The 144179-nt window shown below is 40.4% G+C and overlaps 3 long non-coding RNA genes and 1 pseudogene across 3 annotated transcripts; all 4 read left to right on the forward strand.

Moving 5' to 3' along the window:
• The first annotated feature begins 17979 nt into the window (after nt 1–17979).
• Nucleotides 17980–27586, forward strand: LOC110150405 (uncharacterized). Its single transcript, XR_002317719.2, has 3 exons — nt 17980–18735; nt 22768–22845; nt 27450–27586. It is a non-coding gene; the product is annotated as an uncharacterized lncRNA (long non-coding RNA).
• Nucleotides 27587–32003: 4417 nt separating this feature from the next.
• On the forward strand, nt 32004–32174 carry LOC139031131 (U2 spliceosomal RNA; annotated as a pseudogene).
• A 7003-nt stretch (nt 32175–39177) lies between these two features.
• Nucleotides 39178–41868, forward strand: LOC139031082 (uncharacterized). The gene is made up of 3 exons (XR_011483515.1): nt 39178–40263; nt 40724–40802; nt 41183–41868. It is a non-coding gene; the product is annotated as an uncharacterized lncRNA (long non-coding RNA).
• A 5955-nt stretch (nt 41869–47823) lies between these two features.
• Nucleotides 47824–103126, forward strand: LOC139031083 (uncharacterized). The gene is made up of 3 exons (XR_011483516.1): nt 47824–47920; nt 91677–91746; nt 102994–103126. It is a non-coding gene; the product is annotated as an uncharacterized lncRNA (long non-coding RNA).
• The last annotated feature ends 41053 nt before the right edge of the window (nt 103127–144179 follow it).

A 144179-nucleotide genomic window follows, 5' to 3' on the forward strand; every position in this document is an offset into this window, starting at 1 on the left:
GGTGAGCAGGAGGAGAAAAAGGGGACTCAAGAGGAGAGAGACAGATCTACGCAGTTATCTGTTCCCAGAGTGTTCTCCGTAGCCCAGACACCCACAAAGATTCACAGAATTGGATTGGGAAGAGAAGGGGAAAGGAGGAAATAGAGGTGTTCTGAGGTAGAAAACAGAGAGTCAAAAGTGGGAGAGAGTAATCACCACACTCCTGAATAGAAATGGGAACTGAATATTGGATTCTTAAATGTCCAAAATTTATATCACATACTGAAAAACAAAGATTAAAAATCTAGAGTAGAGGTTAGACTCTTAAAAATACAATATTAAAAACAAAAACAAAAAATTTTAGAAATATATATGAAGTTTGATTTAAAAATAGGGCTTCTCTCTTTTTTTTGGCAAGGTTATAGTGAAATGAAAATGAAAATTAAGACATAGTAGAGGAGTAATAGAGGACTTTAAAACTAAATAAGAGAAAAAGAAAAAAGAAAAAAAAGGAAAAAAAAAAAAATTTTTCCTAATTAAAAATATCATAAAAATCTATGAAAATGAAAGTTAAGAAGGAGTAATGGGGCAGTAATGAGGAATTTAAAGGAAAATAAAAGAGAAAAAATAAAAGAATAAAAGTTTTTTTTTTTTAATTAAAAAAAGGTAAAAATATATCTAGGAATTTCTCTGGAGCTTTTGCGGTCAGTGTGGGTTCGGTTCAGTTTCAGATAGCTCCTCGTTCCAGCTTACACTTCTCGATATCTATTGGCCCCTTCCGGTGTAGTCGGTGTTACCTACAGGGATTTTAATCTGTTGCACCGGTCCCTTCTGAAGCGGTTCCCTTTGTTTATTTGGCTTCTGTTTGCTGGTCTCTTCAGTGCCTAATTTCCGCCCTGACACAGGCGGGCGGAGGTGGTCTCTTGTTCAGGTTTGCTGGTTCCGTCGCGCTTCGGGGAGGGACCGGCGCTGCTTTCCCCGTCCACGCTGCTCAGGCTCCCGGCTGCTCTATGTGGAGCGGGCCCTGCGCTGCGCGCGGTTCCAGCCCTCGGGCGTTCCACAAAAGCGCGGACTCGGCTGCGCCTGCGTTTTGTGCCTTCCCCGCCCGAGCGGCTCAGGCCGCCAGGAGCTTGACGGGCGCGCTCTCCCCGGGTGCGGCGCGCCTTCTGCCCTCCGCGGCACCAGCTGGTTTCTGCCCGCGCTGGTCGGGTGCGTGCGCCCTGTGTCTCTCCGCGACCCTCGGGCCGGTCCGCAGCCGTCTAGCTCCTCCGGACTTGCTCGGTCCCTTTGTTCTGTGAACGGCCGGCAGTGTGTTCGGGCCGGTTAATTTTCTCTCTCTCTCTCTCGCTGTCCCACGGTTTAAGTTGCTGTCTCACTAAAGCTCCCTCCGATTGCCCTCAGGGCACTCAGGCCCGGTCCTGACCCTGAGCAAGGCCGCCCGCTCCATTCCGTTCCGCCCTCACTTGCTGGTGGCGGATGCGGGCGTCTGGGGTACTTTTCTGCTGGGAGTTGCTTTTAGGCACATAATCTGTGGGTTTTATTTATTGTTCCCCTCCCAGTCAGGTTGTACTCCGAGATTTAAAAACTTCCCCCAGTCCCGCCAGTGCGAGGGTTTCCTGGTGTCTGGAAACTTCCTCTATTAAGACTCCCTTCCCGGGATGGGTCTCCGTCCCTACCTCCTTTGTCTCTTTTTATCTTGTATATTTTGTCCTACCCCCTTTTGAAGACAATGGGCTGCTTTTCTGGGCGCCTGATGTCCTCAGCTAGCGATCAGAAGTTGTCTTGTGAAGTTTGCTCAGCGTTCACTTGTTCTTTCGATGAATTTTTGGGGAGAGAGTGGTCTCCCCGTCCTGTTCCTCCGCCATCTTGGCTTCTCCATATTCCATCTTCTTATCGTCAAGGAGCAACACTCACTCAGAATTTATGATTCCAGTCCACACTGAGTCACATCCTGCTTTAGGATGCTCTTAATGTTAGTTGGGGTCACTGGTTTATCACCGCATTTTTCTAGTTATACGTGTGAGTATATACTGAATAGGCAACAAAAATGTCTGCAGACTTGTGGCATTTTATTTTTATATAGTTACCCTAACACCTAACATTGTGGGTAGGTAATCTCAAGGTTTCAAGCTATGTAATTGATTATCATTATCCTGGACCTAGGCAGATATATAAGGTGTCGAAAAGGCTAATCTCTAAAAAGACAAACACTGTAGTTTACTCACTTTGGGGTTTCGGTCTTATAGCTAATTAAACAGTCATTATTTTATTCTGTGGGATGACCTACTTTTTATGATAAACTATCTACTGGTTGAGTTTTTCCTCTGAATTTTTTTCTGTGAAGATCGAAACAAACCTCAAACTTCTCACTCTTATTACTGCATTTGAATTTCAGTGACTTTGGATAGCTAAGCAATTATTATACAGTCTCTTACCCTGTTCATAAGGATTTAGACTAAGGGTTAGTCTAAAATTAAGGATTCAATTTGGCAGTGTGAGAAACAAGATTCAGGGAAGATAGCCAGTAACATTCCTGCCAACTGTGATCAAATATACTGAGGGAAGACAACATAGAGAAGGTTCTTTGGGAGCTGCTAAGCAATATAAATTGAAGATGAGAGTCAGGTTTAAATTCAGCTAAGTCTTTCTGTTTATAAGTGCATAAAAAAGTTCATAGCAAAAAGAGTTACAGATTGTTGAATAAACAGAGTGAAGTAAGTCAGAAAGAATAACACCAATACAGTATATAATGCATATATATGGAATTTAGAAAGTTGGTAACGATGACCCTATATGCAAGATAGCAGAAGAGACACAGATGTAAAGAATAGACTTTTGGACTTTGGGAGAAGGTGAGGGTGGGATGATTAGAAAGAGTAGCACTGAAATATGTATATTATCACATGTGAAATAGATCGCCAGTCCAGGTTCGATGCATGAGACAGGATGCTCAGGGCTGGTGCACTGGGATGACCCAGAGGGATGGGATGGGGAGGGAGGCGGGGGGGTGGGGTGGGGTGGGGTGGTGGTGGTGGTGATTCAGGATGGGGGACACATGTACACTCTTGGCTGATTCATGTCAATATATGGCAAAAACCACCACAATATTGTAAGGTAATTAGCCTCTAATTACAATAAATAAATTTAAAAAAAGAGATTGTTGAATAAGCCAAAACACCTCAATGTTCATAAACAAGTACTTTCCGTTGTTTATTGCTCTAAAAACACTATTATCCATCATTTAATACAGAAAGCCTTCTGTGCCTCAGCCTAGAGCACTTTACATGGAGCTGCCCATTCGACAAGCAACTCAAATGCAAAATAATATTTGTGACTCAAGAGCCTGATCTTGTGACTTTTCCTTTTAGGATTAAGGTAAATGTTATGCTGCAGTTTGTTCAGGATAGTGCTGGTTTATGACTATGGTCTTGACATAATCATTCATTGTACCCACTTTCATTATCAAATGGGGTTTTTTTGGACAATAATTTTTTAAAAATATGACCCCATACGCTGCAGCCAACCAGGCACCTCTGTCCATGGGGTTTCCCAGGCAAGAATACTGGAGTGGGTTGCCATTTCCTTCTCCAGGGGATCTTCCCAACTGAGGGATCGAACTCGTGTGTCCTGTGTTTCCTGCATTGGCAGGCAGATTCTTTACCACTGAGCCACCCGAGAAGCTTACAGGAACCCTAGCAAACTACCACGTTTTTTCAATTCACTTCTGCTGGAAGGTGACAGATAGGTTCTTTGGGGTTCACAAAGTGAAATTTCATATTCTATATAACCTAAGTCTTATGTCAGACCATCCTAATTTTGACTACCTTAGAAAGTCTCCCAGATTGAATTTTGCATTAGACACAGAGTCTGTATTTTAAGTTAGATCATCCCAGTCATATCTTTCAAACTTGGTGAAAATTTCATATAATGTGGCAACCACAGGTAAACTGACAAATTCTCAGAAACTCTTTAAAAAATGTTTGTATTGAATCAGTTCTAATGAGATGGATGAAACTGGAGCCCATTACACAGAGTGAAGTAAGCCAGAAAGATAAAGACCAATACAGTATACAAACACATATATACAGAATTTAGAAAGATGGTAATGATAACCCTATATGCAAAACAGAAAAAGAGACACAGATGTACAGAATAGAGTTTTGGACTCTGTGGGAGAAGGTGAGGGTGGGATGTTTCGAGAGAACAGCATGTATATTATCTATAGTGAAACAGATCACCAGCCCAGGTGGGATGCATGAGACAAGTGCTCGGGCCTGGTGCACTGGGAAGACCCAGAGGGACAGGATGGGGAGGGAAGTTGGAGGGGGGGATCGGGATGGGGAATACATGTAACTCCATGGCTGATTCATGTCAATGTATGACAAAACCCACTGCAATGTTGTGAAGTAATTAGCCTCCAACTAATAAAAATAAATGGAAACAACAACAACAACAAATGTTAGTATAAATAACTGCTGATATAGGTTTATCTATTATGACTTAAACAGTATTTAGTTGTTTGAAAATTTTTATGTTTCTGTATAGATGCAGGTATAGATATGGCCATCTATTTCCATATATCTATCTTTACTATGTCTATATCTCTATCTAAATGTGGTATTTTTCAAGCAATTTCCATCCATCTGTTAATCTGACACATCTGTTTATCTGTCCATTGATAGATGGATCAATAGATGTTGATAGATATTTTTATATAGATGCAAAGTTTATTATATATGCAGGAAATGCCATGAATAAAGCCAACTTTCAGAATATTTCACAACTGGACCTTGCTCATTTACATTCTATAAAGTTATTGTACCCTTTTGAAACTGTCTCCCTTCTATTGCCGACTTCTATTCTATGGGAATAAAGTCTATGTGCTTTATTAATCTGCTGTTAGGATTTAGGGAAGATATTCAGGCCTGATGGCAGTAATGGCAGAGAGACCAGGAAGGGGTGGATGCTGTTGAAATCCTGCTGGGGAATAAGGAATGAGCCATCTGGACCTCCAGCTGAGGCCAATTGGATCCAGACAAGAGCTGCCAGCAGGAATGGTCTGGAGCTGGAAGAGGGCCACCCCTGCCTAAGGAAGTGGGTTGGCCCTGGAGCAGAAGGAAAGGGATGCTCTTCTCAGGAGAAAGGATTTGGAAGACAAGTTCTCTCAGAGGTCACAGTAGGGACAGGCATGTTATAATTATTAACACTGACTGAAGGCCAGCAAGATGATGAGCACAGTTGAGAACATAGAAACATTCTTGATTTCTGTCCAGGGAATCATTTCAGCATCTTCTGTGAAAGAAGTCAACTCTTTGTCATTCTTGTACCTTATGTTTTAACTGCAGAGGAGCCATTTTACCTGAACCAAAGAGACCAACCATTTTTCTTCCGTCAGTCCTACCACAGATGTTATGTTTCCATTGAAAATTTCTTTCTTCGGGTGCTAGGGTTCTCATTCCTTTGCTCTCAAATACTTTGGTATCAACTCTAGAAGAAAAGAAACATCCCCTGGTTCATCCATATCTTTTCTATTAGTATCAACAATATTTTGACATGATATATTTTAGTACAATTATTACTTCACTTTTTTAGGTTAGTTACTAGATTTATATACACACCTCTTTGATTTTTGGGTAGGCAAAGAGTTAAGGTAGACAAAGGCTACCCACTCTAATACTCTGGTCTGGAGAATTCCATGGACTGTATAGTCCGTGGGGTTGCAAAGATTTGGACATGACTGAGTGACATTTACTTTCACAAAGAGTAACACTTGAAGTGAATTCTCATTATGTACTGTAGTTTATTCATTGAGTTTAAAAATAAGCTCTTGGTGAAATCTTGTTTAAATATGATATTTTTAGTGTAGATAAGAGGTGATTCATGATGATTACTATACTCTCTGAGTTGGCCCATTCTTTTGCAGATTTAGCCTGTGATGTTAGACTCTTCTCTGTGCATTAATATCATAAAAAGCATAGTAGTCATTGTTTCTATGAGCACCATGACAGAGGACCCAAAGGAAAAATCCTGCCAATGAATTTTTAACTATGATAAGCCATTTCATTCATTTTTTCTCAATTAATTGGTTTGAGTACTATGGACAATAAGTAAGCCATGGTTAGTTGTTTCCAGAAATGTACATCAGATCCCCTTAAGGAGTTTGATTGTTTTTAAAATATTTGTGTCTAGGAGCTTTTGATTCATTTGTTCTAGGGTAGATACCAGCTATGTGTAATTTTGTAAAATCATCTCAAGTGAATCTGATATAAAAGCCTGAATAAAAGCCGTTATTTTAAAGAATGTTTTGCTATGTATCATACATTCAGCAACCTAAAGGTTTCAGAACTCTCCTAGTTTTTGTCTCATTCTTTCTCATATTTTAAGATTATGCCTTGTACATATTTTCTCTCTACGTGTGGGCCTGCAAACTCAAGCCCATCAAAATCTGTCTTCCTGGAAGTCAAATGTTTCCATGACAGTGAACATCAAAGACTTATAATATGTGAGTCTTAACCTTGCCCCTAATTTGATCTACAGGCAATAGCAGGAGGAACTAATCTAGATGCAGTCTTTCTTGCTTCCTCCTCTGCCTGATGCTGAGGAGTGAAGGGGCCAAGAGGAAGACTGGCAGCAGTGAGCCGAAGCAGGGCTCCTCATCCCTCAGACAGCCAGTCATTAGACACCCATTTCCTGGGCAGTGGGGAATAGACCAGGAAAGGCTGAGACAGATGCAGTAAAGTGAGAAGTGTGGTGACTAAGACAGTCTGCCTCGGCGGTAAACACAAAGCCAAATAAAAGAGCAACAGAGGATTAACAAAATAAGAGAGGGTTAAATAGTATCATAATAGACTGTATTTCATTTGAGACTGTTTCTACTGGAACATATCACAAGCCTAAATTGGAAATAAAGTCTATTAAGTTTCAGTCAACCCATGAAATTATTACTGCAAACATTCATTATTTTTTGAAGCTGCCTATTGACAGCCCCTTGCCTGAAGAAAGAATTATGTACCCAAGTCACAGTGTAACACGGCCACTGAGTTTCAGATTATAAATTCATCACTGTGCTCACAAGTCCATGCCATTGTTTCAGGTATTATTAAGGTAAAATATATGTATATCTTGTAACTTTTTTTTACACTTTTGGTGAGATGTGTTGCCTGATGGAAATCATAATGCTGAGAGTCAAAACGTGCTAGATTATGCACAGAAGACAAAATATTTTTTATATTAAAGTACAATCATAACTTGGTGATATTGTAGATTTGGTTCTTGATGAGCACTATGAAGAAAATATTTCCATAAAAAGAGTTCACACAAATATTTTAGTTTCCCAGTGCATATGAAAGTCATGTTTGTGAGGGGCAGAGAGAAAGGATAAACTAGAGGTTTGGGATTAATGTATACATACTACTATATATAAAATAGGTAAGCAATAAGGACCTACTTTATAGCACAGAAAACTGTATTCAACACATTATAATAACATAATTGGGAAGAATCTGAAAATTAATATATATGTATATACATATAACTGAATCACTTTGGTGTACAACTGAAATTAACACAATATTGTAAATCAACTAAACTTAAATTTTAAAAAGTTGTGTTGACACTGTACCATAGCCTATTAGGTATTCAATATCATTATGTCTGAAAGTAATGTACATACCTTAATCAGCCACTTTGTGGCTGAAAAATGCTAACCACTGCTTGAACTTTCAGGAAGTTGTAATCTTTTTGCTGGGGAGGGTCTGTGTCAATATTGATAGCTGCTGACTGATCAACATGGTGGTTGTTGAAGACTGGGGAGTCTGTGGCAATTACTTGAAATAAGACAGCAATTAAGTTTATTTTTACAAATGCTGTAAGCACACAACACATAGCTTTAGGGAGTCAGTTATTATTTAGAGTGATTAAAATAAGAAAAAGTTTTATTTTCATTCATTATTCAATTTTCAGTGCTCTTTATTTCTGTAGATCCAAGTTTCTGATTGGTATCATATACCTTCTGCTAGAGAAGTCTTGACCCCATCAAAATCATTTATGAAGCTTAGAATCAACTTCTTTCAAACTCCCTGTTAATGTTATTTTGACCACTTCCCATGAGTCACAGCTGTTCATAATGACATCTAGAATGGAAACCTTCTAAACTCAATCTTTCCAGAAAGTTTTCATTTGACTTTGCCCATATCCATCAGAGGAATCACTATCTGTGGGAGTGATAGTGGAAGCCATAGCCTTACAAATATATTTCTTTAATAATAAGACTTGAAAGTTGAAATTACTCTTTGATCCTTGGACTGAAGAATGAATGTTGTATTAGCAGGCATGAAAACGACATGAATCTTATTGTACATCTCCATCAGAGCTCTTGGGTGACTGTGCATTGTCAGTGAGCAGTAGTATTTTGAAAGGAATCTTTTTTCTGAGTAGTAGGTCTTAGCAGTGGTATTAAGGTACTTAGTAAAACATATAAGCAGAAGTGCTGTGATCCAGTCTTAGCTATGGGGCACATTTATAGGGTGTAGGCAGTGTAGATTTAGCGTAATTCTTAAGGGCCCTAGGATTTTCGGACCGTAAATGAGCATTGGTTTCAACTTAAACTCACCAGTTGTTTAGCCCTTAATGAGAGTCCACCTGTCCTGTGAAGCTCTGAAGTCAGACACTGATTTCTCCTCTCTCACTATGAAAGTCCTAGGTGGCAATTTCCCCCAGAATAGGTCTGCTTTGCCTTCACTGAAAACCTGCTAGTTAGTGTAGCCACCTTCACGGCCACACTAGCTAGATCTTAGCTAGATCTTCTGGGAAACTTGCTATAGCTTCTACATCAGCACTTGCTACTTAACCTTGCACTTTGATGTTATGGAGATGGCATCTTCCCTAAAGCCTCATGAGCCAACCTCTTGCTTGCTTTCAACTTTTCTTCTGTAACTTCCTTACCTGTGACAGCCTTCATAAAATTAATTAGGGCTTTGCTCTAGGTGAGACCTTGGCTTAAGGGACTACTGTAGTTTGATCTTCATACAGAATACTAAACCTTTCTCCATATCAGCAATATGGCTATTTTGCTTTCTAATTCTTGTGTTCACTGGAGTAGCATTTTCAGTTTTCTTAAGACTTTTTCTCTGCATCCGCTATTTAGTTAACTGGTCCAAGAGGCCAGCGTTTAGCCTTTTTCAGTGGCTTTTGACATGCCTTCCTCATTAAGATTTCTAGGTTTTGATTTAAAGTGAGGGATGTGTAGCTCTTCCTTTCACTTGAAGACTGGAACCTTTGTAGGGTTATTGATTGGCCTAATTTCAATTATTGTGTCCTGGAGAAGAGGGAGGCCAGAGGAGAAGGAGAGAGGTAGGGGACTGGCCAGTTGGTGAAATAGTCAGAACACACACATCATTTAAGTTTGTGTCTTATATGGGCACAGTTTGTGACACCCCAGAAGAATTCTAAGAGTAACACCTGAGATTACTCATCACAGATCACCATAACAAATTTAATAATAATGGTGTTTGAGATATTGTGAGAATTACCAAAATGTGACACAGAGATGTGAAGTGAGCAAATACTATTGGAAAAATGATGCTGATAGTCTTGCTCAATGCAAGGTTACCACAAGCCTTCAATTTGTAAAAGAAAATGCACTGTCTGTTGAAGTGCTATGAAGTTAAGCGCAATAAAATGAGGCAGCTCTGCACAGTTATAGGGAATAAATAGGGCTGAAGGTGCAGTTTTGGAGGTATGTGCAGAATGATATTCCTATTATACCATGAAGTATTACTACTCTGTCACCTATTCAATCAAATAAACATGTCGGGGGGCAGCTACTAGGTCTCAGATACTGAGCTAGGCATTGGAAAAACAAAAGTGGAATAAGTCATGCTCCCAGTTCTTAAGGACAAGTAGGCACCTATGTCAAAGACTGCAGGTTAGAGTAACTAATTACGTCTTTAGAGTTGTAAGTAATGGGCTATGACAGCACAGAGGAGAGAACGTGGTAGTTAAAGGCAGACTTGCTGTAGAGGTGATATTTGAGCCTCTTATTCCATATTATGCTTCCAGTGGAACAAAGGGCAAGAGGAAGTGAAAGAAAGTTATTTGGAAAGAACATTAAATGAAAATGCAGACTCTTAACACTCTTTTTAAGTCCTGTAGAAGGTCACACAGGCTTGACAGAGTTACTAATCTTGGAATTTGAGTATCTATAATGCCTTTATATTCTTGATCTTCTGGGCTACAAGATTTTAAAAATTTCATTTTGAAAGTTGTTTTCTTGTTTTGATTTCTGAGGAATATATTTTTGAGAGTGAGAATTTCAACCAGTTATCTTTTTGTTATAATCTATCTTCAGAGAGATTTATTGGTATGGTAGGATTAAAAATTTCTATTTTCTTTATTAATTTTGAGTTTAGTGGAGTACCTATGCTGCAGTCAAAGAAACCAGTGAATGGATGATTCTCCTGTGTAACAAGGACATTATTAAGTGATTTGATACATCAGTTCTGATTAGAACAAAGTAAACTTCAGTTTGATCTGAGATATCTATTTACATGGGGCTCCTATTTACTGGAGCAAGACAAATACTTTTTACAGGTCAGTGTACTTTCAGAATAGAATTGGATACATTTCCAGCATAAACAATGTTAAGAGCCTTTAGATTTCTGTCTTACATTTACTGGGTCAATAGAAACCCAATAAATTTCTGAATTTCTCTTTGACTTGGCAGGAAAAGATGGAAAGCACTTTTGTTTGATATTTTATAAGAATAATGAAGCGTATGAACAAGAACATCCATATTCTGGAAGTAGGAAGGTCGCACTTAGGAAAAATATATTCATATTTAATTCTTTGAATAAAAAACATAGTATTAGAAAAGAATATTGGACATATGCTAAGTTAATTTGATTATGGACAGAATAATCTTATTATGTAGTATGAATATAGCTTGCTGCAGTGATCACATTATACATACCTCTTGAAGACCACAGATTTGAAATAATTATAGCCTGAGAATAAACTGAGTCACGAGATAAATATTTTGAGAAGTCTAGGAATTAGGCTGAATTTAAAGTTTCCATATAAAGTTCAATTTCTAGCAGCAACCAAAGAGAGATTCATTTTCTAATTTTTTGGTGCCTTTCTTCCTCCTGTCCTATTTTATAAAGCTTTGGTGACAGGTTTCCATGTGGCAGTGATAGACTTTCAAGTGCCCTAAGGACTGTGTAAGCACCTGGCGGACTGAGGATAATCTGTGGATTTGAAGACTGGGTTTCTCTAGGCTCTCCTTTTCCTGTTCTGATCTTCTTCCTCCCTTTCTCTTTCTTTGGGAAACATAATAAGTCAAACTTTAGAATATTGCATTCATTTCTCATCTGATTGTTAGAAGATTATTAAAAAAAAAAAATCACAATTTTAGTCATATTGAGTATCTAACAGACACAGTGGAACTTTCCTAAACTAAGAGGAAAGGGGAGAGATAGATAAGCAACTTGGGAGAGTAACCTATAATTTCTATTTTTTTAGGACTTGAACTTTTCCATTCATCATTTTAAAATGTTTCCAATCTCGTTTTCCATTTCCACCCATGTGTTGATGCTCTGACCTCATTAGATTTCTGGAAGGTCGCCCAGTTTGCAGGGCGCCCACTTTGACTCCCCTGTGTCTTGGCTCATGTTGGTCTCCCAGGCTCCGTGTATTAAAACCCTTCACATCTCAGGGAGCAATGTAAGGGTCTCTACCTAAGTGTGGCAGAATAGAGACCTGGGCACAAGGTCTACCTCTCACAGCCTAGCTCTCGTGGGAGTCCTTTGATCCCTGTGAATTTCAGGTTCCTCTTATGCAAATTACGGGTAATGCACAAGTTATTACAGGAGGAAAAGTATTTTCCTTCTCCTTCCCAGCCTCTTTCTTTTGTGAAGCTTTTTCTGATGACACTAACCAGTACCTCAGAGTCAGAGTCTTTTCTTCTTATGTGTTACCATACTTGTTTTGTTTCCAAGTTGAAAGTACTCTCTTTTATTTCAACTAAGTGTTTATGTGTCCACTCTCTACAGCAAGCCAAAAGCTTCTTGAGGGCAGGGATATTATTTAGTCTAGGGCATACTAAACATTCAGGAAGAATATGATGGCATTTAATAAGTTGTGAATTACATGATTCTTCTGCCTCTTCTTCCCCCAATTTTCTCTACTCAGAATCCTCTCTAGGCATTTTCTAAGATCTGATGTTATAAATACACATGACACTGAAGTTGTAACAGACAGCAGCATCCTCGCAGCTCATTTTGTCTATTTGGGGGTTTGCTTTGTTTTTTGTATCTTAGCATCAGAGAACTGAATCCTTCCTAAACGGACATGCGTGCTCAGTCGTGTCTGACTCTTTGCGACCCTGTGGACGGTAGTCTGCCAGGCTCTTCTGTCCATGGGATTTTCCTGGCAAGAATACTGGAGGGGGTTGCCATGCTCTCCTCCAGGGGATCTTCCCGACCCAGGGGTTGAACCCAAGTCTCCTGAGTTTCCCGCATTGCAGGCAGATTCTTTACTGGCTGCGCCACTGGGGAAGCCCCTAGAATGTTGTTATACTACAGGAGGCTTTGGCTTCCCGTTTCAGTTCAGTTTCTGGGCATGGCTGCCTGCAGGGAGATCTTAACCAGGTATGTTGTCAGGGCAATGACGAGATAAAAAGCGTGACTGGCCTCTCCCCTGGGCCCCACTACGGGGAACTCTAGCACTGCACAGCAATGAGGCATTCTTGCTCACTTTGCCTATGGAGGTCCCTTCCAGAAGTCCGGTGTCGGAGAAGAGGTGTGCGTGAGAGGCTGCGTGTGTTACGTGTGTCTCAGAGAGAGGCAGAGAGACAGCGCGCTGGGTGATACTGCAGACAGACGTTTGGCGTGCTTCTCCATCTGTTGGGAAGAGCCAGCCAGGCCACCTGTAATGTGTCAGTTCCCCAACCCCGAGGGACCTGGCTACTTGCAGAAAAGGTTTAAGATAGCAGAAACCCACAGGAATAGAGAAGCTACAGGTCACCCAGCTCTGTGCCCTGGGGATCCCCGTCAGACCATTTTCAACCATGGGCTCTTTGACACAGTACAGAACGTTTCTAAAACAGTGCACTCTTTGTCCAGCTGAATTTAAAACAGTCTAAGGAACAAAGGTTTCACTCTTTCCTAAAGGAGATGAATCTGAAAATCCCATTGTTTACAAGGTTAAGAAATGTGTCCTTGACTGTCAGCCGACAGAGTTGCTTTCAGAATATCCTAGTATTCCCAGCCTCATTCTTTTTGTACATTGGGCCTTGAATGGGGAAGGCGCTGACTTATCTCGGCCCATAAAATACCCTGCAGGATGCTTTAGCGCACTGAAGAAAGGTTTAATCTATTTTTGTTAAAACCTGGAGGAAACCTTCCACTCCTCTCTAGGAGCTGCTAACCCTGGGCTGCCTTCTTTCTCTCTCTCTTTCTGTTACCCGTTCTACCTTTCTTACAGTCACTCCACCCTACCTCATTTGGTTTATTTTTGAAATGTTCCCTTTCTTTTGCTCTTCCCCTCCCCTCCTTCTCCTTCCTTTTCATAGTAAAATTTTACAATAAAAATATAAAAGCTGTTTTCCCAGTTTCCTAATTAAAAGCCTTTCTTAGTCAAACAGAAAATTCAGAGGTAAGGGGTTCCAGCTCCCTCATTTTACAACATAGGAAACTGATAGAGTAAGGGAGTGACTTTCCAGGAAGAAATCAGGAAGAATTTCAGTCTCCCAAAGCCTGGCCCAGAACAGTACTGGCAATGGGGCTTCCCAGCATGCAGAGAGGATGACATTGTCCACTCCTTCTCTGTCCAAATGAAAGGGATGAGAACCCCCCAATGTGCTGACCTCTGGGAGCACTTGTCGTGAGGCCTCAAAGACGGCGTGGCAGCCGCTGGAGGAGCTGCTAAGAATCCTGCACCTGCCTCTGCTGGTCTGGCTGGGTGTCAGGCTGCCTGCTGTGGGCTGTCCTCTTACCAGCTCTGGAGATCCCCTGGTTCATTTTAGAAAGTGGGGTCCTGACCCCCACCTAGCTGGGGTGGATACTCAGCTCATGTTAAACAGCTGCACCAAAGCTGGCCTTTGCTGGAATAAAAGCCCTCCATTTAGCTGCACAACAAGCCCTCCTGTGCACCGTAACGGTTACCCATCAGGCTCCAGGGGCTTCCGAGGTGGCACCAGTGGTAAAAGCCTGCCTGCCAATGCAGGAGACGTAAGAGATGCGGACTGGATCCCTGGGTCAGGAAGATCCCCTGGAGGAGGGCACGGCGACCCACTCCAGCGTTCTTGCCTGCAGAATCCCATGGACAGAGGAGCCTGGTGGGCTACAGTCCATGGGGTTGCAGAGAGTCAGAGACGACTTAGCATACACACACATTAGGCTCTGGAGCCTCACAGCTTGGGTCTGCATCTCCAGGCTATTACTGATCAGCTTCTGGCCTTGGGACCAAGTATTTAATTTCTTTAAGACTCAGGTTTCTCATCTATAAATTGAAGAAAATATTAGTGCCTGCCTCATAGAATTGACTTGAGGATAAATAAATTGGAGGTCAAAAACACTAGTGTGCTTAAGTTACTCAGTAAACATTCACTGTATTTTTTTCTGCTCGAGGAACCCTAAGTGAAAATGCAGTGACTCTGATAGTTTTACGTATCTCACTGGTCGTCACCGGTCGTGGCTGGACTGCAGCCCTCTTAACAGCTCTGCTGCTCCCGCTTGGGCGTTTCTGAGAAGCCAAAGAGGCTGTGTCTCCCTTGTGCTCAGTCTCGAGACTGAGTATTTATCACACCGTGCATTTGGCATGGAAGGCTGCACTGGGTCTCTTCTGCTGGAGACTGCCGCTGCCCCCGGCATGGAGGGTTATTCAGTAGTGGACTGGGGTGGGGACGGTGCCTTTCTCCCATTTTTTTTTTTTAAATTCTCCTTGATTAGAAATTCTTTCAAAGAAGGAGTAACTTGCACTCCAGCATCTTTCAGGTTTTACTCATAACTTTCTTCCCCGGAGGGTTGGAATGACAGAAACCAGACTGGTTTTATCAGCCGAGGCTTCGGGTCTGACGTCGTCTTTTCCTAGAAAAAAATTATCTTCCAAGAGGTTCCACAGTTTCTCTGGCAATAAACTTTAGCAGTCATGTCTCTAGTCTATAAGATTTCCCCAAGCTTGTTCGAATCTCATTTGTGGGACCCCTGTTAATGCTTATTTAATCTGAAATGGCAGAATCTGAGTGACATTAAAGACGATGTTAACTTATTTAAGAGGAGGGAGTAAGGCACAATGTATGTGACAAGCCATCACCTGAGTCATAGTTAAAACTTTTCCCCGGCATTAAAACCTGCCAGCCAGGAAAGCTATGAGACTTAACTTTTTGATCTTAACAGCCAAATCTTATATCTGTCTCAGAATGGCTAATCTAAAAATCTGGTCTGCCTAAGGCCTGTCAGTCTTTAAATGACTGGTTTTGGTTCTCGTTTTTTGGCTTCAGCCTTCAGCATCTCTTGGAACTGCCACTTGCTAATGGGCTGGGTGTGGCAGGTGCCAGGGATAACAAGGAGGTGATTTGAAGCTTAAGGGTTGTCACTGGTCATCAGAGAACCTTGCTTCTTTGGTATGAGGTGTAAAATCTGAGTCATGAAGTCATACGGGTGACCCTTGGTACATTTACAGAAACTGAATGTTTATGCCGATTACAGACTCTGTACATGTGGGAGAACAGAACTGACTTAGCCACTAGACAGGTAACTCACCTTAGGACTCTGGAAAAAAAAAAAAAGAGCTTAATGTCAAGTAACAACCAAAATAGAAGCTAAACTTGAGCTGACTAGTTCCAGTCTGGTGTTATCAGTCTGTTTTATTTCTTTTAGTGTTATGAGATGAACCCTCACAGAGTGGGTTCCTCAAAATAACTTAGAATTTTGTAAGGCTGAAATATGAATCCTTATATATAAGGTATATAATATTATGAGTATAAAAATATATATAACAAGAATTGCCACAAGATTAATAATACATATGATGTTAGTTCCTACGTGCAACTTTTTAACTCTTGTTTGAATAAAGATATACACAGGAGAATGGAACTGGAAATTCCATGAAATAACTCATGGCAGATAAGTGGATGGCAGATAGCCCATCCTTAACAATTAGGATGGACTATTCCTTTTATTTGGGATAACCAGGAGGGTTTCTTACAGGAAATGAAATCTACACTGGTGTTTGAAAGATGGGAAAAATGTGTAGGTTGATAGTAAGAGGAGAGGAGCTCTTTTGTTAGAGATATGAAGTACAAAAAAAAAAAAGACTTAGGAAAATACCAGGTGTTTTGGGCGGTGGAGGGGAGGGACTGCAAGTAGAGAGTTTATGCTGGAGCAGAGCAAAGAGCAGGGCGTGCCTGAAGCGACTTAGTGCACAGCACGAAGGGATGGATTGGGAGCAGAGCCGCGGGAGGAACGCTGGAATGCAGATGGACGCTGTGTTCTGAGTGCCAGGCTAAGGATTTCATATGTTCTCAAACAGTTGAAAAGAGCACTGTCAAAGCTGGATTATTCCATATTGGAGTTCTTTTTAGAACAATGGGTTTATGATGGCTTTGAAATGTATTTTCTTGGGTAATCAGTCTTGAAATCATGAAGGATGGATCAGGGAGGTGAGACTAAAATTAGGCAGGCCAGTTAAGAGAATTGGAATGTTGTGTGAGGTGATCTTCGTTAGGATTTATAATGGCTACTGGTTGATTTAGGAAGAAAAACCTTTTCAATAATATGGGAATAAATAAATAAGTAAACATGTATGTAAAGGGTCATAGGTCTTGGTAACTAGGTATTGACTCCAGAGATAAAGGAAGAGGGAGAAATAGAGGTGACCTCTGGGTTTTTAAGTTTGGATGATGGTGGGACCAACAATAGAGGTGGGAAAGCAAGAAAAGAAAGGAATTTTTGCTTGGGTTATTGCTAAGTCTTCCTAAATGTCTTTTTTTTTTTTTTTTGAGAAATAACTTGCAACTTGCAAAACTTTAATTTCTGCTCACATTTCAAGTCTTGTCAAGGCCATCTGTTGAGAACAATTAAGATTAGGTATATGAGGTGAGAGTGGGTTGTACAGTGTAAAACACTCAGGTAAAGTATTAAGTACGTTGACATCACTGACTACCCGCAGAATTAGAAATTTTTCTCTGAAAATGTCACCTTTATGTAGAGTTGCATTCATTTTTCTCTAAGAGAATCAGTTCTGTCTCAGGGGGTTTGTTTTAAAAGATTAAGTAGCTAATTCCTTAATGAGCAGGGCTTCAGCTAATTATTATTTTCTTTACTAAGAGATTTTCATAATAGCATTTGAAATCTGAGATTGGTAATGCTAACTGAATACTATATTGCTAAACTATTGTTGAGTCAAATGGGACTGAGTTTGAATGCTTGCTCTCCTCTTAATAACCTTATGACTTTTTGTCAAAGCAGGTCCCCTTGTAGAATCGGACATGATGAAGATTAAGTGAGTTAATATGTGTGAAGGTCTTGTTGCAATGTTTGGCATAAGCTGGTAAGCTTTGAATAAGCGCTGTGATGGATTTTTATACAGATTCACCGGCAGTTATGAACCCGAGAACAAAATGAAGTCATATTTCTTTAAGTGTCCTGCTCAGAATGACCTGGAGAAGTCATCTTGGCATTGTCAGGCAGGGCCCAGGAACCCAGAGGCTATCTTAGATGCTGTGCTTAATTGGGATTATAATCAAATATTATCAAGAGGAAATCAGTTGGCTGGTTGTCTGCATCCCTTGGCCTCACTGAATAGGTGTTCACTGTTGTATAGTAGTCCGCCCTTATTTGTAGGGGCTACATTCCAAGACCCCAGTGGATGGCCCAAACCCTTGAATAGTACCAAATCCTATATTATAGTATGCTTGTTCCCATGCATACATGCCTATGATAAAGTTTAACTTATAAATTAGGCACAGTAAAAGCATAACAAGAGCAAACAATAGTAAAATAGAAAAACTCTAACAACATAGTGTAATAACAGTTACATGAACATTCTCTCAAAACACCAGCGTACAAATCTGATGCTTTTCTATCTTGACTAAGCACTTGTCACGACTGTGGCCACAACTTTTGTGACTGGAGGGTGCAGCGGCAAAACTAGCGCACAGTTCTTTTTCCCACTTCAACATTTCATGGAAGGAAGAGGCATTCTTGCTGTAGGTCTTAGCAACCTCAGCATGCAAGTTTTTTTCTGGCAAGTCTAGAACTTTCACTCTTTCATTTAAAGTGGTCGCTTTATGGCTTTTCTTTGGCACAGCAGGATCACCAGCGTCACTGCTCTTGGGTGTGGGGCCATTATGAGGTGAAGTAAGGGTAACTTGGGCATAAGCTCTGCCGCATAGTGACGGTCAGTGTGATAATCAAGACCATGTGTGGGATGTGCCAGGCAAAAGGGTGATGATTTAAGATTTCATCGTGCTACTCAGAATGGCCCACAATTTTTAAACTTATGAATTGTTTATTTCTGGAATTTTCCATTTAATATTTTTGGACTGTGGTTGACTGTGGGTAACTGAAAGTGCCAAAAGCAAAACCGCAGGTAGGAGGGGACTGCTGTGTCACCTTTCCGCGGGGCCCTGCTGAGGTGATCAAGGGGCAGGTCTGCAGAGGGAGAGGAGAGGACGCCTTCCAGCCAGGGGCATCCCAGTCGTGATGGCCACGCAGTGCCGTTAGACACCGGGCCGCCAACATCAGGCAGCTGCAGGTTTGTGTGCACACACACTCAAACTTGCTCACACAGCTTCCCCTCCACCCGCTCCTTCTATGGCAAACCCGCTGTGTCTGGGTGGCCAGTTCAGACGAGTTTTCCGCAGAAGCAATCCATATCTGAGACAGCCCAGGCCAAGCCTGGCTCTGTAGATCAGAATCTGCAGCAAGTTTTCTCTGAGCAACTAAACCACCAGCTAACCTCAGCTATGTCAGCCTTAGTCAGCTAGAGGTGTTTGAATAACTTGCAACCTCAAGGGAACAAAGATAAAGTTTTTCTCAGCAATCACCTTAGACATTTGCGCATTTCTATCCCAGCATTCTTAGAGCTGTTTATTCAAAGGGATTTATGGTGGAGCAGCTTCAGTCATGGGGGAAAAAGAAAAAGGAAGCCTGTTGTACTTTTACCCCATAACGATGGATGCCTATTTACTTTACGCCACTTAATGAAAAACTGTTCTTCCCAGAGCTAATTGATGTCTTCCCTTGTAGAAGCTGAAGGGATTGGCAGTTTACAAAATGAATATTCTCTCATTAGAAAATTTAAAGTTCTGCCCCCACCAAGCATCCCTCTGCACTATTATTTTTATTCTTATTATCGTTATTTCTGAATTGAGGAGCTAAAAATCCCCTTGAGAAGGCAACCTGAGAGAAAGGCAAATTTGAGTTTTTAAAAATCCTGTACTCAAGTCAATGACTATTCTAGCTTTGATCTGTCATATACAAGAATATATCCTAGCCTTGTAATGAGGTTTTTCTTGTATTAAAAATTGAATTTTTAGATCCCAATCAGATGAGCACAATTACAATATTTATAATTAAAAATTTCTCAGTAGTTTGTCCCTTTAAAAAATTCTTAGGAAATTCTTTTTTGTCATAGTTCACATGAAAACCTGATAACCGCCTTCTACCTGTGGCTCTAATAAAGGGAGAAAAAGCCTCATTGTTACAGTATTATGTGTTAGTTTGACATTCTCATCAAAGAAAACAGCTCTCCAAGCAAGGCTGTCCTTAAAGCCAGAGACAGATTTGTCAGTAATTCAGAGCCAGAACGACTTGATTTTCAGAATGGTGATCAAACTGTCAGGGCAATGCTGCTTCCATGGGAATCAGGACTAGCCCACCTGTCTGATCTTTTTTTCCCAGACATAGCTAAGAGCTCCAAAGATAAACCAGCTAGCTGAGGGAAAGACATCAAACAATTGCATCACTATTTCCCTTAAGGGATTTAGTCCTGAAGACTAAGAAAACTATCTTAAATTAGCTCTAATTAAATGCCGTGAATCTACTGTTCCATCACTCAGAGAATGGAATGGATTGCCTCATTGTGTGTGTGTGTGTGTGTGTGATTTCATGTTACTAGTGGTGTAGAAGAATGGAGATTCTTTAAAGGAGGATTAAAAATATGGAAGGGACAAAAGGAAGCAGGGTGAGAAGAAAAAAGAAAGTAAGGACAAGGTTATTCTGGGTCCCCTGTGGACAAGTTGATGGTGGCCCTAGGTCACCAATCATTGTGTGTTGACAGAATTGGTTTACGTGATCACTCAAGTGGTACACAACCCATATTGATTATGGAGTGATAGGTATAGATTATTAAGATGACTAATAGTGCCTTTCTCACTGGCTGACTGCATGTACAGACAAGATCAAGTTATTTTGTAGAGACTATTTCTTAGGGTGTGTGGTGGGGGAGTTGGCAATAGGAGGATTCATCAGACACTGCTTTAAGTTATACTGACAAGAGAGGGTTATTTTCAGATTTACCATAAAGTGTTTCTGCACAAAGGAAATGTTTTGTGGAAAGAATTCATGACACCATGCAAGCATGTTTCTTTAATTGGAAACTGGATACACTCTACTAAACATTTTATTGGAATATTTATTTCACACTTTAGGAATGATCCTGAGAGAAATGCTTTGTGATTAACTGTGATTGCCCACATATGAAAAATGAGTAAAGGGACAAGAATGAATATGCAATTCGTAGGGCAAGCTTCCAATTCTTAATTCATTTTCTAACATTTCTACCAATACCACTTCTCCCAAAGATAATAATATTAAGCACCCAAGCTATAGTCAGTTTGGCATCCTGAGCAAACTTATCTTTTATTGTTACTTCGATCTTGAAAACAGCTTAGCTATAAGCAGGAAGCTAGAGATACCATTATAATCCTCAAAACAGTTTTATTTGAACAGTAAGAAAAATGAGACCTAAGACCTGCTCTGTTTTCATGTTCTTAGATAATATTTGTGACTTGCAGACTAGTGGCTTTTCCCCTTTCTTATAGTTTTAGATTTTTGAATGAATAAATCCTATACACTATTCAAGTGCAGTCCCTAGATGAACAGCATCACCTGGAAACTCGTAAGAAATCCAGATTTTCAGGTCAGTCTTGGACCTACTGAGTCAGAAGCTCTGTGGGCAGAGGTTCAGCCGTCTCTGTTCAACAAGCCCTCCAAGGTGCTTGCTGCTGCTGTGCCAAGTCGCTTCAGTCGTGTCTGACTCTGTGCGACCCCAGAGACGGCAGCCCACCAGGCTCCCCCGTCCCTGGGATTCTCCAGGCAAGAACACTGGAGTGGGGTGCCATTTCCTTCTCCAGTGCATGAAAGTGAAAAGTGAAAGGGAAGTCGCTCAGTCGTGTCTGACTCCTAGCGACCCCATGGACTGCCGCCCACCAGGCTCCTCCGTCCATGGGATTTTCCAGGCGAGAGTCCTCGAGTGGGATGCCATCGCCTTCTCTGCCAAAGTGCTTTTGAAGCCCACCATAGTTTGGGAACCACTGAATTACGCTGTCCAACCCCTTCCTCTCCTCGCTTTGCATTCTGAGTATAGTGTGCAGCCGTGACTTAGAGCAAAGTGTAGCTCACCGCCTTTCAGTAGACCTGCTGGCTTTGTAGTTTCATAAGGACCATGCTCCAAATGATTGAGCTAAGCAGATGCTGATGAAGGAAATGTGTGAGCTTCAGCCCACTTTTCCTTTTTTGGAAGGAAGATGGTATTTAAGGGCTTCTTAGGTGGCTCAGATGGTGAAGAATCTGCCTGCAATACAGGATACCTGGGGTCAATCACTGGGTTTGAAAGATACTCTGGAGAAAGGAATGGCTACCCTTTCCCGTATTCTTGCTGGAGAATTCCATCGACAGAGGGGCCTGGTGGGCTCCAGCCCATGCGTCTGCTCAGGCACCACTGACGGCTAAGCACAAGAACGTGGTATTTAAAGGCGGGTTTGTAAACGCCTCATCTCAAGCTCCGATGTGTCTTAGAAGTTGTGGGGCTTGAAGCTAGTTGCTCAAGCCCTCTAACTCTTGTGTTCTTCCATTACAAGCACATTTTTCATGGAGCTGTTTTGAGTATGAAATGAGATCTGGCAGACCCTAGCACCTACAGTGACTTTAGGCGAATTAGAAAAAGGGTGGTAACATTGTCCGTATGTCACCCTGACTTCGGCGTGGAGAACCTGGCTGCAGTTCAGCCCTGACTTCTGTCCTCTCATCTGGGCTGAGCTGTTCGTGGCACTTGTGTACGCGGAGCTCTTGAAGGAGATGATGTATGTAAAGCAACTGGCCTGTAAGGGTTGGTTTTTATACAGTATATTACATATATAACATATGACACAGAAACATAATTTTCTTATTTGTGTCTGTTATGGTTCACGGAGAGGACAGTACTTGGTAGTCACTGGGTTGCCAGTGAAGATGCTTAAAATGACTAATAAAAGTAAGAAGAATCATCGCATTTCCCAATCAAATTAACAGGTTTGTGGAAAGCATTTAGTTTTACCTTTCATGTGGTGTAGACTTAGCCTCTCTGGACCATTTACAAATGAGATCTGGAAGGAAAACTGGTTTCACATTTGCTGTTCATATACCACCCTGACTTATTTATGGCCTGATGGAATAATATAAAAAGGGGACTGACAAAGCAAAATAATAAATATGACTTAGATACACATGTAATGTGGAGAGGATATTCCCTCACATGGTATCATCTAGGTGCTGAAGACTGGTTTCAAATCCTTTTTTTTTTAAGGGCAAAGGTCAAGAGGGAGAAAAGCTCATGCTTCTGCGGAAAAAAGGATGAAGAGGCAGATACAAGGACAAGAGTGAGGTTTGTGGCTTCTTCACAAGATCACCCAGGGCTGACCCTTCCTGGAGCTCTGTGTTTCAGAACTTGAGTGTTCTCACCCTCGGAAACGTACACAACCTCCTGTCATGTTTGGCTGTCTGAGACTTTGGTGATCCCTTTTACTGTTACTCGTTATTACCCTTTTATTCCCTCGTTATTACTCATTATCAGTTCCCTGGTGGAAGGTGCTGGGATCCTGCCTAACACTCAGCATTACCTCTTAAATTAGCACAATGAAAATGATGAAACAAAGGACTGACTTTAAAAGCAACGGATTCTTTAAAGGCCACACTAAATCCTTGTCTATACATTACTCGTTTACAGTACTGATACCAAAATTAAATGCTATATAAGAAAATGTAACAAGATGTTATGACGCCAAAGTAAGATGCTAACCTAAATAGCATTGTTAAAATGTAACATAGGAAGTAAAATTGGAAATCACTATTAGAACACTGCTCATGTTACAAGATGTCAGAATCATGCATAATGCAAAAGTGAAACTGCTTACAGAGCCTTTACAGAAGAGAATTTAAACTTGCTTCTATGGACATGAGGAGCTGCGCTTTGAAGCATGGTCTCTGATGAGATTCTGCCTGGTGCTAACGATGTTCCAAGGGAGTGTTCTCTTTCCATCTGATGCATATTTATTTATAGGGTGCCCGAAAGAAGAAATGTTCGTACAGAACGGCAGATTGCACCTCCACCATATTTTTCATTAATCATCCTTTCTTTGGCATTTTCACCATTGCTTTATTATTGATCTGTTTTTTGAACCCTCTTTGTGAATAAATCCCAATCACAAAATTACACATTGATCAATGTCAGCAAACACATTCCTGCAAACACAACCTTTAACTCCTTTTCTCCCCGAATCCTCATTCCATTTCATCTCCTGGGCAAAGGACGGAAAAAACAGATGATCCCTGCATTACTCTCTGAAGATCAACAAACCCAGACTTTGCTAGGCTTACGAGGCTGAACATAAAGCCCATCTCAAAGAGAATACTTTCCCCTGTTGCTCAGATTCAAGTCAAAAGTCTTTCATATGGAGTCTAACATTTCCCTCTACTCTATGCTAACGACTATAGATCACATATTGCTTTCTGTTGCCACGTACAGAGAAATCACCATCTCTGAATACATGTACGCAATACAAACATTTATCCACATACTAACCTCTCTAATTTGGACATAATTAGAGAAAGGGCTATTTAATTAGTGAAAAGTCTTAAATTATAGATGGCTGATTACTTCTGAGTACATAAAGTAATGGCAGGAAATGACTAACAAAGTGATGCCAAGTACCAGACCTGCCAGACCTGTTTTAATGAATAGCTAAAGACCACTGAAATTAGCACATTAATTGTATGCATGTAAATTGCTTCCGCTAAGTGCATTAAAATGTTGTTTTCTTTGTAATCATGTTGAAATTATTTATTTGGTTTGAACACCCTTTGCACAATTATTCATGAAAGACAAAATGTGAATTTCAACATAATGCCTGCCTAAATTGGAATACTACCAATTATATGCCTCCACGTTTTACCGTTCACGCAAAGGACTTGTGACTTCAGTTCAGTTCAGTTCAGTTGCTCAGTTGTGTCCGACTCTTTGCGACCCCATGAACCGTACCACACCAGGCCTCCCTGTCCATCACCAACTCCTGGAGTTTACTCAAACTCATGTCCATAGAGTCAGTGATGACATCTAACCATCTCATCCTCTGTCGTCCCCTTCTCCTCCTGCCCTCAATCTTTCCCAGCATCAGGGTCTTTTCAAATGAGTCAGCTCTTGCCATCAGGTGGCCAAAGTACTGGAGTTTCAGCTTCAGCATCAGTCCTTCCAATGAACATTTAGGTTTGATTTCCTTTAGGATGGACTGGTTGGATCTCCTTGCAGTCCAAGGGACTCTCAAGAGTCTTCTCCAATACCACAGTTCAAAAGCATCAATTCTTTGGCACTCAGCTTTCTTTATAGTCCAACTCTCACATCCATACATAACCACTGGAAGAACCATAGCCTTGACTAGATGGACCTTTGTTGGCAAAGTAATGTCTCTGCTTTTTAATATGCTGTCTAGGTTGGTCATAACTTTCCTTCCAAGGAGGAAATGTCTTTTAATTTCATGGCTGCAATCACCATCCACAGTGATTTTGGAGCCCAGAAAAATAAAGTCAGCCACTGTTTCCACTGTTTCCCCATCTATTTGCCATGAAGTGATGGGACCAGATGCCATGATCTTAGTTTTCTGAATGTTGAGCTTTAAGCCAAATTTTTCACTCTCCTCTTTCACTTTCATCAAGAGGCTCTTTATCCAAAAAGATATTTTTTTAATCAAAAAATCCAAAATGTGCATAATGAGACTCCCTTCAAAGTACCCATTTCCTTGCTTCCTGTCTTTATTTCAGACTCTCATGGAGGGTAAGAATGGGCTCAGGGCCAGGTGGAACCCCCCAAGTGCATATCCTGAGTACTCTACCACTTCAGAGCTATGAAACTTGGGTGCATTGTTAAGTAACTCTGAACCTTAGTTTCTCTTATGCCCTCTAGGATTGGGCAGATAATTAAATGGATAAAATAATACTTTGAAAGTGTTTCTCAAACTTCCATGATGAGAAAAAGCACCTGGGGGCACTTGTAAAACCAAAAGTTTCCCAGGCTCATCCTCTGAGGCCTCTGCACCTACTGATTGAGCGGGGGCCACCAGTCACTCCAGGAGATTCTTATCATCTGGGAAACACCGTTTGGAGATACCTGGCTCATAGAAGCTGCTGCTCTGTCATACTCTGTGCACTATATGTCGTATTGGTGAGCCAGGAAAAACAGAAAAAACAGGCTGAAGATAGAGAAGCAAGAAAGCCGTCACAGCGCGTCTGGCAACTTTTCCTTCAGTGCCGTCAGCAAACCGGTTCTCAACTTACAGGGAGGACAGTTTTCTCCACCGTTGAACAGTTCCATTGGTTCAAAAATCGGATCTCTTACTGTGTTGTAATCTGTTTCTTTTGAAGTTCTGTCTGTTGTTCTTGCCTGCTATTTGGAGCAACATAGAATAAGCCTACTTACTCATCCATTTGGCTGACTTTTTAAACATGAAAAGAGTTCTCTTATCTTCTTGATCATCTCTTTCTAAGCTGAATATACCAAGTTCCGTCATCCATTATGGGTCATAGAACATGGCTTCTACAGTTCTCACAATCTTAGTCACCCTCTTCTGCATCCAACCTGAGACTACCGATTTTCTTCTTAAAATGTGTTTTGTGACAGAACTGGATAGAATGCTATGTTTCTGAGTAAGACAGAGTATAAACAAACCATATTTCTATTAAAAAATGCCCTTATCTGAAAAGAATGATGCACTTAAAAGTTTCAAATGCCAGTTCACCAATTCGTTGACTTTTTACATGACCTTATATGAGTCATTTAGCGTATCCAGATGCTGGAAGACTGATCTCTGAAACTGGGATAGCAATCTTCCTCTGTCTACCCACTCACCTCCTAGGGCTGTTTAGAGGATAAAGTATAAAAGAAAGAATTGGAATGATTATGTGCTACTTTTATGACCAAATCAACATAGCTATGTAGCTGTGTTAATAGTAATTTAAATGTTAAGATATATTTTAAAATTAAAAAAAGAGATAAAATGGTTGCTCACCTGAAAACTTCATCTGAAAGTTATTAGGTTTTAAAAGTCTTTTTCTCTTGCTTTTATGGAAAAACATATCACATATCAGCTCATATCAATTTCATGTCAATTTAATACAAATCCCCGACTTTTTTTTTTTAACATAGTGTTTTGCCAAGTCAGGTTACCTTGAATTTGCAAAATAGAATTCTGAATTTTACTCTAAAAACAACTTTCATGCTTCTAAAATGAGGGTCAGTAGCCAGGAGACTGGACAGCTACCAAATCTTAAAGGCTTACCGGTTAGGTCTGAAGAGAACTGGGCACCACCCCTGCGTCTCCTGAGTTTATTGGGATTCTTTTCAGGAGGAAAGTGCAGCTGCGGTTGTGTCTTATTCCTCAGTTCATTCCAGAGATTTGTTATCAATGCTTTCCTCTTCTTCTTTTTCTGTTGATGTGATCGTAAGGTCAAGTTTAGAGTAAAAGAGAAGCAGGCCTCTCTCGAAAACGATTGGGACAGATTCATGGGAGAAATAGCCTCGTTATAAACATAAAGATTAGCCTTGCTGATGTTTTCAACTAATATTTAATTACATAAGGACATGTTTCTTTTGTCTGAGTGAGAGTAAAGAGAAAAATAAAGAACACCAGAGGGAAATAAACCAAAATATAAAAGTAATTAGTTCTAGTCAATGAGATTACAGGTGTTTTCTTCTTTGTTATACTTCCTTGTATTTTCTAAATTTTCTACTGCATGCATGTATTACTTTTATAATCAGAAACCTGTTAGCAGGAAAGTGAAAGAAAGCAATGTTCTTTAATTTTGCTGCTAGGTGAAAAGTTGATGTTTGTGTTAGAAACAAAATTTTATGAAATCCTTTTTTTCTTAGTGCCAACTCCAGAAGGTGGGGAAAGGACCTTCTTTTATTCTTCTTTCCATTTGGTTTCATCTGACATGTAGGAGCCTCTTTCAGTGACAGAGTTCAATGAGGGGAAGGCACCTGGGGCGACAATCAACGGCGATCGCATTAGCCGTGACGAAGTCTTTAGAAACGCTTCGCTCGGCCATCAGACAGACGGCAACAGGTGTAAATCCTTTTATTTTTTAAAAGTAATTTTCAAGCAGACTTCCTTTACATTGAGGTACACATTGATTATTATTTTTTTAATCTAACTTATTTCCAAATAGTATTATGATTCTCACTTCCACACTCGTTTTCTGGTCTTTTATCTAAATTTAGGAAGTCAGAGCAGTGGTACTGACTGCTAGACTGAAAGCTCTATGAAAGTAGGAATGATATTTTTCTGTCTGTTCTTAATTCGTTTCTGGATCCTCAGCATCTGGCCTACGGCTTGACATTTGGTTAAGTACCAACAGAACAAGGTAAAAACAAGCCCTTGGGCCAGGGGACCAGGATATGGAACAGAGCTCCCTTGCCTTCCCCCTGGGGAAGGCGCCTGCATAAAGGGACCTGGCAGAATGGGCTGAGAAGCCTCTGCCAGGATACGGACGGACTGGGGAGGAGTCGGTAGAGGGGGCTAGGATTCCTGCCGGAATCTCTCCCTTGTCGTTAGTCAGCTGGGGAGGAGCTGGTAGAGGGGGCTAGGATTCCTGCCGGAATCTCTCCCTTGTTACTCAGCTGTGGAGGCTTTGTACTTTGGACAATGAAGAGCAGAGACCATTATTAAAGCTCTTTGGCTTGCTGCTTTTTGGGGGGGGGGGCGGGGCGGTGCGGGGAAGGGACAGGGTGGATTACAGAGAGCTGTAAATTCACTCTGAAATGTTTGAGAAAGGGTTGGGACGGGGCCTGGGCTGACAAAGTGACAAATATCTGGTTCAGTAGGTCCCATTTCCGCCAGAAATAGAGACAGGGACTTTGGCATATACTGAATTACCAGAACAGGTGAGCAACGCGAGGAGGGGCCAGGCCTTGGGAACAAGAGGCTCAGCGTGCCTTCAGATAAACTCCCCTGTTATTGGACTTAAACTCTGTAACCTCGTGACAGAGCTTTGGAGTGACCTTTGGGCTTGGGGTGTGAGGAAGGGCAGATAGGAGGAAAGTAGCTAGAGCTCTTGGGACATTTGTTCCGGGGACACTGAGGAAAGAGGTGGATGGTGTGTGCTGGGTGCTCAGAGGCCTTGGCTGCCCGGCCTGAAACAGGAAAGCAGGGAAGACCCTCTGAAGGCAAGCTAGAGAAGACAGACAACTCAGCAACCACTACACACTTGCAATTTGCTGACGGGCATGTAACTTGTGTTCCAAAACTCCTCTCCATGTGGTAAAGCTGCAGAGATTCTTTTGTCTTAAATTACTGGCTGGGATGTGTGAAGATTCAAATGACTCACTATGAGAGACAGCATTGGAGGATCTGCCTTCCCAAAGCTGGAGTTTGAGAGAAAAACCACTTTGTCTCCTGGTGGCAACAGAGGAATGAGTTTCTAATTGAGCCCAGTGACATACACTGACTTCAACGGAGCCTAGAGAGTCGGAAACTTGACCCAAACCAGTGACTCATGCTGGGAACGGAAGTACTGTGAGAACCTTGAGAGAAAGACGAATCAGGACCTCTGAGCTCTCATATCTGGACAATCTGGACATCTCCATGTTAAGGCTAGATGTGATTTCCAATTTGGACAGAGCATTGCTAAATTGACCCATTTAAGGTTCCATCCTGTAGGAACCCTTGTGAACTACAGTCAGCAAATAACCAATTTGCTAGTTAAGTCAATCCTGTGCTAGTTAGGTCAGTTCTTTGAAATCCAAGTCCTCTGATCTGGACCACTGCCTTTCCTGGGCCTGGCTATAAATCAGTCAGCCTCCTTCTGGTTGATCCTCCCAACACTTTCTAAATTAACTTTCCCCCAAACACTGCTTCCATCATGATTTCCCTCTGTGCAGTAAACCCATGGAGCATTGGACCTCAAGATGTGGCTTTTGAATTGGCGACATCAGCATTACCTGGAAAGTTGTGAGACATGTCCATTTGGTGGCCCCATCTCAGTTGTACTGAGTTAGAAACTCTGGGAGTGGGCTCCGCTGATGTGTTTTAAGAAACCCTGATGCATGCTGGGGTTTGCCACTGAGGCAACCTGCCGTCCACAGCACTCTCTGCTCTACAGGCTTCTAATGCTTGCCTCTCATATTTTGTGCTTCTTGATCCTGCCTTGCATTATGTTAGTGTGATCTGATTTCATATTCAGAATGGTAAACTCCATGAGGTCCAGGTCTGTGTGTTTTCTAGATTTATTCACTTGTGAAATCACAGAACTGGAAAGGACTTGGAAAAATACTATCCAGCGTCTTCATTTGCAAACCTTTGAAGGTTTGCAAAGGTTTGCCAAGTCCCAGGTGCATAGTGGACGTTCAATTAACAATTGCTGAATGAAATAACACGCCCTCAGGGGCCACAGAGGTGAATTAAGACTGCTGAGGCCTCAGCGTCACCGCCTTAATTTAGATTGTCCCTTCTGGCGCCCTCTAAGGGTTCACGAATGCCTGGGGAAAGCCTTGGATGTCTTTGCCAGCTTTTCCCTCATGGTCCTTTGCATGGACTCTGGAATTTACTTGCTGAACACAAGGCTTTGAGATACAAATGGCAGAGCAGTTGTCTTAGGAAAATCAAAACAATAAACAAAATTGATGTTGTTTTCTTATTGCAGCTTTGAGACTCGACATGAAGTATGAATCTGTCATAACCAAGAACTAATATCTTGCCTGTATATCTAAGGCATAAATAAAAATTAATTGCAGCACACTGCTGTTAATTATCAGGTTTTGGAGCATGCCAGGGGCAGTTGCTTATGAATACCTATTTAGCTGAAGCTCCCTCGCTCATTAGGACGTGCTGACATGGACCATGGGGACCTTAGCCAGTGGTCGCTCGGCTGCATCTGTGTTGTCCAGTGGTCCAGGCTGCTGGTGGTCCTTGCACTGTTAGGAGATAGGCTGCCACAGCCGAAATAGGGTACACTTTGCTTATGAAACCACTCTTTCCTCGTTTCACAAATGTTCACACCTGAAAAAGGAGATTATTGACTTCCAAGGATGGCTTGCGGTCATTCTTCTTCTCAATGAATTGGGCCGTGGATGTGACAGACATCTGTGTGTGTGTGTGTGTGTGTGTGTCATTTTGTAGGAGGCAGGAGATCGTAGTGATGTGCTACATACATAAATAATATTTATGTTGCTTTTTATTATCAGAGTTTAATGCTTTAGGGCCGTCAGAATCTGTTTCTCTCAAAAGAATGGGCAAGACCTGAAAAATCTCTTTATTGTTCTTTAGAGGGAGGACAAGGACAGAAAAGCCTTTGTGTCTCAGAGATGAGAAGAAATTCAAAAGGTCCTTGATTCTTATAGGTTAAATTCACATACTACTGAAAAGGAGGGAAAAGAGGAAAAAATACGCTTTTCTGTTTTCTGCCGGCAGGGTAGCTGCCCCTAAATTTAAAAAGCCTATCATTTTACTATAGGTCAAGTTCACTAAAGCAAACTCACTTGGACTTTCCTCATTTGCGTGTGTGTGTGGGGGGGGGTTGTACCGTGATTTGTAAATAAAAGTGCTGCTACTTGTCTAGAAGTTTCAGGGTAATTACACTGACTGTAATCTCAGAACTGCGGGCCTGGTTTTCTGAGCTGGTTATTGTCAAGTCCTTCCTGTCTATGCTCCAGTTTCTGCCATCCTCTTCTCACCATGACTAAGCCTTCTAAGCTTGCCGTGGCCAGACTTGATCTGCGAGAGGAGGCATTTAAGGAACCTTCAACAATTTTGTTCCTCATCATCACGTTGGTTTGGCTTCTAGTCTACCTTTGGTTTTTGCCATATTTGTAGAACCAGCCTTGTCTCTTGTTCCTTGGATTCAGGATCTACCTTGCACTCTAGTTTTTGTGCCGGGTTTTTGCTCATGACCAAGGACGGAGGTCCCGTCTTAGGAATTTGCCAGGTGAGCCCATGTCCTCTAGGGACACATGACTCAGCCTTACTCTTGCACCCCTCCCCTTTCTAAGCCCCAGGGTCCAGCCCTGCACCACACGCTGACTGAGGCTCCACACTCTCAGAGGAGGCTCTCCAGGGCTGCCTGCCTGAATGCTGGGGCACTTCTTGCTTCTGCATTCCGTGGCACCACGCTGTGATTTCACATTGAGTGGGTTTCCCTTGTTTCGTGGCTGCCTCCTGATTCCAGGCTCCTGGCTGCATCAGCAGCTCTGATGTATCACCGTATCCTTCAGCTACTGTGTTCTGCCTGCCAGAATGGACAGCTTCCCAGCGCCTGCAGCTGGACTGTCCTCCCTGGAGGCAGGTCTGCTTCCAGGTCCTGGCTTCTGCCACTAAGACCTGCCCAGGCCTGGCTTAACACGGTCAACAAATGTCAAAGATGTCTGTCAAGATGTGTATGTTTCAAATACTGCCATTCAGGCATTTTTAACTACAATTCTCCAGTTAGGTTGTGTTACACTTAAAGAATTCTTTCCACTCTTTTTTATTATGATATGTGGATTGTAAAAATGCTGGCCTTATCACTTCTTGGCCTTTTGGCTAAGATCAAGTGTAGTAAAAATGCTGGCCTTTACCTATTTGCAGGTCTTTTAAATAATAAAGTGTAAATGAACCTTGCTTTTAATGGACATTCTGAACAAAATTCTTCCAAATATATCACTCTTTATATTTAAGAGTGATGTAATCCAACGAAATTGTGCCTATTTCTGTCCTGATGTCTCTGGTAGAAACCCTGGGCCTAATTACTGTGCTTACCTATTGTCCTCAGTCCTAAACTAAACATGAAAAGCTGAAGAATAGGCAAAAGCAAAAGAAATCTCTTAGTGCACAAGTGTGAATGTGTGTGTATATGAACACACACGTGCATACCTCAGGAGAGTGATGGTGAGAAAGGGCAGGTCAAAGGGATCCTGTTCATTTGACAGATGTTAGAAAGGGATTCCTATTAATATAATAATTATCAATGATGACCCAGATGGTAAAGAATCTGCCTACAATATGGGAGACCCAGGTTTGATCCCTGGGTTGGGAAGATCCCCTGGAGATGGGAATGGCTACCCACTCCAGTATTCTTGCTGGAAAATCCCGTGGAGAGAGGAGCCTGGTGGGCTACAGTCCACGGGGTTGCCGAGTCGTACATGACTGAGCAACTAACACATTATTAATTAGTGAATACTTGTGTCGTATCAGGCAGTATGATAGACACTTAAATTGCCTTATTAAAGCCTCCTTAATTTGGCACTAATTTTGTTTCCACTTCACATGAGAGAAAACTGAGGTTTAGAGAGGTTAATTTCCTCACTCAAGTCCCCGCGCAACACGATGGCTGGGATGGAGATGCTTGCCCGCAGCCTGGACAGCCTTTGTACCCTCTGTCATCCTCTGCTTTCCTGTTCATCGGTGTGATGTCTCCAAGTTACTTTTGTATAAGCTGGGAAGTAGTAGAGAATGTGGGAGGAAAATAACTGACAGATGCTAGTTTTAATTTTCTGAGAATTTTTACGCAGGCTGTCTATTTAATCCTCAGAGAAAGATGCCTGTTGCTGTTGTCTCCATTTAAGAGGGTGAAGCAGAGGCTCAGAAACACGAAAAGACTCCGTGTTGTTGTAGGTGATCTCGCTCCTTACCTGACTGCTGTTTCCTATTCCCTCGTGAGACTCTACCGCAGTATCCTAACAATGGACATGTGCGTTTTTCCCCAAGCTTTTTGCATTGTGATAGTTCCTTTGTGAACATTTATATGTATATTTCTAATGCACATTTTGCATAGCTTTTTCTTAGGTATATACCTGAGAGTATATATGTTTGGAACAAGGATGAGAGTGTGCCACGAATTATTTAATTTTGATTGAATAATTCTTTGCATCTGAGGTTAAAAGAGATTTCTGTAAGCCTGAGGTCTCACCTTTCTCCCCCAAATCACCTAACTTAGTGACTATCTAGGGCAACAGAGTGGTGAAGCTTGGACTGAACCTAAGTTCTGTAATTCCAGACAGTTCCCAGGCCTGTCCTGCATCTTTCTCACCATCCTACTTGGGTGGCCTGAGAGCTGAAAATTTCACAGGTTTAAAGGAGGATTATACACCACTAACGTGTGAGTCTGTTTCTGCAGAAGAGATTGGATTTTGAGAAATTACTTAAGAGAGTTTATATTGCTTCACCCATGGGTCTATGTGTTGCTCCACTTGAAATGAAAAGAATGGCTTCATGATTTAGCTTTATGAGGGAACCAGAGCCACAGAGTTATGATCCAGTGCATGTACCGTTGAAGGATAACAACTTAAAGTCCAATAATTCTTGCTATCTGTCTTCACCAGAGGATCTCAAAGAGTTTTATGAGAAATTATAGACTAAGAATCTGAAAGAGTTATGTGCAATTTATGGTTAGAAAAGAAAGTGCCAAAGTTTTCTGGAATGCTCCAAGGCTGTCACTAGAGAAGACACGAAGAGAGCCCAGGATCATGGACCCTTTGACTGGGAGCCCTGGCAGGACTGAATGTGACCAAATGACTCAGTGACCCCGAGTAGCTGCATCTTGCTTTGCGTGGCAGTGTTCCTTTTCCAGGGGTCCTGCTGCTTGAAGGAAGACAAAGAAGAGCCAACATGAACTGGTTGCCCAGAACCTCTAAGAAACAGTGCTATTGTCGGGGTCATATTAATACTGCTTTTGAAATTACCCTCCTTCTGACTAGTGTTTCTCCCTCTTTTATTGGGATTTTAAGCACAATGATGTGAACCAGCTGAAGTTCTTAAACAGTGCAAGTATAAATGGTTATCCTAAATTATATTAGGAAGAAACTCTACTTGAAGTATTTAGGTTAATAAATAAAGACACCAAATGCATATGGGCTTAATATGTTTTCAGACTAAATATGTGATTCTATAAAATGTTGGTTGATCTTTATACTTTCTGTTGGCTTGCCATAAGATTTTTAATTGAATTACTACAGAAAATTCAGCATAAAATATTATCAGAGTTAACCACCCACTGAGTGTGTTATTTGTTACTGTTTTATTAGGCTAAATGAAAGGTCACACATCTCTTTTCCTGTACTGGTCTTCAGCCCAGAGGGGTAAAGTTTTAAAATGAGATGATGAAATTTTAGAAAAGAGCAAGAACTTAATAAAATGACAATACTCAATTAATTTCTATAGAAAAATAAAGCTTCTGTGACTATATGTGCATTCCTGGCTTTTTAATAGCTTGCTTCTTTGATGTTCATATTCTAAGCTTGTAACTAATCTGAGACTGAAACTAGAAAGAGAGTTGTAGGTGCTCATGGAGAAAAGACCTGTTGGCAACCCAGTGTCAACATCATCCACACTTCAAGCATAGTGCTTTCTGGCCATATCTTCCAAAAGTTCAAAATGTGGGTGAGAAAGCAACATGCCTGGAGGATTCAGCTCAGAAGATAACCATTTCAGAGTCTATACATCTTCATTTGGTCATAATAAGTGGTTAGGAATGACCCCCATTTTTTAAAGGCTATTACAAGTCATTTTGTCTCATTTTTATACCTAAGAGTATTTAATTCAGTTGTTCTCAAAGTGCAGGCTCCAGACCACCAGCATCACCTGGGAACTTGTTAGAACTATATATTCTCATTTGTTCATCCAGTCCTGCTGAATCAGAACCACTGGGGAGAGGGCCCAGTAATCTGTTTTAAAAACCCTCCATGTGATTGTCATGCCTGCTGAAGTTAGAAAACAACCAGTTTATGTTGATCAGTGTATGCTTTTCGTTAAGCATATTGAAGAGCAACTTTGCCAATGTCTGATTCATAGTAGGCTCTCAGTAAACATTACCTTGATAATGAAAATATACTTAAATTGTAATGCAGCATTCTGCAATGCTTACTATCATATTTTAGTCCTTTTGTAACTGTATACTCAGGAATGAGTAGTTGCCCTCACAGATTATTCATTTTCTTTCCCTTTAAGATGAGCTCTTTTAATTTAATATGAAAGGTTATCTTCAAAGAGAAGTGTGGTCTGATGCTTCGGTTGTTTAATTCTCTGGAGAGTCGCTGAGAAGCAAAGCTGGCTCATGCCAGTCATTTCTTCCCATTTTTTTAGAGAAATAGTCACTTCACTGTCAATAATGATTAGTGAGTTTTTTTTTTCCTAGTCTCTTCTGCAGGGCCAGGCAGAAGTTCAGTGGCCGTGAGTTTGTTGTTTTAAGACTTCTAAGTTGGCTTTGAGTCTGCTTTGGCAGCAAATTCACCCAAGGGCTTTAATACTCTCAGCTTTGCTTCAGTAATATGTGAAAATGGGGAAAAATCAATCATAAAGAATTTTGAAGTGCAATAGATTTATGGAGACAAATGGGCTCATATTGTGACATGTGAATTCATATATATTATACTTCCAAATAATTTCCAGTGTGTGAAATCCTGAGTAATCAGGGACTCCAGATTTAGTGGCATTCTTCTGGTACAAATCTCTTTTGCGTCTTGTCAGGCACTTGCCCTCTGGGGTTGAACAGCATCCCTGCCTATGAGCACACCCAGCCCTTGTGGAGGGTTCCTCACATTGGGGCATCACAGGGGGAGTCGGGGTCTGGAATGGGGTATGCGTCCCATGGTACGTGTCATGGCGAATCCCTGCAGTCCGGGGAGGACAGAAGTTTGGAGCAGGCCTTGCATGAGGCAGGGTGGGGAGGTGCGCATGGCCAGGGGGCGCTGACACTGTATCAGGAAGTTGGAAAAGTGCGGTGGGGTGAGAGGGAAGTGGCCTGAGGGAGTCAGGAACCTGGATAACTGAGGGCCTCCCTGGGTAGCGTTCCTGTGTTTCCAGTAGGGAAGCGGGTGGGAGACGCTGCTCGTACAGAATCACACCAAATGATGCTCACCACCATCACGAAGCTCCCCTCCCCGCTTTTTTTTTTTTTCCTGAGTGAAACCAGCTACTGACATCACAAGCTCTGGAATGGTAGCTGGATTTGTAGTCGAGCCCTGGCCAGCACTGTTAAGTTTGGTCCCCCAGATTTCAGTCTGTTCATTCAAAGAGAGGGGAGAATCGAACATAGAGCCCAGGGTTTGGAGGGCAGCCTGTAAAGACCTGCATTTTGAAGTCCACAGACACTGGACACCTTCCAGATGCCAAGAACCACGGAGACACTCGGGATGAAGTGACAAGCAGGACTTCTGCCCTCAGGGAGTGCCGGGCCTCGTGAAGGAAACAGATCTCTAAACAGGTTATTATAATCCCATGGGATGGACTTTGTAGGTACAGAATGTTACCTGGATCAAATAAGGGTCCTGGTGGACAGTTCTGACAAAACGTGGTCCACTGGAGAAGGGAATGGTGAACCACTTCAGTATTCTTGCCTTGAGAACCTCATGGACTGCATGAAAAGGCAAAAAGATAGGACACTGAAAGAGGAACTCCCCAGGTCGGTAGGTGCCCAGTATGCTACTGCAGAAGAGTGGAGAAATAACTCCAAAAAGAATGAAGAGATGGAGCCAAAGCAAAAACAACAGCCAGTTGTGGATGTGACTGGTGATGGAAGTAAACTGCATAGCTGGAAGGAGGAATATTGCATGGGAACCTGGAATGTCAGGTCCATGAATCAAGGCAAATTGGAAGTGGTCAAACAGGAGATGGCAAGAGTGAATGTCAACATCAGTGAACTAAAATGGACTGGAATGAGCGAATTTAATTCAGATGACCATTATATCTACTACTGTGGGCAAGAATCCCTTAGAAGAAATGGAGTAGCCATCATGGTCAACAGAAGAGTCCAAAATGCAGTCCTTGGATGCAGTTTCAAAAATGACAGAATGATCTCTGTTCGTTTCCAAGGCAAACATTTCAATATCACGGTAATCCAAGTCTATGCCCTGATCAGTAATGCTGAAGAAGCTGAAGTTGAATGGTTCTATGAAAACCTACAAGACCTTCTAGAACTAACACCCCCAAATTATATCCTTTTCATTATAGGGGACTGGAATGCAAAAGAAGGAAGACAAGAGATACCTGGAGTAACAGGCAAATTTGTCCTTGGAATACAGAATGAAGCAGGTCAATGGCTAACAGAATTTTGCAAAGAGAATGCACTGGTCATAGCAAACACCCTCTTCCAACAACACAAGAGAAGACTCTACACATGGACATCACCAAATGGTCAACACTGAAATCAGATTGATTGATTATTTTCTTTGCAGGCAAAGATGGAGAAGCTCTATACAGTCAGCAAAAATAAGCCTGGGAGCTGACTGTGGCTCAGATCATGGACCCCTTATTGTCAAATTCAGACTGAAATTGAAGAAAGTAGGGAAAACCACTAGACCATTCAGATATGACCTAAATCAAATCCATTGCAATTATACAATGGAAGTGACAAATAGATTCAAGGGATTAGATCTGATAGACAGAGTGCCTGAAGAACTATGGATGGAGGTTAGGTTCGTGAAATTGTACAGGAGGCAGTGATCAAGACCATCTCCAAGAAAAAGAAATGCAAAAAGGCAAAATGGCTGTCTGAGGGGACCTTAAAAATAGCTGTGAAAAGGAGAGAAGCTAAAGGCAAAGAAGAAAAGGAAAGACATACCCATTTGAATGCAGATCTCCAAAGAATAGCAAAGAGAGATAAGAAAGCATTCCTCACTGATCAATGCAAAGAAATAGAGCAAAACAATAGCATGGGAAAGATTAGAGATCTCTTCAAGAAAAGTAGGGATATGAAGGGGACATTTCTTGCAAGGATGGGCACAATAATGGACAGAAACAGTATGGACCTAACAGAAGCAGAAGATATTAAGAAGAGGTGGCAAGAATACACAGAGGAACTATACAGGATGGGCTGAGATGATTAGGGTAAACCTAGAGTGCAAAGTGGGATGTTTCTGAAGGGCACTCATCTCTATAACCCCATAGAATACTGGATTCAGAGTCCCTCTAAGGTAATAGTTTTTAATTTTAGAATGCATGAAAATCACTTAAGTTACTAGGGAAAAAAATAAAAATTCCTAGAACCCAGCTTTAGAGATTCTGACGATAGCTCTGGGGTATGTCCCAGAAATCTGCTTTTTCAAAAAATACCCCAGGTGATTCTGATATACATGGAGAATATTGCTCTGGAAATGTGGCAGGTTTCTGCCGAGGAAATTATTCTAGGTGTGGCTAAGTCTTATTAAACCATAGATTTTGTGTGACCAGGAGGAACTCCACTGTTCATGGAACACTTATTTCAGTGACTTTATCTCTCCTTTTAGGGAAGCTGAGAACTTCCAGGCCAAGAAGAGCAACCTGAGGACTCTATTTCCAAAGGCCCTCAAACTCCTTCAGACAAATCCAGAGGGGAATCTGAGATCAGTGCTGCCGTTTGTCTGTGATAACGGAGGGTAAATCACTGGGGTGAGGGGACTACTTCCGTTAGCGTTTGACATTTGGTCCTTTTGTTTTAAGCTCCTTGTTTCTGCAAAGGTGGCTGGGGCCAGCAGAGTGGGTCAAAAAAAAAGAAAGAAACAACCCTCAGTGAGAGAGGTTGGGAATCTTCACTCTGCATTCCAAACCATGTTGCTGATGACTTGAAGATATCACCAGACACTCATGATACAGAGGACAGATTCCACCCGCGGGAGAATGAGTCTCTGAAGAACAGTTTAGAATCATCTTCAGAGCCTTTGAAGGGGACGTCTGAGCCTCCTGTGGGCGACGTTACACAAGAGCTTGCCATGCTTCCAGCCCAGAAAAGAAGGCTAGATCCATCTCCAAAAATGCGCAGACATCTGAGGAAGGCTGCGAGGACCGGGAGATGAGAAAGCCAGAGGAAGGAGAAAGTGGAGACCCACCGCCCGGCGTTCTTCCAGCACCGTTTGTGCCACCACGAGTGAAGACGGTGAGGTGGTAGGTAAAAAGCTGAGCCTGCTCAGTGCCAAGGAACGTCAGCCTGACCTTCCCAACGAGGCAGGGATGAGGCGCGGGGCTGCAGAATTCTGTGCTCGACACACATGCACAACAAACGTATAGCCAAGAGTATAATGGCTCGACACTCTACCAATGTGCTTCTTTCCCAAACATCAGTTCTTATGGTTCCAGGATGGAGACTGAAGGAAGAGGACAGGGGTCCTGCAAGCCATTCCGTGATCCAGGCTGACGGTGCCTCTGCCAGCTTCACCACGCAGTTTCCCACGGGGGTCCCGGCTTACTCCAGAAGGGAAAAGAATGACGCCTCTTCATCTGGAGTGGGCAGAGGGGGGATGCGGGGCTTGAGAAACAAGCTGGGATCCTTGGGCCAGATGGAGTATGAAAGAAGTGGCCGAGAAGGGCAAGTCCTCTCTGTAGATGTGTGTTCGCACTGACGGCTTTTAACCTTTTTCTTCTGCTTGCAGGATGGATTACAGAGTCGGAAGGATGAAGGCGCCTGTCTAACGCATCGGGATGTCGGATCCAGCCCCGCGAGCTCTCAGGGTCCCCAGAGCTCGGGTCCTCCTCCCCTGCAGGGACATCCTTGGCACCACCGCCACGCTGCTTCAGCTGTTCTCTAAGCTGTTTCTGCCAGACCCTCTCGAGGTCTAGGAAAAGGAAATCTCCTGGAAGGCAGGGCACCAGGCAGGCTGAGGCAGGAGGTGATGCTAAGGCTCTGAGACCTGGTCTGCTGAGGGTTCTGGGCAAAAGCAAAATGCAGCCTCACTGAAGCCTGGAGCAAGTTGAAATTGATTTAGGTTTCCCTTGTGTTTAGTTTTAGAGCTTTCTCTATGTCATGGTGCCTGTTCATTGAGTTCTTGTCTGTCGAAGAGAGACCTGCTTTTAAGCTCATCCTCAAGCCTAAAGAGGTAGTAAAATCAAAGTCACTTTGAGGCTTTTAATATTGTGCCCAGTGGTGGGATTGCTTCCTACTTCCTCCCGTTAGACTGAAGTGGGATTCTCGGTGGAGCCATGGTTCTTAAAATTCATGCATATTTCACGCATGTGTATAGTTGGCTTACTTTTCACTAACTTCTCTGAGGATGGACTCAATACAGGTTCATCATTTTGAGCGATAGCTCCTGGTATGGCCCACCAAGTGGAGATTTCTCATGCTGAAGTCCTCTCGTTTCTCCTCTTTTACCTTAGACTAGAGATTCACTTTTCTTTATTCATTTCCAGTACTTTGTTGGAATTCTACCACTTTCTACTTGATTTGGTAGCGCTTCGGGGGCAGAGGCAGGGTGTTTGTTACTGTTCTTGGACATGATGCCACAATCACTCTCCCGCTTCTAATTGTTGTTTGTTTTTCCTTTTGTTACTTCTTAGTAAGATACCTAGCCTCTGAAGTATGCCTCTTTAGGCAAACCCTCACAGAATCTTGAGTCCTTCTGAGATCCTAAATACAGTGAGTACTTTAAAATGTTCTAGATCATTTCTTTTCTCCCTTGTTCTGGCATGCTAGATTAATCTCCTTCTTAGGATAGAAAATAAGACTTTAAATTAATCTTATAACTTCCTATGGGGAAGGAGAATAGGTTTAAGAAGAGTTCGAGAGTTTCTCTGTAGCTTTAATTCCTTGCTATTTCCTACTTATCTCAGTTTCCCAACTCATATAAGATTAATAAATAAAAGTAGAAATATCAATAAATGCGTGAAGTAGCTTCACAAGGAGGAAGTTGTAAGCTTTGCTTTCTTGCTTCCTTAAGACTGATTCTGATGGTTAGTATTCTGGAATAAGAGAAGATGGTCAGTATGTTCATTTTGTTCCTTTCTCATCTGGAACAGGGCTTCATACTTTTGAGAAAATGTAGTTGGGAAGAGAATAGAATGAGTTGCAAGATCTGTGGCAAAGATCCTTAAGACTACCTTGGAGGTAACTGATGAAAATTGACCTTGAAGAAATTTTTATGCTGTGTGTGTTGAGGACCTTAAATTATTGGATTGACCAAAAAGTTTGTTACAGAAACATTGCATGGAAAAACCTGAATGAACTTGTTGGCCAACCCAGTAGAATTAGAAATTTTGTAAAATGTCATACTCAATGCTTGGAGTAAAATAGGGCCCCTTTCAAGCTTTGGTATTTTTAGTTGTTAAAAAAAGCCGTTGATTTCTTATTTTAGAGAGTATAGAATTTTAATAGAGCAAATAGGCCACTATAAAATGAACTCAAGCTATTACATGAAATTTCAAATTATCCAAATTATGTTTCTATACATACTTTCTCAATTTAATACAAAAAAAATGTACTTCCAGACAAGGCATAATGTAGGTAAAGTCTTGAGTCATAGAGCTTATTATTAAAGACTCAAAGAAAGATAGATATTAAGTGCTGCTATTAATACTTTATTATTGCTATTGTTTCTTTTCATAAGATGTTTCAGGATGAGCTGTTTTCTCATAGAAAAAAAATATTAGTTGGCGCCAAGTTAGCCATATCTAGCTAACCCCAACCCTCATACTGATTTTCATATAAAGTTTATTTACTCCAAATTTGGAGGACAGATTTCAGATAAGGAGAGATCTGTATAAGCACTTAGTTTTGAAATTCTTTTGCTCAGGTCTCTTGACCCCTTGCTCACAAACAGGAGAAAGGGTGTCCACCTCTCTTCGATCCTTTTGTGAATGAAGAAGTATATGTTCTCTGGTTTCAAATTTTGTGTTGCCGTCTTTATGGTTTGAATTATTAAACATGGTTTATGGCTTACTGAAGTTGTTTTGTAAAATACATTTAGAAAGTTTAGTATAACTGTATCAAAGTAAAAACAAATTAAAAAAATAAAACCTGCTACTGTTGATGAGAGAGAAAACTTTGGGGTCATTTGAGAAAATTGATTTCTGGCAAGATTAATAACACTTCTGTTGTACACAGAAATAACTTACAAGTAAAAAAATGATTCTAGTTAGTGGATTTAGTTCCCTTTTCCCCATGGAAATTCTAGTTAGGTAGATAGCGGGTATACTCATCGCTATAGGTTGATTAAGTTGAGATTAAGTGGGTCAATTAAAATTTTTCAGTGATTTTTCTAAGACCACTCATTAAATCTGATAGGGAATCATAGTAGAATTCTTTAAACAGATTATTTAACCATGAACCATGTGATTAGTTTTGCTCTGAAGTATTTCCATTTTGAAACACTTCCTGTTAACCATTTTGTTTTTGTCAACTTGTCCTCATGTTACTGTCTAAATTTCAACTAATGTCCTCTTTACCCACCTGGAAAATTTTAACATGAAAAAACTCTAACTGATGTAAAGTTATTCAGAGAACCAACAGAGATTGTAAGTAATTGATTTACTTATAAGTTTTGACAGAAAAGGTAGAAATTATCTAGTTCACCCTTCTGTTTTTTCAAGGAAACTGAAACACAATTAGCTCTCTCTAGATGACATAGTTAAAACAATTAATACCTAACAAATTAAATATTGTGCTTTTTGTATCATCTATAATCTTCAAACAATCTGTGTATGGTTGATACTAATATTTTCATTTTAAAGATGAGATAATTTAAGTTCAGAAAAGTCCCAGGACTTGATATGTCTGATGGTGAATCCAAACTGAGATTTAATAGGCTTGGAAGACTGCACTCATTACATTCTACCTCTCAGTATTGTAATATTATAAAATCTCTTTGTTTCTAGTCTAACTCTGTACTGTTAAGAATAGACTTCTCTTATTTGGCAAAATTTAGATTTTAGCCTTACTATATCTATAATAAAAATAGTTCAATAAAAAAGTCCAATTAATAAGAATATTTCTTCTAAAATTTTTTCTATATTAGGTAATAAATAATAAAGTAGTTAACTAAGTATCACTGGTAAAAGAAAACTGCAGTGTAATATAAGCAAAATTTTAGTCATTGCAAGCAGTTAAGCTTAGACAATTATTTAAGTGAAAAATGATCAAGTGAAAAAGGGATAGTACGAAATCCTACAGGACCCTCCACTTGGCAGGGTCACAAGACAAAGCAGAGCAAAGAGGAATCAGGCCTCATGGAAAGCTAATAGACTTGAGAGTGTTTCTCGACCGTTTCAGGTGAATGATTTGGGACTTGGGTGGCAGAGAGGCAGGCTCTTCCGTGTGACCCAGCGACCCTTGAAATAAGTAAATATACTCCTGCTAATGAACTCTAGGCTTTAAAAAGGAAATTCTAATCTTCTCACGCCTTAAAACATTCTTTTCATTCTGATTTGACAAGGCCTCTTTCAAGAAAAATGCAAAGAACAATAAAACTGGAAGAGTCTCGTCGTTGGACTGTGTCGCCGAGGAATGTTGTTCTTGGTGTTTTCAAACTCAAGTCATGAGGACAACTGCACACGGGAGATCAGACCGGTGCAGATTTCTTGAGCTATGTTCTGTCCACTACAAAGAATCGCAGCACTGCTTCCATCATGGGCTGCCCAGGGGGCGCAAAGGTCAAGACTCTGCAGGAGATGCAAGAGACATGGGTTGGATCCCTGGGTCAGAAGATTCTCCTGGAGGAGGCATAGCAACACACTCCAGTATTCTTGTCTGGGAAATCTCACAGACAGAGGAATCTGAGGAGCTACAATCCATGGGATCACACGGAGCTGGACATGACCGAGTGACCGAGCATACGGCCATCACGGAAGCGCTGTGATGGCCTGACACATATTCATCACCCTCCTGGTTCAATCTTTAGAGGAAGGAAGTCTTCGACTTTGATATTTGTTCTCCTTTCCCGCCTCTGACCCCTGCACCTTAGAATGAGTACTGCATTGGGTAAGAGACCCAAGAAAGGCTAATTTAAGCTTTCCAAGTGGAAGGCTCTTGTTGTAGAGGTTTATAGTCTGCATGAAAATAAAATTTTAGAACAGATTAAAAGAATCTTTAAATTACACAATTTCTAATGAATTCAGAGTTCTGGGGTTCTAGTAAGAGTGATTTCTAATGTGAACTTCTCTCCTAGTTGCAACCACTGTTCTGGTTCTTGGATGCTGTGAAAATACACAGGGCTGGATCACTCCAATGGGAGCCCTTCTGGTAAGCAGGACAATAGATCCATTCATCACAGAGAGTGATGAACTAGTAACTGGGATTTTAAATAACTGCTGTGAGAATTATCCCCTTAATATCTGTCCCTTTACTTGAAAGAACGCAGAATCATCACATTATAAAAATAATAAAAAGAATATATGCCTAGAAGCATTTAGTATCAAATCTTCTACTTGGCCCATGATGCTCAATAACAATCTCTGGATAAAATTTATGTATAGAAGATAATGGACTTCCCTGGTGGCTCAAATGGTAAAGAATCTGCCTGCCAAGCAGGAGATGCAGGTTTGAGCCCTGTGTTGGGAAGATCCCCTGAAGAAGGGGCTGGCTACCCACTCCAGCGTTCTTGCCTGGAGAATTCCATGGACAAAGGAGCCTGGTGGGCTGTAGTCCATAGGATTGCAAAGAGGCAGGCAGACATGATTGAATGACTAACACACATAGAAGATGATGAAAAATAAAGCAGTAATCTCATAACCCCTTCTCTAAAAGCTACTATTTATTTTACTTTAAAATTTGATTTCATTTTAAAACTAAAATTATGAAGCAAAGGTCTATATCTAACCCTATGAAGTTGTCTAAAACTACCTGCCTGAGTCTGGACTTAAAAGTTAAACAAAAACACTGAATCCTTGTTTTGCCATTTGCTGTTGTTTAAGTTTGGCTACTTATTTAAACTCATTAATCTTTGGTCTCTTCATCTAAAAAAAGAGGATAGTAATACCCCAGAGATGGTTTTGAGGACTTTATGAGATAATATCTCTGAAAAAGTCTAGTGGCTGTTTTGTAGTAGAGGGCTTTTGACATTATCATGCTTATTTTATTCTTAGAAAATAAAACAAAACATTAAGTTTGTGAGTACTATACAAGGGTAAGCAATTCACGGCAGTGTTTACTTCACAGAGAACTAATTTCATTTCTGGGGGATTACATGGAGCAAATAGTTTTCATATTTCTTTATTCTTAATTTGAATGTCTCTAGAGAAAATTTTTATCTCAGAATTTTTCAAAAGCCCTTTATTGTTACAACCTGTGAAATCAGTTTTAGTTGGGTCTTTGTTCTTTATTTGTAGGACTGAACGGATACTCATCTAGTCATAAACTGCTTTAATGCAGCATCTTTTTTATAAGTCATTAACATTTTCTAAGAAACTTAGAAACTTAACTTTTTCTACTTAAACCCTCATGAATGATAGGAGATATCCTATCAACAACAGTACTTCATTATCATGATGATTACTGAATATTTAATGGAATGATAGAGGTACTTATCATATATATTAGAATTTTGGATAAATTATCTTGGGGAAACCTCTCCTCCCCTATATTCTAATAACCTCCTTTATCATTTCATTTATGTGTTGAATATTATGCAAAGACTGACTATGTAAAGGACCACTAGATTCCAGTGTTTGTGATCTGGAATTTTTATTTTGTTCTACTCAGTAAGCATATATGGAACATCTGTGCCTAAACTGAAGCTGTTTTATCTCACAGTAAGACAAAAGAAACATACATAAAAGGTAGACGAACCTATCTGTCCTAACAAATAATTTGCAGGCTGTTCAGAGAAAATAAGACAAACACTCACACTGTGACTACTGCACAATATTAAAAGCATCCAGATGAGCACAGAAGAGTGTTTGACGATGTTTAAGTAAGCACTGATAGGATGCCTTGTATTAGAAGGATGGTTGCAAGTGGAATATAGGAGATACCTTCTCTGAATAGGTGAAATTTGAGGAATAATATGGTCTAGATTTTATCCAATCCCACAGCCAAACAAGTTAGAATTACTCTGCTGGATGGAGTCCTGGAGGCTGAATGGAGCCAGAGGAGAGGCGTGACCAGATCCGGTAGAAAGCTGGCAGAAATGGTGAAGCCAGTACAGATGAGTTTGTTCAAGAGCAGGCAGATTAAATGATGGGTCAGCAACAGAAGACAGTGCTACAAAGTTAAGCCCGAGAAAGGCAGAAATGATACATAGGCAATCACAGAACAGAGGGTCTAAAACTTCTATTTGAACAGTAGAAAGGCCTCTGGTGTGTTGGTCATGAAGAATTGTATTTTAGGGGGAGGGTCCCCTCAAAGGAAAACAGGGTGGATGGCATTGAATGACTTGAAAGTGAGGATATGATGAAGAAAGGTACAGATGTGGCAATAGTCGGTCACATATGGGAGACATGGTGTAGCTTAGAACTGTGTGGTAAAAAGTAGTGAGAAATAAGATGGGGCCATTTGAAGCCCGTTATTGTATTCAATACTTGACTTTGACTCCTAGTTGAGAGTGAGCTGTTGTAAATTCTTGATCTTCACTAACATGGCCCAAGTTAGCAAGCCTAAGAAGGGGCAAGTGTGGGAGTAGAAATGTGCAAGGGCATTAACCTAGATTCGGCAATAATCTGTAAGAATACATTGTTTGGTTAGCTTCCGTCTGCTTCACAACTGGGCTAGGTGATTCCCTCTTTTTTCAACACTTGCTTACCAATAACATATTTTTGCAAGAATAGTGGATAATTTAAAGGAATGATTATAAAGGAACCCGTATGTGAAAACACATAGCATGTAGTATTTTGTTTTATGAAGAATGTAGAAAATTATGATCTGACTTATGGTTTCACACTCTATATTCAGTTCAGTTCAGTTCAATTCAGTTGCTCAGTCGTGTCTGACTCTTTGCAACCCCAGGGACTGCAGCACACCAGGCTTCCCTGGCCTTCACCAACTACCGGAGCCTACTCAAACTCATGTCCATTGAGTCAGTGACGCCATCCAACCATCTCATCCTCTGTCGTCCCCTTCTTCTCCTGCCTTCAATCTTGCCCAGCATCAGGGTCTTTTCAAATGAGTCAGCTCTTCGCATCAGGTGGCCAAAGTATTGGAGTTTCAGCTTCAGCAACAGTCCTTCCAATGAATATTCAGGACCGACTTCCTTTAGGATGGACTGGTTGAATCTCCTTGCAGTCCAAGGGGCTCTCAAGAGTCTTCGCCAACACCACAGTTCAAAAGCATCAATTCTTCGGTGTTCAGCTTTCCTTGTAGTCCAACTCGCACATTCTACATTAGTCAAATTAAATGCACTACATTTGGTAGAAACTTCTACATGTTTCTTCATAAGGTTAAGTTACCAACCCTCCTTGGGCTGGTCTCCAAGAAGGCTCCTTTGGTCCAGAGTTGCTGGCGCCAGTAGATGGAGACGGAGTTCGGGTCTGAAGGGAAGGAAAGTGTTATTCTTTCATCAGAGCGACGAGGCGCGAGCTCTCTTGACCAGGCGTGGGCAGGGCAGAGCTGTTTGGGTCCTGCTGGGCCCCGCTTGCTTGCGGGCCGCGCACAGCCCACTGGCGCCATCTTGACTCGCAGCGTCTGCAGCCGCGCTCCTGCTCACGGAAGGGGCGGTGTCCACACGGCTATTTCTCACAAGCTTCCCTGGACTGAGGGACGAGCTGCAGGGTTTCTGCAAGCGGCGTTCCATAAGCAAGCCAAACTGGGAAAGCACAAAGGGAAAAAAGGTCAGACTTTATTTTATTATCTAGCTTCTATTTTTATTTCCCAGGAATTGGTAATGGGCTTCGCAGGGGACAGCAACAGAATGGTGCAAGCTGGTATTTTCACTGCAAACAGGGTCAGGGTTCAATTCCTGGCTTACAACTTAGTAGCTATGTACCTCAAACAAATCTTTTTTTTTTTTTTTTTTTGATGCCTTGATTTGCTCATCTGAAAAGTAAGAATAATTATACCTTCATCATAGAGCTTTGGTGAGAATTAAATGAGATGACACATTTAAAGAACTTAAAATGTTCTCAACAAATATGCATCAACATATTTGCATCTCAACAAATATGCATCTGTTATCATCAGATGGGTAGGATGGTTTTTTAAAAAAATACTGATTTGTGAGGGAAGAAATGATAAGGTCTTGAAGAGGGAGGAGTGTGTCACTCCTGGGGAGTCTGACCCTAACCTAGAGACTTCGGCCTCTCCAAGCATTCCAGGCATGGCTCATCCCCACACCTAAGGAGGTTCTCTGTGTTCAGGCACAGTTATTACATGACGGTAGGGTGTGTTTCTTAGCATCTAGTTGTGAAGGAGTCTAATTCGTGTTTTACCTCCAGGGCCAAGCACAGTTAGCACATGGTAACTTCTCAGTAAATGTCTGTAAACAAATGAGTAAACAGTTCACTGGAGAGCAGAAGTTCAGTACGTGCAGATTTAAACGCGCCGTTCACACAGATTTGCTTTCCCTCTCGGACGGCGTGTAGTGTTTGGCGCTGGAGAAGTCTCTCAGCTCATGGCCCGTGGTGGCCGAGGCCCCCGAAGGAGCTGAGTGTGAAGCTGCCGTCGGTTCCCTGGGGCAGGAGTGGGACCAGCTTTGTGGCTGATGTTTAGTCGCTCAGGCGTGTCTGACTCTTTACGACCCTGTGAGCTGTCGCCCACCAGGCTTCTCTGTCCTTGGGACTTCCCAGACAGGAATACTGGAGTGGATTGCCATTTCCTTCTGCAGAGAATCTTCCCGACCCAGGATCAAACCCACGTCTCCTGCGTTGGCAAGTGGATTCTTTACCGCCGAGCCACCAGGGAAGCCGGGATCTGCTTCAGGCCGATTCAAAAACAAGATTCAGAGCTGCTGTCTTCAGTGATTAAGAAGAAGCAATGCACTCCTCTTTTCAGCAGTCTCAGTACTGAGCTTTAAAATGACACGTGCACACACACACTTGCATGGGCACAAATATACAAATACATCACAGTTACAATATCCATGTGTTAATTTGGTTAAGTGTTGCATAGTAAGCTGTCTCAGAACTTACCAGTTTAAAACAATGACATGCATTTAATTCATAAATCTGTAAGTTGGTCAGGATTTGACAGGAAAATCTCTTGTATTCTGCTCAGCATAGCTGGGGCAGCTTTGTTTTGGACTGAAGGTTTCATATCCACGATGGTACACTCACATAATTACATAATTGGCGATTTAATGCTGGTTGTCATTTGCTTGCTTAGTCTTGCTGTAGGCCAGGGGCCTAAATTCCTTTCCAAGTGTGGTCTGTTCATAGACTGTCATCCATTACAGCGTGGTGACTGTTCCAAGAGTTTCCCAAGAGAACCAGGTAGACAGTATGTTTTATGATCTAGTCTCAGCAGGTAATGTCAATTGTATTATAGGTCACCAGATTCAAAGAAATAGACTCGAACTCTTACCATTGCCTATCCCAAGCCCCTCCCCGCCACCCCTAAGATCCAGAGGAGGAGTATCAATGTTACATTGTAAGATGAGTGTGTGGAATGGGAGATCTTTCTGTGGTCTTCTTGGAAAAGGACAGTCAGTACTTAGAGAAATGCTAATTCAAATTTTGGAAGTCCCAAAGTGACAAGACTCCTTCATGGATCCTAGCCTTGTCATGGTGAAGGGGCTTACATAACTCAATGAAGCTATGAGTTAAGCCGTGTAGGGTTACCCAAGATGGCTATGTCATAGCAGAGTGTTCTGACAAAATGTGGTCCATTGGAGAAGGGAATGGCAGACTACTCCAGTATTCTTGCTGCAAGAACTCCATGAACAGTATGAAAAGGCAAAAAGATATGACATGAAGATGAGCCCCGCAGGTTGGAAGGTGTTCAGTATGCTACTGGGGAAGAGTGGAGGGCATTTCCATGAATCTGTGCAAACTCTGGGAGATAGTGAAAAGAGTGGAGGGCATTTCCATGAATCTGTGCAAACTCTGGGAGATAGTGAAGGAAAGGAGAGCACGGTGTGCTGCAGTCCTTAGCGCTGCAAAGTGTCAGACTCAACTGAGCATCTGAACAGCAGCAAAGTGACCAGAATATTCTGGTGTGTAGGAAATAATTTCTGGAAGAGGCATACTCAAATGGAGACGATATTTTTCGTTGGAAATGATGGTTTCAATTACATGTACGCTGTGCCATTATACCTAGCTTTGAAGAAAGTTCCCAACAATATCAATAGGACAAAGGGAAGGGGGCCTTAGCTGGCTTAGGTTATTTAGCATGAAGAGCTGAGTGTCAAAAATTAACAAAATAGTTAGGAATCCTCACTTGTCCTGTTGATGCTGTTGGAAGAGGATGTTCTTTTTTATTGGAATATAGTTGATAAACAACATTATATTAGCTTCTGGTGTACTATATAGTGATTGGACATTTGCATACATTATGAAATGATTACTGTAAGTCTAGTTATCATCTATCCCCATACCAACTTATTATAATATTATCGATGACCACATTCCTTATGCTGTATATCACATCCCTGTGACTATTTATTATATAACTGGAGGTTTGTGTCTCTTAATACCAGAAGAGGATATACTGAATAATCAAGTACCTGCAGCTATGACTGCTTTGATATAGCAGAGTGTGCATAGCTAAACCTAATTTTTCTTTATCTGTGACAGAATAAAATTTTCCATCATGACTAAAGGCTCAAAAATCCTACCCACTAAATTGAAAGTAGACACGAAAATTGTAGGAAAATCTTTATCTGAAGTATATATCAACATTCTTTTGTCAGTAAATATTTATTTAACTCTCACAGGTGAAATATAAATAATAACTGCAGTTTTCCTTCAAGGCAGATTAGAGTTTAGCTGAGAGCAGTGTTCAGCAAATCAAATGCCAGCAGTTTTGACCTCTCTGCCAGAGGAAAGGCATGTAAATGGTTTTTAAAATTATCTCTTTTAGGACTTTGCCTCGAAACTCAGCAAAATCAGTTTGCTAAAATCTATACCAGCTGGCCTGGATGACTTTTCATTGTCTCTGCCTGCATCTACTTTATTCACAACGGAACTGCTATTGATTTGTATAATGAAGTAATAGCATATGAGTGATAACTTCCCCGAAAGCTATATCCTTTCTCTGTCTAGGATTTGGGGTGGAAAACAGAAGCCAATAAGAATTCATTTTCTTCCTCAAAATATATATGTTACTTTCAGTTGGCTTCCTCCCACCCAAAGAAGACTGTCAAAGACAAGTTATTATTCAACATGGGTGTTCTTTTCTCCTCCTTGTGAATTGTTGATCTGTCAGACCAGAACCTGCTCAGGCAAAGGAGAGGATAATCATGGTTCATCTCTTACTTTACTAGCTTCTGAAAAGTCCTCCATTATTCATTTTTCACAATTATATTATTTTAACTTATCCCATATGTTCCATAATTTTCTTTTGTTTAATAATTTAGTCCCTTGAAGAATAAGTAGTAGATAAATGATGATGCCTTTGTGACAACTTTGTATACTTTATATCTGACCACTGTTGTCAGCATAGGAATAGTTTGAGTAGAATGGAAAGTGTCAGACCTAAAGAACTGGGAACGTGCAATGAGAGTAAGATTTTTTATCTCCTTGCCTGGGTGCTTCTATGTGTGAATGGAGCTGTGGACTCATACTCCTAAGAGAGAAGTTGAGGCAGAGTCCTAGGAGTAGGATCGTATGACTGCCCCTGTCGTTTAAGCCATCTTGCTATGCATTGATTAGAATCTGATAATCTATTGAGTCTAGGCAACTTCATATGCAGGATTAAAGGCATTGTTTTGATCACAGCATCTAAATTTCAGTACCTTCTGATGCTGCCAGGGCATAGAAATTGTGCAGTTGGGGTTACTCTCCCTGACACTAGGCAGAAATTGAAAACAAATTTCAGTATGCAGTGATGGCAGTCCATGAAGTTGAAATTTAACATTTTCTGTGAATTCCACAAGTTCTTTAACCTCCAACCTGGAACTGATTGAATGCACTTAATATTGTGTTTGGAAGCATGCTCTAGAAAGAGTTATTTTGAAGCTTGGTGCACTCTCTCTTTCTCATGTTTAATTATCTTTATATTTTAAGTTCTATTTCTGTTTTTGAGTGACTACCAGTACTTTCAGAAAATTCACAGTAACATGTCTCAAGATATTAATGTGACATACCATATAAACAATTTGATTTCTCATTGTGCATGCTCTTCTTCCTGAAGAAATGTTAAATGAACCTGTTACATTTTACTTTAAGGAGTTAAGCTTAGACAAACCCTTCAAACAGCATGACTTCTTTAGACAGGTGGTAATTTATTGTTAGGCATTCTGAAATGGTTTGCCTGGCAGAAGTAAACATACAATAAAATTATCCAAAAAGCATTCAGGTGACTGTTTTGACTCAACAAATGACAAGAAAGTTTGAAATTGGAATATTCTGTGAATTATAGTAGCAACTTTAGCAATTGACGGGCTATGAAGACAAATCAAATGGAAAAGAATTTTGATTTTAATATGAAAAATGTGCAGTTATGCAGAAGAAACTAAAGGGACTAGAAAAAGAGTTCAACAAGTAACTGGAAATTATTCTTAAATAATCAAGAAGATCAAGAACACATGGTGATTGACAAGTATTAATAGAGCTATTAAAGATGTTTTCGAACCAAATGCACATGACATATTTCAGTATTTATTCAATGATTTCAGCACAATCTTTTGTTGTTATTAGCTGGTTGAGTTTTAGCAGATGATACATAAAAAGCCACAAGCCTACACGGTAAGGAAAGCTTTTTAATTGCCTTGCTGCCAATCTTTTTAAATGCTCATATATTCATATATATATATATTTATAAAATAAATTGAAAAGAAAGATAATAAATCAGACATAAATAAACAAAATGAAGTATTACATTTGTCTGTCAGTTAGAACCAGATTCTTCTTTAAGTTCTAAATATGTTTTTATATACTATTTTGTTCTAGAAAGAACTGTGAGAAAACACATATTTTTATTGGAGAACCCACTATACTTTCCCCAAAGAGATATTTAAGCTGTAGAAAATTGGGAAAGATGTCAACACAAAGCTCAATATGAATAAGAGGTTAATGTTGGAGTAGGAATGTTACAAAGATTAATTAATTTAAATTTCACCTATCCCCAAATCTTTCAGTCTTAAAAATCAAGTATATGTCAGTGCTTCTGAAATTTTATGGGTTTCAGAATCATTGGAGAAACTTCTCCAAAATATTTTTGCTTGGGCTCTACTCTCAAAGATTTTTGAGACTGGACTTCGGGAACCAGTATTTTTAACATCATTCTTTTGCCTCTCTCCACAAATGTGATTCTGATAGAAATGAAGTCTAAAAATAATTGGAGCAGATAACATGCATATACAATATGAAGGGAGGCCTTGGCACTTGAATAGAAACCGTGTGTATCTTTAAAAATGTCAAAGCTCATTTAATCTCTGTGGTCCACGTGAAACATATAAAAACCATTTTGCTCTGAATTAGTTGGTTCTAATTAGATTCTAATTTAATATTCAAAATGGACTTAGATTGTACTTATATTAATCAATTAAATGACCAAGTTATTCATATTAGGATTTGGGAATTCTAATGATTTCAGGTAAAGCTGTTATACCTTTCTTTTGACTTTAGTCAGTTCAGTTCTGTTGCTCAGTCGTGTCTGACTCTTTGTGACCCCATGGACTGCAGCATACCAGGCTTCTCTGTCCATCACCAGCTCCCAGAGCCAGCTCAAACTCATGTCCATTGAGATGGTGATGCCATCCAACCATCTCATTCTCTGTCATCCCTTTCTTCTCCTGCCCTCAATCTTTTCCAGCATCAGGGTCTTTTCCAATAAGTCAGTACTTCACATCAGGTGGCCAGAGTATTGGAGCTTCAGCTTCAGCATCAGTCCTTCCAATGGATATTCAGAACTGATTTCCTTTATGATGGACTGGTTGGATCTCCTTGCCGTCCACGCGACTCTCAGTCTTCCCCAACACCGCAGCTCAGAAGCATCAGCTCTTTGGTGCTCAGCTTTCTTTATGGTGCAACTCTCACATCCATACGTGACCACTGGAAAAACCATAGCTTTGACTTGCTATGGACCTTTGTTGGCAAAGTAATGGCTCTGCTTTTTAATATTCTCTCTAGGTTGGTCATAGCTTTTCTTCAAAGGAGCAAGTGGCTTTTAATTTCATGGCTGCAGTCACCATCTGCAGTGATTTTGGAACCAAAGAAAATAAAGTAGGTCACTGTTTTCATTGGTTCCCGACCAGTTTGCCATGAAATGATGGGACCAGATGCCACGATCTTAGTTTTTTGAATGTTGAGTTTTAAGCCAGCTTTTTCACTCTCCTCTTTCACCATAATCAAGAGGCTTTTTAGTTCCTCTTTGCTTTCTGCCGTAAAGGTGGTGTCATCTTCATATCTGAGGTTGTTGATATTTTCCCCAGCAATCTCGATTCCAGCTTGTGCTTCATTCAGCTCGGCACTTTGCAGGATGTACTCAGCATAGAAGTTAAATAAGCAGGGTGACAATATACAGTCTTGATGTACTCCTTTCCCAATTTTGAACCACTCCTTTGTTCCACATCCAGTTCTAACTGTTGTTTCTTGACCTGCATACAGGTTTCTCAGGAGGCAGGTCAGGTGGTCTGGTATTCCCATCTCTTTCAGAATTTTCCACAGTTTGTTGTGATCCACACAGTAAAGGCTTTAGCATAGTCAGTGAAGCAGAAGTAGGTGTTTTTCTGGTATTCTCTTGCTTTTTCTATGATCCAACGGGTGTTGGCAGTTTGATGTCTGGTTCCTTTGCCTTCTCTAAATCCAGCTTTTACATCTGAAAGTTCTCAGTTCACATATTGTTGAAGCCTGGCTTGGAGAATTTTGAGTGTTACTTTACTAGCATGTGAGATGAGTGCAATTGTGCAGTAGTTTGAGCATTCTTTGGGATTGCCTTTCTTTGGGATTGGAATGAAAACTGACCTTTTCCAGTCCTGTGGCTACTGCTGAGTTTCCCAAATTTGCTGGTGTATTGAGTGCAGCACTTTCACAGCATCATCTTTTAGGATTTGAAATAGCTCAACTGGAATTCCATCACTTCCACTAGCTTTGTTTGTAGTGATGCGTCCTAAGGCCCACTTGACTTCACATTCCAGGATGTCTGGCTCTAGGTGAGTGATCACACCATTGTGATTATCTGAGTCATGAAGGTCTTTTTTTGTACAGTTCTTCTGTGTATTCTTGTCACTTGTTCTTAATATCTTCTGCCTCTGTTAGATAGCAGATGACTTTGGTAGCAGATGACAAAAATCACGGTTTTCTGTAATGACACACAAAATTTATAAGTACATTGGTATTTAAGTCAAGAGAAATGGTACTGAGAAATTTAAGGCCTTCTATTATAGTGCTCCCATTGCCCTACTGCTGCTGCATGCTTTATCATTCCTGTCCAACTTTCTATTTGCTCTCAATTCCCTGCACCCATTTCTTCAAACTGGCAAGACCCAAGGAACCAAAGGACTTTTAATAGCCCTGCAGCTGAGCTGGTAATGGTGGGTGGGAGGGAGGTTAATCCTTTGAAATGGAGACTAATAGTTTGTGGAGGGCGTGTTGGCTGTGGTTGTGTAGCCCTGACGGGTAGAAGAATGGGGAGGAATGATGCAGTTAGTGGGGTGAGACTAGGTCCCAAGGTGTGCTAATGTTGCAGGACAGAAAGGAAAGAGAGGTGGGGTTGCTGACTCTAAGCCTAGGGCTGGGCCGCACATGAATAAGATGTTGCAGAGGGCTTTCTGGAGTCTGCCTTCACAGATGGTCTGATGTGTTCAGCATCTGTCCAGACCTCAGGGCCACACTCTCATTGTTTGAAATAACAAATCTGTCACTTGCTAGCTATCAGACCGTTCTGATCATCTATTCTCACTAATTATCATTTCTTTATTAAAAAAAAAAGACAGTAATAGTATCTGCCTCACAAGAGTTCTGTATACATAAAATGAGTTGGCAACTGTTTTAATTGGGATATAGGAAATACTAGATATTTCCCTATGTCTTCAGTCTATTGAGGAAGTAGGAACTATTTGAAATGGAAATTAAAGTAAGAATGTAGTTCCTATGAATGGTACATTTAACGTTATGTATACTGGGATTCTTTTACTCATTGAATCAGTTATTTGTTTTTCTAATGGCACTTATTCAGCATTTACTATGTGTTTATTGGACTTGGCAATGTGCTAAGCACTAGGGATAAAAAGGTGAATTAGACTTCTTCAAAATGGAGCATTAAGGAACATGCCCTATAGTCACATAATAACTTTACCCTGTTGTTCAAAGGGAAAGTTATTTCAATAATTTAACTTTTATTAGTGTATATTGGTGTTTTTAAGTAGCTTACCCTCATTTTTCCTCACTGGAGTGCCAAGCTAATAAATAAGATGAATGCATAAATCAAATGGAGACCAAAGTATCCAATGTAATTGGCTGAAATGGAACGATTTGGCTTATGCCTGTAAGTTTCCCGGCACTGAACCCCAGAGTTGGTGAAACCATCTCAGCGAGGCACCGTAAGTGTTACGCTGTAGCACATCTGCCCCACCAGGACGAGGTATTCGCCACCAGGCTCATCATGTAACTCGGAGAAATGAAGACGCAAGCCTTCTGTGGATGAGAGGAAGTGCAGGCCCTGCTCTTCCTTCTAAACTCACCGTGATTTCAACTCACTTCTGGCTCCTTTGGGAGCAGTGGGTAAGGAGGAGAGAAGCCAGGCGTGTTACCTGGGAGGACCCAACATAGTGGAAGAAACTGCCTTACCCGGTCCTGTAATGCATTCCTGTTTTTAGCACTGTAGCTTGCCAAACATATTCTCCCATTTATTCTGTGTGCTATACAAATGCCCACAAAGTAAGTTTCCTCTTCCCTCTATTAGTCACATCTTAGAATTTTTTTTAAATGGGACTTTTAATTCTAGACATAGTGGAGCACACACACCACATCCTACCTCTTTTACTGCTGTTGTTCACTCAATCGTGTCCACCTCTTTGGGAGCCCGTAGACCGCAGCACACCAGGCTTCCCTGTCCTTCACCATCTCCCAGAGCTTGCTCACACCGATGTCCACTGAGTCAGTGATGTCATCCAACTATCTCATCCTCTGTCATCCCTCCTCCTCCTGCCTTCAATCTTTCCCAGCATCAGGGTCTTTTCTAATGAGTTGGCTGTTCGCATCAGGTGGCCAGAGTATTGGAGCTTCAACTTCAGCATGCGTTCTTCCAATGAATATTCAGTACTGATTTCCTTTAGGATAGACTGGTTGGATCTCCTTATAGTCCAAGGGAGTCTCAAGAGTCTTCTCCAACACCACACTTCAAAATAATAGCAAATGAAGTAACAGACAAAGGATCAATCTCAAAAATATATAAGCAACTCCTGCAGCTCAATTCCAGAAAAATAAATGACCCGATCAATAAATGGACCAAAGAACTAAACAGACATTTCTCCAAAGAAGACACACAGATGGCTAACAAACACATGGAAAGATGCTCAACATCACTCATTATCAGAGAAATGCAAATCAAAACCACAGTGAGGTGCCATTACATGCCAGTCAGGATGCCTGCTATCCAAAAGTCTACAAGCAATAAATGCTGGAGAGGGTGTGGAGAAAAGGGAACTCTCTTACACTGTTGGTGGGAATGCAAGGTAGTACAGCCGCTATGGAGAACAGTGTGGAGATTTCTTAAAAAGCTGGAAATAGAAGTGCCATATGACTCAGCAATTCCACTGCTGGGCATACACACCGAGGAAACCAGACATGAAAGAGACACGTGCACCCCACTTTTCATCGCAGCACTGTTTATAATAGCCAGGACATGGAAGCAACCCAGATGCCCATCAGCAGATGAATGGATAAGGAAGCTGTGGTACATATACACCATGGAATATTACTCAGCCATTAAAAAGAATTCATTTGAATCAGTTCTAATGAGATGGATGAAACTGGAGTCCATTATACAGTGTGAAGTAAGCCAGAAAGATAAAGACCAGTACAGTTTACTAACGCATATATATGGAATTTAAAAAGATGGTAACGATAACCCTATATGCAAAACAGAAACAGAGACACAGATGTATAGAACAGACTTTTGGACTCTGTGGGAGAAGGCGAGAGTGGGATGTTCTGAGAGAATAGCATTGAAACAAGTATACTATCAAGGGTGAAACAGATCACCAGCCCAGGTTGGATGCATGAGACAAGTGCTCAGGGCTGGTGCACTGGGAAGACCCAGAGGGATGGGGTGGGGAGGGAGGCAGGAGGGGGGATCGGGATGGGGAATACATGTAAATCCATGGCTGATTCATGTTGATGTATGGCAAAAACCACTGCAATATTGTAAAGTAATTAGCCTCCAACTAATAAAAATAAATGGAAAAAAACAAAAGCATCATCTCTTTGGTGCTCAACCTTTTTTATGGTCCAAGTCTCACATCCGTACATGACTACTAGAAAAACCATAGCTTTGACTAGATGGACCTTTGTTGGCAAAGTAATGTCTTTGCTTTTTAATACGCTGTCTAGGTTGGTCATAGCTTTTTTTCCAAGGAGCAAGCGGCTTTTAATTTCATGGCTACAGTCACCATCTGCAGTGATTTTGGAGCCCAAGAAAATAAAGTCAGTTACTCTTTTCTTTGTTTCCCTATCTATTTGCCATGAAATGATGGGACCGGATGTCATGATCTTAGTTTTTTGAATGTTAAGTTTAAGCCAGCTTTTTCACTCTCCCCTTTCACTTTCATCAAGAGACTCTAGTTCTTCTTCACTTTCTGCCATAAAGGTGGTGTCATCTGTATATCTGAGGTTATTGATATTTCTCCAAGCAATCTTGATTCCAGCTTGTGCTTCATCCAGTCCAGCATTTCTCATGATATACTCTACATATAAGTTAAATAAGCAGGGTGACAATATACAGCCTTGACTTACTCCTTTCCCAATTTGGAATCAGTGCGTTGTTCCATGTCTGGTTCTAACTGTTGCTTCATACAGGTTTCACAGGAAGCAGGTAAGGTAGTCTGCTATTCCCATCTCCTAAAGAATTTTTCACAGTTTGTTTTGATCCACCCAGTCAAAGGCTTTAGCATAGTCAACGAACCAGGAGTAGATGTTTAGATGGGATACTAATCACCAATAGTATCTATTCACCAATAAAAAGGAATGAACTACTGATATATGCCAGAACTTGGATGAATCTCCAGAATATTATGCTAGGTCAAAGAAGTCAGACTCACAAGGCTATATACTGTGTCATTCCATTGACATGACATTCTGGAAACGTCCCCTACCCCCTGAAGGGGAATAGAGAATAGATCAATGCTTGCTAGATCTTAGAAGTGAGAAGGGCCTGAATACAGGACAGCCTGAGGGAGTTTGGTTGCTAGAACTCTTCTGCATTCTTTGGCAGTATGATTAGAGAATGTACGCATGTTAAAACATAACAGAACTATACATAAAAAAAATGAATTGTACTGTTTGTGAATAGAATAAAATAGAAATTCATCTGGATCATCAGCACTGCTTAAGGCAGACTTGAAATAATGTATTCTCAGCTCTATCTATAATCTGCAGTAATACACTATATGAAGGGATTCAATATTTTGTTATTTTATTAATATATTTTAATATTCAGCTAGGAACTTAATAGATGGCCCAAAGGATAGTCTGAAAACTAATAGCTTTAAATTCTGATGTTTTCAAGGATCTTAAGCCTCAAGTGTTTCCTCTTCATATACTAAGTTCTCCAGTCTGCATTTTCATTAAAATGGTAATTTCTATAAAATATTTAATCATTTATCTTTAGTGATGCCTCTTAAAAAACAGAATCAGATAAAAATCTCTGCTATTTTCCTTCAATGCCCATTTATACATCTTTCTCAATTTATTCTGACACATTATTGTTTTTATCAGAGGAGACTTGAGATAGAAGCTTTATTTAAATTGAATGATGTGTTAAGTCATTGTTTTGAAAAATATAGTGTAGTGGAATGTTGCATCCCTTGAAGCAATGCTTTTTGAAAACTAGAAATCAGTATAGTGTCTATTTTCATGAACTTCTAATATAAGGCCTCAAGATCAGTTAGGTATTATAAACGCAAATGGCCTAAAATTTTACTCTACTTGCGATCTAACAAGGTAGTCGGCCACAGTTTCATGGATGCCTTTTGCCAGAGGCTCCAACCAATCACCAAGAATTGTGGTGGTTTGAAGAGGTGGTTGTTACTTGGGAACCTCAAAAGTAAAGAACATGTCCTACCTTGATGTTGGTTGGTCTCCATTCAAAAGATATTTATTTACAGATTAGCAGATAGAAGGGCCAGGTGAGATACATTGTCTACAATGTTCAAAAAGCATAATAAAGCCTGAGCCTTCTTTTGGTGGAAAGGTAGGAGAGGCGAAGAGACAATAATTTCTCCTTGACCACCTGAGAGATTTAGTGTTACGAATTTGTCCACGGAGTGTCCTAAGAGTGTTTACCTGATGACTAAGTCCCTGATTTCATTGAGGTTTATCAGCTACCCTTATTGGTAGAGCTATGATAGCAATGTAGTCAGGACTATTTAGACTGAAATGTCTACTTTGCCACCCCCAGGACATCAATAATAGAGTGAAAATTTTGGACATCATAAGATAGAGGCACTTGTGCTAAATCTGGACTCGCTCTTTGGTGGCATATTGCAGTAGAGTTTAGTTAGCCTTGAAAAAATATCCTGGAAGCCTCGCCGCATGATGTGATGGTTTTCACAATCGGGTACCAGTGGCTACAAAGTAAGGCATTGGCAGTGTCCTAGGCAGCACATCAAGCGCCATTAGTCCATGCATTAGACTCAGTCCAGTCGCAGTGTCTTCGACAGCCAAGGCCACGGGAGCAGCTGCTGAGTTCACTGGTGCGGAGCCCCTCTTGAGCTCCAGCTCACGCTGGCTCTCGGTATTAGCCAGTCAGGAACGCAGCATTCTGCGCCACCCCTGCCGCCTGACGTCCTCAGTCAGGGCGGTCATTTCCCTTTTTCTCCTGAGATTCTGTTGTTTCTGTTTGACCGCCTGGGACGGAACATTGATGAGTGACTTACATGTTTCTGTGGCATTTTTCTGCATGCAGTATTTCTTGACTAGAAGAATCCCTGTTGGTGCTTATAAGCATTCACAGTACAGGCATGTAAAATATCAGCAGCAATTACACATTCTGTAGTGCAAGGCACAGTGACAGTACATAGAATCATTCCAAAGGGCCCCCCTTCAAGGTCAGGTTAGTTTCCCTTCCTCTCCGTGAATGTTGCGGAGGCCCCTTGATCTGAGACAGGGTGATGTGGTGACTTGTGTATCCAGCAAAGCTTACAGCTTTGAGTCCTTCTCTCTGCTGTCCCTCAGCTGACTTGGGCTGGTTCACAAAGCCTTTGGTGCCCCTTGGGGAGAGGGAGACTTTCGCTTTACTCCTAGTCAGTTTTCTCTTTAAAGCAGATGAGTTTGGATTAGAGGAGGAGAGAGGATGAAGCGTCTTAGAGGGGAGAGAATGACTCAGCTCCAGTGAACAAGTCATATGTACTTTCCATTTTGAGTGGTGCAGCAGCTCCACATAACCAAATGAACCTCCAGTGGTTCTGATTCAGTCAAAATCCATTATCAAGCAGCAAGGTCATCATAATCAACAACATCAATATCAGCTTTGGAGACCCTTTAACTCATCTACTACAGAAACATAGATTTTCTACTTGTGGTCTTGGGGTTTATGTCTGTTGCCCAGGTTGGTCTTTATTCTCACTGAGAGAATTTTTATAAAGCTGTCTACCTTAGTGTAGTACCCACTGTCACATCATCAAATTTTCTTGAGATCTCACTCAGTTTCAGCACAGGACTAGAGGAGTTTTTCAAGGCAGCAGGGCTGACAGCAAACATTTATCCAGATTTCTTTGGGCTAATTTATCATTGTCTAGTGATTTTCCTTTATCAACATTGTAAACCCACCCCAGGTAACTAAGAGTCTGAATACTAGCCAATGCCTCATTGATGGCTTCCTACAAATGTTTGCCTGTTTCAGAGAAATCTTCCTAAGAAGAGACTCCTTTTGGCAGCCAGGATCCACTAGAAAAGTCCCTCAGACTTATTCCATGGGCTTTGAGTGGATTGAAGATTGCTGCACCAGACTGCTGGAGGGGCTGTGTTGTATACCGCCCAGATGTTGCCAGCCTTTCTCAGTAAGCACCGTGTGGTTCCCTCCCTCATATTCCACTCGATCCAGCCAAAGTTGTAAAGATTTACTTGCTTTCTCTCTACAGTGATCCCAAACTTCCCTCCTTTCACACACAGTGGGAGCGCACTTCTCTATAACTTGTTTAAGTGGGGACACCATCTCCTGCTTACCTAAAGGGAAAGCCACTCAGTTGTGTCTGACTCTTTGCAACCTCATGGACTGTAGTCCAAGGAATTCTCCAGGCCAGAATACTGGCGTGCATAGCCGTTCCCTTCTCCAGGGCATCTTTCCAACCCAGGGATCGAAGCCGGGTCTCCCACATTGCAGGCGGATTCTTTACCAGCTGAGCCACCAGGGGAGCCCATTATAGTTATTACAATGGGAATAAGTCCGAGGCTGTTAGAATGATGAACAAGTCTCCCTCCTCCTCTTTGAGCATCTGTCTTTGAACCTACTTTCTGGTATTCAATTTGCAACCGTCTCTTCAATCTCTCCTCATTAACAGGCAGTAAAGTGGAGGACCATTTAGTGCCTAATTGGCCATACAATCTGGTCAGATATTTGATATTGATCAGTTAGAACTTTTCCATTTCAGCTATCTTTCCCTCTGGGTTATTAAGGAGATTATTGATTCTGTTCTTCTGTTAAATCACCCAGACTTCTATTTAAAATGACCAGTGGAAGGAAGTCATAGGTTTAAATTTTCAGAAGAGAGAAATTGCAATTTAATAAAAAAGAAGAATGAGGTGTTAAACTCATGTAATTCTGAAAATAAAGGGGGGTAGTGTCGGAGGAGAAGGTGTGGAAGCTTGAGAGGGTCTTAATGGTCTCTAATTGATCATGAAGTGTCTGGTTGAATTCTGACTAAATTTTCCACAGGCATAAGCATCAATGGAAGAAAACAAGATGAGACATTGGACGAATTACAGAGAAAGGGCATTATCCCTTTTCTATGCATTTTCTCAGTACACACATTTGAAATACTAGTGGATGGTTTCAGCATGCTAATGTGGCATGGAACCCATAGGTTGAGAGCCAGAGTTGGGAATTTGACACACCAAGTGATAAGTTCCAAAACATACCACTTCTCATATAGTTTTAAACACATTTCTCAACTCTTTTCACCTAAATTTCTTTCATTATCTGTGCTGTGACAATAATATATAATTTATGTGGTTGTGAAGATTAAAAGATGAGATAATATATGATTTGTGCAATGTTCAGCACACAGAATCCTGAGTAAATACCCAGATATTATTATTAATCAATGAAGACAATAACAGCCTTACTTTGGTGTTACTGAAGTAGATAATTGTAGAACAGGATTAACTAGTATGAACAACTGATAATTTCTACATAGCAAAAATTCAGAAACCAAGAATTTCCCTCTAAACAGCTCTTAATTGATAAGACTGATTCCTGGAATTCCATTATTAGATTTTTATCACACTGAGTTTAATGGGCTTAAAATATAAGATCATTGATGAATGATAGATGTCACTTTTTAAGTCATTTTCATTGTGGGCAACCTGGCTCATCATTTCCTGAGAGTAAAAGACAAAAGAGGACAGGTGGGAAACATTAGATAGTTTTAGAGCAGGGTTGCCGTAAGGAGGACAATGTGGAGAGTAAGGAGGCGAAGTTTATTTGAAGACAAATTTTACCACCTTCATAATTTCACCAAAGTTCAACCCTATTTCAAAAGAATTAATATTATACACAAATAATCCATGTAGCCAGAGGATTCAAGATTTAATAAAATTTCATCATTGTTCAATTAGTGCTTAAATCTTTTAATTTCATGTAAGTAGATAGAGATTTTGAATGAAATTCTGAACTTTCACATTTTTAGGTAATACCAGTTAATTACATCCTTTGTAACAGTATATTGCTATGATTTTCTTTCATGCATGCAAATCAGCCATGGAATTGTATTATCTCTTGGATGACCTGTCACACACACTGGAAAATTTCTAATCTTCCTTTCCTGCATTAGGTTATCTCTCTGCTTTGGTCTCAGTGTAGACTGTTTACTAGTGTGTGAGATTCTTGATATTACAATGCCAATAAGATAATTTATTTATTTTCATGATAATAGCCACTTGCAAATTGAAATCTTCAAAGAGTCTTTGTAGCTATATATATAATTCCATGGTCATTGTAGAAAACATACCTGTTGTACCCATGAATGGTATCCAGAGTGCTCTGATGAGGTTGCCTCCCCTCTTGTTGAGTAGCTCTGGTGGTTGGTTTCTCATATTGAGTCTGAATCTGCATCTTGATCACAATTCTGCTCTGTGGAGCAGGAGGGAATAACCTTTGACTCTGCCATTCGCTGGCCCTTTGCGTAAGTTTGTGTTGCCCTCTTTTGCCTGCGTTGTACACAAATGCACATACACAGCTTTGGACTACCAAGTTTCTTTCCACCGGAATGTGTGCTGATATGCTGATATGATTTCCAGAATTCCAGGCCTTTCACTGACTGATTTTTCTCCTCTAAAAGGTAACGTATCTAAGGTGACCACAGGGCCTGGATTTCCAGGGACAGCACTGTTGTCCAGGTGTGAATAGTAACGATGCTCTCTTTTACCCTCACCATGTTCTTGTTTCAGTGATAAATTATAATGTCTCTTGTGCAGATAAAGATGAATTTCAAATTGGCTGTCACATAAGGCCTACCAGAGTAGCATTCTGGAAAATTCACTGGTAAAATTCAGATGTGCGGGCTGTGCTTTCCCACACCCATTCTTTTTGGGACAGTGCACAAAAATCTGTCAAAATTCTTCATCACACTCCATCAGAGGTATCCCTGCCCTTTGCACTGTGGGCTTTTAAACAGCACAATTAGTGAAGTATCAGCTCTTCCAGTGTGTTCAGAGTTCGGTTCAGTTGCTCGGTCGTGTCTGGCCCTGGTGTGTTCAGAGGCTGAGATGTAAAAGCTACATGACATGGTAGCAGATTGACTGGAGCCTTCTCCTGTCACAGTTCTGAGCTGCAGACTGGGTGTAGGGTCAGTTCCTTCCGTGACTAGTTGGGCCTGAACAAGTCATTGCACTTGGCGGTGGTCGATGGCCTTAATCACTGGCAGGGGGCCGGTTTCTATGGAAATTTGCAAGAAATCCACTCTTTTCATGTGAGACTAGCAAGCATTCAGAGAACCTGTCAAGGTAACCTTTTGCTCAGTCCTTCCCTCTTTTCCAAACCAAGAAGTGGTGGTTAGGCATCATAACCTATCATTCTAAGCCATAAGAGTTGTGTGGCTAATCACAGGATCACTATGTTTGACACTGCAGGACAGTTGGGAATGGTTGAGTAACAGCTGACAAGCACAGTTGATGTTGGCCTAAGGCAGAGTGGAAATGGCCATTGAATAGCCCTGGAGGTGTTTAGTTGGATGGCGTAACAGGGCCATTATCTGTACTTCAATGCTGGCCTCTTCCAAGGAGCAGGGATCCTTTGTCTTTATAGCACTATTATATTCTAGCTCTTCATCACACCCGGGAGGGATTGACACGTCCATAGTCATGCAGTTAATGTTTCATAATCTAGGGCTCCATTCACTATCCCAGAAAAAGTGAGTAATTCTTGCCTTTGTGATTTTTTTCCTGATGAATGCTACCTCAGAAATCTGTTTTAGTTGAAGTATAGTTGGCTTAATTACCTGAACACAGCCCCACCCACCAACAGAAAATTGGATTAAAGATTTACTGAGCATGGCCCCGCCCATCAGAATAAGACCCAGTTTTCCCTCAGTTAGTCTCTCTCATCAGAAAGCTTCCATAAGCCTCGATCCTTCTCCATCAGAGGGCAGACAGAATGAAAACCACAATCACAGAAAATTAAGCAAACTGATCAGATGGACCACAGTCTTGTCTGACTTAATGAAACTATGAGCCATGTTATGTAGGGCCACCCAGGATGGACGGGTCATGGTGGAGAGTTCTGACAAAACATGGCCCACTGGAGAAGGGAATGGCAAACCATGTCAGTATTCTTGCCTTGAGAACCACATGAAGTATGAAAAGGAAAAAAAATAGGACACTGAAAGATGAACTCTCCAGGTCAGTAGGTGCCCAATATGCTACTGGAGATCCGTGGAGAAATAACTCCAGAAAGAATGAAGGGATGGAGCCAAAGCAAAAACAACACCCAGTTGTGGATGTGACTGGTAATGGAAGCAAAGTCTGATGCTGTAAAGAACAATATTGCATAGGAACCTAGATTGTTAGGTCCATGAATCAAGGCAAATTGGAAGTGGTCAAACAGGAGATGGTAAGAGTGAATGTCAACATTTTAGGAATCAGTGAACTAAAATGGACTGGAATGGGTGAATTTAACTCAGATCTACTACCATGGGCAAGAATCCCTTAGAAGAAATGGAATAGCCATAATAGTCAACAAAGGAGTCCAAAATACAGTACTTGGGTGCAGTCTCAAAACAGAATGATCTCTGTTCATTTCCAAGGCAAACCATTAAATATTATGATAATCCAAGTCTATGCCCTGACCAGTAATGCTGAAGAAGCTGAAGTTATGTGGTTCTATCAAGACCTCACCCGAATTCCAAAACAAGACAAAGATGCCACAAAAAAAGAAAACTACAGGCCAATATCACTGATGAACATAGATGCAAAAATCCTTAACAAAATTCTAGCAAACAGAATCCAACAACATATTAAAAAGATCATACATCATGACCAAGTGGGCTTTATCCCAGGAATGCAAGGATTCTTTAATATCTGAAAATCAATCAATGTAATACACCACATTAACAAATAGAAAGATAGAAACCATATGATTATCTCAATAGATGCAGAAAAAGCCTTCAACAAAATTCAACATCCATTTATGATAAAAACTCTCCAGAAAGCAGAAATAGAAGGAACATACCTCAACATAATAAAAGCTATATATGACAAACCCACAGTAAACATTATCCTCAATGGCAAAAAATTGAAAGCATTTCCCCTGAAATCAGGACCAAGACAAGGGTGCCCACTCTCACCACTACTATTCAACATAGTTTTGAAAGTTTTGGCTACAGCAATCAGAGCAGAAAAAGAAATAAAAGGAATCCAGATAGGAAAAGAAGAAGTGAAACTCTCTGTTTGCAGATGACATGATCCTCTACATAGAAAACCCTAAAGACTCTACCAGAAAATTACTAGAGCTAATCAATGAATATAGTAAAGTTGCAGGATATAAAATTAACACACAAAAATCCCTTGCATTCCTGTACACTAACAATGAGAAAACAGAAAGAGAAATTAAGGAAACAATACCATTCACCATTGCAACAAAAAGAATAAAATACTTAGGAGTATATCTACCTAAAGAAACAAAAGACCTATACATAGAAAACTATAAAACACTGATGAAAGAAATCAAAGAGGACACAAATAGATGGAGAAATATACCATGTTCATGGATTGGAAGAATCAATATTGTAAAAATGAGTATACTACCCAAAGCAATCTATAGATTCAATGCAATCCCTATCAAGCTACCAACGGTATTTTTCACAGAACTAGAACAATTAATTTCACAATTTGTATGGAAATACAAGAAACCTCGAATAGCCAAAGCAATCTTGAGAAAGAAGAATGGAACTGGAGGAATCAACCTGCCTGACTTCAGACCTTCTAGAACTGACACCCAAACCCAAAAAAGATGTCCTTTTCATTATAGGGGACTGAAATGCAAAAGTAGGAAGTCACCTGGAGTAACAGGCAAATTTGGCCTTGGAGTACAAAATGAAACAGGGCAAAGGCTAATAGAGTTTTGCCAAGAGAACGCACTGTTCACAGGAAAAACCCTCTTCCATCAACACAAGAGAAGATTCTACACATGGACATCACCAGGTAGTCATTACTGAAATCAGATTTATTATGTTCTTTTCTGAAAAAGATGGAGAAGCTCTATACAGTAAGCAAAAACAAGCCTGGGAGGTGACTGTGGCTCAGATCATGAACTCCTTATTGCCAAATTCAGACTTAAATTGAGGAAAGTAGAGAAAACCACTAGACAATTCAGTCAGTCAGTTCAGTTGCTCAGTCGTGTCTGACTCTGCGAGCCCATGGATTGCAGCACACCAGGCCTCCCTGTCCATAATCAGCTCATGGAATTTACTCAAACTCATGTCCATTGAGTCCGTGATGCCATCCAACCATCTCATCCTCTGTCATCCCCTTCTCCTCCGACCTTCAATCTTTCCCAGCATCAGGGTCTTTTCAAATGAGTCAGCTCTTCACATCAGGTGGCCAAAGTGTTGGAGTTTCAGCTTCAACATCAGTCCTTCCAATGAATAGTCAAGACTGATTTCTTTTAGGACGGACTGGTTGGATCTCCTTGCAGTCCAAGGGACTCTCAAGAGTCTTCTCCAACACCACAGTTCAAAAGCATCAATTCATTGGTGCTCAGATTTCTTTATAGTCCAACTCTCACATCCATACATGACCACTGTAAAAACCACAGCACTGACAGACGGACCTTTGTTGACAAAGTAATGTCTCTGCTTTTTAATATGCTGTCTAGGTTGGTCATAACTTTCCTTCCAAGGAGGAAACGTCTTTTAATTTCATGGCTGCAGTCACCACCTGCAGTGATTTTGGAGCCTCAAAAATAAAGTCAGCCACTGTTTCCACTGTTTCTCCATCTATTTGCCATGAAGTGATGGGACCAGATGCCATGATCTTAGTTTTCTGAATGTTGAGTTTTAGGCCAACTTTTTTCACTCTCCTCTTTCACTTTCATCAAGAGGCCCTTTTGTTCTTCTTCACTTTCTGCCATAAGGGTGGTGTGATCTGCATATTTGAGGTTATTTATTTTCTCCTGGCAACCTTGATTCAAGCTTGTGCTTCATGCAGCCCAGCATTTCTCATGATGTATTCTGCGTATAAGTTAAATAAACAGGGTGACAATATACAGCCTTGATGTACTCCTTTCCCTATTTGGATCCAGTTGTTGTTCCATATCCAGTTCTAGCTATTGCTTCCTGACCTGCATACAGATTTCTCATGAGGCAGGTCAGGTGGTCTGGTATCCCCATCTCTTTAAGAATTTTCCAGAGTTTGTTGTGGTCCACAGGGAGGCCTGGCATGCTGCGGTCCTTGGGGTCAGAAAGTGTCAGACACGACTGAGTGACTGAACTGAACTAAACCATAAGTTTGTTTTCTGTGTTACCCTGGCAATCTTGTGTGAGTGCAGCTTGGCCATTTTCTATTATGTGCCAGACAGTCACCCTAATCATACTTTATTCTACAAACATGGGAGAGATGAGCAGATAAGCTGGAGGAGACTGTTGCTTGTTCTTCTATCCCTGCTCACCTGTGCAATAGTTATGTGAAATAGTAGGGATTTCCTTGTACGTTAGGTTTGGTCTCGTCATTTTCCTTCAATTGTTTGGTATGAATAATTGATCAAGGTGTCTGGTTCTCTAATTCTTTATCTATAACATTGAGAAGTATGGTATTCATACTCCATGATCTTAGTTTCCTCAGATTAAACACATGTCTTATTTCCCCACATATAGCACAGAAACCATAATCTGTGGTGTGCTCTATAAATATTTGCTAGATGAATAAGTAAATAATGGGTGTCTCTTACATTTCTTCTTGTTGGTTCTTATATATTGCTCCAATCCATTTCAATCATTCTGAATCTGCTTCTAGCTTTCATCATAAAATATAACTTTCTCTTCCAGGTATCATCTGCTGGTTGAATATGGCTATCCTGTACATATTTATTTTACTCACTGATACAAAGGTTGTATAGGATACATCACTATCTGCATTTTTTCTTTGTATCATAGTATAGACAAGAAGGAACAAATGTGAAAATTGTCTCCTTCATATCCTCCTAAGTCTTCATGTATTTTAAAAGCACCTATGAAAAAACAGAACATTCAATATTTTGAACTGACTGAGCTACAGCTTTGTCAAGAACTAGCTATAAGATTGGCTAGTCATATGTAAATGTATTTAACATTTATTTGGTTCTTGTATTTTAAGGGTTTTGGTCAATTCTGGTTCTTAAGGTTGAGGGATGGGGAGGAGGCTACTGCTACTCCTTGATCTTCCAGTATCTTGATCCTGAAGACATACAGGACCATTTTTAAAGAAGGAAATAAGAAAGGAGGGAGATGCTAATCTTCTGTTGGGTTAAATTTGCCTCATAATATATAAAATGATATTAGAATGTTAGTGAATATCACACCAGAAAAACAGACTGGCAGCATGGATCAGTGCTGCAGGAGTGAAATGTTAGATAATTTAAAAGCCTGCATAAAGTATAAAGATTAAAATTAATAGGTCTGAAAATTTGCAAGAGACTTGTCAGAATTTGAACCCTGGATAGTATATTTCATTTAAAAAGTAACAAATATCTTTTATTACCTGAGTTTAAGCAATAGCTTGTATTACCAGTCAGTGTGAATGTTCTATACACACTGCAATAAATAAAGAGAAACTTTTCTAGTGTACTTAAGTGATGCAGAATCATAAAATTTTAAGATTTGGAGGGACTTTTAACAGTCATCAATGTAAGCAAGGATATCATAAGAATTGTGACACTTCCATATCATGGTTAGCTTTCTTCTTTTTAAAGTTTTTAAATTTTGTGCTGTTAGTCATATGATTATAAAATAATTGGACATTCCTCAATGACAGATTTTATTTTCTTGAGCTCTAAAAATCACTGCAGATGGTGACTGCAGCCACAAAATTAAAGGATGCTTGCAAAAAAAAAAAGAAAGAAAGAAAGAAAGAAAGAAAGGATGCTTGCTCCTTGGAAGAAAAGCTTTGACAAACCTAGACGGCATATTAAAAAGCAGAGACATCACTTTGCTGACAAAGGTCCTTATTATAGTCAAAACTATGTCTTTTCCAGCAGACATGCACAGATGTGAGAGTTGGAGCATAAAGAATGCTATGAGAGTGGAAGAAGTGATGCATTCAGACTGTGGTACCGGACTGTTGAGCATCACTTGGCTGCAAGGAGATCAAACTAGTCCATCCTAAAGGAAATCCACCCTGAATATCCATTGGAAAGACTGATGTTGAAGTTGAAGCTCCAATACTTTGGCCACCTGATAGGAAGAGCCGATTCATTGGAAAAGACCCTGATGCCGGGAAATATTTAGGGTGGGAGGAGAAGGAGGCGACAGAGAATGAGATGATTATGGTCACCAACTCAGTGGACATGAATTTCAGCACGCTCCAGGAGATAGCGAAGGACAGAGAAGCCTGACATGTTTCAGTGCATAGGTCACAAAGAGTCAGACATGACTAAGAGACTGAACAATTGCTAAAATCTCAGAATAGGAAAGGGACTTAAACTGTCCCCTAGTTAACTCACTAGGGTTCCAAACAACGAGTTGTTTTGCTTCTTCCTGTTAAAAAGTACAGAGATGACTGGACTTGGTATCAGAATAGTTAGATTTACAACCCTGCTTTTGTATTTCAGCTACATATTCTTGGGCAATGGACTAAGCCTTTTGAGTCTAACTTCCCTTAGTGAGGTTAAACATGTCTTGCAGAGAATCAAATGAGACCTAATAACAAAACAATAATGATGCCACTTGTGACCATGATAACAACTAATTATCTAGCCTTTCCATGCCTAGATTCTGTGCTAAATTTTTAAAATATGTTTTAAAACTTAATTCTTGTAGATTCTTACAAGGTTGGTGTTTTTTCCATATATGCAAAGGAATTTTAGAAATTCAAAGAGCTATGGTGATGTGAGTCATTATTATTAGTGTCATATTTCATCTAAATCAAAAGACTGTGTTTTTATGATAGGAATCTCCCCAACTTCCTTGTGTCTTGAGGTTGGTAAACCAGGATTCATTGAGTAAACAAATATCATGCTAATTAGAAGCTATATAAGGAAAATCAGAATGTGGTATCTTATCTTAGAATAAAGTTGATATAAAATAAAGTATATTTACCTATTTTTGTCTTCATGAATAAAGGAGAGGTTCTTAGAGGTCACCAAATATCTGTATTTTCCACCCTGGCAATTAGGACAGGAATGTGTAGTTAATTTTGGCCAATGAAATTAGAGCAAAATTACTGTGCATCACTTCTGAGTCAAGCAGTCAAGAACCGGTGTATATCTTGCATCTGTCTTTTCTCTTGCTGCCATCATCTTGGATGCCACATATTGCAGATGGAGGAGGGTATCTCAAATTATATCGATTTGAGTTAGATTAAGCCCCTGAGATTTTGGTATTTGTTTGTTACTACAGCATAACCTTACCTATTTGACCAATAGAGTACACTGTGTCTTACTCATAACTGTATCATCCCAAGAATCTAGCAGAATATAATGAAAGAAAAGACTATTTCATATTTCTGCAGCTAATGGATATGTTAGATTTAATTGCTTCAAGAATTAAAGATCAAGTCCCTTGCAGTTCCTTCACATCACTACATTAATAGGGGAATGTTTTTTTGGCTCCCTTGGATAAAGAATCACGTTTGCTTGGACAACTGGCCCAAGAGTTCAGGCTGCTTCATGTCCTACCCAGGCATGCTAGGGCCTAAAGGATCAACAGCTTCGCTCTTTTATGCCATCTTGTTTGGGAAAATCTAGCCTAAAATTACTACTAATCAGTAGTTTCAAAATTAGAATCCAAGTGGCCTAACATATTATTTTACCACACTAGTTCTAAAAAGCTAATTGAGATGATTTTAGATTCCAAAAACTGTCTTGTTCCTGATTTAGCTACACTGATTGAATTGGGTAAATTTTGCATCCTCAGTCTCTTCATCTTTAAAATAAGGAGTTAATGTCTAAGTTCCCTCTAGCACAAAAATTATGTAATTCTTTGTGAACAAGGTAATATACTGTGTATGTAGTACATCTATTTGAGCTAGTGCAAATTGAAATTACCATTTTATCATTATACAGTAAATCTGATCAATGCAGACAGCCAAATAAGGTAATTCAATCCCTGAAGTGAATTTTATTCAGTGAGAAATCAATCTGCAGTCAAGTTGAGATTCTGAATGGATTGGTACACATTCATGTGGATCATACACAGCCAATACTTATATATGTGAAAGTGGATATAGTAAGCTCATAAAAAGCTACCAAGTGATGGGAAAATTTGATTCAGATTCAAAATGATAAAGGAAAATGACATAAACATATTTAATATTGTTTAAAAAGTTACTACAACAGTTTGGGGCTTGGGAAAATTTCTTTTAATGAATATGTTTTTTAGTTTACAATTGATACAATATTTTTTCAATTGACTTAACCACTTCTGAAGTAGCACAATGTTTTAATAACTAAATTTGTAATCATTTTAAGAGTCCATTCAGGACTTTTGCTGCACATGAGAAGGAAGCGATAAAATTATTGTTCGTCTGCCATTTTAGGTTCATTGGCTGGGCCCTGAAATTAGACTGGAAATAAATCCACAGCAGATTAACAAGAGAAAAACAGAAGTTTAATAGCAGATGGCTTGCACATAAACATAGAGCTCAGTGATGAATAACTCAAAAGGGTGGTTAGGACTTGAAGTTACATAGCATCTTAGTGAAGAAAAATAAATTTTTTAGAGAGGTGACAAAACAAAGGAAAGGATTTTGAGTTTCTGGGGGGGCAGACTTGGGGGTTGCAAATATGGGGAAACTAATTATAGCTTTGGCCACCTGATGTGAAGAGCTCACTCATATGAAAAAGACCCTGATGCTGGGAAAGATTGAGGGCAGGAGAAGGGGATGACAGAGGATGGGATGGTTGGATGGCATCACCCACTCAATGGACATGAATTTGAGTAGACTCCGGGAGTTGGTGATGGACAGGGAGGCCTGGCATGCTGCAGTTCATGGGGTTGCAAAGAGTAAGACATGACTGAGCGACTGAACTGAACTGAATTATAGCTAATTGGAACATAAAAAAGACTGAGCATTGAAGAATTGATGCTTTCGAACTGTGGTGCTGGAGAAGAATCTTGAGAGTCCCTAGGACAGCAAGGAGATCAAACCAGTCAATCCTAAAGGAAATCAATCCTGAATATTCATTGGAAGGACTGATACTGAAGCTGTAGCTCCAATACTTTGGCTACCTGATGGGAAAAGCCAACTCATTGGAAAAGACTGATGCTGGGAAAGATTGAGGGCAGGAGGAGAAGGGGGTGATAGAGGATTCAAGATGATTGGATGGCATCACCGACTCAATGGACATGAGCTTGAGCAAACTCAGAGAAATAGTGGAGGACAGGGAAGCCTGGCATGCTGAGATCCATGAGGTCACAGAGAATCGGACAGGATTTACCCACTGAACAACAACAGTTGTAGCTAAAAGCTAGTTTTATCAGGGTTTGTTATGTAGATTCCTCTGGGTTGATAATGGTCTAGAGTTGTCTCCTCCGGTTAAATTCTCTCCTTCCTTGTAGAGAAGGGAGGGGGAATGTCTTTACAAATTAAAATCTTGTTTTTAATGAAATAGATGAAGGACAGAGAGCTTTCCTTGTATCTATTTCTTCTTAGTTGTCTTCAGCTAAAACTAATCAAGATGCCAAAGTAGCATGGTATATTCTGCTATCCTTCAATTCTGTGTACCAGCTTGTAGATACTTCATCCTGGTTTACACCCTGCATATATCATTTTGTACACTTTCCCTAGATGCTGTCCATAACTCCATTACAATTGTTAGGCAGGGCAAACAGACTAGGAGAATATCCCATGTTTGTCAGATTTAATTAAAATACCTCTTCTGCTTGGAGGTATAGCCAAGATGGATAATGTTTCTGTTAATGAAATAAAAGGCATATCACCAGCAGATTTTATGATCTCTAATTGAAAAGTACGAATGGAACATGCTTCTTTTCTATCCTGACAAGCACATACCACATGTCATTCTGAACTGTCATCCCCTTTCTCTTTCTGCTCTCTCTCCGTTCAATGACATAAGCGTCCCTCACAGATGGAACTGTCCTGGTGTGCTGAGAGTTAACTCACTTAAGACAGCATAGCTAAATAATAGAGAAATCTTTGCTGCATATGGAGGGAAAATGACATTTGAGAACTCATTTATTAGATTGATGAACTGAGACATCGAATGCAGTGTTTTCCTGACATGCCTGGCTGGTGGGATGGGGGACAAGGGGGTGCTTAATTTCAGAATCAGTTGACAGGCTCTGCCCTGCCTCATTAAGGCAGACTTAACACTGACTACATCTGGGAGAGCCTTGTGTTTTTTGTTTTAAGTTTAATGAGAAGAATGTAATGTGATTATGAAGTTTCTTCTGAATATTCTTCCTGAATATTCAAATAACTGTGGGCATGAGGTAAGTTTCACACCTAGGTCTCATGGAGCTGAGGCAAGCTATTCCAGTGACATGCCTGCTTTCATCTTTTATTTCTTCATATGAGGTTTATCTTTGTGACTACCCTACACCCACCCTTAGGCACATTGATCCCCCCCCCCCCCCCCACTGCCTGATGAACACCTACTCATTCCTGATTAAGCCTCAGCTTAATCTGTGACGGCAGCCACAGTGGTGAGGGCAGTGGCAGGGACTGGAGGAGGCCTGAAAAGTCCAGTACTACCGTAGCGCCATGGGTCATGATCCATTACCCAAACCGCTATCTAGCTTTTCACCTGTTTTGCAGTTTCTCCATTTGGCTTCTATTGACTTTATCTTTTTCCTCTGCCTTTATCAACCCCACTCTTCAGACAAGTCCATCCGTCTTTTCCCCTGAAGATTTAACTGTTCGATACCCAAGACATTGTTTACGGCCTGGCCGAGCTCTGGTGCCCCACGGGTGAACTTTGCTTTGCCGTTTCACTGCCCAGGACTGGGTTTCTGCTTGGGTTCCTGATGGGTGATTCCCGTTGCCTTCAGTTTCACTGGGCGAGGCCACCCACGGACAGATTTCTGTCTAAGTGAACTCTGGGTTTCTGCTTGGGTTCCTGATGGGTGATTCCCGTTGCCTTCAGTTTCACTGGGCGAGGCCACCCACGGACAGATTTCTGTCTAAGTGAACTCTGGGTTTCTGCTTGGGTTCCTGATGGGTGATTCCCGTTGCCTTCAGTTTCACTGGGCGAGGTCACCCACGGACAGATTTCTGTCTAAGTGAACTCCTGCCGCGTGGACTCATGGGTTCCTCCCCATCTCTCCTTCTGTGCTGTTTGGCATTCGGGCTGGAGGAGGCAGGTGTTGCCTCAAAGGCGTGTTTCCTATGCAACTGCCTTTGAAAGAGAACATAGTCAGAAATTGCTCTTTGCTGCAGTATGGATTTTTAACCAAAATAGCTCTGGTACACTAACAAGATCCAATTGAGTTAGAGATGGAGACATGAAGTACACGGGAAGGGAACATGTGAGGGGTCTTCCGTGGTGGCCCCCAGGTGGCTTGGGGTAAACCCTATGCAAAGAACGTATAATAGGGAGTCACGGCAAACCATCCTAACGGCATTTTATACATTCTCACAACTTCTGAGAGAGTTCTAGTGCTCAGGGTGTCTTATAGCAGATGCTGAACACATTTTCTAGGTTTCTATGGACTTCCTGATTGACCTATACATTTGAATCTCAGCATAATTCTTAGGCTGGTAGGGTAACTTTTGTGTGACTTTGTGTTCTTATATTCTGGAATAAGCCTCCACCACTGAAGGCAAATGGAATGTTTCTGTCTTGGACTTCCTAGGAGGAAAAGTGCAGACTTCTTGGAACTTCCTACCTTCTCTTGGCAATAAGGCGCTCACCATTGCCTGAAGCATGCTTGATCTTGTCAAGCTCTGTGAACATCAGGCTGTCAGGTCCAAGCTTCATACTTTGTCTTCTTGCCTTTGCTGCTCTCAGGAAAGAAAGATTATAGTTCTTTGAGAGTCTGAGATATTGTTTGAAGTTCCCACCTCATGTAGCACATAATTTACAGATTTTTCAATAAATATTGGTTGACTGATCTAGAGTCATTTTGATGTAATTGCTCTCCAAGATAGCTCTCAAACAAAAGTGAGTTTGTCGTCACAAATGCATGCATATGTTTGTACTCATGTCTCTATGTGTGTGTATGTGTGTATATTTTTATGTACAGAATTTACATTATGAACTCTATGCATGCACGCATATTCAAAACTTCTGTACTAATATATTTGTTGCCTTGGCTGGCCAGCAAGTCACACTCGGCCTCTTTATCAGAATTTTCAGCAAAGCCAACCAAATTCCTTGTTATTCAGAGTTTCTTCTAGGAAGCTTTTCCATCTCTGATATAAGTACTCATAGTGTTGCTAAGTATAGAGGCCACTCCTTGTCCCTCCAAAGGATTTGTTGTGTTTTCTGGTGTCATGGTACCTCAGCCAAGCACTGCTCAAGCGTTACAAATGTAGCTACAGTTGTTGAGAAGTTTCATTACAATAGTTTTAATAATACTCCCAAGGGATAAAATTCTTCTGAAGAAATATTTAAAAAGTAAATAGGCTTCTATATATATAATCTCAGATGAAAGGTGATCCTGGATGTAGTTTTGCTTCAGAAGTGTGAAATACTCTTTTTGTGAGGTAGGGAGATTTGACCTTAAGGAAAGAATATCGAATAATTCCTCCACAGCTGCCTTCTGTTTTTTCACTATGGAATGATTCAATGTCCATCTGACACAGTTTCTACTCCAGAAAAACAAATGTGCTTCTTTTAGACATCTCAGATAACCGACCCCTAGCTTGCACTATTTTATTATCACTGACGGGAATGTCCAAACTCCTTCCTGCTCTCCAATCTTCCTTAAGAATTTGGCTCAAAACTCCCCTCCCTCCTTGTTATCTTTCTGGATTAAAGTCATGCAAATATGATTACTCCAGTCACCCCAGCATACTCTTAAAATATGTGGGAATGAATGCCAGCTACGAGTCTTGAGATTGCTTCAGTTTCTGCCATCTGGCTGTGCCTCTGAGGCCTGCACGGTGGCATCTCAGCAATTTGAGTTTATGAGTCGGGTGGGGACACGAAGTGCTCATGGTTTAGCTCAGTATGGTTTGGCTGGGTGCTCTGTGAGCATCAGGAAAAAGCACCCTTGGAATGCCCTTGGGTGGTTCCTGGCAGAAGGGGCAGTGGTAAGCTGGCCCCCTCAAGGGTCTTCTTATCAAGCCATGATCATCAATATGGGGGTTGGAGAGAAAGGACAGGAGTGATGATTTATGAACACACATGTGAGACCTTCACTGAGAATTTTCTCTTTCAACTGACATAGGTAAAGGTAAGTTCCAGCAAAATGTGGATGATTAGGTTGAGTGTGAAGGTCACAGTAGTCTTCTCAGATCTACTACACCTCATTTCATCACAATTACCCCACAGATCACACAGCAACTCTATTTTCAGTTCTTCATGAGCTTCCATACTGTTCTCCATAGTGGCTCCATGAACTTGCATTCTCACCAGTGGTGTAGGTGGGTTCCTTTTTCCCCACACCCTCTCCAGCATTTATTATTTGTAGATTTTTTAATGACGGCCATTCTGACCTGTGTGAGGTGATACCTCAGAGTAATTTTGGTTTGTATTTCTCTAATAATCAGCGATTTTGAGCATATTTTCATGTGCCTTTTCTCCATCTTCTTTGGAGAAATGTCTGTCTAGGTTTTCTGCCTGTTTTTTCCTGACTGAGATTTTTGGTCTTTTTTTTTCCTTAATATTAGGCTGTATGAGCTTAGTTCAGTTCCTCTCCTGGACATATATCTAGAGAAAACCCTTAATTTCAAACAATATATATACACCTCAGTGTTCACAGCAGCACTATTTATAATAGCCAAGACATGGATGCAACCTAAATATCCCTTAACATATGAAAGGATAAAGAATATGTGGTATATATATACAAGGGGGTATTAGTCAACCATGAAGAAGGAATGAATTAATGCCATTTGCAAAAACATGTTTGGACCTAGAGATTAGCATATTAAGTGAAGTAAGCCAGAGAAAAACAAATATAATATGATATTGCTTATACGTAGAATCCAAATAAAATTAAAGAAATGAACTGTTTACAAAGCAGAAACAGACTCACAGATATAAAACACAAAATTATGCTTACTAAAGGGGATGCAGGGGAGGGATAGGTTAAGAATTTGGGGATTAACACGTACATACTTCAGTTCAGTTCAGTCACTCAGTTGTATCCAACTCTTTGCAGCCCCATGGACTGCAGCATGCCAGGTTTCCCTGTCCATCACAGGCTCCCAGAGTTAACCCAAACTCATGTCCACTGAGTCTGTGATGCCATCCAACCATCTCATCTTCTGTCGTCCCCTTCTCCTCCTGTCCTCAATATTTCCCAGCATCAGGGTCTTTTCAAATGTGTCAGCTCTTCACGCCAGGTGGCCAATGTATTGGAGTTTCAGCTTCAGCATCAATCCTTCCAATGAATTTTCAGGACTGATTTCCTTTAGGATGGAGAGGTTGGATCTCGTTGATATCCAAGGGACTTTCAAGAGTCTTCTCCAACACCACAGTCCAAAAGCATCAGTTCTTCGGTGCTCAGCTTTTTTTATAGTCCACCGCTCACATCCACACATGACTACTGGGAAAACCATAGCTTTGACTACACGGACCTTTGTTGGCAAAGTATTGTCTCTGCTTTTTAATATGCTGTCTAGGTTGGTCATAGCTTTTCTTCCAAGAAGCAAGCATCCTTTAATTTCATGGCTGCAATCACCATCTGCAGTGATTTTGGAGCCCCCCAAAATAAAGTCTCTCACTGTTTCTGCTGTTTCCCCATCTATTTACCATGAAGTGATGGGGCCAGATGCCAGGATCTTAGTTTTTTGAATGTTGAGTTTTAAGCCAAATTTTCACTCTCCTCCTTCATTTTCAACAAGAGGCTCTTTAGTTCTTCTTCACTTTCTGCCATAAGGGTGGTGTCATCTGCATCTCTGAGGTTATTGATATTTCTCCCAGCAATCTTGATTCCAGCTTGTGCTTCATCTAGCCCAGCATTTCTCATGATGTACCCTGCATATAAGTTAAATAAGCAGGGTGACAATATACAGCCTTGAGGTACTCCTTTTCCTATTTGGAACCAGTCTGTTGTTCCATGTCCAGTTCTAACTATTGCTTCCTGACCTGCATACAGGTATCTCAAGAGGCAGGTCAGGTGGTCTGGGATTCCCATCGATTGAAGAATTTTCCAGAGTTTGTTGTGGTCCACACCATCAGAGGCTTTGGCATAGTCAATAAAGCAGAAATAAATGTTTTTCTGGAACTCTCTTGCTTTTTCAATGATCCAGCAGATGTTGGCAATTTGATCTCTGGTTCCTCTGCCTTTTCTAAAATCAGCTTGAACATCTGGAAGTTCATGATTCACATATTGTTGAAGCCTGGCTTGGAGAATTTTGAGCATTATTTTGCTAACGTGTGAGATGTGTTCAATTGTGTGGTAGTTTGAGTGTTCTTTGGCATTGCCTTTCTTTGGGATTGAAATGGAAACGGGCCTTTTCCAGTCCTGTGGCCACTGCTGAGTTTTCCAATTTTGCTGGCATATTGAGTGCAGCACTTTCACAGCATCATTTTTTAGGATTTGAGAGAGCTCAGTTGGAATTCCACCACCTCCACTTGCTTTGTTCATGGTGATGCTTCCTAAGGCCCACTTGACTTCGCATTCCAGGATGTCTGGCTCTAGTTGAGTGATCACACCATCATGATTATCTGGGTCATGAAGATCTCTTTTGTACAGTTTTTCTATGTATTCTTGCCACTTCTTCTTACCATCTTCTCCTTCTGTTAGATCCATACAATTTCTGTGCTTTATTGAGTCCATCTGTGCATGAAATTTTCCCTTGGTATCTCTAATTTTCTTGGAGAGATCTCTAGTCTTTCCCATTCTTTTGTTTTCCTTTATTTCTTTGCACTGATCACTGAGGAAGACTTTGTCATCTCTCCTTGTTGTTCTTTATAACTCTGCATTCAAATAGGTATATCTTTCCTTTCCTTCTTTGCTTTTCACTTCCTTTCTCAGCTATTTGTAAGCCCTCCTCACACAGCCATTTTGTTTTTTTGCATTTTTTTTTCCCACTTGGGGATGGTCTTGATCCCTGTCTCCTGTACAATGTCACAAACCTCCGTCCATAGTTCATCAGGCACTTTGTCTATCAGATCTAGTTCCTTAAATCCATGTCTCACTTGCACTGCATAATCATAAGGGATTTGATTTAGGTCATAACTGTATGGTCTAGTGGTTTTCCCTACCTTTCTTCAATTTAAGTCTGAATTTGGCAATAAGGAGTTCATGATCTGAGCCACAGTCAGCTCTCAATCTTGTTTTTGCTGTCTGTATAGAGCTTCTTCCATCTTTGGCTGCAAAGAATATAATCAATCTGATTTTGGTGTTGACCATCTGGTGACGTCCATGTGTAGAGTCTTCTTTTGTGTTGATGGAAGAGGGTGTTTGCTATGACCAGTGAATCCTCTTGGCAAAACTCTATTAGCCTTTGCCCTGCTTCATTCTGTACTCCAAGGCCAAATTTGCCTATTACTCCAGGTGTTTCTTGACTTCCTACTTTGCATTCCAGTCCCCTGTAATGAAAAGGACACCTTTTTTTGCGTGTTATTTCTAGAAGGTCTTGTAGGTCTTCATAGAACCATGCAACTTCAGGTCTTCAGCGTTACTGGTTGGGACGTAGACTTGGATTACCATGATATTGAATGGTTTGCCTTGGAAACGAACAGAGATCATTCTGTCATTTTTGAGATTGCATCCAAGGACTGCATTTTGGCTCTTTGTTGACTATGATGGCTACTCCATTTCTTCTAAGGGATTCCTGCCCACAGTAGTAGATATAATGGTCCTCTGAGTTAAATTCACCCATTCCAGTCCATTTTAGTTCACTGATTTCTGGAATGTCGACTTTCACTCTTGCCATCTCCTGTTTGACCACTTCCAATTTGCCTTGAATCATGGACCTGACATTCCACATTCCTATGCAGTATTGCTGTTTAGAGCATTGAACCTGGTTTCCGTCACCAGTCACATCCACAATTGGGTGTTGTTTTTGCTTTGGCTCCATCTCTTCATTCTTTCTGGAGTTATTTCTCCACTGATCTCCAGTAGCATATTGGGCACCTACCAACCTGGGGAGTTCATCTTTCAGTGTCCTATCTTTTTTCCTTTCCATACTGTTCATGGGTTTTTCAAGGCAAGAATACTGAAGTGGCTTGCCATTCCCTTCTCCAGTGGACCACGTTTTGTCAGCACAGGGAACTCTATTCAATATTCTATAATAACCTGCATGGAATAGAATGTGAGAATAAAGTTGATATATGTGTGTATATAACTGACTCACTTTGCAATACAGCAGAAACTAACACAAATTGTAGATTAACTATACTCCAATAAAAAATGAAATATCAAATAAAATACTGATGTGCTCCAGGAGTAAGAAGTAAGTATTATTGCTAGAGGAGAAGGAGAGAGGAAAATATTAATAGAGATTCTTTAAAGTAATTTTCAAGTTCAGAAATAAATAAATGCTTAAATATTAAAAGCAATATTTAAATTTATGAAATAGAAGAAAACAAGTGTGTTTTTGAAAACATTAAAAACATATTTTGGCAATTTAAAAAGAATTCTATCAACTTGTTTTTAATTTAATGCTAACTGTGTATTTAAAAATATTTCACATCTTAAAAGACCTGAGTCAGGATTTTTAGCCATTTTTTCCCTATGTGAAGTCTAACATATTTATACTAGTCATGTCAATGTATACATGTGGGTGTGCTTACATAGATGTATGTCATCTCAATCCATGTGAAATGTGGTCATCACATAAGAGCATGTAGATTGTCTAAAGATGCTAGTTTCTTACATAATGGCTGAGGTTATCTAATTTGTTTGAATGCAGAGATCTGAAGTTAATAAAATTCACTACAGGGATTAAATTACCTAGTGTGCTGTCTGCTTTGATTAGATCCACATAATAATTACAAATAGTCACTTCATTTTGGTCTCCTTCAACACAGTGTCAGCACTCGTCAGAGAAGAGTAAATTCTTTGGTAATAAAAATTTTAAATATCAGAGCTGGAAGGATTTTTACACATTGTTTAAACCTCTTCTAGTTTATAGGTTAAGAAATTGAGGCTCACATATATGACAGTTCAATCAATGCAATTAATTCTAACTCAAACCACTTTCTAGAATCTGAGGATTTTGATGTATTGTTCAATCGTGTGATAGAGGGAAATATGACAGAGGATATAAGTATGGTGCCAGAATACCTAGCTTAGGCCACTGCAAAAGCTTTGACGCTTCTGCTGAAGGAAATCGGGAGCTGTTGCAGGTCATGAGTAGAGGGTGGATACCGTGTGAAATGCATCGTAAGAGGTTCATACTGGCTGCCGTGTTGAATGCACTGAGGGGTTAAGGGTGAAAGCAGGAAGCTCAATTAGTGCAGGAACCTAGGGGAGAGACAGGGTAGCTCAGACCAAGTGACAGCAGTGGAGATAGCGAGCAGGAACGTGTGTTTTGAAGGTGGCGCCAACTGGTGTTTTGGAAGATTGACTGTGAATTGTGAGAGACAGGAGTCAAGTGTGGCATCTTAGCTCCAGGTGCTGGGACAAAATACCACGGACTGGGTGGCTTAAACAGAAATGTATTGCTTTACAGTTCCAGAGACTGGAAGCCCAAGGTCAAGGTGTGATCAGGGTTGGTTCCTGCGAATGTTGTGAGGGAGAAGCCATTCCGTGCCTCTCTCCCAGCTTTTGGTGTTTGCCGGAAGTTTTTGGTATTCCTTGGCTTGTAGATCCATTATCCTGACCTCTGTGCTCATGTTCACATGACATTCTCCCTGTGTATCTGTCTGAGTCCAAACTTTTCCTCTTCATAAGGGAACCTGTCATGTTGGATTAGGAGCCCAGCTTATTCCAGGATTGCCTCATCTGAACTGATTACAGATATGACAACCCTATTTCCAAATAAAGGCAGGTTCTGAGGCACTGGGGATTGTGACTTCAACATGAATTTTTTTAAAAAATTATTTTGTATTGGAGTATAGCCAATTAACAATGTTGTGATAGTTTCAGATGGACAGCAAAGGGACTCAGCCATTCATTGCCTGTATCCATTCTCCCCCAATCTCCCCTTCAGGGGGATTATCCAGGCTGCCACATAACACCGAGCATAGTTTCCTGTGCTATATAGTAGGACCTCAACATGAATTTTAGAGGGACATGGTTCAACCCATAATAGGGACCAAGCATAATTTTTTTTTTTTTTTAAAGAAAAGAGGTTCAAAGATTAGGAGAGAATATTATAAACAAGTAATCAACGAGGTAGGGAAAAACAACTAAGAAGGTTTTATACTGAAATCAAGGAAGAAATGAGAGTTTATATTCACTTATTATGGTTAATTGGCCAACATAAGTTTACTTCTACCAAACCATAAAGTCCATGAGTATAGGGATCAACTCTTTCATAACTGTTTTAGAGCCACAGAAGATATGTAATATTTAGTGAGAAAATTAATCAGGGAATGAATCATCTACCCCCAGCTTGCTGCCCAGGATGTCTCATTGCTCTGGGGTTCCTAGCTTTATATCCTCCATGAGAGTCTAAGCTCTTTGAGGACAGAGATCAGCCCTTCCGTGTCTCAATAGTACTCAGTACATATGCTGGACGTTAGGCACAGGGTAAGTGTGCAACAGATACTGGTTAACTGGTTTCTATTGTACAAATCTGTGTTTTTAATACATTAGTCCATAGTATTTTTTAATCTTGATAAATGTATTATTTCTATCATAAAAGACTTTACTCACAATTTGAAAAAGAGGCTAAAAACATCAATTATAATTCTAATACTGAAAAACAAATTCTTCTAGAATTTTAATCTATTTTTCTAGTTAAAATATTTTTTATTCTTGATTTTATACATAGGTTTTTTTTTTTTTTTTTTTGGTCTCTTTTCCTTGTCTGTATTTGCATGTGTCTTGTCTCCATTAATAGATTTTGAGAATTTTAAGGCCAAGAATCATGTCTTTCTTGTCTTTTTAAAGTCCGTTAGTGGAATATGTAGTTCAGTAGCTCTCACCCCCCTCCTCCCCCTACTACCCCATTCCCAACTCACATACTTTGGATTTGGAATAATCATCCAACAATGAATTAGCAGCCTGATTCCCACACTCATTTCAGAGGAGATTTCCAGACTGATTCCTAACCATTGAATGTCCCTGTCACTATAATCCTCTCTTTTGATTTCAATGACAAATCAACACTTTGCCTAAATCAGGTTAAGTCCAGGATGGCATCTTTAGTGCCATAATAATGGCACTAAATAATTTAGTTCATAAATAATGGTCAGAGAAGCACGCTCCTGATTTAGATCATGTAGTGACTCTGTGATGCATCAGAAACACTGGGGCTTTGGTCTTGTTTATATGAATCTTATTTGGGCCCTGTGATTGACAGTCAAGTGAGAAAGAGAAAAGAGAATTATGCAGCAAGCCTAGATCACTATTACAGCAACAAGGAACAAAAAGTTCTTTCATAAGAACCAATTTGGGAGAATGAAAAGAGGTGGTTGAGGATAGGAAGTAAATATTTTTATTTTTAATGAATATTAATTGTTTTAGTTATCAGAATGTGCTCACTAAAAATATTTTGAGGTTTTTGCAACTATGATAATAGATTACAAATTAATGGCTACTTCAAATCCTGGCAAAGTAAATATGATTGAATGCAGTTGTGTAACTAATTGAACCATATTTTGGATAGAATACCCAATACAGAAACGTCTTTCAGTTTGCTATTTGAAGCATTCTTCAAATCCGTGGCAACACGGTTTCACATATTTGCCAAAATTCTCACACTAGACTTTCATTTAGTTCATTGTTGGCAGAGAGAGATTATTATCTTCTTCCAAAAGCAGCTATAAAATTTTTTGAGGTGTTTTTCTTAGAAGTCTTTCCTCCATATCACCGTGGAAAATAGGGAATGTTTTGCTGTTGAGATAGATTGTTAAACCTGACATATATGTGGAAAAATTTTTAATGAGGACTTAGGGGGAATAATAATATAAAATGATGCAATAGGAGAGCGGGAGAAAAAAGATTATCATCAACCACGACAGAAAGGAATGGAGACTCAGTGACCTATTGAACACATTCCTATTGAACATCAGAAAGTACAAAGGGCGTGAAACTGGGGTCCCAGAAGGGAAAGAGTGAACAAGAGACAGACAAATATTTAAAGAAATAGTGGTCAAACTTTCCTCAGATTTGATAGGAACATTGACCTACAAATGTAAGAAACTCAGCAAACTCCAAATAGGACACATAAAAAGAAAGCCACACCAGTGCACAACACAATCAAACTGCTGAAAACAAAGAGTTTCAAAAACCTTTGAAATCATAAAAAATAGCCAGAGGGGAGAAAGCACATACAGAGGAATAATAAGAACAACACTCTTAAAGTGCTAAAAAAAAATACCATCAACTCAGCTTCTGTTGTCACTGAAAAAACACCTTCACAAATGAGGGTAAATAATTTTTTTTTTTTTTTAGTAAAGAAAAAGCGGCAGAATTTGTTGTCAGCAGACCTGCACAAGAAGGGAAATAATAGCAGGTAGAGTTCAGGTTTATAGGCAGGAATAATGTGTTTGAGAAACGGTGCCTATGTGAAATGACTGTGTTTTTCTTTTTATGATTTCTTTAATGTACAACTGATGGTTAAAAGTGAAAATAAAAATATTTTCTTGTGGCATTTACAATGTAAATACAAGTAAAATATATGATGTCACTAGTATAAAGGAATTGATATGGCTCAGCTGGAATTCTACCACCTCCACTAGCTTTGATCATAGTGATGCTTCCTATGGCCTACTTGACTTAGCACTCCAGGATGTATGACTCTAGGTGAATGATCATACCATTGTGGTTATCTGGGTCATTAAGATCTTTTTTGTATAGTTCTTCTGGGTATTCTTGCCACCTCTTTAATGTCTTCTGCTTCTGTTATGTCAGTATCACTTCTGTCCTTTATTTTGCCCATCTTTGCATGAAATGTTCCCTTGGTATCTCCAATTTTCTTGAAGAGATGTCTAGTCTTTCCCATTCTATTCTTTTCCTCTGTTTCTTTGCTTTGTTCACTTAGGAAGGTTTTCTTTATCCCTCCTTACTATTCTTTGGAACTCTGCATTCAAATGGGTATATCTTTCCTTTTCTGCTTTGAGTTTCACTTTTCTTCTTTTCTCAGCTAGTTGTAAGGCCTCCTCAGACAACTATTTTGCCCTTTTGCATTTCTTTATCTTGGGGATGGTTTTGATCATTGCCTCCTGTACAATGTTATGAACCTTGATCTATAGATCTTCAGACACTCTGCCGATCAGATCTAATCCCTTGAATCTATTTGTCACTTCCACTGTATAATTGTAAGGGATTTGATTTAGGTCATACCTGAATTGGGCTTCCCTTGTGGCTCAGCTGGTAAAGAATCTGCCTGCAATGCGGGAGACCTGTGTTTGATCCCCATTGGGAAGATCCCCTGGGAAAGGCTACCCTTGCCAATATTCTGGTCTGGAGAATTCCATGGACTGTATAGTTCATGTGGTCGCAAAGAGTCAGACATGACTGAGTGACTGTCACTTTCACTTTCATACCTGAATGGCCCAGTGGTTTACCCTACTTTCTTTAATTTGAGTCTGAATTTTACAGTAAGGAGTTCATGATCTGAGCCACAGTCAGCTCCCGGCCTTGTTTTTGCTGACTATAGATCTTCTCCATTTTTGGCTGCAAAGAATATAGTGAATCTGATTTCAGTATTGACCATCTAGTGATGTCTATGCGTAGGGTCATCTCTTGTGTTGTTGGGAGAGGGTGTATGCTATGACCAGTATGTTCTCTTGGTAAAAATCTGTTAGCCTTTGCCCTGCTTCATTTTGTACTCCAAGGCCAAACTTCCCTGTTACTCCAGGTATCTACTGACTTCCTACTTTTGCATTCTAGTCCTCTATGATGAAAAGGACATCTTTTTTTGGTGTTAGTTCTAGAATGTTTTGTAGGTCTTCACAGAACCTTTCACCTTCAGGTTCTTCAGCATTAGTGGTTGGGGCATAGACTTGGATTACTGTGATATTGAATGGTTTGCCTTGGAAACAAACAGAGATCATTCTGTCATTTTTGAGATTGCACCCAAGAAATGCATTTCAGACTCTTGTTGACTGTGATGGCTACTCCATTTCTTCTAAGGGATTCTAGCCTACAGTAGTAGATATAATGGTCATCTGAATTAAATTCACCCATTCCAGTCCATCTTAGTTCACTGATTCCTAAAATGTCAACGTTCACTCTTGCCATCTTCTGTTTGACCACTTCCAATTTACCTTGATTCATGGACCTAACATTCCAGGTTCCTATGCAGTACTGTTCTTTATAGCATCAGACTTTACTTTCCCCACTAGACACACCCAGACACTGTGCATCTTCATTCCTTCTGGAGCTGTTTCTCTGTTCTTCTCCAGTAGTATATTGGACACCTGCCAACCTGGGGAGTTCATCTTTCATTGTCATATCTTTTTGCCTTTTCAAACTGTTCATGGTGTTCTCAAGGCAAGAATGCTGAAGTGGTTTTCCATTCCCTTTGCCAGTGGATAATGTTTTGTCTGAACTCTTCACCATGACCCATGTGTCTTCATTGGTCCAATATGGCAGGGCTCATAGTTTCATCAAGTTAGACAAGGCTATGATCTATGTGGAGCCCATGGTCACAGTGATCCATGATCACTATGAACAAAGCTAGTGGAGGTGATGGAATTCCAGCTGAGCTATTTCAAATTCTAAAAGATGATGCTGTTAAAGTGCTGCACTCTATATGCCAGCAAATTTGGAAAACTCAGCAGTGGTCACAAGGCTGGAAAATGTCAGTTTTCACTCCAATTCCAAAGAAGGGCAATGCCAAAGAATGTTCAAACTTCCACACAGTTTGAAGCTAGCAAGGTAATGCTCAAAATCCTCCAAGCTAGGCTGAAAGAGTTTGTGAACTGGGAACTTCCAGATATACAAGTTGGATTTAAAAAGGCAGAGATCAAATTGCCAATATCCATTGGATCATAGAAAAAGCAAGAAAGTTCCAGAAAAACATCTACTTCTGCTTCATTGACTATGCTAAAGCCTTTGACTGTATGAATCACAAACAAACTGTGAAAACTCTTAGAGTTGGGAATACCAGGCCACCTTACCTGCCTTCCTAGAAACCTGTATGCAGGTCAAGAAGCAACAGTTACAACTGGAACAATGGACTGGTTCCAAATTGGGAAAGGAGTATGTCAGGGCTGTATATTGTCACCTTGCTTATTTAACTTATATGCAGAGTACATTATGTGTAATGCCAGGCTGGATGAAGCACAAGCTGGGATCAAGATCGCTGGGAGGAATATCAGTAACCTCAGATATGCAGATGACACCACCCTCATGGCAGAAAGTAAAGAGGAACTAAAGAAACTCTTGATGAAAGTGAAAGAGGGGAGTGAAAAAGTTGGTTTAAAGCTCAACATTCAAAAAACTAAGATCATGGCATCTGGTCCCATCACTTCATGGCAAATAGATGGGAAACAATGGAAGCAGTGTCAGACTTTATTTTTTTGGGCTCCAAAATCCCTGCAGAGGGTGATTGCAGCCATGAAATTAAAAGACATTTAGCCCTTGGAAGGAAAGCTATGACCAACATAGACAGCATATTAAAAAGCAGAGACATTACTTTGCTCACAAAAGTCTGTATAGTCAAAGCTATGGTTTTTCTAGTGGTCATGTATGGATGTGAGAGTTGGAAGATAAAGAAGGCTGAGTGCTGAAGAGCTGATGCTTTTGACCTGTGGTGTTGGAGACGACTCTTGAGAGTCCCTTGGACTGAAAGGGGATTAAACCAATCCATCCTAAAGGAAATCAACCCTGAATATTCATTGTAAGGACTGATGCTGAAGCTGAAGCTCCATTACTCTGGCCACCTTATGTGAACAGCTGACTCCATTGGAAAAGACCCTGATGCTGGGAAAGATTGAAGGCAGGAGGAGAAGGGGACGACAGAGGACGAGATGGCTGGATGGCATCACCGACTCAGTGGACGTGAGTCTGAGCGAGTTCTGGGAGATGGTGAAGGACAGGGAGGCCTGTCATTCGCGTTGCAGAGTTGGACACGCCTGAGCGATTGAACAACAACAAAATATAAAGGACTGGAATAAATGGACCTGTGCTGTTGAAAGGTTTTAACAATTCCTGTGAAGTGATAACAATAGTAATTCTAAATACACTATGATAAATAAAGGGTGCATATTGTAATTCCTAAAGAAACGAATAAAACGGCAATTAATACAAAGAAATCACACAAAATAAAAGCCAAAATAGAAAATAAAATGGAACACTAAAAATTGACGAGCAAAAACAGTTCTGGTTTCTTCTGTAGTTTTTCTTTCTCTAACACCGCCTATGCAGTTGTTCAAGCAATCCTGCTGTCTCTAATGTCAAACTATATTCAGAATCTATTTTTTGCCACCTCCTCCACTCCAAGCCTAGTCTGAGCCTTTCTACTCTCTCGGAAAAAGCCATCTTAACTGGTGTCCCAGGTTGTATGCTTTCCTCAATGAGTCATTCTTAACAGCAGCCAGAGTGATCCCATTAAACACTGACTTCGCCACAGTAGCCTGAGAGACATGACGTGTTTGGCCTCAAGGTTGTGTCTACCTGCATTGCCTGTGGTATTTACCCTCTCTGTTTCCTCTATTCCAGTCACAGGCCTGTTCACAGCTCCCACAGCATGCTAGACACTCTTGTCTAGAGACCTTTACTCTGGCTCTTCTGTCTAACTACAGTTTCCCCAGGTATCTGCAAGGCTAACTGCTTACCTCCTGCCACTTCTTCCTCAAATGTTAAGCACTCTGCAATACTTACCTTGATCAACCTATTAGAAATCAGAATACAGTCTCAACTCTCCTGATCACCCATGCGGCTCTATTGTGTCTTTTTTGGTGTTTTTGCCTCTAACACCTTCTAACATGTCATGTAGTTTGGTAATTATATTTGTTGTTTCTTTTCACCTAATAAGACAAAAGTTTCACATGTATTCACATTTCATCTTTATCCATTTGTTTTAATTTATGTATATCAAGCACATAGAGCAGATGCTCAGTATATAATTGTTGATCAAATAAAAAAATGAATAAGAAAGAGCTAGCTGTCTAATCATTGAGTATATGTATGAGGTCTCATCACAAACAGAAATTTCTGACAACTACTCTTGGATTTCTAGCCTCCAGAACGGTGAGAAAATAACTTCCTGTTTTCTGTTGTCTAAGGTACCTGGTCTGTGGAATTCTGCTGTGGTGGACCAGCTAAGACGGGAAGATAGCAAGCTCGCTGGCAGAGGTGAGGGGCATGCCAAGCGAGGGGCTGTCACAGGACCTGAGGCGCAGGCAACTTCCACAAGGAAGGAGCCGCTGACAGTTTCACACGTGGCTCAGAGGTCAAGTATTAAGAGGACTGTCATGTCCATGAGTTGTCCACCAATTTCAATGATGTGGATGACTTGCTGTCTTGTAGACTGATAGAACTGGATGTCTGGGTGGAAATGAGACAACGAATATAGACACCTGCTTCTAGAAGTTGGCTTTGAAGGATTTAAAGGGCTGGAGGGAAAGAAAAGGGGAAAGGGAAGAAAACATTGGGGAAGACACAGAGGTATGTTTATACAACAGAAGGTAAGCAGTCAGACTAGTCTGATCAGAGCCAGGGAAACCTAGTTAAGTGTTGATAGTCACATGTTAGGGCTGATGGGGCCAGATTAATGGACCCACAATTCAAATGGAGAGGATTTTATTTGATGTAGAGAGAAATGGATAGACTGAGAGGGTCTTTGATAATTTAATGTAATGTACATTCATCAACAACTTGTTAGCTGATAACTACTAATGGTACATAAATGAATGAAGGATACATAAGTGAATATGCAAAGAATACAAAAGTGTATATTTTTATACAATTGAGATAATACTCATTTTTTTTTGTAATTTGATTTCAAGTTATTTTCTAATGATGACAAAGAATGTACTCAAATTATCTAAACTAAGGAAGCATGTGTCCCAGAGATTCCTGTGCAGTCGTAAATGGGTGGCCTCACCCAGAAATACAACAGGAAACAGTTCCTATAAGCCAAATGCTCTGGACTGGCTCACTCAATCCCTTTTCCATTGTACTTCTAGAAAAGAATCTAGAAAGGTAAAAAACTCACTCTGTACTTTTCTTGCAGCCAACTAGCCAAAATTCTGGATTAGACGTGGGTCCCACCAATTAGATTTACTTACACATGTTTTGGGAGGCAGAAGTGAAGCAGATGCTGTTTTTGGCAGCTCTGTTAAATAGGAGGGTTTTCATGCAGCAGCTTTCCAGTGTCTGTTCTTCAGCTTTCTGTTTCTGGGCAGATAGGGTGTGGGCAGAATTGCTTTATTTCTTCTCGCAAACCTCTAGCTGTGGTCTTAGAGGCAGCTACCTTAAGTTGGTAGGTTCTGACTCTTGTTGGGACCATTCCAGAAAGTGTAGCCTAAACAAGATAGGAAAACTCCTATAAAGAACAAAGAGTAAATATTTTAGGCTTTGTGAACCATACAATCTCTTTTGCAATTACTCAACTGTGCTGCACCTTGAAAATAGCCATATACAATATATTAATAAATTGGCATGACTGTGTTCCAATAAAACTTTATTTATAAAAACAAGTGCCAGGGATGATTTTGTCCTGAAGACCATAGTTTGTCATTCTTTGGCCTAAATGCTTCTCTTTAAAGCCTTCCAGTGATTTTGTAGCACCGTATTCACTTTACTAATAATGTTTATGATAAAATAATCTGTAGACTGTTTTCTAGTTCTGGCATTGAACTCTGGCTCATAGGCTGTATATCAGTCGTGAAGGGTTAGATTACACTGTGTTAACAGCAGTCCCCAAATCTCAGTGACTTTACTTAACTCAGTAAAAGATGATTTCTCATTCACATTAAACATCTAAAGCAGGTCAGCAGGACATATTGTTCCATATCTCCTTACTCAGCATCCTAGGACCCCTATGTAAACCCTTAATGGTCTCATGACATTGAAAAAGAGGAGAACATGTCTAATTACATACGGACTCTTAAAACTTCTGTTTAGAAATGGCATAAGTCACTTATGCTCCTGTTTGACTAAAAGAAGTCCCATGGCTGTGCCTGACTTCAAGGAGCAGAGAAGGGCAATCCTATCCTGTGAGAAGAAAGAGACAAATCAGAGTATTCTACGAATTTTAAGGACTCCTACAAGTTGAATTTCCAGGGAGTGTGATAAGAAGGAAATACTGGATTCAACTCAGCCCAGAGGTGTTTCTGGAATGTGACACTGTGCTTTGCTATCACCAAGATTTAGCTACATTATAGCTGTTCACCCCATTCATTATATTTGTGTGAATAAGGGACAGGAAGCCTTGGCTTAATCAACTGAATAATGAGAGAATAACAATAACACCCACCTTCTTCTTGCCTTGGAAGTGACTTTCCCCAGCATTCTGGGTAATGTGAAGTACTTCTGAAAAGTGCACAAATTCTTTGATGCCACTTGCTACAGAGATTGACTGACTTGAATTCATGGAGCTCTCAACAATGCTTTGTTTACAGGAGGAAAGTAGTTTAGAGGCTGAGAAAATAGAATTTGATTTCCGCAGAATTCTTTCTGTAGTGATTCTCTGGCATCATGTTTTTATCATTGTCCTGCAGACACAGCAGTGATAATGCATTTGATTTGGGGCTCTCAAGCCAGTGTGACTCAGTTTGAATTCTGTCCAAACTTACAGAGTGTCGTCAGGTATATTAGGTAACCTCCACTTCCCTTCCACAAAATGGGTTCAGTAACAGTTGCTACTTCACTAGTGAACGTCCAATAGGGCACTGGGCGGAGTGAACACTCGGTGAACCTGGGGGATGTCAGTGAACACCCAGGACAGCGCTTAGAACAGAGCCTGTCGGGAACAGCTGACTGATGTTTCTGCTCCTGCCCCTCATCCTCACTTCATGGCATAACACTGAGGATTACAAGATAAAAGGTGTGTAAAAAGTTTCTGTTAGCTGTAAAGCACTTCACAAATGTTATTAAGGACCACATTAGGAAAGCCAGAGAAGCTAATTGACTTTTCCAAGATCAAACTCGTCTCACTTCCTGCTTATCTATCCCACCCTCCGCAGTACCTTAGATCCTTCCAAATGATTGCATTGCTAGGCAAGATCTGTGTCCTCTTCTTCTGCTTTAGTACTGAAATGTTTTTATTTAGCTCATTTTCATGTTTTCTCCTCTCTGTGGAGCATGTTGGCATGCTCCATCTCCCAAGAGAAAGGGTCAGTTCTGATAACTCTAAGCTAACTCCTGAGACATGCATGTCCTCCCTTCCCGTAGCTTCTGTGGACGCACACAGCTGGGAGGAGAGATGCGTGGATTCCTGGGGAGAGCTGGCCCTATTGTGGAGAGCATATGAGGAAGCTCATTTCACCTCTGAGCTGACCAACTCTCATGCCTGGGGCCTCTGTCCAGAGGAGAAGCCACACAGAACCTCTGCAGTAGAACCCAAATCCCTCTTATGTTGCTTACTCTCCAGAAGACTGTCTGAGGCCGGAGGACTGGGGAGGGTGGCTTTTTGTGACAGTGTTCCCAGCCCTAATGCCGCGTCATCATGTCTGAGCCTTAGACAATAGAAAATAATAGAGCTCAAAAACCAATAAGGCTGCTCTCCACATCTGGACCCTGCCTTCCAAGATTCACGACTGACCCCATGGCTAGTGTCACGGCACCCTAGGGCATCTCACACTTAAGTACTTAGAGCCTAAAGGGATATGTGACATTAATTTTCATCCCACCCAAAATAGTTGGGCATAGAAGGACAAGCAAAATCAATATTTGTCTAAAAGAAGAGCATGGAATCTGTGGGTGGTTCTGTAATTTCAAGAGGTGGTACAAAGGTGCTCAGGAGATGAATTGCAAATAAAAGAGCAGAAAAGAATTTCCTCAGTGTCATTTTAAAAAGACTCATGCTAATAAGAGCCAAATTCACCCTTTGATATTTCCAAGCTTGCTGAGTAAATAACTCATAAATTTCCTGTAATGATTATATGCATGCTACTGGTGTGCCTCAGAGTCTGACCTATTTTGCGGGTCGACAGCAGAATCAGAGAAAGCTGTATCAGAGAGCTAGCATCCCAGCTAGCTCCTAGGCTCTGTTCACTGCCCACGCCCCGTACCACGTGGAGAGGCTGGGGTGATGTCTATTTCTGAAGACTCAGTTGATATCCTACCTGAAATCTACTTTAATGGTGTTATTTGTCTAATTTTTCCCTCCTTTAAATTTATATCTTTTGTTTTCCTCTAGCCAAGTGAAAGGAAAGACAACATATATCATATAATACTCTTGAATATTATCATCTCTCACAAAATATCTTGAAGGTGGGGAACAGAAAAGTTTTATTTAATGTTTTTAAGCTCGAGAGCTTGAAGTATAAGACGTGGCTGGCAGATAACAAATAAGCAGGACGTTAAGGATGTGAGTGCAGTTGCCGGACGGGCTTTCACACTCACAATCCTTCTTGACTACTGAGTGTGTGTCTTGAGTTGTGTGATTACTCAGTGCTAACTGGGAGCGATGCATGGATGAGGAGATGGGGAGGTGGGACTGCCGAACAGCGGTTATCATGATGCCAGCATCAGTGACAATGCTCAAAGTGTACCTGCTTTTGTTTCCTTGGTGGGAGAGTTTATGTATTCAAAGCAACTGTACAGTTTTCATCGTGACATTTCCTCAAGGTAGCAGCTCATGTGAAGCTCATTAAATGCTTTCTCATAGCAGAAATGTGATGAATGTAGTTACAGTTCTCAGTCTTACTTTCTACATAGATAATAAAACACTGATATTAAACTATGATAAAGAAGGTGATGGGACTCAAATCACCATTTAATAGTCATATGGCCAAGGCCATGGAAAACAATAATTTCACAGATGGAAGGTCAAATTAGTTTCAACCAAATGCTTCAATGAAAAGTCTGAAATGAAAAGGTCATAATATATTTTTAGAGAATGCTTGTTTTTTTATTTTCAATTTCACAGACATAGTGTCCTGTTTTATGGTAACCAAGCTGGTGATGTGAGCTTTTGGAAAACATCAGCTGCTTTAGTCCTGGTCTGGGGTTCTTCTTGGTCATTAGGGCAAGGCTAAATTTTCTTTGTTTATTTTCTAGTCTCTTGTTTATATTTAAATTTGGGGGCCGTGTTATTTAGAAAGGGCTTCGCTCATATCTCAGTTGATAAAGAGTCCTCCTGCAATGTGGGAGGCCCCGGTTCGCTTCCTGGGTTGGGAAGATCTGCTGGAGAAGGGATAGGCATCCACTCCAGTATTCTGGCCTGGAGAATTCCGTGGACCATATAGTCCATGGGGTTGCAAAGAGTTGGACATGAATGAGCAAATTTCACTTCCCTATTTAGAAAAGAAATTTTTTCCTCATTTGAAGCTATATTGGAAAGGTTGAAATCTTTACCTTTTTAAAATATCCAACATAGGGTTTTCAGTTATGAATATGGAGCTTGTACACAAATAGGGAGATATGTGGAAATGGTGGCCCTGCGAGGCGATTCATGAAGAGGAAAAGCCCAGCTTCAGAGTGACAATACTGCTGTTCTCTGTAACTTCCATTTACCTCATCTTTGAACTGCCTCAGAGAAAGTCATCTTTTTAATCCTCAAATCATCTTTGTATCTAAATTCAACTTTCTCTCCTATCTGATCCCTCAACGTTGAATCATGGAGCTCTTACTTCAGATTTCTGCCTCCATATACTTTTGTTTCTGCTTCCTCATTATCATTGTGCTTCTGGCCCATCTCTTCTCTTACTTTGGAATTAAATTTGTGGACGAAGTCCCTAAATTGAAATGACTTCAGCTTTGGAAGGCCTTTCAGAATTTAATAAGTAGCATTAGCATGGGCATTATAGCATTTCCTCCTTTCCCAGAGACTGTTTGGTTTTTAAATTATTATTTCCCCTTTACAGATGATAAAAAATCAGGCTGAGTAACTTATTAAAAGTAACTCAGTTTGTAAGTGATCAAGAATGAATTTTAATCCATGGTATACGACTGTAGAAGCTATGCTTTCTCCACAAATCTACTAGCCTCTAAAGAATGTGGAAAATACCAGTACTTGAAACATATCTCATAAAATTATGCAAAATGACCAACATTTTCCTTTATCAAGCCATTGCTTCTGCTGCTGAGTCGCTTCAGTCGTGTCCGGCTCTGTGCGACCCCATAGACGGCAGCCCACCAGGCTCCTCCGTCCCTGGGATTCTCCAGGCAAGAACACTGGAGTGGGGTGCCTTTTCCTTCTCCAGTGCATGAAAGTGAAAAGTGAAAGGGAAGTCGCTCAGTCATGTCCAACTCTTCGCGACCGCATTGACTTCAGCCCACCAGGCTCCTCCGTCCATGGGATGTTCCAGGCAAGAGCACTGGAGTGGGTTGCCGTTGCCTTCTCTGTATCAGGCCATTGCTTTCCAGATATTCTTACCCCCAGACACTAGGTACTTTCCCTAAAGCTCTTAGGTCCAGTCACAAACCTCATAATCCACAGTGTATTATTTCTGAAGATTCACCAGTATACTTAGCCTAAAGACCAACTGGAAGTTTCAAAAAATATCAGTGCCTGGGTCCTGCACCAGTTCATTCAGAGTTGATTAAGTTCAGTTCAGTCACTCAGTCGTGTCTGACTCCTTGCGACTCCATGAATCGCAGCATGTCAGGCCTCCCTGTCCATCACCAGCTCCCGGAGTTTACCCAAATTCACATCCATTGAGTCGGTGATGCCATCCAGCATCTCATCCTCTGTCGTCCACTTCTCCTCCTGCCCCCAATCCCTCCCAGCACTAGGGTCTTTTCCAATGAGTCAGCTCTTTGCATCAAGTGGCCAAAGTACTGGAGTTTCAGCTTCAACATCAGTCCTTCCAATGAACACTCAGGACTGATTTCCTTTAGGATGGACTGGTTGCATCTCCTTGTAGTTCAAGGGACTCTCAAGAGTCTTCTCCAACACCACAGTTCAAAAGCATTAATTCTTTGGTGCTCAGCTTTTTCCACAGTCCAACTCGCATATCCATACATGACCACTGGAAAAACCATAGCCTTGACTAGACGGACCTTCGTTGATAAAGTAATGTCTCTGCTTTTTAATATGCTGTCTAGGTTGGTCATAACTTTCCTTCCAAGGAGGAAGGAAATTTCATGGCTGCAGTCACCATCTGCATTAATTTGGAGCCCCAAAAAATAAAGTCTGACACTGCTTCCAGTGTTTCCCCATCTATTTCCCATGAAGTGATGGGACCGGATGCCATGATCTTAGTTTTCTGAATGTTGAGTCTTAAGCCAACTTCTCACTCTCCTCTTTCACTTTCATCAAGAGTTTCTTTAGTTTCTCTTCACTCTCTGCCATAAGGGTGGTGTCATCTGCGTATCTGAGGTTATTGATATTTCTCCCGGCAATCTTGATTCCAGCCTGTGCTTCCTCTAGCCCAGCGTTTCTCATGATGTACTGTGCATATAAGTTAAGTAAGCAGGGTGACAATATACAGCCTTGACGTACTCCTTTTCCTATTTGGAACCAGTCTGTTGTTCAATGTCCAGTTCTAACTGTTGCTTCCTGACCTGCATATAGGTTTCTCAAGAGGCAGGTCAGGTGGTCTGGTATTCCCATGTCTTTCAGAATTTTCCACAGTTTATTGTGATCCACACAGTCAAAGGCTTTGGCATAGTTAATAAAGCAGAAATAGATGTTTTCTGGACTCTTTTGCTTTTCCTATGATCCAGCAGATGTTGGCAATTTGATCTCTGGTTCCTCTGCCTTTTCTAAAACCAGCTTGACAGTCTTGCAGTTTTTCAATATCTCCCTGGTGATTCTGATGCAGGGTCAGAGTGATAAGCATGGCTGTAGAATATGCAGGTAGTAATATCAGTGTCCTGGCATCTACAAGCCTATAGACATTATCCCCGTTTTCCTCATCTGCAAATCTGGACGTCTCCTAGCACTATTACCCTCCCAGCGCTTTAACATATGTAACTTTTGGATCCTTGAACTGTCTTCAGACGAGCAGTATTATAAACTCTTCACAAGTATCTCCCTGTTTCTGAGGCTAAAGGAAAGCTCAAGAGGAGCCGTTGGGCCTCAGACCTGACACCCCTGGACAGCCAGTGCCAGGCGCCAGCACAGGATCCGATTTCAGTTCTTGCCTGGCTGACACTCCTTCCCCAGGCCCTTAGTTACCTGTCCAAGGGACCTTCAGGGCTCACTTCCGCCCTTCCTCCAATAATGTTTCTCAAGCACCCAGGACCTAACACTAGAATGCAGCCATGTCTAACTGAAACATCTTTCACTTGTAACTCTTCCGGTGCTCTTTACCTTGTTCTTTCTCTTTGTGTCTTCCTTCAGTAATCAGTAGATTTTAAGTGTCCTCTGTCTGCTAGGCTCCAGGTATACAGTGACGGTCCAAACCAACGTGGTCTTTTCTTTCAAAGGAGACCACAGTTCCCGCCTGTGACTAGTTCATGTTCAGTGTGTGCTGCGGCGCTAGCTATCGAGGCTGTGCGTGCCCGCTCCGTCGCTTCAGTCATGTCAGACTCTGCAGCCCCACGGCCTGTAGCCCGCGGGGTCCTCTGTCCGTGGGATTCTCCAGGCCAGAATACTGGGGCGGGCTGCCATGCTCTCCTTCCGGGTCTCCCCAGTGCAGGGATCGAACCCAGGTCTCCCTTGTTGCAGGTGGGCTCCTTACCGCTGAGCCCCCAAGGGAGCCCCAAAGACAGGTGCAGTTTAATTAACATAGATAAGATTCTAGAATACTCAAAGTCATCGGAGCAAAAAGTAGAATGCTGATTACCAAGGGTTGGGGGTGGGGGGGAGCAAGGAGTTGCTTAATGAGTCTAGAGTTTCAAATTTTCTTTTCTGAAAAAATTCTAGTGATATATTTCACAATGTTGTGGATATACTTAACATTATTGAACTGTACACTTAAAATGGTTAATAGTATTTAAAGAAACAAAAGCTGAAACAAAGTTATAAAAGGGTAGGAAAGATTGTTAGGTAAAGCTGTATACAGTCTCATGATCTCTAAATAAATCTATGTATCTGTTATGTATGGCCAATATATATATTACACTATTTTTATATTTCATTTTATTCTGATTTTAATACATATATTGCTATTTTATAATATACTGAGGCAGGGTTGTATTTTAAAGTAGAATTTCACTTCTTTGTGTATATTTCCTTTTTCCTTTTCTCTCCCACTTGTACCTACAGGGCCATATTTTCTCCTCCAAACATCATGAAAGTAAAAGAAAATATTCAAAGGAACTATAGATTCAAGTACTTATAAACACACCTGCAGGGAGTTTTATAGATATTTCATAAGGTTCATTGTAGATCTTATACAAGGCCTGGGCCTAGGATAGCGGGGTATAGCTAATGATGATTGACATGTGAGAGTAAATAATGTTTGAGGGGGGAAGAGACCAAGTAGGATTTATCTCATGAATGCAAGTTGGATTGAACATTTAAAAATAGATCAATGTAATTCACATAATTATCTAAGTGAGAAAGAAAAACTATATGATCATTCAGTAGGTGCAGCAAAGGCCTTTAACAAAATTAACCATCCACTCATGATGAAGACTCTCAAGAACCTAGGTAAAAAATGGAAATTTTTCAACTTGATGAAGGGTTTCCTGAAAAATTTACAACTAATATTATATTTAATAATGAAAGACTGAATGCTTTCCCCTTAGGTTAAGAATAAGAATAGTTTGTTCATTTCTATTTCTTCTATTTAACATTTTACTATAGGTCACAGTCATCTCAATCGGTCAGGAAGAAAAATAAAAAACCATAGAGATTTTACAGAAAGAAAAAAAGCCATCTTTAGTCACAGAAAGTATTATCATCTATGTAGAAAATCCCAAGAAACCTACAAGTAAGGTGTTTAAGACAAATAGATCAGTTTAGCAATATTGCAGAATGCAATGTCTACATACTTTATTGTTTAGTCACTAAATGGTGTCCGAATCTTTGTGACCGTCATGGACTATAGCCAGCCAGGCTCTTCTATCCATGGGATTTCCCAGGCAAGAATATTGGAGTAGGTTGCCATTTCTTTCTCCAGGGGATCTTTCTGACCTAGGGATAGAACCTGGGTCTCCGCATTGCAGGCAGATACTTCACTACTGACCCATCTGGGAAGCCCCATCTATATATATTAGCAAAGAAAAATCAGAAAATGAAAGGCCAATGCAATTATGTTAACAAAATAGGGAATTCAAAGTTACAAATTTGATAAAGCAACTTTCTATCACCTATGCACTGAAAGCTACAAGATATTGCTGAGAGAAATAAATTAAGATCTAATAAATAAACAGAATACTCTGACCAGGGATCAGAAGACTCAACATTGTTAAGATGACAATTCTCCCCAACTGACAGTCTTCATCTGTCAGATTCAACAGTCTCCATCAAAATTCTAAAAGACCTTTTTTGTAAGAACTGACAAGGTATTTCTCAAATTTATATGGAAATGTGGAAGGTAGAGACTAGACAAAACAATTTTAAAGAAGAACAGTGTTGGAAGACTTACACCATGTGATTTCAAGATTTATTATGAGTCTTCAGCAAATACAATGTGGTTCTAACAAAAAGACAGATGTATAAATCAACAGAGTAGAATAAAGTCCAGAAATACACACATATAAGTGCATTGGTTTTTGACAAAGGGCTTGAGGCAGTTCAGTGGGAGGGAGGATGGATTACGGATTACAAAAGGACATGAAACTTTTGAAGTCATGGAAACCTTCACTCACTAGATTGTGATGATAGGTTTTTAATGTGTACATACGTCAAACCACTCATCAGATACACACTTTAAATATATGTGTTATGCCAAGTGTAAATTCTACCTCGTAAAGATATGTACACATATATGTGTGCACATCACGTTTAGCTCCTCAGTTGTGTCCGACTCTTTGCGACCTCACAGACTGTAGTCTTCCAGGCTCCTCTGTCCATGGCATTCTCCAGGCAAGAATACTGGAGTGGGTTGCCATTTCCTTCTCCAGGGGATCTTCCTGACCCAGGGATGGAACCTGGGTCTCCTGCATTGCAGGTGAATCCTTTACCATCTGCGCCACCAGGGAAGCCCTTGTATCTACATACATACACTTAAATATGAGGGTAAAAACCAATAATATCCTTTTCATTTGTTGATTAATTCAATATATAATTCAATAAATAATTCCAAGTTATTTGACAAAATCTGATATACATTCCTGATTTTTTTAAAAAACAGAAGTAGAAAAATTCCCCATTACAATAGTTATTGCAGCAGGCATCATGTTTATGTTTACCAATTGTTTTGTTTTCTTAGACCCAGAGGAGGGCTATAACTCCCATCATTTTTGCTGGGTGGAGCTATATGATTAGTTTTAATCGATGGAATATGCACAGAAGTGATGTATGCTATTTTTAGACCTGCAACCAAGTATTTTCCCACGAGCTCCCACACTTTCTATCTTCCCTCGATTCCTCCACAGATATGAAGATTCGTTTGAATCTAAGGAAGAGCCATGAGATGGATGGAGCCTGGGCCTCTGAATCCCGTTATGGAAGGCCGATCTCCACCCTGGTATGTACCATACTGTGAAAAAGAAAGAAGCTTTTATTCCTATAACTCGCTGAGAATTTGAAATTTCTCATCATAGAAGTTAGCTTTCCCTGACCGATACAGATATAAGAAAGTCAGAAATATAAAGGAATAAGCTTAGCATAATATATATGTTATTATCAGCATGTTATCATATAGCATTATTTTTGGAACAGTTTACAATGTTTTGAGGAATGTAAGGGAAAGCTAAAGTAAATGGAAACTTGCGCTTTATTCTTTGATGGTTGGTGGTGGTTTAGTCGCTAAGTCACATCCGCCTCTTGCAACCCCATGGCTGTAGCCCATGATGCTCCTTTTTCCATGGGGTTTCCCAGACAAGAATACTGGAGTGGGTTGCCAATTCCTTCTCCAGGGGATCTTCCCAACTGAGGGATCATACCCAGGCCCTCTGCACTGCAGGCAGATTCCTTACCAAGATAGCACAACTCAAATTACCAGGTGTAAATTTTCATAGGTTAATATAAGAATTTTGTTTAAACATAAAGTTCATTTGGAAAAATGTTTGTCCCAATATCCATGGTATTTTTTAAAAGTGGGTAAAGTTGATAAGAATCAGTTCTATCAAATATTGACACTTATGTGAACCTATGTGGAAATAATATAGAAGAAATATATATCCAAAAAATTAATGAACATAAGTTCAAAAAATCCATATTGATACTAAATAACTTGTAATAATGGAGGTAATCTATTAACAGAGAGAAACTTATATCCAGATAAATCAATGAATATAAAAGTCCATGAAAAGGATTTATTTTTAACAATAAATGTGGCTGGTGAAATCAGTGATGGGAAAGGGTGTCGATAGAGTTAAATAGCTTGATAGCTATTTGAAAACAAAATCTGGAATTTCTATTTTATTCTTTGCAAGAAAATAGTTTAAATTAGCAAAAATTTAAAAATTAAGCTGTAGAGTTTTACAAAGAAATGAAAAATTGCATGTTTGAGGAGGACTTGCAGAGAAGTCCTAAAAACTCAAAAACCATAAGTGAAAATATTTTAAAATTTTGAAAATATTACATAAATATTTAGAACTTTAATATGTCATAAATAATTCAAAGTTAAAAGACAAATAAAAGACAAATAAAATTGTGAAAAAAGTAGCAAAAGTATGACATAAACCAAATGCTTCACACTAGTTAGCCCATACATATTTAAAAGTTAATGACAGAGTTGTGAATAGTTAATGAATAGTTAATGACAGAAAATAAAAATAAATGGCTGATAAAATACAAAATATGGACAATCTCCTTCATAATCAACTAAATGAAAACAACAACAAAAGATACTTTTTCTCTCAGATTGGTAAATGTTAATTTTCTTATGCTGGTGGAAGTATGGGAAAGTTTATGCTTTCCTATACTACTAGGGGTAGCGATAATTTCGCAAATTTTTAGAGGGAGATTTGAAATATTTATTTTAAAATATTCATACCCTGTGGTCCAGAAAACCTGTTCTAGGAAGTTGGCTCCCAAAATAAAATAGCACAAAATTATTTTGTGTTGTGAGCATGGGAATGTGTATTGTAACACCTAAAAAATTTTATTTTATTATTTATTTATTCTTGTTTGGCTGCACTGGGTCTTCACTTCTTTGCAAAGTCTTTCTCTAGTTGCGGTGAGTAGGGGCTGCTCTTTGGTGTTCAGGCTTCTCATTGCAGGGGCTTCTCTTGTGGAGCACAGGCTCTAGGCCCATGGGTTTCAGTACTGCAGCACATGGGCTCAGCTGTTCAATGGCATGTGGGCCCTTCCCAGATCAGGGATTGAACTCCTGTCCCCTGCACTGGCAGGCAGACTCCTATCCTCTGTGCCACCAGGAAAGTCTCAACATTATTTTAAATAGCAAAGTGCTAGCTATAATCTGAATGTCCTTTAATATGGGTTTCATTAATCAGTTCATTACATTCATCCAATGGACTATTGTACACCTACTTTGCAAAGATTAGTTTAAACATAATATGAGAAATTAAGAATGAAAATGTGGACTTCCACTCTGAGCCATAATGAAGTGATAGAGAGCAGATGGTCCCTCCATTCTTCAACAATTCGAAAACTGAGGAAATTTCCCTGGCGGTCCAGTGGTTGGGACTCGATGCTTTCACCTGGGGCCCAGGTTTGATCTTTGGTCAGAGACCTGAAATGCCACAAGCTCTGTGTTGGAGCCAAAAAAAAAAAAAAAAAAAAAACCTGAAAAACTGGAGAAACTATGTGAAACAATGGTTTTCAGACCACAGGGGACCTCAGATCATACACAACTTTGATCCTTGAGAGAAGGGAGACAAATGAGGTAGGTGAATTCTGAGTTCTTGTTTTCTGTTGGAGGTAATTTTCAGCTTGCAACACCTGGAGATTTTACTGAGTTCAGGAGGCAGAGACCATAGTTTTATAAGGTCAAGGTGGTTAGAATTTACAGTTAGGGTACCAGAAAGAAAGGAACTACACAATATCAGTGCTCCAGGTATCTGTAGCTGGATATCTTTAAGTATGGTTGAGTACAAACCTATACATCTACAGGTAGAAGTTTACCCAAGGGTGAGGAGAGAACATCTGAAAGGCAATAAGCTTAATAATTCTTGGAGTTCATATGGGACTGAGAAGAGTTTGTGATTTCAGCAGCAAAGTGGAAAGACCTTTTAATATGCGGGGGATTTGGTAGATTTTTCCTATTTCATTCATGACATACTGTTCATGACATTGTACAGGAGGCAGTGATTAAGACCCCGCCCCAAGATAAAGAAATGCAAAAAGGCAAAATAGTTGTATGAGGAGGCCTTACAAATAGCTGTGAAAAGAAGAGAAGTGAAAGGAAAAAGAGAAAAGGAAAGATATACCTATTTGAATGCGGAGTTCCAAAGAACAACAAAGAGAGCGATCAAAGTGATCACTTCTTCAGTGATCAATGCAGAGAAATAGAGGAAAATGATAGAATGGGAAAGATTAGAGATCCCTTCAAGAAAATTAGAGACACCAAGGGAACATTTCATGCAAAGATGGGAGCTATAAAGGACAGAAATGGTATGGACCTAACAGAAGCAGAAGATATTAAGAAGAGGTAACAAGAATACACAGAAGAACTGTACAAAAAAGATCTTCATGACCCAGATAACCACGATGGTGTGATCACTCACCTAGAACCAGACATCTTGGAATGCAAAGACAAGTGGGCCTTAGGAAGCATCACTACGAACAAAGCTAGTGGAGGTGATGGAATTCCAGTTGAGTTGTTTCAAATCCTAAAAGATGATGCTGTGAAAGTGCTGCACTCAATATGCCAGCAAATTTGGAAAACAGCAGTGGCCACAAGACTGGAAAAGGTCAGTTTTCATTCCAATCCCAAAGAAAGGAAATGCCAAAGAATGCTCAAACTACTGCACAATTATACTCATTTCACACGCTAGTAAAGTAATGCTCAAAATTCTCCAAGCCAGGCTTCAACAGTACATGAACTGAGAACTTCCAGATAGATGTTCAAGCAGGATTTAGAAAAGGCAGAGGAAGCAGGGATCAGATTGCGAACACCCATTGGATCATCAAAAAAGCAAGAGATTTCCAAAAAAACATCTATTTCTGCTTTATTAACTATGCCAAAGCTTTTGGCTATGAGGATCACAACAAACTATATAAAATTCTTCAAGAGATGGAAATACCAGACCACCTGACCTGCCTTCTGAGAAATCTGTGTGCAGGTCAAGAAGCAACAGTTAGAACTGGATGTAGAACAACAGACTGGTTCCAGATTGGGAAAGGAGTACATCAAAGCTGTATATTGTCACCCTGCTTATTTAACTTATATGCAGAGTACATCATGAGAAATGCTGGACTGGATGAAGCACAAGCTGGAATCAAGATTGCTGGGATAAATATCAATAACCTCAGATACGCAGATGACACCACCCATATGGCAGAAAGGGAAGAGGAACTAAAGAGCCTCTTGATGAAAGTGAGAGAGGAGAGTGAAAAGTTGGCTTAAGACTCAACATTCAGAAAACTAAAATCATGGCATCCGGTCCCATCGCTTCATGGCAAACAGATGGGGAAACAATGGAAACAGAGATTTTATTTTGGGGGCTCCAAAATCCTGTAGATGGTGACTGCAGCCATGAAATTAAAAGACATTTGCTCCTTGGAAGAAAAGCTATAACTAACCTAGATAGCATATTTAAAAGCAGAGACATTACTTTGCCAACAAAGGTCCATCTAGTCAAAGCTGTGGTTTTCCCAGTGGTCATGTATGGATGTGAGAGTTGAACTATAGAGAAAGCTGAGCACCAAAGAATGGATGCTTTTGAACTGTGGTGTTGGGGAAGACTCTTGAGAGTCCCTTGGACTGCAAGGAGATCCAACCAGGCCATCCTACAGGAAATCAGTCCTGAATGTTCTTCGGAAGGGCTGATGCTAAAGCTGAAACTCCAATACTTTGGCCACCTGATGTGAAGAACTAACTCATTTGAAAAAACCCTGATGCTGGGAAAGGCTGAAGGCGGGAGGAGAAGGGGACAACAGAGGATGAGATGGTTGGATGGCATCACCAACTCAATGGACATGAGTTTGAGTAGGCTGTGGGAGTTGGTGATGGACAGGGAAGCCTGGTATGCTGTAGTCCATGGGGTCACAAAGAGTCAGACACGGCTGAGCAAGTGAACTGAACTGATACTTCATACTTGCACTGACATATCCTAGACTATGAATTGCTCTGGACCTGACCAAACCTTATAAACACATGTCAAAGTGGGTACAAATGACTCTAAATAAGTTAAAAACATGTAACCACAAATCCAAGCATGATTAGAATATAACAACACCCAGGAAGATGAAACATTAACATTCAAAATATATATTGTCCAATGCAAAGTTACCAGACATGCAAAGAAGCAGGAAAATATGACCTGTAATGAAAGAAATAAAGCAATGACTACAGATCCAGAAATAACACAGATGACAGAATTAGGAGGCAAGGACATTATACAGATAAAACTATGTTCCACATATTCAAGAACATAGAAGAAAGTTGGAACAGGATGAGGAAAGAAATGGACTATTTGTAAGACCTCAGTAGAACATCTACAGATAAAGAATACTATACTTGAAAAAAATAGATTAGATGGTGTATTACTTTGCTAAGGCTACCGTAACAAAATGACTTAAACAAGAGAAATTTATTTAGAAGAGGTTAGAGGTCCAAGATCAAGGTGTTGGCAAAGTTGGTTTTATTGTGAGGCCTTGCTCTCTTTGCCTTACAGATGACAAACTTCTGGTTTCTTCACATAGTCTTTCCCCTGTGTCCTAGTTTTCTCTTAAAAGGACATCAGTTATATTGGTTTAGGCCCTCTCTCAATGGCCACATCTAACTTATGATTCTTCTTTAAAGACCTTTTCTCCCATTACAGTCATAGGCTGAGGTTCTAGGGGTTAGGATTTAAATATATAATTTTGGGTGGGGTATAAGTCCGTCCAGGCTTCCCTGGTGGCTCATGGTAGAGAACCTGCCTGCCAGTGGAGGAGACACAGGAGATGTGAGGTAGATCCCTGGGTCAGGAAGATCCCCTAAAGAAGGAGATGGCAATACATTCTAGTATTCTTGCTGGGAAATCCCAAGAGCAGACGAGTCTAGCAGGCTACAGTCCACAGGGTTGCAGAATCAGACACGACTGAGCAAGCATGCATCTAAATAGTCCATTACAGATGGGATTAACAAGAATTCAGACACTGCGGGAGGACAGATCAGTGAATTTGAAGACATACCAATAAGAACTATTTAAAATGAAACACAAAGAGGAAAATGATTGAATAAAATGGACCCAACAAAGTGAGCAGTAGAATGAGATAAAGTAGTTCAACTTATGTGCAACTGGGTGGGGATATAGAAAAATGTCTGAAAAATAATGGTTAAAAATGTGAAAGCTACAACCCACATATTAACACATTCAATGAATCTGAGCAGGAGAAAACCACACCAAACATTATAATCAAATTGCTGAAAACAAATAACAAAGAGAAAATTTTGAAAGAGCTAGAAGATTCATTGCATTCAGATGAACAAACTACAAATGATTTCTTGCCAGAAATTTTGCAAGATAGAAGACAAAGTAGTGACATCATTAAAATTCTGAGAAAAATCTTTCAGCATAGCATTTTGTACCTGGCAAAAGTATCTTTCAAATATGAAGAAAGAGGAAATACTTTCTAGACAAATAAAAGCTGAGAGAATTAATAGTAAATTTGCACTACTTTTAACTTCAGGTTAAAAAAATCATCCCAGGTGGAAATTTGGACTGATTTAACAGAACGAAAAACACTGAAAGAATGTGGGCACATATAATAGACATTTTTCTCATTTTTAATTTCTTTGACAGTTGATTATTTTAAACAAAGATAATAAAACTTTATAACATGTGAAGAAATGTATGACAAGAATAAAAAGGACAGGATGGGAGAAATATACATGATATGGCCTAATATTATTTAGTGTAGACTGTGATCGTGAAAGTTATAAACTAGAGCCACTAGCAACATAAGTCAAAGAAGTATATTAATGAGCCAAATGGTAGAGATAAAAATATTAAAGTGCAATAGAGTGTATATTTCTTTTGAAGAAATATTATTTTGAGAACATCGGAAGATATTAAGTGTGATTATATTTTGAGTAATAAACTGTAGGTGGAGAAAGAGAAGTATTTTTTACATTTCATTGTATACTTTTATTGTAGTAGTTGAACATTCTTCAATAATGAATGTATTCATTTTAAATTTATTTATTTATTACAATTGTTTGCTGGACTTATGAGCCATTTTGTTTTCTTTATGCTTTTCTGACTTCAAAACTAATAATTGTCATTATTTTAAAAATACACATTAAAATAATCCACAGCCTACATTTTAGCATAATATTATGACAATGGCATAATTATAATCCTACTTCACAAGTTAAAATTCTGTGTCAGAATAAGTTCACTTGAATTAATCTTCACTCTATATGCATATATTGATCTTCTGCTTATTACTTTTCTTTTTGTTAAATACACAAAAGAGACTATAATAGAAAAGATGACATGTATAATTTAACTGGATAACAAAATATTATTTGTTGATAAAACACAATAAAAATTGTTTGAATTAAACAAAGTCCACTGGATTACGTATGAGATTTTCCCTTATCATTGTGAAGCCACTACTTCCTGGGAAAGCACATGTTTTGAGATGACCACCACGACGTCTTCCAAGAATTGTGTAATAAAGAAGAATCTCTTTTATTCCAGGTTTAGCATTCAGTAAGGGAAAAGCCACAGTGGAGATTCTGGAATCTAAATTCCATTCTAATGGGAAGAATATTGACTTGGGCATATTTCATGCCTTGAAACCATATCTAATTTTGATAAAAACTTACCTTTTGTATCTACATCTACAGTGATGTCTAAACATATAATACAAAGAAACGGGATTTGATTTATTATAATACCTTACAGTAACAAAGTTTTTATGATGATCTCATTGGATCACATGACTGCAAATGGAAGTAAGTATGTGAAAGGCTGTTTTAACAGACCAAAGTATAAATGCCACATCATTACAAGTGAAATTATAAAGCACATAGCCACCTTCATTTTTCCCTTTTCACAGAGAATATGATTTTGTCATTCTTTTAGTTTCATCAGGAGAGTGCTTAGAGATGTGTGAACGATGACAATGGACAGTTGATGTGTAAACCTGGTTCTGGATCCCCTTCCCCATAAAGCCCTGAGGAGAAAGCTGGAAAGAACAGAGCGTAGGTAAGCACTGAGCTGACTGATTTTCCCGAGAACAGAACCTCTCCTGGCAGAAAGTTTGCACTGTGGTCTCAACTCCTTCCTGAAACAAAAGAGAAGCTTGTCCGTTGAGGGGTGGGTAAAGAGAACAGGGCTGAAGAGACCAAAACAAGTCTTCTATCGTGTGTGCGAGCTCAGTCGTAGCCGACACTCTTGTGCCCCTTGGACTGCAGCCTGCCAGGCTCCTCTGCCCGTGGAATTTTCCAGGCAAGAATATTGGAGTGGGTTGCCACTTCCTACATCAGGAGATCTTCCCCACCCAGAGATCAACCCGTGTCTCCTGCATCTCCTGGATTGGCAGGCCAATTCTTTACCACGGTGCCACCTGGAAAGCCAGTTTGTATCCTATCTTCTGCAAATACATCTTCCAAGTATAATATGTTTGATTTGCCCAATCATTTATCAATTTAATTATGATATTAGTGAAATATTTAACGTAATTAAGTATTTGTACATCACATTAGGATGTTTGAACTTCATTTCACAGGTAATAGGTAGCTACCAGTATGTTTTAAGAAGAAGAACTATATGGTGAAATTTGTTTTCCGCAAAGATTCCTCTAATAGCAGAATGGAGGTTGAACTGGCAAAAGGTCACTTTAAACAAAGAGGAATGCAATAGGAGAATGTTGCAGTGTTCTAGTGAAAAATATTTAGCCAAGGGCAATATCAGTGGAGGTGGAAATAAGTGAATGCAGGGATAATTGGAGGGTAAAGCAACAGGAAATTTGGAAGGTGTGTAGAGCAGGGAGGGTAGATATAAAATAGGGAGGGCCTGTGCTCAATTTAATCTGGGGAAATGGGAGACTGGATGGACAATGAGCCTTTCCTGAAACAGAAAAGATGAATAGAAGAGAAGATTTGGGGACTTGATCTAGCTTTATGAGTATACATTTGAAAAACCTATAGGGTTATTTATGCAGAAAAATCTAACATATAGTAATGAGCCATGATCATTCATTTTAAATAGCATTGGTTATTTTTCTCTGATTTTCAAAGCAATATATGTTCTTTGTAGATAGTTTGGGGAAAAATAAGAAGAAAAGAGAAAATAACATTCACCCATAAATTGTCCATCCTGACATGATACCTCCTGTGGCTAATGTTTTAAAGTATTTTTTTTTTCCTATTGATTTTCTTTCTTCCACAATTGGGAAATACTTTTGTTTCTTGATTTTTAATGAAAACTTCCCATGTAATTAAAGATTCTTCCAAACATGTTATTTTAAAATGTTATATTAATTACATACAATAAAAAAATCCCTCATTCTGATGCTCAGTTCTTTGAGCTTTGATAAATGCATAGAGTTGTGCAGCCACTACCATAATCAAGATAGAGAGCAGTTCCCTCCCGGCCCCAGGTAATCCCCTTATGCCTCTCCTTTGAGGGTCATCTCTCCACCAGCCCCCAGACTGGCAATCACTGATCTATCACCAACCAGTAATTATCACTTAGTCCTGGTCCGTATATCATATAGTGGCATCATGTTAGAGTCACATGTTGTTGCCTTTTTATCACTGATTAGCATTAGATTCAATGAAGGCACCAAGGATGGCTCATCCATATATGAGATGAAGCACATCTGAGTTGCTTCCAGTTTTCAGCAACTATGAACAAAGATGCTAAAACATTAATATAGGTTTTGGTGTGAGCATAAGTTTCACTTCCCTTGGATGAATATCTCGGCGTGGGATTACTGGATCATTAATCTTCAGATATATGACAAATTGGCAAGCTGTTTCCCAAAGTGGCCGTGCTCTTTTTCACTCTCACAAGCAAGGTGTGAGTGTTTGGGTTGCCTGCTCTTTTCATCAGCACGTGACGGTAATAGTATTTTAAAACCATTTTAATGGGCATGTAATGTATGGTTGTAGTTTTAATATGCATATCCTTGATGAGTAATGATGTTGAGCGTTTTATTATGTGCTTATTTAGGCTGCTTGGGTGAAGTGTCTATTTAAGTTTCTATCCCAGTTTTTAAATGGGATTTTCTGTTTTCTTATGATCAAGTTTTCAGAATTCTTTAGCTATTCTGGGTCAAGTCCTTTGTCTAATATGTGATTGGCAAATATTTTCTCCCATTTGTTTTTCATTCTCTTAACAGGGCAAAGTTTATATTTTGATGAGGTCGATTTATAACTTTTCTTTTATGGATTGCACTTTTGGTATATCTAAAATTCCTTTCTCTCTAGCATTTTCTTCTGTGTTTTATAATTTTAGCTTTTATATATATGTCTCTGTATTGAGTGATTTTTTATATGAGGTGTGAGGAATATATTGAGTTCAGTATTTTGCATATGTTTATCTACTTGTTCTATCACCATATGTATAATAGGCTATCATTTCTCCATCAGATCAGCTTCACATTTCTGCCAAAGTCATTTGACCATAGGCATATGGACCTGTTTCTTCACTCTGTATTCTGTTCCACTGACCTGTGTCTGTATCTTTTCACCAATACTACACTGTGTTTATCACTGTGACTTTTAAAATAAATCTTGAAATCAAATCATATGTTAACTTTAATGTTTTCATTTTTTTTAAACAAACTTGTTCTTCTAGTTCCTTTGCTTATTCTATCTTCAAAATAATCTGCTGTGAATTTGACTGAGTTTGTAAATATCTTATTGATCAGCCTGGGGAGGATTAACATCCTAATGATATTGAGTTCTCCAATTCATGACGAACATGATTTATCTCTCCATTGTTCAATCTCTGATGCTTTCTTTAGTGGTTTTAGTTTTGAGGGTGCTAATCTTAGGCATTTTTGACTTTGTTTTCTGTGACTATACTAAACATAGTCTGTTTTTAAACTGTGTTTAGATTGTGACTAAACTAATACTTGTTAGTGACAAGTGCTGTTTGATCAATTCCTTGATATTTTTATGTCGAAAGTCATGTGTGAAAATAAGGTTTCATTTCTTCCTCTCCAACCTGTCCTCCCTTTAATTCTTTGTATTATTTTATTGCATTACCTGGGACTTCCAGTGTGATTTTGAATAGGAGTGGTGAGAGTGGACATCCTTGCCTTGTTCCTGATCTTAGAAGGAAGACACTCGAGCTTCACCACTGAGTGTTATGTCAGCCATGATTTTGCATGTATATATGCATGTATGTATGTATGTATTTTGGTAGATGGTTGTATTAGTCAAAGTTCTTCAAGGAAACAGAAGCAATAGGAGATATAGATATATCTCGTATATATATGGGCTTCCCTTGTGGCTTAGCTGGTAAAGAATCCACCTACAATGTGGGAGACCTGGGTTCTTCCCCTGGAGAAGAGAAAGGCTACCCACTCCAGTATTCTGGCCTGGAGAATCCCATGGACTGTATAGTCCGTGGGGTCACAAAGAGTTGGATACAACTGAACAAATTTCACTTCATATTTCTTTCACTTCATATATATATACATATATATTTATATATATGTATATATATATATATGTGTGTGTGTGTGTCTGTGTGTGTGTTTATTTATTTGGAGGAGTTGGCTTCTGCAATTATGGAGGCTGAAAAAAATTCCATGATCTTCTGTTTGCAAGTTGAAGGCCCAGGAAAGTTAGTGGTGTAATTTCAGTCCCAGTCTGAAGGCTTGAGAACCAGAGGAGCCAGTAGTGTGAATTCCAGTTCAAGGGCGGGAAGAGACTGATGTCTCAGCTCAAGAAAACAGGCAGGAAGCAAAAAAGCATAAATTCCTGCTCTTCCAATTTTTTGCCCTATTCAGGCCCTCAGTGGATTGGATGATGCCCACCACACTGGGAGGGGAGCAATCTACTTCACTGAGTCCACTAATTCAAATGCTAATCTTATATGGAAACACCCTCACACCAAACCCAGAATGATATGTAATCTGAACATCCCTTGACCCAGTCAATGTGACATGCAAAATTAACCATCACAATGTCCTTTATCAAATTAAGACATTTGGTTTTTTGTAATCCTTACTTACTGAAATCATGAAAGTATGTTGAAAATTTTAAAAGGTTTTTCTGCATTTATGGAGATGATAATATATTTCTTAATCCTTAGAATGTGGATATGGTTCACTTCAGTTCAGTTCAGTCTCTCAGTCATGTCTGACTCTTTGCAACCCCATGAACCACAGCACAGCAGGCCTCCCTGTCCATCACCAATTCCCAGAGTTAACCCAAACGCATGTTCATTGAGTAGGTGATGCCATCCAACTATCTCATCCTCTGTCGTCCCCTTCTCCGCCTGCTTTAGATCTTTCCCAGCATCAGGGTCTTTTCAAATGAGTCAGGTCTTCGCATCAGGTGGCCAAAGTATTGGAGTTTCAGCTTCAACATAGTCCTTCCAATGAACACACAGGATTGATCTCCCTTACAATGGACTGGTTGGATCTCTTTGCAGTCCAAGGGACTCTCAAGAGTCTTCCCCAACACCACAGTTCAAAAGCATCAATTCTTCGGCACTCAGCTTTCTTTATAGTCCAACTCTCACATCCATACATGACTACTGGAAAAACCATAGCCTTGACTAGACAGACCTTTGTTGGCAAAGTAATGTCTCTGCTTTTTAATATGCTATCTAGATTGGTCATAACTTTCCTTCCAAGGAGTAAGCATCTTTTAATTTCATGGCTGCAATCACCATCTGCAGGGATTTTGGAGCCCAAAAAAATAAAGTCTGACACTGTTTCCACTATTTCACTATTTTCCATGAAGTGATGGGACCGGATGCCATGATCTTAGTTTTCTGAATGTTGAGCTTTAAGCCAACTTTTTCACTCCCCTCTTTCACTTTCATCAAGAGTGTCTTTAGTTTCTCTTCACCTTCTGCCATAAGAGTGGTGTCATCTGCATATCTGAGGTTGTTGATATTTCTCCCGGCAATCTTGATTCCAGCTTGTGCTTCCTCTAGCCCAGCGTTTCTCATGATGTATTCTGCATATAAATTAAATAAGCAAGGTGACAATATACAGCCTTGATGTACTCCTTTCCTGATCTGTAACCAGTCTATTATTCCATGTCCAGTTCTAATTGTTGCTTCCTGAGCTGCATACAGGTTTCTCAAGAGGCAGATCAGGTGGTCTGGTATTCCCAACTCTTTCAGAATTTTCCACAGTTTATTGTGATCCACACAGCCAAAGGCTTTGGCATAGTCAATAAAGCAGAAATAGATGTTTTTCTGGAACTCTCTTGCTTTTTCTTTGATCCAGTGTATGCTGGCAATTTGATCTCTGGTTCCTCTGCCTTTTCTAAAACCAGGTTGAACATCTGGAAGTTCTCGGTTCACGTATTGCTGAAGCCTGGCTTGGAGAATTTTGAACATTACTAGTGTATGAGATGAGTACAATTGTGTGGTAGCTTGAGCATTCTTTGGCATTGCCTTTCTTTGGGATTGGAATGAAAACTTAACCTTTTCCAGTCTTGTGGGCACTGCTGAGTTTTCTAAATTTGCTGACATATCCAGTGCAGCACTTTCACAGCATCATCTTTTAGGATTTGAAATAGCTCAACTGGAATTCCATCACCTCCACTAGCTTTGTTCATAGTGATGCTTCCTAAGGCCCACTTGACTTCACATTCCAGGATGTCTGGCTCTAGGTGAGTGTGAGTGATCACACCATCATGGTTTTCTGGGTCATGAAGATCTTTTTTGTACAGTTCTTCTGTGTATTCTTGCCACTTCTTCTTAATATCTTATGCTTCTGTTAGGTCCTTACCATTTCTGTCCTTTATTGAGCCCATCTTTGCATGAAATGTTCCCTTGGTATCTCTAATTTTCTTGAAGAGATCTCTAGTCTTTCCCATTCTATTGTTTTCCTCTATTTCTTTGCAATGATCACTGAGGAAGGCTTTCTTATCTCTCCTTGCTATTCTTTGGAACTCTGCATTCAAATGGGTATATCTTTCCTTTTCTCCTTTGCTTTTTGCTTCTCTTCTTTTCTCAGCTATTTGTGAGGCCTCTTCAGACAGCCATTTTGCCTTTTTGAATTTCTTTTTCTTGGGCATGGTCTTGATCCCTATCTCCTGTGCAATGTCACGAACCTCTGACCATAGTTCATCAGCCACTCTGTCTGTCAGATCCAGTCCCTTAAATCTATTTCTCACTTCTACTGTATAGTCATAAGGAATTTGATTTAGGTCATACCTGAATGGTCTAGTGGTTTTCCCTACCTTTCTTCAATTTAAGTCTGAATTTGGCAATAAGGAGTTCATGATCTGAGCCACAGTCAGCTCCTGGCCTTGTTTTTGCTGACTGTGTGGAGCTTCTCCATATTAGGCTGCAAAGAATATAATCAAACTGATTTCGGCATTGACCATCTGGTGATGTCCATGTGTAGAGTCTTCTCTTGTGTTGTTGGAAGAGGGTGTTTGCTATAACCAGTGCGTTCTCTTGGCAAAACTCTATTAGCCTTTGCCCTGCTTCATTCTGTACTCCAAGGCCAAATCTGCCTGTTACTCCAGGTGTTTCTTGACTTCCTACTTTTGCATTCCAGTCCCCTATAATGAAAAGGACATCTTTTTTGGGTGTTAGTTCTAGAAGGTCTTGTAGGTCTTCGTAGAACTGTTCAACTTCAGCTTCCTCGGTGTTACTGGTCAGGGCAGAGACTTGGATTACCATGATATTGAATGGTTTGCCTTGGAAATGAGCAGAGATCATTCTGTTGTTTTCGAGATTGTAAATTACACTAATAGATTTTTCAGATGGTTGCCCAGCCTTGCATCAAGACAGATACCACCTGGTTATGATGTATTATCTTCTACATATATTTCTGGATTCAATTTGAGATTATTTTGTTTAGAATTTTTGTATCTACGTTTGTGAGGAATATCGGTCTGTAACTTTCTTTCAATGTTGTTGTCTCATTTTGGTATATGGGTAAACATAATTTTTAATAGTTTTGTTATAATCCACCTTATAAGAATTCTATAATTTAGAACTATTTTTCTATTTGGGAACATTTTCGTTGATTTCATTTTGGGGGAGTTTCATCTGAAAACATTAGAGAGAACATTATTGCAAACAAACACTTCTCTACATATCTGATTGTTTGAGAATAAGTTCCTTAGTTTTATTCACTAAGTTGAAACATATAAGCATCTTTACCGCTTAGATGTTTGTACATTTTGACTTTATTTTGCAAACGATGGGACACGTGTGTTATAGTGACTTTACCTCTCTTGCACTTGATTCAGTGAACTCTGCTGGTCCCATGAGGAATGGGCTGAATGGGAAGGAGCTGCAAGTGGGGGGATCATTGAAGGGTCAGTTACAGTGTTTTGAGTTAGAAATTCTTAAGTGCATGAACCACAGCAGATGAAGAGGAGGAGATGGCCTCTGAAGTTATTTTCGAAACAGAATTTTGGTGACAGAGAAGATAGAAACTTAAAATTAGTCAAGAATGACCTGGGCTTTGGATGGCTCAGTGAGCCAGGGACCAGAAAGCAAGAAGAATAAAATGTGCTTACTTGGAAAATTGTTGAGGGAAGTGATAGTGCTCCAAAAATCCAGGATTCAGTAGAGATGAGGCCATACATGAAATATTCAGTGGAAAAATTTCAGGGAACTATCATAGAACATTTCTTTAGAATACCAGGGCATGGTGGTAAGGAATAAGATAAACATCTTTAAGGAGAAAGCAAAAAGCAATAGGAAGATCTAAACTGAATGGAAATGAGGCTATGAGTGGAGGTGAGTGACCAGAGAATGAAGTTTGGAGATAGAAATAAGAGAGCAAGATCTGAAAAACTCTTCACCACTCAGTAGATCTGCGGTCAGAGGCATTTCCGGGGATTGCCACTCTGACCTCAGATGGCTGTGAAGGCAGTAATTCCCCAGCAGGGAGCCCGCCTTGGCTCTGTGGTTAGGTCACTGGCAGCTTATTTGTGTCTAGAAATCCTACCTGGTGACCAGCTGGTGACCGCTTCTGGCTCCTGAACTTGTCCCCCAAATTCTGTAAGCTCCATCCTCACCCGTATGCTGAGACTTCTGTCACTGGCAAACTATTTTGCTGGCACTTAGAGAACTGAAACACGGCACCTGGTAGGTTCTGTGAGTTCAGCACGTTGCCCGGCCTCCCCCAGGCGCAGCTTCCTCAGCTGTAAAATGAAGAGGCTGCGCTAGATGATCTCAAAGTTTCCTTGTGGCTCATTCTTTAATTATATCCTTAGCATAATCGTGTGTGAATCTGTTTTATATACATTTGGTGAAGATAAATACCACAAGCTGTTTAGTCAATTACGCATCCAGTCCTTGATCATGAAACCACTTCATGTGCATTATTACCAGACTCAGCAAGAGCTCGCAGACTGAACTGTGAATATTAGACAGATGTCTCTCCTGGACAAATGGTGGGTGGGGAGGTAGGAGCTGTGCTGAATCTTCCCAGCCCAAGTTATGTTCACCAAACTGATGCCTTAAGCCCTGGCAGCTAATGGCACTTGTTTTGCAATTGACTAGTAAAACCATAGTAGAGGCAGGGTGCCTGACATTCTGAACCTCTGATACCTGATACAAAGGGCAAATCAAGCACAGGCAGCATTTAGGGAGTGACTGTAATACATGAGTTGGAAATAAAAATCAACACACTGATATGGAAGTAACACAGTTATTTGGGTTTTAACCAAGACCCTCTAGAGGTTCTCATGAACTGTTTCTCATATCGACACCAGGAATGATATTTAGGTGTGGCTCAACTGGATTTAGAAATCTTAAGATACTTTCAGGTCTCCTGAGAGCCCTCCCAATATCCCGGTTGCCTGGGCCCCCTGTTGGGATTTTCTGAACCCCCTTATGACTGAGCAGCTAAAGGTGTATTGCCTGGAGTACTCTGCTCCCATGCTGTGGGTAACACTGACGTCTCTTGGTCTGGATTATGTAGGTGACTGATGGTGTGGAGTCACTAAATTGTGTCTGACACTTGTGACTCTGTGGACTGTAGCCCTCCAGGCTTCTATGTCTGTAGACTTCTCTAGGCAAGTATGCTGGAGTGGGTTGTTATTGTTCAGTTGCTCAGTTGTATGTGACTCTTTGCAACCCCACAGACTGCAGCACGCCAGGCTGCCTGTCCTTTACCAGCTCCTTGAGCTTGCTCAAACTCATGTCCATTGAGTCGGTGATGCCGTCCAACCATCTCATCTGTCATCCCCTTCTCCTCCTGCCTTGGATCTTTCCCAGCATCAGGGTCTTTTCAAATGAGTCAGCTCTTCACATCAGGTGGCTTAAGTATTGGAGCTTCAGCTTCATCATCAGTCTTTCCAATGAATATTCAGGATTGACTTCCTTTGGGACGGACTGGTTGGATTTCCTTTCAGGCCAAAGGACTCTCAAGAGTCTTCTCCAACACCACACTTCAAAAGCATCAGTTCTTCTGCGCTCAGCCTTCTTTATGGTCCAACTCTTTCATCCATACATGGCTACTGGAGAAACCATAGCTTTGGCTAGACGGAACTTTGTTGGCAAAGTAATGTCTCTGCTTTTAAATATGCTCTCTAGATTGGTCATAGCTTTTCTTCCAAGGAGCAAGTGTCTTTTAATTTCATGGCTGCAATCACCATCTTCAGTGATTTTGGAGCCCAAGTAAACAAAGTCTGTCACTGTTTCCACTGTTTCCCCATCTTTTTGCCTTGAAGTGATGGGACCAGATGCCATGATCTTAGTTTTCTGAACGTTGAGTTTTAAGGCAGCTTTTACTGTCTTCTCTTTCACCTTCCTCAAGAGGCTCTTAAGTTCCTCTTCACTTTCTGCCATAAGGGTGATGTCATCTGCCTATCTGAGGTTATTGGTATTTCTCCAGGCAATCTTGATTCTGGATTGTGCTTCATCCAGCCCAGCATTTCGCATGATGTACTCTGCATATAAATTAAATAAGCAGGGTGACAATATAAACCTCGGTGTACTCCTTTCCCCAGTTGGAACCAATCCATTGTTCCATGTCCAGTTCTAACTTTTGCTATTTAACCTGCATATAAGGAGGCAGGTAAGGTGGTCTGGTGGTCCTGTCTCCTGAAGAATTTTCCACAGTTTGTTGTGATCCACACAGTGAAAGGATTTAGTGTAGTCACTGAAGCAGAAGTAAATGTTATTCTGAAATTTTCTTGCTTTTTCTATGATCCAACGGATAGCCATTCCCTTCTCCAGGGAATCTTCTTGACCCAGGGATTGAACCCATGTCTCCTGCATTGCAGGCAGATTCTTTACCACTGAGACACCAGGGAAGCCTTTGTAGGTGATTACATATTCCAATTTTAACTCCTGCCCATACTTAGAAGTGTTTTGTTTTAAAACTTTTAAAATGATTTGCCAACATTAAATATTAGGATATTTCATATGAAATTGGGATTTTCTATTCTTGATAAATCAGAAGGTCTGTTAAGACTAGATCTAAATTCCAATATGCCAATAATTAGAGGAAAGTACATAGTTGCTGCAGTTTCCAGATCAATAGAGCATTCCCAAAGCCCACCCCTAGACAAAAACAGACATACCTGTGCTTTATTTATTTATGTTATCTGCTTTCCTCCTAAGGGAACGTGACCACATGTCCTGGTTTGCCTGCACAGTCTTAGTTTATCCCTGTTGATCTTTAATTCATTAATATTATCCACTTTGCTATAAAACATGTCCTGGTATGGATGAACAATTATATGATCATGTTATTCAGAGGGATCTGAATCTGTGCCCTCCGATATAAGAAAGTGACAGAGTTAACTATCAGGAATTTGTATGCTTAAATAATATTGCTTCTTATTTTGGATATAATCTTTAATATACAAATTTTATTAAACACCTACTGATTGTAAGCCACTGTGCTAGAAGCTGGGGATAGTGTAAGATCAAGTAGAGAGAGGTTTTCTTTTCTCATAATATATGCACTGTATTGGAAAACCTAGAGAATTACCTAAGAATTAAATAAATTCTGATGAGTAACTTAAAAGAATTACAGGGGACTATAAAGAAGAGAACCTAAACTTGTCTACATAACAAGGAGAGGCTTCCAGAAAGAGGCAGAGGTCTGAAGGATGTTAAGGATTTCTTAGGTTGGAGGAGAGAATGGGAGAAGGTTTTTCTAAACAATGGAAATGACATCCATGAAGGTCTCACCATGAGAATGTGGCAGGTCAAAGAGCAAGAAAAAAAGTATCTCTGTCACTCTAGGCTTGTCTAGGAGGCAGCAATAAGGAAGGAAGCTGGAGATAAAGGTGGGAACTGGCAAGCCATGTTTAAACAATTGATCATTTATTATAAAGGCAATGTGTAAGGATTTTGGCAGTGGAGTGAAAGGTCGTTCTAAAGCAAGGTAAGTAGAAAGAAGGGCGGTCACTGTCGCAGTGGTTCAGGGAAGCCGTGGTGATGTGGCCTAGAACAGAGACAGTGAGGCGGAGAACATGGGCCTCTTGCTCAGTGTTTAAGGGATAAGCTGTGTAGTGGTTAACTGGGGCTTCCCCAGCGTCTCAGCAGTAAAGAATCCTCCTGCAATGCAGGAGCCACAGGAGACACAAGTTCCATCCCTGGGTCGGGAAGATCCCCTGGAGGAGAACTTGGCAACCCACTCCAGTATACTTGCCTGGAGGATCCCGTGGACAGAGGAGCCTGGTGGGCTACAGTCCATGGGGTCGCAAAGAGTCAGACACAGCTGAAGCGACTTAGCAACAGTAGTGGTTAACTACTAAGTGTGGGGAGAAATAAAGGACAACTCCTTATGAAAATAAAGTGAGTGGAGCTGTCTTGCATTGAGATAGGAAAGACTCCAGGAAAGAAGTAAATTTGGGGTGGGGATGATGAGTTAGTTTTGGACAAGTTGAGTGTGGAGTGCTATGAGACACCTAATAAAGATGTCCAATAGGTAGTTGGAGACATCTTGGATTGGATTATAGGACAAAAGGACAGACTGGGACTATAGATTTATGAACCACATATGGATGAAAACAGATACATCATATAGATGGAAACAATCATGTGATGTGATAAGGGTTAAATAGAAGAATGCATCAAGTACTAGCATGAGATTATTTCATAAGATAAATAGGTATTATTCACCATGCATAAAACACAAAGAAAATGTTTTCAAGGAAAGTCAGCTATGAAAGGTGACTTTGGACAATCAGTAGAGGAGGTTGTGAGATTGAGAGGGCTTTATCTGCTAATTTGTTTTAGACAAGCAATACACTGATCATGTTTAAATGTTGATGGAAAGATGCCAGTAGGAAAAAAAAAAAAGGCTGAAGAACCTGGTGAGAAAGCAGAGAGAGGAACAGGGTAAAAGATGGATGAGAGGAGTTAAGAAAATAGAATCAACAACTCTACATATTGAGTTAAAATTCTTTTCTTGATCCAGAGGGACTATCTCCTGTTAATTATGAATTATGTGATCAGCTTTTTAAGTAATATAACAAATGCAAACAAATCTAGTGCACTTAAAATCCATTTACAAACAACCCATTCGCCTGTCAAAAAGACATTTTTTCATCTGAGCTTGTCTTCTGGGTCACCACATTGATGACATCTTCAAAGCTTTATAAAGTTAAATATGTCCACTTGGAATATAGATGGCTCCATTAACAACTATTTTTCCCAGATCCCCCTCTTTACCTCCTGGATTTTTGAAAGGTAGCTCTCAAATTTTGTCAGGACAATCTCTCTAATGCTCACATCACCTGCTCTTACCACTAGTTTCTGAATTCTTATTAAGTTAATCTGACAATGCATACATTTTCAATTTATGGAAATGAAATCAAAGCACCTTTCTTTTTTTTCCTGGAAGCCAGGAGGTAGAACTTAAATCATTAACTGACCTCTGTTTTTATTTAGGCATTGAAGGGTGGCTTAATTTTTCTGGAGATGAACAGAATCAAGTCCCAGTCAGCTTAAGCAAGACATCAAGTCAAAGGAAAGAATACAAACTAGCATAACTTTTATACTTAACCTTTATTTCCCCCCAAGGAATTCAAGGGACGACACACATGCATACACTAATTAATATCTCAGAATTTTCTTAGCCTGTGGAAGTATTTTATAGGTACAGCAAGAAGCTATTTGAGCAGTCTTGGGAAAGTTTACCGGAATAATACAAAGTAGAACAATAATTCTTAACTTCTTTGGTGTTTTTTTTAACTGAAACATCACTGAGTCTTTGAAGAATAAACTGCATTTTTGCAATTTGTTAAGAATCTCCTGCTACCAACGTACAAATAGTTTCTGTTTTCTGGAACAATCTGTTTTCTTCCTAACTTACAGTGAAAAGTTTTAATTTTATTTTTGAAATATGGTATCTCTAAAGGTAGAAAACCAGGTTACTAAGAAAAGGAGAGGAAAAGAGGGTGCTCTTTCTCTTTAATATAAAAATCATTTTCATGAATGCTGGGGATGGAATGGAAGGCAGAGCTAGTCTAACGATGATTGTTCATTTAACTCCCATCAGAAAAATTGATATTGAGCCACATCATTGCTGTTATGTTAGAGGATTGTTTTCAACACCTACATGTCATAAAATTGCATACCAAGAAGAATATTTTAAGTATTAAGATTTTATTTCAAGTTTTTGTTATCAAAAGATTTTTATCATTTTTTTCTTATACTGGTAAATCTTATAGGAAATATCAGATTACTTAATTCTTAAGTAACTAGCTATCAGTTTAATTCTTCAGTCATTGGACAGTATTGCTCTCTTACATGCCTACTAGAGGGAGAACTCTATTTGAGAGTTAGACCACCATAAAGAAACATGAGCACCAAAGAATTGATGCTTTCAAATTGTGGTGCTGGAGAAGACTCTGAAGAGTCCTTTGGACACCAAGGAGATCAAGTCAGTCAATCCTAAAGGAAATCAATCCTGAATATTCATTGGAAGGACTGATGTAGAAGCTCTGACACTTTGGCCACCTGATGGAAAGAGTCAGCTCATTGGAAAAGACCTTGATGCTGGGAAAGATTAAGGGCAGGAGGAGAAGGGGATGACAGAGGATGAGATGGTTGGATGGACTACTCAATGGACTAACTAACTCAACGGACATGAGTTTGAGCAAACTCTGAGAAATGGTGAAGGACAGGGAGGCCTGGTGTACTGCAGTCCATGGGGTTGCAAATAGTTGGACATGATTTAGTGACTGAACAACAACAAAGAGGATGAGTTGATTGAGATTAAAAAAAAACACAACTGTACATCATTTTGGGCTCCATAATTTTGCACTTATAAGCGTTGTTCGATAAATGTTTGGTGACTGAATGCATAGACAGATGAATAAGTAAATGAAAGCATTAATGATATTAATACTGAATACTTACCCACCAACTTTAAGAATTCCTGATTGTCAGGTGACTAATTTTTTCTGGTCATGCCACCTTATTTATCTCTTGTTCTGAGGAAGGGAAAGAGGGAGAGAAGAGAAAGACAAGACAATTATAGGAAAAACAGAACCAGCAAAGTCTTGGAATGTCTTTACATTTCATGGAGCCATCAGCTCTTACTACTGGTCTTTTCCAGAACAGAAAGTGTTTAAACCTAGCTGTGCTCACTGCAGCTGCATTGCAGGGTAAGAAGAGAGGCATATTTCTGCCTGAGACACCTGTTCATCCACGCGTGTGTTTGTTGGACTTATGCCTAAAACAATGCTTTTGAATAATTTGTAATCATTGCTTTATCTTCAATGCATATGCAAGCATTTAATTATAGTGAGCAGTGACTTGGGGGTTTTGTTTTGGTAAATGACTTCCAATCAGGGGATGGAAACCTGAAAATTTAAGTCTCAAATGGTTTTATAGTGTGGAAAAAATGACTAATTTATAAGAAATATTTACAACAATTATACAAACACTTGACTTAGTAATTAGTTTCAGACAATTGTCTGCTTTGAGGAAACATAGAGTTGTCTAATTTCTCACCAGATTAACAAGACTACATATTCAGTGAATCAAAAAATAAGGGCTATAAACGGTCTTAGAAATAGTTACTGCTGCCTTTTCTCAGGCAGACTGTTCTAATGTCTATCTTCAAATGCTTCTTTGAAAGGAACATCTTTTCTTAAAATTGCACTAAATAAATATAGGCTTGAAAAAAGGAATGTGCACACAGAGCAAACTATTGAACGACACTGGGGTTAATCGAATATAACTTATACTTAGTGCCCTGTCCTCGTTCGTCCGTGTAATACTGCGCTAAGTCTCTTCAGTCGTGTCTGACGCTTTGCGACCCTGCGGACTGCAGCTCGCCGGGCTCCTCCGTCCATGGGCTTCTCCAGGCAGGAACACTGGAGTGGGTTGTCATTTCCTCCTCCAGGGGACCTTACCAACCCAGGGATCAAACTTGAGTCTGCTGCATTTCCTGCATTGGCAGGAGTGTTCTTTACCACTATGCCACCTGGGAAGCTATTTACTCTTTAAAAAGTTCCATATACAAATAGAACCCTGCACTTCAAACCCATATTGTTGAAGGGCCAATTGTACTTTGTTAGATTTTTCTGTAATATCTACATATAATCTGCATTTTTGTGTTTATATAAACATATAAATAATATATGTGTGTGCAGATGTGTGTGTTAGTGTGTGTATCTGTGTGTATCACACCATCGTGATTCTCTGGGTCATGAAGATCTTTTCTGTACAGTTCTTCTGTGTATTCTTGCCACCTCTTCTTAATATCTTCTGCTTCTGTTAGGTCCATACCATATCTCTCCTTTATTGAGCCCATCTTTGCATGAAGTGTTCCCTTGGTATCTCTAATTTTCTTGAAGAGATCTCTAGTTTTTCCCATTCTACTGTTTTCCTCTATTTCTTTGCAATGATCACTGAGGGAGGCTTCCTTATCTGTCCTTGCTATTCTTTGGAACTCTGCATTCAAATGGGTATATCCTTTTTTCTCCTTTGCTTTTTGCTTCTCTTCTTTTCACAGCTATTTGTAAGGCCTCCTAAGACAGTTATTTTGCTTTTGTACATTTCTTTATCTTGGGCATGGTCTTGATTCCTATCTCCTGTACAATGTCACGAAACTCTGTCCATAGTTCATCAGGCACTTTGTCAGATCCAGTCCCTTAAATCTACTTTTCACTTCCACTGTATAATTGCAAGGGATTTGATTTAGGTCATAACTGAATGGTCTAGTGTTTTTCCCCACTTTCTTCAATTTAAGTCTGAGTTTGGCAATAAGGGGTTCATGATCTGAGCCAGTCAGCTTCCAGTCAGCTTCCAGTCTTGTTTTTGCTGACTGTATAGAGCTTCTCTGATCTTTGACTGCAAAGAATATAATCAATCTGATTTTGGTGTTGACATCTGGTGATGTCCATGTGTAGAGTCTTCTCTTGTGTTGTTGGAAGATGGTGTTTGCTATGACCAGTGCATTCTCTTGGCAAAACTCTATAAGCTCTTGCCTTGTTTCATTCTGTCCCCCAAGGCCAAATTTGCCTGTTACTCCAGGTGTTTCTTGACTTCCTACTTTTGCATTCCAATTCCCTATAGTGAAAAGGACATCTCTTTTGGGTGTTTTTGGGTGTTAGTTCTAGAAGGTCTGGTAGGTCTTCATAGAACCATTCAACTTCAGCTTCTTCAGCATTACAGTTCCGGGCATAGACTTGAATTACTGTGATATTGAATGATTTGCCTTGGAAATGAACAGAGATTATTCTGTTGTTTTGAGGTTGCATCCAAGAATACACAGAAGGACTGTACAAAAAAGATTTCCATGATCCAGATAAAGATTTCCATGATCCAGGATGGTGTGATCACTCACCTAGAGCCAGACATCCTGAAATGTGAAGTCAAGTGGGCCTTAGGAAGCATCACTACGAACAAAGCTAGTGGAGGTGATGGAATTCCAGTTGAGCTATTTCAAATCCTAAAAGATGATGCTGTGAAAGTGCTGCACTCAATATGCCAGCAAATTTGGAAAACTTGGCAGTGGCTACAGGACTGGAAAAGGTTGGTTTTCATTCCAATCCGAAAGGAAGGCAATGCCAAAGAATGCTCAAACTACTGCACAATTGCACTCATCTCACACGCTAGTAACGTAATGCTCAAAATTCTCGAAGTCAGGCTTCAACAATACATGAACCGTGAACTTCCAGATGTTCAAGCTGGCTTTAGAAAAGGCAGAAGAACCAGAGATCAAATTGCCAACACCTGCTGGATCATCAAAAAAGCAAGAGAGTTCCAGAAACACATCTATTTTTGTTTTATTGACTATGACAAAGCATTTGACAGTGTGGACCACAACAAACTCTGGAAGATTCTTGAAGAGATGGGAATCCCAGACCACCTGACCTGCCTCTTGAGAAATCTGCATGCAGGTCAGGAAGTAACAGTTAGAACTGGACATGGAACAACAGACTGGTTCCAAATAGGGAAAGGAGTACGTCAAGGCTGTATATTGTCACCCTGCTTATTTAAATTATATGCAGACTACATCATGAGAAATGCTGGGCTGGAGGAAGCACAAGCTGGAATCAAGGTTGCCGGGAGAAATATCAATAACCTCAGATATGCAGATGACACCACCCTTATGGCAGAAAGTGAAGAAGAACTAACGAACCTCCTGAAGAAAGTGAAAGAGGAGAGTTAAAAAGTAGGCTTAAGATTCAACATTGAGAAAACTAAGATCATGGCATCCAGTCCCATCACTTCATGGCAAATAGATGGAGAAAGTGGAAAAAGTGTCAGACTTTACTTTTTGGGGCTTCAAAATCACTGTAGATTGTGATTGCAGCCATGAAATTAAAAGACATTTACTCCTTGGGAGAAAGTTATTACCAACCTAGACAGCATATTAAATAGTAGATACGTTACTTTGCCAATAAAGGTCCATCCATTCAAGGTTCTGGTTTTTCCAGTAGTCATGTGTGGATGTGAGCTGGACTATAAAGAAAGCTGAGTGCTGAAGAATTGATGCTTTTGAACTGTGGTGTTGGAGAAGACTCTCGAGAGTCCCTTGGACTACAAGGGGATCCAACCAGTCCATCCTAAAGGAAATCAGTCCTGAATATTCATTGGAAGGACTGATGTTGAAGCTGAAACTCCAATACTTTGGCCACCTGATGCGAAGAGCTGACTCATTGGAAAAGACCCTAATACTGGTAAAGATTGATGGCGGAGGAGAAGAGACCAACAGAGGATGAGATGGTTGGATGGCATCATCAACTCAATGGAGATGAGTTTGAGTAAACTCTGGGAGTTGGTTATGGACAGGGAGGCCTGGCTTGCTATAGTCCATGGCGTTGCAAAGAGTCTGACAGGACTTAACGACTGAATTGTCTGACTGACTGTGTGTATCAACTTTCTATGTCAGTTATCTACTTTTTTGAAAAATGACTAATTTCTTTGGTTGAGTGATGTCTTTGTTTTAAATAGCACAGTTTGTGTTTTGTTATGGGATTCTTGTCCAGAAATTGATAGGTTGTATTTAACTACTGTAGCAGTTAGGTAGTTCTGAAGGATGTGGAGCACATTAAAATGTACTTTTCTATATTTGTGATTGTAAAAATTTCCTTTGATATGTGTACTGCTATATTAAGGCATACTATGGAGATTTATTTTGAATATTTGTAAGAGAATTATTTATTTTAACTCATTAGGAAGCAGTGCTTAGCATAGAAGTTTGCAAGTTTTCCTGGAGAGGTGAGGTGAACAAAAAGCAAAGTTGTTAGTGTGAGTGCAACTCCTTGTTTAAAGCATTTTAATATAACATCTGCACCTTACCTGTACAGCATTGCTGGGGAAATACCAGTTTTTATGTCTTCAAAGTAGCCCACTTGGTAAAGAATCTGCCTGCAATGCAGGAGACCTGGGTTCAACTCCTGGGTGTGGGCGATCCCATGGAAAAGGAAACGGCCACCCACGCCAGTTTTCTTGCTTGGAGAAGCCCATGGACAGAGGAGCCTGGCAGGCCGCAGTCCATGGGGTCACAGGAGTCGGACACGACTTAGCAACTAAAGCACCCCTAGGATGTCTTCAGAACCTGCGCCAGTTCCTGGTTCTTGCCTCACCTTGCTTTCCAGCTGCTTTAGAGATATAAGATCCTTCCCTTTTCTTGTTAAACTCTCACAATGTAATCTATTTCTTCAAGGTTGTCTCTACCCATGATGGCTTGTGAATCCTACTCTAACTCATCCAGTCTGTCAAAACCAAACATCCAGACTCTCCCCTTTAAGACTTTGGCTAGAGAACGGCTTGGGCCAAGCAGAAGCCTAGAGTAGTTGCCCTGCGGGTATTTTCTCACCAGCTCTTTAGTGCGTCAGTTGTTCAGTCATGCCCATCTCTTTGCGACCCCATGGACTGTAGTCCGCCAGGCTCAGTCCATGGACTTCTCCAGGCAAGAATACTGGAGTGGATTGCGTTGCTTTCTCCAGGGGATTTTCCTGTCCCAGAGGCGGAGCCTGGGTCTCCTGCCTTGCAGGCCAATTCTTTACCCCCTGAGCCCCCCGGAAGCTCCCAGCTCGTTACAGTGTAAGCAGTAATCCACGATGTGCGTGGGCTCGGTGGGTGAGTGGGGCCTGACTCTGCAACCCCGGGGACCGTCGCCCGCCCGGCTCCGCTGTCCATGTGGTTCCTTGGTGCGTCTACTGTCTCTTTCTAAGATAGCAAATTGTAAACAATAACGTGGATTGTGGGGCCTGAAGTGAGGTACTTAAAGTACAGAGCCCACACAGGCTGCAGAAAAGGCCTTCTCTTCCTCAGACGCCGAGAGCTTTAACCCCCTTTCGCATCCACACTTCCTGACTCCGTCTGAGCAGCAACCGCAGGCTCAGCAGTACTGTTAGCAAAGCTTCCTCCACGGTAAGGAAGAGGGCTAGGGGTGGGCCAGGTTGCAGCCAGATTCTCCGTGAAACCCACTCTCCAGACTCAAGACTGTTCTCGTTGCCCACAGAGTGATCTCAGAAAGTCTCAGCTAGTGCAGTTCAGCTTTCAAGCGTTTATACCAAATGTCTACTGTTCATGGCAATTATTATGCGACGTATGCATGCGTGCTAAGTCGCTTCAGTCGTGTCTGACTCTGTGATGCTCTGGACTGTGGCCCACCGGCTCCTCTGTCCTGGGAGTCTCCACGTAAGAACACTGGAGTGGGTTGCCATGCTCTCCTCCAGGGGATGGTCTCAGCTCAGGGATCAAACCCGAGTCTCCTGCATCTCCTGCATTCCAGGTGGATTCTTCACCACTGAGCTACCAGGGAAGTCCTATTATGCAGCATAGTAACCAACAGTTTCATATATCCCAAACAATGGACCATACAATTTGCATATCATGTTCTAGCCTTGAAATGATAGTGCATATGATGAATTTGTTAAATAAATATTACTTATTTATAAGTAATAATGATTTTCTTACTATGATTTTCACTGTTTCTTAAAGCAGTATTTGTATCCACCTAGTAATCTTAAGAGCTCTTTTATTCATAGGAAGTTGCCTTTTCCTTTTAAAATAGTAGAAGATAGAAAAATAAAAACATATGTGTAACTTTTAATAAAAATAAAAATTTTAAATATAAATATTTTTAAAAAGTTAAAAACTAAAACACCATTCAAGAGCTTTGTGGTCATCTAGGTGGTGTATTAACCATATATTTTGCTTCCTTACTGTTTCTTACCATTTGTTTTATTTAATTTGAATGAATTAATTCAAGAAATTAATTCAAGAAATTAATTAATTTCTTTAGTTTGATATCTGGAACCTTGGAGAAACACCCTCTCCAAGGGGTAACCAGTAGCTGGAAATAGTAAACAATGCAGTTGTGAGAGGCGCTTTTCAAATACACACTAACAGTTCAGAGCCCACAGTCCAATCACCTCCTTTACTGAGGTCTCACACGCTGGGCTGGTCTCCACTGGCCCTCTTCTCCCCGCTACCAGATAGCTAGGGGCGGTCCTTGTGCCTCCGAGCCGTTGGGATCGTTCAGACTGCCCTAGCCTAGGCCTGCTTGCCCTGTGTTGCCCCCCTTCTTCCTGTAGAAACCATGATACAGGCTCTGGCTCGCAGTTCCGCATGCCCCCTCTGCCTCCTGACCAGCCCTGGTGCTTCCCCACGTGGCCCTGCATGGTGTGTGAGCCCCTTCCTCTTGGGAACCATGAGCAATAAACTGTTTTTTCAATGGCAATATTTCCTGATCTATTGGCCCTGATATAATGGAAATTTTCTATTAATATCTTATAGTTTAAAACAGCTGACAGTGTGAAGAGCTGGTGTGGTGCTTCCTATACGGTAGTTGGGCCCCTGGCTCCTTCTTCTCACCCTGGTGTCTGAGTCTTCTTTATGTTTCTTTCTGGACCAAATTTCTCCAATGGTGGGGATCTTTCTCACTCCATCCATGCAGGAGAAGAGGACAGAAAGAATGTACACTGTGTCTCCTTCATGGTACAATGAACAGAAGCCTCCTAAAGATTTTCAGAAACATATGTACCTCTGATGATTGAAAACAAATGAATGTTAACCATCACCAAGAGAACTAGTATTAACTATTGACATTTAGAAGGAATCTCATGCCAGTCAAGAATATAATGGGGATTCACTGGTGGTTCAGTGGTAAAGAATCCCCCTTATTAAGGGGATGTGGGTTCGATCCCTGGGTCAGGAGTATCCCCTAGAGGAGGGCAGGGTAATCCACTGCAGTATTCTTGCCAGGAGAATCTCATGGACAGAGGCCCCTGGCAGGCTGTGGTCCACAGGGTCACAAAGACTTGGACACAACTGAGACGACTCAGCAGGCAGGCATGCAGGGAACCTAGCAGAGTGAAGAAACTGTCAGAGGCCTGATCACAGCGCTTGATTCAAATGAGGATTGGGTTACATAAATAAGCCAAAAATGATGTTAGTACCTAGAACCAGGATAAAACCCCCAAAAAAACAGTAAATCAGCTTCAAAGAGGAGCTACTTGACCATGGATGAAGCTGTTTTTGCATTTGTCCTTTGTAGAGATCATCTTTGTTCTAAAGTACTGTGTGGGCCTATGCTTTCATGTGTGGATAAATAACATCGGTGGAAAGATTAAGAAAAATTAAATATTTATGAAGATGTAGTAACAGAAGCAGAAGATATTAAGAAGAGGTGGCAAGAATACACAGAAGAACTGTACAAAATAGATCTTCACAACCCAGATAAAATGATGGTGTGATCACTTACCTAGAGACAGACATCCTAGAATGTGAAGTCAAGTGGGCCTTAGGAAGCATCACTACGAATAAAGCTAGTGGAGGTGATGGAATACTAGTAGAGCTATTTCAAATCCTGAAAGATGATGCTGTGAAAGTGCTGCACTCAGTATGCCAGCAAATTTGGAAAACTCAGCAGTGGCCACAAGACTGGAAAAGGTCAGTTTTCATTCCAATCCCAAAGAAAGGCAATGCCAAAGAATGCTCAAACTACTGCACAATTGCAGTCATCTCACATGCTAGTAACGTAATGCTCAAAATTCTAGAAGTCAGGCTCCAGCAATACGTGAACCGTGAACTTCCAGATGTTCAACCTGGTTTTTAGAAAAGGCAGAGGAACCAGAGATCAAATTGCCAACATCTGCTGGATCATCGAAAAAGCAAGAGAGTTCCAGAAAAACATCTATTTCTGCTTTATTGACTATGCCAAAGCCTTTGACTATGTGGATCACAATAAACTGTGGAGAATTCTTCAAGAGATGGGAATACCAGAGCACCTGACCTGCCTCTTGAGAAACCTGTATGCAGGTCAGGAAGCAACAATTAGAAGTAGGCATGGAACAACAGACTGGTTCCAAATAAGAAAAGGAGTTCGTCAAGGCTGTTTATTGTCACCCTGCTTATTTAACTTACATGCAGAGTGCATCATGAGAAACGCTGGGCTGGAGGAAGCACAAGCTGGAATCAAGGTTGCCAGGAGAAATATCAATAACCTCAGATATGCTGATGACAGCACTCTTATGGCACAAAGTGAAGAAGAACTAAAGAGCCTCTTGATGAAAGTGAGAGGAGAGTGAAAAAATTGGCTTAAAGCTCAACATTCAGAAAACTAAGGTCATGCCATCCAGTCCCATCACTTCATGGCAAATAGATGAGGAACCTGTAGAAACAGTGGCTGACTTTATTTTTCTGCCCTCCAAAATCACTTCAGATGGTGACTGCAGCAATGAAATTAAAAGATGCTTACTCCTTGGAAGGAAAGTTATGACCAACCCAGACAGCATATTAAAAAGCAGAGACATTACTTTGTTAGCAATGGTCCATCTAGTCAAGGCTATGGTTTTTCCAGTGGTCATGTATGGATGTGAGAGTTTGGACTGTAAAGAAAGCTGAGCACCAAAAATTGATGCTTTTGAACTGTGGTGTTGGAGAAGACTCTTGAGAGTCCCTTGGACTGCAAGGAGATCCATCCAGTCCATACTAAAGGAGATCAGTCCTGGGTGTTCATTGGAAGGACTGATGCTGAAGCTGAAACTCCAATACTTTGGCCACCTGATTTGAAGAGCTGACTCATTGGAAAAGACCCTGATGCTGGGAAAGATTGAGGGCAGGGGGAAAAGGGGATGACAGAGGATGAGATGGCTGGATGGCATCATCGACTCAATGGACATAGGTTTGGGTGGACTCCGGGAGTTGGCGATGGACAGGAAGGCCTGGCGTGCTGCGGTTCATGGGGTTACAAAGAGTTGGGCACAACTGAGCGACTGAACTGACTGAGCGAGACTGATTGATTTAATTACTAGGGGGCTAAACACTTGTTTTGAACACATTGCTATTGGGTCCAAGTATTATCCCTCAACCTACTTGTGATGATAACAAGACCTGTTGGGAAGATTCTCGAAGCCTCCATTGTATGATTTAGAAAAAATATATTGTTGTTCAGTTGCTCAGTCATGTCCGACTCTTTGCATCCTCAGGGACTGCAGCATGTCAGGTTTTCCTGTCCTTCACCATCTCTTGAGTTTGCTCAAACTTGTGTACATTTAGTCAGTGATGCCATCCAACCATCTCATCCTCCTTCTCCTCTTGCCTTCAATCTTTCCCAGCATCAGGGTCTTTTCAGATGAGTCAGTTCTTCCCATCAGGTGGCCAAAGTACTGGAGTTTCAGCTTCAGCATCAGTCCTTCCAATGAACACTCAGGACTGATCTCCTTAAGTATGGACTGGATGGATCTCCTTGCAGTTCAAGGGACTCTCAAGAGTCTTGTTCAGAACCACAATTTGAAGGCATCAATTCTTTGGTGCTCAGCATTCTTTATGTTCCAACTCTCACATCCATACATGACTATCCGAACCTTTGTTGGCAAAGTGATGTCTCTGCTTTTTAATACACTCTCTAGGTTTGTCATAGCTTTTCTTCCGATGAGCAAGCATTTTTTAAATCAAAGGCTACAGTCAGTGTTTGAAGTGATTTTGGGGCCCGAGAAAAGAATACATAATATAAATATATAATAATACCTTAAATAAAGTGTTGATTAAAGTTACCAAACATGATAAAAAATTAAAGGATAACCAGATGACACAGTGTTGCGCATGCAGTAGGTACTCAGTAAATATTTCTTTGCAGCCTGACTGTAATATTAACTAGCTGTGTGATGAAGAGTAAATTCCTTGACCTCTGCACCTCGCGCTGTTCAGGGTAGTAATAGAACTCACTTTATGGTTTGTTGTGAGGACTATATGAAGTAATACATGTAAATTTGCTTTAAAAATGCTTCTTACAAATAGTAAATCACGTCCACTATATATTTATTTCCTTCTTTCGGAATTGCCTCAGGATATTGTGGTACATTCTTTTAAAAAATCTGAATGGTTATCTTTAGAAGTGGATCTGGATATTTCTGGTAGACCAGTTCAGTTCAGTTCAGTTGCTCAGTCGTGTCCGACTCTTTGCGACCCCATGACTCGCAGCAGGCCAGGCCTCCCTGTCCATAGGCAAATGTTACTATAAAATTATGTCTTCCATATTGGTACAGCTTATACCAGTTTTTAAACTGGGAGATTAAAATGCTGATACTAAGAAAGAGACAAGTATGAACACAGGTCTAATGGGATAATAGATCTTAGCAGATTCTTATACCACAAAGTATGTAACTTAGAAGATGTGTAAGTCAGAATGTTTAAAGAGGAAACTTTGGGTTATTAGCCAAGTGTTTTTTAGTTTGTTTGTTTGCTTTGTTTTTTCAAGATAAAACATTGAGAAAAAAAGGACTGATATGCCAATCAGGGCTCAGAATTTGGAGGCCAGAGGAGTTTCTGTGACTGTCTTCCCAGTGTGCATACCGGGGGAGGGAGGAAAGGTAAGACACACAAGTCCCGAGCGGAAGATCAACGTCTCCTGTTTCCCCTCATACAGGTTTCTAAGGCTGCTGGAATAAAGTATCACAGCCACGTGACTTAAGCAACAGAAATTTATGTTTCACATTCTGAGGACTAGAAGTCCCAAGGTCTAGGTGTCAGCAGGGGTTGTGCAGGGAATGTGTTTCATGATGTTGCTAGCTTCTGGTGGTTTGCTGGCAATTTTTGTGTTCCTTGGCGTGTAGAAGCGTTTCTGTGCTTCATCTTCAGTCTCTGGCTCCATCTTCACACATGTTCTCCTGTGTATGTGTCTGTGGCAAAGCTCCCTCTCTATTCAGGAGTTTAGTCATACTGGATTCAGGCCCACCCTCGTTACCTCATGCGTGTGGTGCCTGCCACGTCACGTCAGTCGTGTCTGACTCTTTGCAACGCTATGGACTGTAGCCCGCCAGGTTCCTCTCTTCATGGGACCCTCCAGGCAAGAGTACTGGAGTGGGCTGACGTGCTTTTCCTCCAGAGGATCGTCCCAATCCAGGGATCAATTCAGCGGCTCCTGCGTTGCAAGCTGATTCTTTACTACTGAGCCACAGAGGAAGCCCCTAATAACCTCCATTTAACTAATTATACCTGCACTGACCCTGTTTCCAAATGAGGTCACATTCTGAGGTAATGGGGGTTAGGACCTCAATGTTTGATTTGGGGATGCAGGGGACACAATTCAACCCATAACCCAAGCCCCGTATAGGGAAAATTAGTTGGTGATGGTACTTGGGGTCACTGGAATGTTGAAACTAGGCAGGAGATAAGCATAAGACCTCAAAATAGAAACCAAATGAAGGTCCGTGCTTACAGAAGATGAGCATGCCTTCTTATCTCCCTGGCTTCTCACAGGAAAAACACCCTCTGCTTTTTCCTTCATCTGAGTTCTGTCTTAAGGCTGAGAACAATTTCCAACTTCTTCATGAAGTCTTGTTAGAGCACATAAACCCTTTGTTTCTTTCTACCACCTTTGAATACCTACCGCTCTATTGTTAGGAGGACTTACTTGTTATGCATGCGGACCTGATTGAACCATATGAAACTGATGGTATTAAGCCATTTTTGATGAACAAAAACTGCACTTTAATGTTTCATTCCCAATACTTGCATTATAATAGTGAAGATCCTGAGACTGAAATTAAGAGTCTCTGCCAAACAGTAGATCTAGGACCCAGATCCTGAGCAAGACAACTATGCCTCAGTTTTTTTAGTCTGTAAAATGGAAAGGCTAATATTACAAATCTCATAGGGTTGCTGGAAGATTGATATGCTAATATATACACATATACATCCACGGGGTGGCAAAGAGTTGGACATGACTTAGTGACTAAACAATAACTATGACAGTGCTGTAATAGTGCTGTGACAGTTCATATGGAGAGCTATTGCTGCTGTTATTTAAGATTCGTGTTTCGCTCAGCATAGGGTTTCAGTGTTATGCACATTTAATAAATCTTTGTAGAAAGAATGACTGAGTGAATGTATGGCTTCTCAACTGCATATGCTCTAACACAAACAAATATGCAATGGACATAATCATGCTTGCTGAAAATTATTAATCATTAGTACTGATTATATTACTAATAAGAAAAATAAATCCCCAATGAAGCTCTGCATAAATTATAACTCTCATATTTTAATTCTGACTTGTGTTTCTTCATTTTTCAAATTTTTTCAAAGTTTAACTCACTATAAGTAAAATGTATGCTCTGGATTGCAATCTAAATTAACCAGTCCATCAAGTACAGGCTCTTGGCTCTTCTTCCTTCTGAGATTTCTCATGATCAGTTTTCAATCATCAACAAATAAAAGAACAAAAAAGTCTATAGCCAGTCACGGAGGCTGTTTGTAATGGAAGTGCCCCATGAGTTTACTGCCTGCAATGTTTACAACATTCTCAGAAGGTTAACTGGAGTCTTGTCAAATGACTGTCCATGAGCCCAAAACCAACTTGAGATTGGTCCCCTTACTCTTGGCTGCTGCTGCTGCTGCTGAGTCACGTCAGTCGTGTCCGACTCTGTGCGGCCCCATAGACGGCAGTCCACCAGGCTCCCGTCCCTGGGATTCTCCAGGCAAGAACCCTGGAGTGGGTTGCCATTTCCTTCTCCAGTGCTTGGAAGTGAAAAGTGAAAGTGAAGTCGCTCAGTTGTGTCCGACTCCTAGCGACCCGGACTGCAGCCCACCAGGCTCCTCCATCCATGGGATTTTCCAGGCAGGAGTACTGGAGTGGGGTACCATTGCCTTCTCTGGCCTTACTCTTTATACTAGTGCAAATCTATCCAAGAAACTATGTACCTGATTGGAGGAAATTTGAACTCAAATTATCATATTTTAAGTGCACATTTCTCTGCATTTTCATTTTGATAAGAATTAGGAGTTGATGTCTGAAGTCCAGGTGTCACTTATTTGATCTCACTTCCTTAAAAATGTGTATCCAAGATCCATGCTGCTAGGAAAGAGCTTGCCACGGTGGGAATAGCCCAGTTTCTTATACCTATGCAGAGGTAACTCTCTTAAGTTCAGAAAACAAGATGGACTCCATCGGATGACTTTTAGAAATTATCTAGTTCAGTGATGTCAATTCACACATGAGAACACTGAGGTTCCTGATTTGCCAAGTCAGTGCAGTGAATGCCAGAATCTGGGACTCCAGTGGCTGTAGTTACTCTGTGACACTTTTAGGGCACATCTGTTTCTCAAATGGTTGAAATAAGAGATTCAGACATGTGGTGCTGAAAACTCCAAAACAAAGCATATCTCTGAACTGTAATTACTGGAAGATCTTTAGATTATTAAGATGAATGAGGCAATGTGAAGGACACCACCATGGTGATCTGTGATCCAGGGAAGATGTTTAAAAGAATACCAGGGAATGCTGTAAAATCAAGCACCATAAAAATACTTTTTCATATTTTAATTAGATTTATATAAATATTTTGATAGGCAGAATATAATTAAATTAAAAAGATAAAGATAACTTCATTTTGTGGTCCTTTTAAAAATAAAACTTGAATCCAAGAAAAGTAAAACACAAATATCTTTTGTTACTAAGGTCCTTCATTAGACTAGTTCAAACTGCCAGAGAAAACCTTAATTACAGAAAAAGAAACTGATAACAAAGTACCACGACCCTTGAAACAGTATTCCTAAGACACAAACGTTGAAAGTATTCATTTAGAAATTTTTACTGGCAGCCAGGAGCTATAGGGCGATATCTCAATGTTTCTGGAAGATTTTTAATTAGACATAAACAGGAATTGCTGCTCTTTTTGTTTTAAATAAGCTCTAATAATTTCACATCTGAGAGGCTGGAGGGAGACAACACTGGTGATATCAGATGGCAGAATGGTAGGGGCGTCTGCTGAAGGTTGGGCGAGGTCAGGGATGGGAGTCAGAAGGAAGGGCCATCCATCATCATATGTTAGGAAAATGGTTTGGCTTTATGTCAGCTGGAGGTTTACAAGAGAGCATGAAATAATATTTGGACAGAAGTAGACTGTTTCTATACATGTTTAGGGGCAATGTTTTCTTTTTAAACGTTCTTAAAGTTTAAGCAATATCTGCCTTGGAAAGCATTATTTTAATTATAAAAGTCCATGCTCATCATATGAAATTAGAGCATTCAGAAAAACTTAAATTCAAAATCACTTTTAATCCAATCACTCACAATTATCTCCATTTACATTTTAGCATATTTTCTTTGTAAATTCAAATTAATATAACTGAAGATAAAACACATATAATTTTTGAGATCATTTTTTATAAGATTTAACAAATATTTACCAGTAACTTTATTTAACTCATTTTAGCGTATAGCTGTATCCACATTTATGGAACTACTTAGGGCATTCAGTGCTTTGCTATTGTGATTTGAACTGCTGTAGGTCTTTTGACTGCGTCTCCAATGTTTCCTTAAGACAGACCCCTAGGATGGGAAATGCTGGCTGAGAGTGTGTAAATGTTTTTAAGGGTCTTGACAGATTTTGCACAGCTGACTCTTCTAACAGGTAATATCAGTTAATTCTCTACAGCAGCCTGTGAAAAGGCCAGCCAGTATTGGTAATTATAAAGAAGTAATCTGCACAGATTCGAACCAGGCGTGGGCAGAGCTGTGCGGAGGCCTCAGGAAAGACAGCGGCTTGAAACAGAAGCATAGGGAGGGCCATCAGCCAGAGGTGTGTTTGTGTTTCCAAACCGCGGCTGCTCAGGGAAAGGCTTTTTTTTTAACTTTTAATTTCGAAATAATTATAGGTTCACAGGAAGTTGCAAAGTAGTATAGAGAAAACCAGTGTACACTTCATGCACTCATGGTTACATCTTACAAAAATGTAGTACAGTATCCACGCCAGGAAACTGACACTGATGTAATACTTGTGTCTAGTTCTATGTCATTTATCACATGTCGAGTTCTGTAACCACCACCACAATCAAGAGAGAGAGCTCTCCCTTCACCGTAAAGATCTACTCTCTGCTGCCTCTTGCTAGTCACTCTTACCCTCCAATGATTCCTAACTCCTGACTCCACTCATTTGTCTTCCAGCTCAATAATTTCATCATCTCAGATGTGTTGTGTAAATGGAATCACACAGTATTCAACATTTTTTTTTGATAAACTTGGAGTAATGCCCTTGAGAGTAGTCTAAGATCTGGCCTGTATTAGTAGTTCATTCTTTCAGTTGCTGAGTAGTGTCACTGGATGTAGATATACCACTGTTTGCTAAGCCACTTACTTTTGGAAGGACATTTTGGTTGTTTCATTCTGGGGCTTTTACAAATGAAACTGCTATGAACTATCATGTAGAAGTTCTTGTGTGAACATGTGCTCATTTCTCCAGAATAAATGCCCAAGAATACAATAACTGGACTGTATGCTAAGTGTACCTCTGGTTTTTTAAAGAAACTATCAAACCGTTTTCCATCGTGGCTGTACCATTTACAACTCCATCAACAAAGCATGATAGATCCCGTGTCCCTGCATCCTGGTCAGCGTTCTGTATTGTCACAATTTAAAATTTTTACCTGTTCACATAGATGTACAAAGTGTTTTTTTTCCTTCTTTAATGATGTTTGGGCCCTACACTGGTCTGATGTTTGAATCAGAATCTCTGGGGAAATTGGACATCTCCATTTAAAAATCTCTTTGGAGGACTCAGACATGTAGTCATTATTGACCATCACTGGACTAGAGCAGTGGTTCTCAAAGGGGCGTCTCTGGATCGCATCAGCATTAATGCTGCCTGGGGACGTGTCACAAATGCGGATTCACAAGCCCCACCCTAGACCAACAGAGTGAGAAGCTGGGGTGGGGTCCAGAAATCTATTTTAACAAGCCCTTGTGGTAATTCCGAGGCACCCTCGAGTATGAGAGCCACTGACCTATAAGGTGGAAACGGATGCGACGAGCTGTTGTGGCAGAAACCATCCTCAAATTGAAAGAAGATGCGATCAAGAGGTAAACATGGACTTGCTGATGGTAGATAGAAGTTGTCTGGGAGAGGGAGACTGGGGTTTGAAGAAAACATGGAGGAATGACTATTCCAGTTCTTAAAAAAAAAAATTAAAGGCGGGGGGCAAGGCTTTGGGTTTAGGCAGTGGCTTTGGGAACAAAGAGCAAATACTTAAAACTCTGAGGAACACTTGCTTGGATTGGCCATGAAATGTCTAGGAGGGTATTCTTTAACATGGATTAGTTTGTGTTTTAAAGTTAAACCAATCTGGGGAACTAAACTTATTTCAAGTGTTATTTTCAACTTTCAACTGCCATTGTTATTTCAAGGGGCTTCCCAGATGGCGCTACTGGTAAAGAATCTGCTGGCCAATGCAGGAGATGTGAGATGCTGGTTCGATCCCTGGGTTGGGAAGATCCCCTGGAGGAGGGCATGGCCACCCACTCCAGTACTCTTGCCTGGAGAACCCCATGGGTGGAGGAGCCTGGTGGGCTACAGTCCATGGGGTTGCACAGAGTCAGACATGACTGAAGGGATCTAGCATGCATTCATGCAACCTCAGAAATTCTAACCATCCTTGCTTTATGTTTAACTTGGTATCTGTATTTCATGTAGATCTGTTTCAATATGCTGTTACTTGCTCAGAACAATTATGGACAAAGGTGAAGAAATTAGGTGATAATCAGAAGATAGGAGTAACGGCCTAAAGGGAGACGCCTGAGGTGAAAATGGACACTAGCTGACCTTGGAAAAATTCTGGCCCAACATGTGGTAGCTGAATGATTTTAAGCAAATACATCCTCTCTGTGTCCTGGTCTATAAAATGGGAATGTCTGAGTCTGGCTATGGCGAGATGGTTCATCCACTAGCCTTTAAAAGCAAGTTTTGTTTCAGTTCAGTTCAGTTGCTCAGTTGTGTCTGACTCTTCGTGACCCCATGGACTGCAGCGTGTCAGGCCTCTGTATCCATCATCAACTCTCGGAGTTTACTGAAACTCATCTCCATTGAGTCCGTGATGCCATTCAACCATCTCATCCTCTGTCATCCCCTTCTCCTCCTGCCCTCAATCTTTCCCAGCATCAGAGTCTTTGCAAATGAGTCAGCTCTTTATATCAGGTGGCCAAAGTACTGGAGTTTCAGCTTCAACATCAGTCCTTCCAGTGAACACCCAGGACCGATCTCCTTCAGGATGGACTGGTTGGATCTCCTTGCAGTCCAAGGGACTCTCAAGAGTCTTCTCCAACACCACAGTTCAAAAGCATCAATTCTTCAGCACTCAGCTTTCTTTATAGTCCAACTCTCACATCCATACATGACTACTGGAAAAACCATAGCCTTGACTAGATGGACCTTTGTTGGCAAAGTAATGTATCTGCTTTTTAATATGCTGTTTAGGTTGGTCATAACTTTCCTTCCAAGGCATAAGTGTCTTCTAATTTCATGGCTGCAATCACCATCTGCAGTGATTTTGGAGCACCCTTCCCTCCAAAATAAAGTCAGCCACTGTTTCGCCATCTATTTGCCATGAAGTGATGGGACTGGATGCCATGATCTTAGTTTTCTGAATGTTGAGCTTTAAGCCAATGTTTTCACTCCCCTCTTTCACTTTTATCAAGAGGTTCTTTAGTTCTTCATTTTCTTCCATAAAGGTGGTGTCATCTGCATATCTGAGGTTACTGATATTTCTCCCGGCAATCTTGATTTCAGCTTGTGCTTCCTCCAGCTCAGCGTTTCTCATGATGTACTCTGCATATAAGTTAAATAAGCAGGGTGACAATATACAGCCTTGATGCACTCCTTTTCCTATTTGGAACCAGTCTGTTGTTCCATGTCCAGTTCTAACTGTTGCTTCCTGACTTGTATACAGGTTTCTCAAGAGGCAGGTCAGGTGGTCTGGTATTCCCATCTCCTTCAGAATTCCCCTCTCTTTCAGAATCTTCCACAGTTTATTGTGGTCCATACTATCAAAGGCTTTCGCATAATCAAAAAGCAGAAATAGATGTTTTTCTGGAACTCTCTTGGTTTTTCAATGATCCAGCAGATGTTGGTAATTTGATCTCTTGTTCCTCTGCCTTTTCTAAAGCCAGTTGAACATCTGGAAGTTCACGGTTCATGTATTGCTGAAGCCTGGCTTGGAGAATTTTGAGCATTACTTTGCTAGCGTGTGAGATGAGTTAATTGTGCAGTAGTTTGAGCATTCTTTGGGATTGCCTTTCTTAGGGATTGGAATGAAAACTGACCTTTTCCAGTCCTGTGGCCACTGCTGAGTTTTCCAATTTGTTGTCATATTGAGTGCAGCACTTCCACAGCATCATCTTTTAGGATTTGAAATAGCTCAACTGGAATTCCATCTTTTGTTTATATGCTACTAAAGCTGCCCAATACTTATATTGTCATTTGGACTTTTTGGCTACATTTACACTGCATAACTTGTTTATCACTGAACGTGGTATCTTTGCTAATATGTTTTGAGTGATTCAGATAGAAACAGTGATTCAGAAAGAAAGGTATTTGGATGTAAAATCATTCTTATGTGGATGTAAGGCTTTCCTTAGTGTTTGTATGTGAACTCCAGAATTACTTTGATTTTGTTTGTCT

Source organism: Odocoileus virginianus, chromosome 25 (assembly GCF_023699985.2).
Source record: "Odocoileus virginianus isolate 20LAN1187 ecotype Illinois chromosome 25, Ovbor_1.2, whole genome shotgun sequence".
NCBI lineage: Eukaryota > Metazoa > Chordata > Mammalia > Artiodactyla > Cervidae > Odocoileus > Odocoileus virginianus.